This window comes from Platichthys flesus, chromosome 5, assembly GCF_949316205.1.
Source record: "Platichthys flesus chromosome 5, fPlaFle2.1, whole genome shotgun sequence".
Classification (NCBI taxonomy): Eukaryota; Metazoa; Chordata; class Actinopteri; order Pleuronectiformes; family Pleuronectidae; genus Platichthys; species Platichthys flesus.
This window is the reverse complement of record NC_084949.1, coordinates 15,287,346-15,431,524: the sequence shown is the minus strand read 5'-3', so window position 1 is coordinate 15,431,524 and position 144,179 is coordinate 15,287,346. Positions and strand designations below refer to the sequence as shown.

Here is a 144,179-nt window from a genome sequence, read left to right as displayed (position 1 = left end):
ATCTTACCTTGTAGTTGAAAAGCGTCTCTTAGAGGAATGAAGTGCTGTGGGCCTTGTGGGGGGGTCAAGTTGTGTCTGAGGTCACATTGAGTGTGTTTAACCCAGTAATAGACCGTTTACACACTTTAATGGCCCCCTAGAGAAAACACACACACACACACACACACACACATGCATACACACACACACACATACACACACATACACACACATCTACATAGATCAGGCGCTCTGCCTTCCCAGATGCACACAAATCACATGACTCTTACTATACCTGTGAGGACCATCCATCCATTGCTGTTATTTCTCGAGCAAATTTGTCTTTTTGGGGGCTGAAGCCAAACTGATATTGCAGAATAAAAACTTTATGATAGCAACATATTACCTAGATATACATCCATTTATCTATCTTTCCATCCATCTATCCTTCCTCCCTTAAATATGACCTATCCTAAATGTAATTGAAAATCGTTTAACTATATTAAATATAAAACAAACCGAATATGTGGAACTTGAACAATTTGTGGAAATTGTAAGTATAATGATGTATTTTTTTTTTATCAAGTTTATTCTGTAAAATAAAAGATTTGATATTGTCTCATATCAACAAACAAAAAATGCTGACACTGATATGTCTGTGATATATAAATGGGTCAGATTTAATTAGAACACAATCAACAGTGACAGGATCCTGAAGTATAAACCGGCCTTAGAGTAAATAATAGTAGCTGATGTTATCAAGAAACTGCTCATAAAGTGCATCTGCTCCTTAACCTGCCAGGATAATATATCCTTGATAATATCCCTGAATCAAATCCACACAGGGCTGCAGTGTCGTGGGCGTGTGGCTGCAGGTGCACCGGCGAGGAGATGAGTTACAAACCTGGGAGACCAGATTTAAAAATCATACAAGCCACTGTACATTAGCTCTTTCTCCTTAGAGACAGGGATTTACAACCACGCAAAGTAACCACTCGTCTGTCTAGACGCTTGTGAGGTAAACCCGGAGAATTAGCAGATTGTAAAGGCACAGAACTAAATCATTAATGTATGTGGAGCACAGATGATATAATCAGCCTCTTATTGTGTTGTTTCCCAGGTTGACTTGATATTTAGCTGCGGCCACTGTGGTCACACCAGGATGCTTTTGTGGTCAGGCTCTTTAATACAGACTAAAATCATTGACTCCTGTTGGCACCTTTTAAATGTTAATTGGACCCTTGACATCTTCTGTTTTATTTGAACACTATAAACAAAGTTTCATTTTATTCACAGGCAGCCTCCCTGTGGCTGCCTTACAAGCTGTGTGTAGCCTGCGAGACACAAAGCAAATCAGAAAAAGACATTTCTATCTGCGTGACATGTTAAATGTTTAAACCAACATGTTCTGCAGGGTGCTCTCTTCTGAATGTGTGCCTGTGAGGTCAGGGTAAAGTGACAGGATGCTGTATGACAGATATTTAGGCCGTTTAACGTTTGCAATGAAAAATCCCGAAACATATTATTATGCTTGTTTTGCAGTCAGTGAGTTCAAACGCTCCAAACTCATTCAGAAGGACAATTTGTGAAGGAACTTTGTTTCAGAGCACCAAGAAGTGGACCAAGTAAAATTGTTCGTAAGTGTCAATAATTAAGATCATAATGTTAGGAAATCATCGAAGGACACTGCAAGAATGAATTATTTATTTGTCATACAGTGTAGTTGAAGGAAGTGTGAAAATCCACATCCGCCACGGTTGAGTAGTTTGTGTTTAATCCTGCAAACAAACACAGAGACACAGTAGAAACTGTTAAGAGCAGATATCCAGCCAGACAGGCCCCCTCATGAAACCATATTTATTTAACTGGACCTGAATTTTGTATCTGGATCTGCACCAATTGGCACAAACTCATAAATATCAGTCCCTGAAAAGTGTCTTATTTTTTTTCATCAAGATCAATGAATTATTCTCTTAGAAATCAACAAAAAATTGTGTATTTTCTAGATCTGCCCCATGATCCACTCGCTCACCTAAATGATTTCTTCCTTGGGTCTTATCCCACCTCTTTACCAGCTTCTTTAATGAAAATCGTACTGCACCTTTTGAGTAATGCCATTAACTTATAATGGCATAACTTATAAACAGATAAACAAACACAGACAGAAACATGAGCTCCCTGGCGAAGGTAACAGATATACTCCCAACAAGCTTATTGTGTACATGGGATCACTGTCCCACTATGACCTTTGACTGATGTTGTAAAAAAACTAAAAGTTCCTTGATCGGACAAATGCTCCCGACTCAACCTGCCCTGCAGCACCGAACAACACACACACCAAATCAAAGTCTGATTCATTTTCTCAAACGTCCACAAGCGCTCATTTACACACGAGGATGTCAGTGCAATGTAAACGTGTTTGTGTGTATGAATGACGGAATTATGGGCAGTGAAGAAACTGAAGACAGGAGATGAATCGAGAGAGAGAGAGAGTAGGAACAGATATGGTTGGAGGGGCCCATCTGTCAGAGAAAACGAAGAGAGACAGAGAGATAGAGAGGGGGGGGGGGGGTAAATTGACTGAAAGCAGCATGTGGATGTACAGAGACAGGCTGTGAGACAGTCACACACAAAAAAACGGGGAGACAGAGATGAAGCGGAGAGGAGACAGAGACAGGGAGAGGGAGAGGGAGTGAAAGACGTCCAGCCGGAGAGGGTGACAGAGTGCCGGCCTGAGAGAGGGAGCATGTGTGGGTGAGTGTGAGAGCAGCGTTAGCTCGCCCGTCTGTCAATCTGGATCCGTGATTGACACCTCGGGGTCCTGCGCTCCTCTCTTAGCCCACTGGCTCTTCCTGTCAGGATGTGGGGCAAGGGGTCACCCACACGCGCACACACACACACACACACACACACACACACACACACACACACACACACACACACACGGACAGGCACGTTCAAATACTTGAAGTGAGCATCACATACATACTGTGAGTTCCGTGGTCGACACACACACATCATTACACCATATACAATATGGCAGAAATGTTAATACTTGCACGAGGTCATCTCTTTGTGTCTATCTACACGCACACACGCGCACACACACACACACACACACACACACACACGAGGTGAGGTCTCCAGTGGGGTCCACTCTTGCTGACTAGACCATAACCTTTGACTTATGACCTTTGACCTTTACACTGTCAGCAGTACAGCTCTCCACTGGACCTTTCTCTTCACACTGACCTTATGTCCTTATGTCTTATGGAGTGCATATGTGTATGTGCATGCGTGTGTTTGCACATTAATGTTATATGTTCATATTTCTATTTTTACACACATTATGCAGCCATTTAGCAATTACCCTCCACAGGAGGTTGTGTTTTTCCGACCCTGTCCCTGTGGCTGTTTGTCAGCGGGAATATGCAGAAACAAGGAAGGATGGGACATGGGCCAAGAAGGAATCCATTACATTCTGGCATGGATCTGACAAAGGGGAGGCTGCAGGAATATTGTAACACTGTGTTTAACATTGCAAGATGGTTTCCCCTGATTTCTGTGTGTGTGTGATTTGGTGCAGATCCAAATTCTAAGAAGAAATAAGGATCTATGGGATTTGCACGTGGCTTCTTGGATGGAGGGTTTTCTACCCCTCTTTTTTTAAATCCCTGTTGCTGTCTCCCAAATTTTTTCTCCTCGTTTTTCCCCACAAACAAGCAATGCTAAAACATTGTGTATCAGCATTGTGTGTTACATGCGAAAAATGTCATAAACGTCCATAAAACTCCTTCAATATTGTTGGTGTAATTCCTAGTTAGGAAAATATGTCTGGAACCTGCAGCTGGTGAGAGAAAGCTGTGTGGTGTTGAAATAAAGAACTCAAGTTTTTACGATTTATACTAAACAACATTAGTACATTTCACTTATTCACACGCTTCTGGCTGAAGTGCTGCGTGTTGGTTTGTCTCTGTCTCAGAGAAATCTCATCATAACAATCTTAAAATGTGTTGTTTAGAGCGTTCGACTGAAACTCTCACTGCTCATCAGCTGTTTGCTCAGTTGTCATGGCGATGTGGCGGAGTTGTCATCGTGTCATGTGACCCACTGCAAGTATGAAACTTAAGTCGCATAACAGCAGATGGGCTTTTCAAGACCATATGAAAAACATGAGCACACAGTTCAGTATTTGGCTCGAAATCCAAACTGACACATTATCACTTCCAATGTAGATGCACTGTCGGTCCCCAGTGTTTTTTTTGTGTGTGTATGTTTTCCCTACAGGGGGAAAGTCAAGTAGAATGTTAAATTAATGAGAGCATCTGATTACATGATATCTACTGAAGGACATGTTTGAAGCAAAGGGCAGATTTCTGCATATTTAATGGGATGAACATTTTTACACCACAAACCGAACTGCAATGAATATAAAAAAAAACATATCTTTATATTCATGATTATTTTTAAATATTGAAGGGCGGTTTGAGTTCGAACATGCAGAGATAAAGTCACTCGAGCTATATGCATTTTTTTAATGAGCGCAGTTTATTACCTGCATCAGCAGCGGCGTGGCGCTAACTGATCCGAACAAGCAGCTTTGGTCGATGGAAGTAGAGGAGTTACATTACATGTTGTCTCTGTGTAGCTTTCGTGTTGTTTTTCTTAACACCTAATGAGAGGGGGTGTCCATCTGGCAGTTTGTGTGTGTGTGTGTGTGTGTGTGTGTGCGCGTGTGTGTTGGTTTGTGCACACCAGTAGGGGTTTGTGACTAATGGGGTCATTATTGATGCTGAGTCAGGATTACCGCTGATTGCGATGGTTGAATACCAACCTAACGAGTGCTCAAATATGCACACACAATACACACACGTGCACACACACTGACACAGGCTCTCTTTGCCTCTTTCTCTCTCGCTCTCTCTATTACAGACGGACACACACACACACACACACACACACACACACACACACACACACACATTTCATAACTTTCAGGCTCTCAAAGGTGCACTCATGCACATAAACCTCCCACCTCAGCTAATAAACTTACTCACCCAGACATCCCTCTCTCAGCCTCCCTCGACCTCCTTTGCTCTTGCGCCTGCACACACAAACACACACAAACGCACACTTAGACATGCACACCATGAGCTCTATATAACCACACAGATGGCTGGTGTAATGTGGAGTAACCAGTCGCTTCCCTATTCTTCACAGGGCTAAGAATGATCCTGACACACCCACACACCTAAAACACAATATAAGTACACACACTCAGACACACTCAGACATGCACACGCAGGTTACACTTATCAGTGAACGTGCCTAAGCAAATGTATTCCGGTGAATCTTATCTAATCTTCTGAATGAATTCTTTATTTGTATCTGTCATAGAAGTAACAAAGACATAAGCTGTGAACATGTGAATTAATGAGATAAAACAGGATGAAGTCACAGTGTGTTGTACCCACATACACTTACACACACACTTATTTGGATCAGCACCAAATTGCACACTCATAAATATCAGCCCCCCTAACCTTGTCAGATTTTTTAATTAAGATATTAAGATTTTTTTGTGAGATTAATGGAATGTTAAAAAAAGGCCTTATCTCACAATGTTACAGAAATTGAAAAAAAACTCCTGGATCCGCCCGCTGATCCTTATCCGCTCCAGAGTTGAACAGATTCCTTCCTCACCCGTCCTTCCTCACACCAAGTGTAATCCTGATAACTAGCACACCGACCTGCAGGCAAAACACAACCTGCACGGCAGAGGTAATAACAGCTTTTCATCACGTTGGAGAACATGGGGAAAAAAGGAGTATCCGTCGTGTAGCTTTTTTCTGGCACATTTTACACTTTGTTTTTCATCTTTTATGAGTTATATACTCTTATTGTTTTATTGTTTTAATTGTTTGATTATATCTGAGCCTCTGCTGCTTCAATTTGGTGGATTTCTGTCTTTTGGCCGGTAGCATGGCCCCGGGGGTGACTATGTCAGTTGTCGGTCCGTTGTTGTGCAGGCGCAGACTTAAATGTCTCGACAGCTGCTGCAAAGATTGTCATGTTATTTTGCACAAACATTCATGGTCCACAGAGGATGAATCCTGAAGTGGTCCCATTACTTTTTCCTCTAACGCTACCATCAAGTCAAAGGTTTTACTTATGCAGCAAAATATCTAGAAGCTGAATTGGCACATACTGTATTTCTGCTAGAGACATTTGTGAACCTCAGCACAGATGTACTGCTGCAGCAGCACAGACATTTTCTCTCTCCAATTAAGGAAATAGGATATTTGCAGTTTGCATAATGTGGAGGAAATTCACATCTTTTGTGGGCGCTTGGAAATCCAATCACAACGAAAGCATCGTGTAAAAGGAAGAGTATGAAGGACAAACAAAGACATTAAAGAAATAAATACAGAAATACATAATTTAATAAATAAAGAAATTCAAGAAATATAAACAGTCTGTGGCAAAATGGGCTTTCTGTATTTCTACATTCAAGGATATCTTTATTTATTTATGTATTTATTCATTTGCTTTTATAATAATAGATAGATACTTTTCTATATTTATAAATTTTTTCACTACTGTATTTCTTCACTTATTGATTCCAACATTTATTTCTGTATAAATAATAAATACATGAATTAATTTGGTTATACAGAATTTGCTTTTTTCATTACAAAATTTCATGTTTTTTTAATTCATTTCTGCTTTTATTTATTCATGCGTATGTCTTTTGTCGTCCTTCATCCAAGAGAACCAATTACAGTTAATGTAAGATAAATCTAAATTTTCATACTAAATTTACGAGGTAGTGACCATTTCATAACGTCAACTCCTGCACTGAGAAATACGCAACAAAACATTCCACATTTAAACTTGCTGGTAGTTGTTGGAAGCCTTTTAGTAGCAAAGTGAGTCAATGATTAAAAGGCATGAAAACACCATTTAGTTCATCATTGGATGTTTCATTGTGGGCGATGCATTTTCAAAATGAACATTACAAAACCAGACTTTTAAACATGGCCAGCGTCACTGGTAAGATGAGGCAGAATGCTAAGCAGCGACCGAAAAGCTCTGATTAATAGGTGAGCTTGACCTCTGCCTTCTCTGCGACCTTTCCAAACATATTCTACTTGTGCTTGTGTAGATGTTTGGACGAATACTCTAACCCTAGACCTACATCCGATTGTGTGGCTAGGTATAGTTGAAGTATGTTTGTAAACTTGCCACAGTGGAAAACAGTTACACAACCTCCAAAATGAGCCACAACTCAACAGGGAGCTTGTACACATATGAATGCATCAGCACATCTCCACGCCCCTGGTCCTCAGACAATGTGACCTGAGGACTCTGGAGGTCCCCTGACTCAAAGTGCCCCAACCATACACTGTATATAAAGATGGATGACGTGTCTCCACTTCCTCCCATTGTACAATGATGAAGCCAAAGTATACCGAATGTGGGTGCCCCATTTAGTTTTGATGTCATTTTGAGCCGACTCTGTGCAGTAGCCATCATGTTCTTGAGCCTCAGTATCAACGTCCTGCTGATACACACACTCAACCAATCGTGAGTCAGTCTCAGCTGTCAATCATGACATTTCACCTCAGTTATATAGCATTAAATACAAAGATTGTAATAAGAACAAAGTCAAATGATGGAAACCATCTATAAGAAAAAAATGATTTGACATGTTATTTGACTTTTTAGTTTGGCCCGTGTCCCGTCTGCTAACTTGGAGGAGTTTATGACCCATACCGCAGCATGCCACAAGGGGGTGATGAGGATGATTTGGCTTCCTTTTTGGGGAACTGTCATTTCATCCATCTTTATATCCATCTTCATATTCTCAACAAAAGGAACCATAGACATTTTCTGATGTATCTCCCAACATAGTAAACAACGGTAAATTGCGGAAATGCCCCTTTAACAAGTGTTCCTAACGTGATATTATCATGAAGCCACAATGTCTCCTTGATAGGACTGTGTGTTTGTGGTCTGACAAACCACAAGTGTGTGTTCATTGTGATCAGGAGCGGCTGCTGTGATTTGTGTGTGTCCTCTCAGACGCAGACTAAATGTCAGCGGCGTGATCACCCGGCCTCCGAGTCATGAATAAACAAACAATCATAGCAACCTCTCCTCACCACAATTAGACACTTGCCTCTGTCTGTGCACACGTGGCTGGATCGTTAGGTCTCACCGAGGAACGGATCCAAATTGGTTCATTAAACTGTTAGTGCAAACCATGTGACTGACACATGAAGTGATACCAGAGACTGAAACAGCATGTGAGTGTTTGTAATTATAAAATGTTCGGCTCTGCTGGCGTCATAATATGCGTTTATGCAGTTGTGTATCGTGTGTGTGTATGTGTGTGTGTGTGTACGTGTGTGTGTGTGTATGTGTGTGTGTTTGTGTTTACTGGTGGTTTGCAGTCCTTCCAGTGGTGATTCTATTCAGTACATGAATTACACAATCAGACATGTTTATTCTCAATAAAAACTTCGAGCTGTGGTCTCAGGTTTAATCAAAGCAACCGTACTGTGTGTGTTTGTGTGTGTGTGTGTGTGTGTTAGTGTGTGTGTGTGGGTGTGTGTTTGTGTGTGTGTGTGTGTGAGCGCACTTGTACATTGATCTTTGTGCTTGAACTTGCTGAGGGAGGACATTTTGGGGAAAGTACTATTAAGTTTAGGGATAAGGTTTTGATCAGGCTGTCCACAGTGAATAGAAGTCAATGCAAAGTCCTTATAAGGATAGCGGTACCAACCTTTGTCTTGTGCGTGTGTGTGTGTTTGAGCGTGTGTGTGTGTGTGTGTGTGAGTGTGAGAGGTGACAGTGGTGGTGAAAGCCAGCGTATTTTCTAATTCAAATCTTTCATGAAGTTCTCCTGCTCTGGGCAGACCATTAACATTTCATGTCACCCCTGCTCCCTCTCCCACCTCCTCCTCTGGACAGGAGGCACAGACTCCCTCTCTCCCTCTCTCCCTCTCTCCCTCATCCCACAGTGGCCGCACTTTGTTTATTAAGATCTTAAATTTGTTTTATTGCGTTTTTATGTTGTGGAAACCAAAAGTTTTCAAAGTTGGCAAACCGTTGGAAACCTTGACTCCCAGCTCAAAGTCCTTTTTTTTTTTTATGAACTTTGCATTCTATAGTTTTGAGTTTTGACCAACTGCTTTTCCTAATGTCTGTGGAGGAACAGATTCTTCTTTAAATCAGAGTGGAGCTGTAGGGGGAAATTTTACTTCTAAGTTTCATCACTTTGCCAGACTTTATAGTCTCGTTCTCTCACTGGGTCCTCACTCTCTTAACATTCACACTCACTTGTCAGTTCTAAAGCACAGCTTGCCTTAAGTATCGGGATTCGGTGTGTAAGCTCATCTCATTATCCCCGTTTTTTGTGTGGACGCGCGGGTGTGTGCGCCTCAGTGTGCCAGTGTACAACCGACTGTGAGAGTGTGAGTGAGTGACGGGTGCGTAAGCCCCCCCTCTCTTGCGCTCTGTTTGAAATAAAGCGACAGATAATCGCAGGGCTCTGGCGAAACGAGCTTATCTGAGCTCCAATCGATACGGGTGCCGTGGCTTCAAAGCAACCCTTCAAAGAGGAGAGAAATAGCCATACGCTCGACGTGCTCTTTGTGTACGTGTGTGCGTGTGCATGTGTGTTTGTGTATGAGAGACCGCGGGAGGGCAAGAGAGCCCGAGCGAGAGTGTGTACGGGGGGAGAGAGAGAGAGAGATGGGAAGTGAAAGAACACCGAGCCGGGGAGTCTCTCTCTGTGTGCAGATGAAAAACTGTTTTCATTCAGTGGCAAACATTATCATATCACAGTTGACGTGCAAAGTGCTTGTGAGGCAACTGGTGTAGCTATTTAAATTGGACAAAATCATTGTTTGGTTAGCTGGTAATCTCCTGATATCAAGGCTCTGTCATCTTTTATTCAGCAAACCAGCAGCAGCTGTGGCCTCTGTTGAGAAACTGGGCATGGAGGGGAAGCACACACACACACACACACATACACACACACACTCACACAAGCATGCACATGTGTATTTCTATCTTTGTGAGTATACTCATCGACCCAATGCATCCCCAGCCTCTTACCTTAAATCTGCAGAATTTAAGTTGTCATCGGGGGAACTTCTCTTCCCACCCCAGCCATAATCCGAACTTAACTTTAACACTTAAACTTAAAGTCTTAACCCTCAACAAGCCTGTGAGGAGCACTGACTCCAAAATGTTCTAATTCCAACTCCCCCCAACACACGCCCATGATGCAAAGCCACACAAAATCATACTTTCACATCCTGTCCACGCTAATGCAGACATTTGGAAGACGCCAGAACTAAGATTTTTACAAACACTCTGCAAAGTTCTGATTTTTGACGTCTCCATTGTGTATCCTTGTGTTCATGGAGAATGGAGCATGTGGGAAATAACGTGGCAGCTTACGTTGCGCGTGCCGGCTGTTGCTTTGTGTGAGGATCGTGTGTGTAGCGGTTTCTCGGTTCTTCGGTTTGCACTGCAAGGGCTAATCAAAAAGTTTGCAGCTTAATTCCGCCTCACTGTGCCACATTACCTCCCTCACAGGCATCTGGCTCTGCTTGGATCACAGCGTTCTCCTCTGGTATTTGATGGACACCCTAGCGCCACCTACTGGCCTGGCATGCTTGCTTGCAGCCGTGAGTGGAAAATATTTTTGTTGAAGTGAACGTCGTGTGGATTGAGATTATTTCAAACGGAGGGGAAAATATCGGCTCCTAACAACATCTTCAGCAGTGTGGACAACGAGACCACATGGTGAACCTATAGAGGCAGTGGGGTACGCGCTGGGTGCAGGAAGGAAGAGTGCAAGGCCGAGAGAACGACTGAGCAAGAAAAGAGGGAGGTGTTTGGAGATGTGTTAGCACGTGAGACGAAGAGAGAGGGAGAAAGATTCCCGATCCATGCTGTGGTGAGCGGTGCCATCTCACCTTCCTCAGAGTGTAAATGAGAATGTATTTTTGACTCGTCGGTGTAAAACAACTTTCTGTGCGAGTCAGTGTGTGACATAAAATGGGTTTTCTGTGCGCACACGCAAACACGTCTTATCGTATAGAATGTGTGTGTGCGCGCGTGTGTGTGTGTGTGTGTATTTGGGTGTGTCAGCATGTCTAATTAGCTGAGACAAGCAGGTGTAAAACAGTAATTAATGACACAACTGACTGACTTCATTATCTCCACATGAGCCTCTCATGCTGGCTGAACACACTCAAACACACACATGCACGCACACACACACACGGAAAAACTCTTTAGATCTGAAAAACACAACAGTGTGTCTCTGTGTGTGTGTGTGTGTGAGAAAGTGTGTGTGTGGTTTGCTTCAAAATAACCAAGTGGACACAATCGGCACACACGACGCCATGCGGCCACTCAAACACTCATTTAGTCTGCAAATGGACTCTTCACTAATGAATCACAATCTGCTTTAGAGCGGGCTGAGCACACAGTAATGGTTTGGCCATCGTCCAGAATACAGACAGGACAACACACACGCGCGCACACACACAAGCAAGCACACGTGCTCTCACACTGACAAAGATCGAGAGCGAGTGTCCAAAAGCTCCAATTACTTTCACATCCAATAGAAGAGAACAAGCTAGAAAGCTAATCACAAATCCCACACATGTAGATGGGAAGCACACACCACAAACGCACACACACACACACACACATACACACACAAACAAACACACACACACAGCAGATGATAAGTCACTAGAAATTGCATTTTCTTGATTTCCCCCTGTGATTGTTGGTGTTTACAATGAGCTCACTGTTGGAAATACGTCTGCATAGCCGTGTGGTTACCATGAGTAGAGACAACAGAGCGGAGCCGTCTCTATTGAATCATTAATAAAACGCTATAATTCGCTGATTCCAGTTTTAGCCAGATTGATTAACACTCTAGCACTTAGCCAGGCTTGAACGAGATCAGATGATATCGATGTCTCCCGACGCACCACGCTGTCAGCCAGTAAGTGGAATAAATATGTTTTTTATTTACCGCTCAAGTGCCATCAGTCTTTTCCCATGATGATATGCCAAAAAGTAAATATTGCTCACACTCCGTCTCTCTCTCTCTCTCCCCCCGGCGAGTGAGGGAGTGAGATGCCAGTGATTGGACGGAGTAATGGCTCCTAATGAATATGTCAACAGGCTGTTTCTTTCTCTCTCCATTAAGCAACTGGATTAGATTAACTGTGCTTACTCTAAAAACTTAAAGACTCCATCAGTAGGCTACTTCCCCCCCCCCACACCCCCATACCCCCCCACACACACACAAACACAGCCACACACAGATTGGCACAGCTCAGTGGATCAATGGCCTCTCGGTCAATGTCTCCTTCGGGAGGGTAATCTATCTGCTCCTCACTAATGAAACAATCTGATTGCTCTGCGCGTGTGTGTGTGTGTGTGTGTGTGAGGGTTCGGGGGGCTCTGTTTGCCTTTGTGCATTCCGGGGCGTCAGATTGTGTCTGGAGTGTATAGATATGTTGTCATGTTGTTTGTTCTGTGATGGAATAAAGAGCATTTAGAGCGAGACACACGCCCACCGGAGATAATTGTCTTTCACGCAGGCTTTTATGAAACAATTACGCTGACAAAATGTCTGTTCTGCTGAAATAAGATGTTCTTCTTCACACTGCACATGAAAATCATCTCACGACGTGCTGCTGGTCACACAAATATTTAGTTTGTTTGTTTCGGCTTCGACCTTTTTAGAAAATGTTCAACCTTTTAACCCTGTCTGCTACTTTTTATTTGTATCTATACATCATTATAAATAATTAGCGTCAATGATTTTTACATTCCGTTCACTGGCTCCTAGTACACTTCAGGACTAATATTAAGCTATCATTAACAACAGTTAGAGTACATAACTGATCCACTGACACAATTTGCCCTGGGCGCAACCTGAGGTCCTCATCCAAGGATTTGCTCACTAATCCACAAACCAGTCTGAGGACCCAGTTTGACCAAGGGCCTTTTCTGTTTGGGGCGTCCACTTAATGGAAAGAACTCCCTGAAGGGATCAGACTGAGCGACTCCTTATCATCCTTCAGATCGCTCTTAAAAATTAAACATATCTTCAGAATTGGTGTGAACATACTCCTATATTTTTAGTCAACTTATAACTCATCTTGTAACCCTTATTTTATAATTTTTATTTTATACAGCTCTACTTTATTCACCTCTCTTTTATTTTTGCTTCTTTTGATAATTTTGTCTTAGAAAGCATTTTCTAACTTTGTTTTACAAAGTGTAAATAAAAGTTTATTATTATTTTCCCTTTTTACTATTATATATATCATATAATTACATTGGAAAATAAAATCATACCACGTTTTGGGGGGTTTTCAAGCAACACTGAAATAAGTGTATCTGCTGTGCTGTGTGTGTTCACTTCCTGTCTCTCTGAGAACTAGTTGTGTGTTTGAGTGTGTGTAAGACACAGTGAGGATATCTGGTGATGTCACTCCTCACTTCCTCTCGGGTCGACTTCTTGATTTGAATTTTTCATTGATCAGTGAAATTATGTTAAGGTTTTCAATAACAGAATTTTTATTTCTTCTTTGTATTATAAGATTCTGACCGATGCTCCATCTCAGGCAATTTGAAATATCAAAGGCTGTTATTTCCAGTTCGGATCTTTGGAAAATATTGTTCAAACTGAATCCTTTGAATCCACAAAGTTACAGGTTTTTAAATTTTGCAGGTGTGTGCGCGTTCTCCCACAGTTTTTTATTGCATATATTTATTGTGCTTTAAAACTTTCTTACATTGTCATGTCAGAGTTCTAGTGAGGACATGAATTCTGTCATTTAATACAACTTGAAGACTTTGATCTTGTAAAGTTTGATACATTCAAGTTCTCTTAAAACTAATTTAACAAAAAGGGTTCCTGGATGTGTCCTTTTCATAAACTAAGGAGAGAGAGCTGCAGCTTATTTGCTCAACACATTGTTTTAAGTGTGTTCAATTTTTATGAAATTCATTTGGCAGTAATTCATGGTTGCATGTGCTTATTTCTTTTTTCTTCGAAAGCACTTGGATTGTTTAAATATAACTTTTGTTATTCTAAAAAAAAAAAGTGTTGGAAAAGGCAGAGATGGACCAGTGAACTCACTCTGTGCCATGGTTCTGTTTTAGTGTAAGTGGGTTTACGTGATCTTGCTTCAAGGCCGCGCGCGTATTGCAGCCAGGAGAGCGTGGCAATGAGAAGTACAGTAGGTCAGGAGTTGGCACGAGGCAACAGAGAAGACACACAGTGATTAAAGCCAGCACCGTCTCCCCACCTCCCGCTCCCCTCCGCTCCGGAGATCATGAAGTCTGCAGCCGGGGAGTCCAAAAGGGAGGAGAGGAGTAAATGCTGAGCAGTTTCCAGGCATTCAACCAACCCACGAGGGCTATATCCGGAATATTGTATTTGTTTGTTTGCTCAAACTCAGAAAGGCGTCTTTAGAGCGGTCCCCTCAGAAGAGGACTTAAGAGCCTCGTAGTTTTTTTTTTTTTTTTTTTTAATGATGCAACTGTCATGTGGTGTTCAGTGCAGCAGAATCTGTTTCTCTTTGCCTCCTCGAGTGAATCTTCTCCACAGTCGCAGTCGGAGAGCTGTCAAACCCCACCTGCTCTGGACTGCAAAATGCACCAGAGAAACAAGATTAGGGAACATTTCAGCTTTTAATTTGAGAATAAATTAGTTCTGTAATGGATTGGTGGTGACTTGATGATACTTTTTTTCTTAAATCTCTAAACTCAGCTCAAGTTATTTACATGTATTGGACAGGAGGTAATTTTGTTTTGATTATATTATGTGAAAGAATGACTGGGGAATCAAACGTACAAATTAGAAGCTATAAGAAGATTATATTTCCAGATACGTGTAGTGAAGTATGTGGGGAAAGTCAGGCCTGTTGTGACATCTGTTCCAAACACCCATTTGACCTTTTTGAAAGTTGTTGATCTGCTGATGGTAATCTAATTCTTTTCTTCTCCCATTTTCTCTTGTTCCTTTCTCTCTCCTCTGTCTCCCCCCTTTTTCCTCCTTCCTCCCCTTTTCTTCCTCCCATTGCAGTGTCGCACGCTGAAGTGGTTCTTAAGGTAAGGCAGAATTGTTCAGTGTTTTCCCCTCTCTTGTACTTTCTTCCCTTCCGATTCTCAACTCATGAAACGCAGCATGCCATCAGCTCTTGGCACAGTTTGTTTTATCACGAAACAATCTGCGTCTTCAAAAATGTATTTGGCTCAGATCGCTGCTCTCTGCAGCACAATAACGCTGTGTGAGGATAACAAAGAGACACCGCGGGTTGCACTCCCACTGTACTCCCCTGGTAAAGCCATGATCAGAAATGCACAGAAGTGAATCAGCGGCCAATAGGGCGCTTTCTAATGGTGTTATACAGTGTGTGTGATACATTTGCATGCTCCCATTTGTCGACGTCTTATTTTAGTCAACAATATATATCAGAAGAACTTTGTAGTATTGTGCTACGATGTCACACAACTGGGCCTGACCTTGTGGTGTGGGCACACAATATGAGTGTGTGATATCTGAGTGTGCAGCGTTAGCATGGGAAAAGCATGTGTTGGGCATGAGCTCTGTTTTCAAAGTGGTTGAAAAACTGTTATCTGATTACAAACAATCCAAGATTTTAGCTGAGTGATTTGACTTACTGTCAAAAGAGTTCAATTAAGACCCAATTTGTTTTCAGACATTTATATGTATTTATTATAATATCGAATAATTGTTCTTTACATATTTAGATTAATGAAATATTGTATAGTATGATGAATAAAGTTAACTGAATAGAGATAATATTGTTTGAGGAGATGTCTATCAAATAAATAGTTGGAAATTGTTTTATAGTCTAAACCCCCTAAACCCTCCCATCACACCTCAATGTGCCAGTGCCATGTTATGGAAAGCCCCATCCACAAGATGAAGGGATTGGCTCGTCAGTTATGTGACGTATGAAACCCCATAGCTTTAAACTGTAAAAATGAATTTCATCAATTTCTGCTTATTTTGCTCATGACATTATAAAAGATCATATTGACATTAAAAACTTGATTTAATTTTAGGGCATTTAAAACTAAACTTAATCTAAGATTCTGTCTTTTTTCATTTTTACCAACTGATCAGCTATTACTTGACCTCACTTATATTTTATAATGATTACATTGTGCACAATACAGAATGACACTGGTACAACAATTTATAAGTGAGTGGATTAGACTAAACATGCTCTCGTCCTCCTGCAGTCATTTAAGATTTAACTGGATTAAGCCGTTCAACCAAATTGTTGTTTGATTCGCGATTGTTGGATGTCATTCTTTCATATGGTCGATTTATTTTCCACACTCAGTTTATCATCATTCACAGACGTGATTGTTGGTTGTTTGACAGATTTTTTTTGCTACTAAAGATGTGAGGAAAAGAACTCAAGTGTTCAGGAGCTCTTAAGCTGCTGGTTAAAGTGAACCAATACTTTTAAAAAACGCACTAGATGCCACTTTGAAACAATTAGGGCAGCAACCAACCCATAATGCAACAGTCTGTAAAAGACCACAGTGACACTTGCTGTAGCCCCATTCAAAACAAATGAGAAAACAAATTTAAGTCATGAAATATAAGACAGACCCAACTTTTTAAACTAAGTTTCTTGAAGAGAATATTGTTTTGTGGGGAGTGGATATATCTTGGTACAGTATCTTTCTGTGTATTCCTTTCACAGTTCAAAAATGCTTCAGCGCTGTGTCTGTGTACACTGTGTATATGTACAGGAAACCCTGCTGCATTACTATTCCTCGTCTTACCTATATTTCTCTAAAAAGTATGCTCTTTGGGGAATAGTCCCCATACTTCTGAGGGGAGCTGTCTGCAGGATTATCAGCCTGACCAGCACAATGCATGCTGGTTAAATTAAACTATGAATACCTACACTATACATGCACCCTCATCATTAATAAGACCTTGCTGGTAAAACCTCCTCACCGGCTTCAGGTGCAGGTCGACTAGCACAGCTATGCCCATTCAATAGTTAACCAGTTACCAAACCAGCATTCAATGTTGGGCTTGTTTTTCTTGTGTTTTCCAGCAGTGGGAGGAAACTTTAAATGGGGAGATTCTCAAGAAAGATCTGTATTAAATCTTTTAGTACGAATTTCTATCGGATGTGGGCAACGGACAACACAATGATACCCTTGGGAAATGTCCAAGCCACACAATGAATCTAGAATATATCTATGTCAATTTATAATTGTGTTGACTGAGAAATTACTAAAAGAAAAGTACAAGATTTGACAGAAATTGCTGTAATGTAAGTGCCTCAGCTGTGTGTGTGAGCCAGGCTGTGCAGAGCCAGGGAAGCTGCAGCTCACAGTTTAAAATCATCCATTACGTCATGAACTGGTCTGCACTTAAAATTAGCTCCAAGTTGACCAACCGGACCAATTACATAATGGTATGACACTGCCAGGGGCCATTTTGCTTGGCCATTACCTAGACTTTTGAAAATATGACGACATTGCGTCTTCTTTTATGTGAGAAAATAATTATTGCAGGATTTTTACTTGCATTATTTGATAGTCTTTTATTGTTACTTTTGATTCAGATAATGATCTAAATAGTCCCTTCTACTGTCCATACAACAAGCATGTGTCTTAGTCTGTGCATGTGTGTGTGCTTTTTGTGAAAGTGTGCAACTGGCAGTTCACTTACGTCACTTGAGATGGCAGGTAAAAGGTGAAAAGTTTAAAATAAGCCAGGCTGATGTCAGCTGATAACACTTTTGGGGCTGTGTGAATTATTCTGTTTGATAAATTACGTTTCTCACATGTCTCTGACAAACAGTCACACAAGAAAAAAATGTGTGGAAGCAGATACAGTATGTAGATAAGTTTAGATAGCAGCTAGGATAGCAGGGTTCACATTTGTACCTTTACAGTGCTGGTACAGGTTGTAAGGTAAACAAGGACTCAGCCTATAGTGCAGTTAAACCATGGCTTAATATTTTATTTTTTTCAAGTTTGCTGTGAACTTAGCAGTCAGGCCTCTGAAACAGACAAGCAACAAAATAACAAACAAACAAAATACACAGGCAAGTGTCGGCCTACTTTGAAACAAATTAAACACAGAACTGTGTAGGGCTATTTGAGTCCTCCCCATATTTGTGGAAAAAGTATGAAATAAGAAGTACCCTATTTTGAAATAAATAAAAACATATAGCTGCAGCCTAGTAGCTTAAAAATATATATTTTAGTTGGCGAAATATTGAAACAAAAAGGGAGAGCAGGTCAGACTGGAGGTGAACACAGATACTGAAGCTCAATAGAAACCAACTGCAGCTTCTGCTCTGATCGAGAAGCTGAGGTGCTGATCTCTGATCAGCTGAGACCAGAGAAACTCTGTGTTTTCACTGTTTTCATAGTTAAGAAGCAGTCAGTCACTGAGAGGCTGGTCCACGTGAACGAGCTCTGATCTCACTGTGTCTCCCTGAGCAAGTGCGCAGAGGCAGGGGGCGGGGCTACGGTGCGCTATCTGGAAAACACACTCGCCCGCTCCTTGTACTTCATGACGGCCTGATACGATGATGTTTTAAAAAATGATTGTGACTTAGTCAACCACCAACATGCAAAAGCGTGTGTCACACGGCAAAAGCGTGAGAGTTGGCAGCTCTGCGTTAATCTCGCGATAAAAAAATTGACGGCGTTAAAATGGGTTTGCGTTAACGCCGTTAATAACGTGTTAAACTGACAGCACTAGTGTCTAGAAAATCCATGAAAGAAAGAGTGTTGTACAAAATGCTAACCAACCACAACTTTATCCAGCTAGCCAACTAACTAATCCCGTGAAGATGTCAATTGAGTAGTTGACTATGTTTGGTCATCATGGAGGGTTGAACTTCTTTGGCACTGGCTGCAGGCGGCTCTACTTTAGATATTTGATGTGTTTGACCAGACTGTTTGGTTTGATGTGTCGGCCTAGCTAGCTCTACATTTCGTAAACGCTGTGGGAAGCTTTGTGTGTGTTGTCTTGAAAAGTCAAACTCTCTGCTGATCTTTCCCCTGACCGGCTGTGATTTAAAGAAACTGCAGGGATGATGCAGTTGCTCTCAGGTTGGTTCAGATCTCCACTGAGGAGACTGTGTTTTTCTCTGCCTGTCAGTTAGGATTACGCAAGGAACACTGGACGGACTCAACAACTTCAGTTTTGGTGGGAATCTGAATAAATGGGAAGATTCCATTTTTCTTTCTTTCTTTAATGTTGTCAGATGTGTCACAGGTGTGAGGGCGTTTTTTAAAACTTTCCATGATTTTGTTTTTCAGTCGTCTTGATCGAAACAATCATGCATGTTCTTTTTCGGTGCAGATCCAAATAAAAATCTTGATCTACCAAATTGAAATGTGGTTTCATAAAGGGAGTGTTGGGCCTTGGTGGAGGTGATTGTCCTTCTAGTTGCATCCTTTGAAGGATTTAGCATTTGGTGGTGTTCTGGCTGGAACACTGGGGTGAACCTCGTGACAAATACATAACCAACGCCCAAATTTAGCTTATTCCCATTCCTTCGGTCGTTCTGCTTAAAAGTTCCAAGTTGGTTTACCCATGCACACTCAAGGTAGAGTGACCCCTGCATGAACTGGTCCAGTGCACAGTGTCACTCTCTATGTCCAACAGCACGACACACTGTACATTGTGTAATGTGTTGTGTTTGTGTTGAGAGCATTAGCTCTAGTTGCTCCGCTCAGCAGGAGAAAGGTTAATTAACACATCCTGTTACAGACAGGCAGGACACCTCCTGCTGTTAGGCACACACACACACAGACTCTGAACCACACACACACACGCAAACCTTCAAACAAAACCAGCGTTGATCTGGCATATAAAGATGAAATCTAGCATCTGTTTGTCCTCATTTCACTCATTACTCTCGTTCAAGTCCTTCGTTCACTTTTACTTTACTCACTTCTTCCGCTGCATGTCCCTCCTGCTGTTTCTTCACTTTGATACTATGTCGGAATTGGGCAGGTTTATTACATCTCTTGAGAAGACATGGGGCACGATTCAAGAATGAAATGACAGATGAGTGGACGGAGGAGTGTGGCGGGCGAGAAGCAATGCGCCACTGAAGATGATTGCTGTTGTGTTCTCGGTATGAAGCCAAACAAGTTAGAGCAAAAAAATTGAAATCGACAATTCAAACGCTACCTTGAAAAACGATGTGGAATTTCCTTAAGCTTTTTTAAATGAACATTGAGTACGTCTGCTCCCTTTCATCTTTTTCCGCTCCTGTATCTTTCTCTTTCTCCTCAAACATTTGAGCACATCTCCACTCAACATGTCTCCTATCCACCTCTTCAGTGTCTCTCTCCTTCTCCGTCCTTATTTCATTACCAGTCTAGACAGCTCCAGCAGCAGGTGCTAGGAGAGGAGGAGAAAAATGGGGTGAGAAGAACGGAGAAAGGGAGGAAAAGGAGCCGAGGGGATAAGGAAGATGGAGCAAGAACAGGGAGAGATTAATAGATCAAGTGGAGAGGTGTATGATGAAAGTTAAGAGGAGTATGGAGAGGAAAGGGATGAGGGTGAGGTTAAGGTGGGATTGGAGTAGACAGGAAGGAGGGGAAGGAAAAGATCTTCCAGTGAATCATGTAAGTGGCCTGCGAGGTGGGGGGGTGCAGAAGAGGCTATTTTGATGCAAGGTAGAAATCAGATGCACAAGATGTGCAGAGCAGGAAGTGGCAAAGAAGAAATGAGAGGAAGGCAATGGCAAATGGGCTGAAGAGGAATGAGAAAGAGGTGCGGAGGAGGCAAGGGGGAGTGAGAGGGAGAAACAGTCCTAGCAAAAGGTCGGGGCTGCGGGGGAAAGAGGAGGGAGCACGAGGATGGATGGATAGATGGATGTATGGATGGATAGAGTACACGTAGGAGAGAGGACAGGAGCAGTGTTGTTGTGGTTTTTACGGGAGGACACGGGCTGCAAGGAAGTGAGGTGGGTAATAAGGCCATAGCTCATTCCTGCGGAGATATGCGAGTGGGTCTCAAACTGTCTGTGTGTGCACTCGCTGTGTGTCTGTGTGCACGAGGAGCTGAAAGGGAGCAGCCTCTATCCTATTAGTGACTACCTCTCACTGAATGACTTATATGCACCTCGTTTTTCACCAACGGGGTGACAGCAGATGCTCAGGAAGAAACAAACACACGCAAAGACTCACACACACACACACACACGGGCGCGCACACACACACACACATGCAGGATAATACAGGCAGGAGTGGCGACAGGAGAACGCTGCTCCTCCTTCCTGATGTGGAGAGAAATGCCATCAGTGTAAAAAAAAAAAAAAGGGAAAAAACAACGGTTTAAAATGAGTATCAGATAGAAATAACTCAGACACTAGGGGTACAGCACAAAAACATCAATGTTTGTAAGCCTTGGTTTTGAGGTCACTGTTCGGTATGTAGAAGCGAGAAATAAGAAACAATAAAATGCTTGTTTATTCTTCTCTTTTTAAAAACAGGAGTCATTCTTTGAGTATGCACAAATACATTTACAAAAGTAAAACAAAATATACAGGGGGTTACTGGGCTCAGCATGTCTTTAAACCCCAAAATTTAGAAATGATATTCGGTCTGGTCTTTAAATTATAATTGGTCTAGTCTTGATATGCTATTCTCTCTGGTTCAGTCGTGTTGGCCGGGCTTTCTACTTGACTTTTGACCCTGCACGTGCCTGTAGTTGAGGAACCCATCAGACTTGGGTCAGGTTCAGGTACCAAATACAGAATATCTGTCTGGGTCAGGTTGGGCTCGCTTAGTTTCTCCCACGCTTGGTCAGGTTATCGTGGCCCCAGGTTTATTCTTTATTACCTTGACCCATCGAATTTAGCAAGAGGCAGTAGCGGAAACTAAATTGAGTTCTGCACACACACAAAGTTCTGCAGGGTCTTTACTGCACATATCACACACACCGAAAGGCTCATACTGAAATGTAACCTCTAAGTAGAGAGCCAAAGGCATGATGCCACATTCAGGCTTTAGCCTCTGTTCCTCTAGCGTCTGTAACTAATGGAATATCCCATTCTGCATTTCTATGATTGATCTTTGTGAAAAAGGAAAAAAATTAGCTGAATGTATTGAATTATAATATTAGATTATATTTTAAATTAACTGCCAGCTGTGGACAGAGAATCAAGGCAAATTGTAATGCATCAAAATAAGGTTTGTATTAAGGTATGACATGGGGGGGGGGGGGGGGGGGGGTAGGGTTAGGCAGGACGCCTCTAGCCTCCAAATCCAAGTTAGAATATATTTTTTTATCAGTTAATGATTATTATAAATTATTGTACAGGCATTCTTTCAATTACGATTCCCTTGATGCTGCACATAATTCAGCGCTTAATTAGTGGTGAGGCTTATGACACTCATCGATCCATTACAAAAGGTTCGGGGGGTCCTCTCTGAGAGGTGTGATTATGCATCTCTTTATTTAGACGGCTCTAATTTGAACTCTGTCTTCATATATTTCACGTTTGATTCACTCGACTACATTAGATCGGGACTAATGATTGGCTCAGGTTCCATGTCTGAAGCTCAAAGATCTGTGTTTGTCGTATTCACCTTGAATTCCCCTCAGAGAACTTTAAAAATGAATTGGTTGGCTATAAATGTAAATCTCTAATGATTCAATTTGTACCTGTTTCACCTGATTTTGTGTTACACTATTGTAGCGCATTTGTATCTATATGTTTGATTCTGCTTTTATCTTTTATAGTAATTCAATTCAGTACAGTTTTATTTGCATAGCAACAAATCACAACATTATCTCCCAAGACAGGCAGTGTTATAAGTATGTGTGTGTGTTTGTGTGTGTGTGTGTGTGTGTGTCTCTGTTTACATATGTATATGCACCTCTGAAAAACCTCAGCTCGTATCCAGCACGGAAATAGACTACAGCAAACAACCTGCTGCACTTGTAGAGGGGGTGTCTGAGTGCTGTATTATCATTTCGCTCCAGGGAATTTTTAATTGCAATTTATTTAACAAAGTCCCCTTCTATCTTGCAAGGGTTTGTAATTTGGACCAGTCCCCAAAACACTTGCAGTTCATAAACCTTAAACCCTTAAAACCATTGTGCTATTTTGTCAGAATATTAGCATGAAGGAAGTCTGCTGGGCATTTACAAACAATTCTAAGTTGTCAGTTTAAACAGAAATGGGGAAAAAAAAAAAAGATTGGTAGAAAATAACCAGATTATCTTTGTAACACATGCATATAAATGTACACAAACACCCCCACACACACATGTATATATATATATATATATATATATATATATATGTATACCTCAAAATATATTTTCAATTCCATGTAGTCCTTGAATGAAAAGGTTCATTTGTGTTATTGTAACTTCCCATCTCTGTGGTGACATTTTCACCAGACAATGATGACTGACCCCGTCAGACTCCAGGAGTCCAGGCAAACCCAAGGACTAATGGTTCAGAGAGGAGGAGATATGAGAATAAGATATAAGAATCTCAAATAATTTTTGCCATTTTAATTAAATTTATGCATATTCCTCCCTGTGAAGAATTTGGGGCAGCTGTACGAGCGAGAGGGGGGGGGGGGGGGGGAGAAAAAGAGAGAAGAGGAGAAAATGGGTCACTCTGGCAGAGGCACTGAGAGAGGCTTCATTAGGAAACCCGTTGCCGTCGTTCCATGGCCATTCTAATTCTGCCCCAGCATTCCCATTCGTGGGAATCCAATATCGGCCTAACATTTGTGATCTTGTCAAAAGCGAGGAAGAAGCAGGTGTCAGGTCACGCCGGCCTCACCCAGCGCCGCTCTGCCACCTCTCTCTATTTATTCTGCTTAAATTACCGATCCGCCTCGCTCGCCTTGAACAGTTAAATGTCAGGTGCTTCTTAAACAGGACTTTTGGAGGTTGTTCGTGACAAAAGCTTCACAGATTGTTCGAACGAATCCGGGTGTTGGGACTGAAAGGATCTGATGATTCTGAGCAGGGTAATTAGACTTACTGTTTAATTTTTGCCTTTCCGAGATGATAACTGAGCAGATGGCACCTGGCGAAGCCCTGTCAGAGTGTCTCCACTTCAGAAGGTCTCCCTCCCATATCTATTTGCCCCTTTTTCACATTTGCTTCAATTCTCCGCACCTCCGTCTCTCCTCTTAACAGACATTCTTCTTTTCATGCTTTTTCTCTGTGCCGCAGACGCTTCCACTTCTTTCGCTCCCTCAGTTATTTGTTCTCTTGGCCTCGAGCACAGTGGCGTCTAATATGTCTTTAAAAGTAGGACACCACTGAGTAATTTGTTGCACCTACCAAATGATAATTCAGACTTCTTACCATATATCCATGACTACAGGGACACCCCGAGCGCACAAAGCATCCGCCCGCTGTGGAGAGCACAGTCGTCGTGGTTTTCGCTCCTCATTGTGGAGCTGAGATTATTTCTCAAAGACATGTAGGACACAGTTTTTACAGCAGGAAGTTGTGTGCCCTTTGTGTAAGGTGTGTCTTTACACTTCCTTTGTGTGTGTTTAAGTGTACTATGTTCATTGCTCTCAGCCGTCCTCGGCTTTGCTTCGTCTTCCTATACCAGTAAACGTGAAAGCAGTATCTTCTAGTTCAGACATTTTCAAGTGGTTTGGCCTCACCAGAGATCATTACTTCTGTGACTTCTTTAATCTACACAACCTGCCTGGTGTCCTCCGACTAGATTAGGTCAGTTCTGTGGCTTTGTAGCTTTGTAATTAGGTCTCTAGAAAAAAGAACCTGAGTGATGACATCAGGGTTATTTTACACCTACTGAGGCCTGTCCCCATATTGTTATCGACTTGACGTATGATATATGGACATGGCCCCTATACGTTTTAGCTCTCCTCGATGCTGCCAGTTATTTCGTGGTTGCCTCCCCTGTACATATCCTACATAGAAACACTGTTGTATTGACCTGACACTCGGACGCCTCTCTTTCTGGTTACCTTCCTGAGATGCTGGTTTAAGAAGATCCAGGATGGACTGTTGTGTTAGTTTTTGCCCCTAGACACCACTGGACACCGACACAATCACCTCACTGCATTCATTCAATTTCATTCCATTCATGTACCTGCATCTGTAATATGTTCTACCTATGTATTTGTGATTTATGTATGTATGTATGTCGGTTAAGTGTATAAGCTACTGGATGTCCTAAATTTCCCACGGGATTAATAAAGTATCCATCTATCTATCTATCTATCTATCTATCTATCTATCTATCTATCTATCTATCTATCTATCTATCTATCTATCTATCTATCTATCTATCTATCTATTTTAACTGGATTTAACTGAATTAGGTTTTTCTTGTGGGGAGACTCAAACTTTCTACATACACGGTTTGAAGTCTGAACGTTGAGACTGTGAAGCACAAATAGGTCTTAAAATTACAATATTATTGTTTATTGCCATTATTTCTGATATAATATATCGACAAAGACAGACCAGTTGGTCAGAGCTGTGGACTTCTCAGTTTAACAGGTGGGAAAGACGCCTTGGATCACGGTCCAGACCAACGGACCAAAGTTTGACCAGAAGAGGTGGTCTCGATCAGGATCAAGCTAAACCTTGGTTTGGTTCATTTGCAGTGTGACATTTTTCTTTTGGGGGGGGGGGGGGTCCTTTAGACCTTCGGAGCAATTGCAGGAAGTTGAGACAACATTAAACAATAGAGTAAGAATAGAAGCAGATGTTTGGGATCCAAGCCGATGGTTGGCCAGTTTCTGTGTGGAGTTTTCACCAGGGTACTTCATTTTCCTCCCACATTCAAAAGACAACTTAGGTTAAAGGGAGATTCTAAATCAACCGTTGGTTTGAATGTCTGTGTTGGCCTTGTGATTCACTAGCAACCTGTCCAGGGTGTAGCTCAGCTCCCATGTCAGCTGGGATTGGCTCCAGCTCCCCTGCTGCCCTAAAGCGATCAGGAGTATAGATAACAGATGGACCTGTGAATGGGGGCATGGAGATTGAAAAGCATGAGGGTGCCAACAACGACCCTGAGTTTTCATTATGGATGAGTCATGGTTTTTGAACCAAACAGTACTTGTTACTAAAACTTCTATTTGTCACTGTTCAATCTATTTATACATTTTTTAAAGCCAGACTTTCAAAGGCCTTCAACTTAATGGGAGTGAACTTTTGGTGTTGTTACAGAAATCTTCTTCAGGCAGAAATCTTCTCCTGAGAAGTAATTGATTTGTTTAGGGACACTTTTGACCTTCACTATTCACTTTGATGTTAACCTCACACCTGTTGCACTTGAAGGTGCGTGGTGATTAGATGTGTTTTGTAACATGTGTCCACTTTCAGAACACAAAGTTTGCCTGATTAATATCAGCTGATTTTACTTTGGCATTCAAGTCAAACCTGCTCTGTTGCTAAATTTGCAAACTGGATTTTAGCTCTGACATCAAATCTTCCTCCTATTTGTTGGATCTCCTCTCGTCAAGTGCTGAGACTCCACCTCTATGTTTTGAGATGGAGGAGACGCTTGCACCTTAGCCTGTAAGTATTGAAAATATTTAAAGAAGTGGAATTTTTTATTTGATAAATGTGCGCACTTTCACCGATATACATAAATGAGCCAAATTCGATTTTGTTTATATAAAAGACACTGTGGGGCAGGTTATGTAATGGTGTCTGCCTGAATGCTGCTAAAAAGCAGACACCTGGTATGAACAATGATTGTGCTGATATAATCAAGGTCTCTGCGCACACAGATGCAAATACACACCAGAAAATATCATCGCAACCTCTTGACAGTCGGAAGAGAAGCTCCTGTGTTTGATGTATACAGCTTGATTAGAAAGGGACTAAACATAGGCAAGACCGTATTAATATTTAAAATAAATTACCGGGATATGTTTGTATATCCTCTCATCTTCAATGGGTCCCTTAACAAGCATAAGAACAAGCGTACAGTACTTATATACAGTGCATGAATCTAGTATCCAGTTCTTTTCTGGTGTATGCCCAGCCGTGGTCACAAAGTAGGGCTTTACAAGGACATCTGTCCAGGGGTCCGCACGGACCCTCGCAGACTTAATTAAAGTCACACAGTCACAGAGTCTGTAAATTGCCCTCATCTCTGATCTAACCTCAATTTAACAGCCAGCTTTAGACAAAAGGGAGGATAAACTATTCCCTCTCCATTTGAACATGTTTGTGTGATGTGGGTGGTTTTTTCCTACATTTCTGTAAATTTTTCTCATTCAGGGTTGTGTTCTGGATAAATCTATTTCTAAGTATTTTTGGGGCTTTTTATCACCTTGAATGGATAGGACAGAGTAAGCTTGTGAATGAGGGTTAGAAAGAGAGTGGAGTACATGCATACATGGCCACGGGTCGGAATCTAAGCCTCTTTTGGATGAGGTCTTGATGCTTGCTGGCTCTACCAGGTGACCTACAGTATTAACCACTGCTCTGGCTACATTTTTTTTTCAAAAATCTTAAAACAGGCAGATGATTTTAAAGAGATTTGGTGCGTTTAGTGTTTTGAGTGAAGAAATGAGGGTAACACTGAAGGAGAGCGATCTGACTTGATTAAAAATGCCAGATGTAGCTGTAACTATCCTACTTTAGGTTCCAAGTGCAGCCAATTGTTTTGTATATAGTCGAGGAATTAAAGTGTGAGGCAATTTTTTTTCCTGCTTGTGTGTGTGTGTGTGTGTGTGTGTGTGTGTCTTTGTTTCCCTGTTACCTTACCTTACCTTGTCTCATGTACATGTTGCTTGGATGAGTGAAGCTACACAATGGACATATCTGTAAATAAATAATCCTCATTCTGCTGAAGGCCCTTTCTCTTTATTCTCCACAAGTTGTAGAACAGTGAGTTACTCTTGAAGGCTCAGTTGAATTACGCCAGCATCGTGTGCATCGTCTATCCTTCAAAAATGCTTAACCCTCCTGGCTGAGGCAGTTCAGACGCCTATCTCTTTCTGTAAAGCCCGCAAACGCCAAACACACACATTAACACACAAAAATGACTCTGCTGATGAGAATACGATCTTGAAACACATTTGAAAACCGCCGTGCTCAGACGAGACGCTGCGGCTCCAGGAAGGTTGTGTCTGGTGAGAAAGGTTGTAGGTCATCAGGTCAGCGTTATGTGCCGTCCTGCTGCGACCCTATACACTTTCAGTGAGTCATAAAGGGGACATCAAAATACCACAAGGATCATTTACCCTGTCTAAAACAGCCCTCCTCAATTTAACCTGTTTTGAGTGCCCCCGCCCCCCTCAGCCCCGGTTAGCCTGGCTGTGAGAGCCCCAGCTCCCCAGCGCAGCCCCGCAGTGGGAGCAGTGGAAGCAGTGGGAGCTTGAGCTGGCGCAGCAGCAGCATCCTTCCACACTGTTGAGTCAACTCGTTTAGATATGTCCCGGGGGTCCCTTGTTTTGCCACTTAAATGTCTGACGGGTAGCAGACATTTAAGTGGCCGCATAAACGCTAGCGTTAGCTCGCTAGCGTTAGCTCGCTCGTCCAAGGCCATGTAGCGAGACTCCCTACATGGGCATGGTGTGACTATGACGTTTATTTCGGTCGTATCCCATTTTACGCACTCTAGCGTATCGTTTCTGACATAGAGGAACCACAACAAATCGCAGGAGTTGTTTTTTTCCAGAGTTTTTGGGAAGGTAGACATGCCAGATACCCACATTAACGTGTAGAAGCACTACAAAAGTGGAATTTTCATAATATGTCCCCTTTAAAGATACAGTCATCTGAAGCCCAGCCCTCCGCCCAGCTAACCCACTTGCCTTGATGTTGAGTCAAGTTGACAGAAAACCTAAGAAGAGTGTTTCACACATGCTGAGTGAAGCCAAACCAAAGTAAACCAAAGTTCCACTGGGCTGCCCTGGTTAGGTTTAGACATCAAAAAAAAATTATCTGGGCCATCGCTGTGCGGAGATAGTTTCTGCTCGTGGTGTGAAGGCAGGATGCGAAAGCGCCTTCTGCTGTGACCTGAAATGCCCCGCGTCGTTCCTGCAGACAGCGGAGACCTTGAAGGCGAAGTCCAGACGAGGCAAATATCAACATTTTGACTCTCACTGAAGAGTCACTTCAGCCATCAACATAAAAGGGAGTCAAGGGGCGGCTCTGAAGGGCTCCCCCGAGAGGCCTCGCTCAGATTCAAAGCCGCTAAAAGGGTTTTGCAGTCAGACGTTCACCACGGGTGCCACTTAATCACATGGAAATCAGCTGAGGAGACTACAGTTATGCAGTGTCTACTGAAAACAAAGGAGGATAAACATAACTTCTCCCGGCTTATTGTGCGAGAGCTGCGAGCCGAAATTGCTTGCGCCAACATGAGCTTTCCAAATGATCTAGTTTCCAAACACTTCTCCTCGCCTGCACAAGGCTGCCAAGGCTTTAATTACTTCTGCTGGGCCAGCACAGGTGAAGCACACGCTCACTAACAAGGTGGTTTCCAACCAGGGAGCACTGAAACCTAACAGGAAAACAACGTGATGGAGAGGAAAACTGGAGCCCACAGTAGAAGGAAACCGATGCTTATAATAATCCTCCACCCAGGTGACTTTCTCCAGCTACTGTCAGATAGCTGCAGGAGAAGCACAGGACGCGATAGCAGATCAGATGAAAATAAAGTGTGAACCTGCATTCGCACATACGTCTTCAGCATGCGCACGTACATGCACGCCCAGGCAGCACTGAAATCGATCACGCGTCAGATCAGCGCAGCAGAAGCAAAGACACGGATTCTTCGAATTGTTTCGGCATCAAATGCCAAGTTGATACCCCCACCTGAAAACAGTGAGTGATCCCCATTCAAAACAAATAAGTCAAGAGTGATGACTTCTGTCCCAGTTTTCATTTGCATCCTCAAGTCTCGAGTCTCAAGATCTTCAGATGCTGCCGTTAATGTATTCTGCCATCATCCACTCTTATCCAGTAAGTCGGTCAGCAGCACAAACTGCAGGAATGGTGTAACAGCACAGACTAGTGGGGATGATATGTCATGACACCTTGCTCCATTTGCCACTGACACAATCTTTTCTAAGCGTCTTATCATAGTCAACGTGTGATCTCCCTGTTGGCTTTATCATATCATGGTGTCACAGGCTTTTGCAATTAATTAAGAAATAGTTTTAAAAGTGCCTCACAGCAGTATATGTTTCACAGGACTGCTGCGGAGCGTGCAGGGCCTCGAGGCTCAGCCGAGGTTTGGAAGTCACTGCCGAGACAATAACTGTGCGACTGCCCGCGATCCTTTGAGACCCATCCTCATTTCACTCTCCACCAGCGAAGTGATTCTTGTTTTGCTCCGACTCAGTGTGCTCCGCTGCACTCCGTAGATGGCAGAAGAACTCAGCATAACAAACACACAGGGTCACGGCAGTTGCAAAACACACAGGGGTAGCATCTGGAGTTGTGTGTGTGTGTGAGTGTGTGTGTGGGAGAATGTGTATACAGTCTTTCTCTGCTTACGTTTCACACGCCTCTGCGCTAGTATCCACATGCGTCCTAAATCAACCCCTACAGATCTGTCAGGGTGTATTCTTATCATCATACATGAGGTGCTGCATGCTTTTCCCACTCGGGCTTTTCCGCCCCTCACCCCCGCACGTCCCCACGTTGTAAGAGGCTGGCATGGAAGCCTTAAAAGCCTTAAAAGCTCCCGGTATAGGAGATGAGCTGGAGCTGTCCATTTGGCCCGACCTGCCTTCTGAACAACTCTGCTGCAGCAGGTGAACTCAGGCTGCAGGTAGGAAGCTCCGGTCTGAATGCTACCACACGAACACACACAGGCACAGATGCAAAGGCAAGTGGTAGCAAGCACTGAGAACTTAGTAGAAAAGCCAGAGTTGGTTTTAAGAGCATGGAGTTGTGAAGGGCTAAGATTCTTCTCCTTATCCCTTCCCTATTTTCCACTTCTTCTTCTTCCTCTTCCCCCTCTTCATGCTCTCTCTCTGTTTTTTATTCTGTTTTGCAGGAGAATTCTTTGGAGATTTCTTGGTCTTTCATTCCTCAAGGATGAAGCAGCACAGTGGACGTGTGCACTGAGACAGGTATGCACTGATCGTCGTGTTGTGACCTCCAAACACAGAAACATATACACGCACACACACTCTCACACACACACACACACACACACACACACACACACACACACATCCACATATATATATAAACAGGATTCTACCGCTGTTTATAAAAGGCTTTGGCGTGTCTACTGAGGAGGTGAAGCAGTACAAAAAAGAAATTAAAAGTGTTGGGGATCTTTCTTTAGAGAAAGAGAGCGAACGCAGCACAGAGAAAGACTCGTCCTCGGGGACGGGGAGACGCGAGTGAAGACACGGTGGACAGGATGAAAGTTTAACCAAACATCAGCTCCCCACAGGAGTGGCAAATCTGCTGCCGTCACACCGGACAGCTTGAAGGAGAGACATGCAAAGAGACAGACCGGCAGACGGGACAAGACAGAGCGGCGATCCCCAGCTGTTTTTAAAAACCCTGCTTCTGATACATTATTGAACACGCAGCTCCCCCACGCACCGCTGAGCTTTCCTCTCATGTTAGCGCTGAAGTCGGAATAGTGTCATAATTCTAAATATAAAGCATTCGCTCACCCCTCTTTGGTTTGATAAAAGATGCAGAGGCTGCACGTAGGCTGTTTGTTTGTGTGTGTGTGTGTGTGTGTGTGTTACTCTAAGTGGCACTATCCTTTTTTCTGTTGTTGGCTGGAGTTTGAGTTGAGTTTGTGTGTGTGTGACTCATTTCGGTTGCAAGCCCACTCCAAACTTCAATAAACAGAAAAGAAAAATAAACAAAAATAGATTTCATCGAACTCTTTGAAAGTATTGTTTGAGGATGCACAGAGTAGACTGAGCCGAGTGCAGCGCTTCACTGGGAGTCGGATGCACCGTACAGTAAAGCCAGTGAGACGTCATCCAGGGGATTGATTTTGATTCAGACAGCATGTGGAACACTGCAGGTCCGCAGCAGGAGCTTACTTTGCAGAACTCGGCTGCTCCTCACTCTTTCCAGTTCCTCGGGTGAATTTCCTGAGGTCACCGTCCTGAGAATTCCTTCAGCTGGAGTACCGGGTCTAGTCTACAGGTGGCGGCAGAGCGACATACCCAGCAGGCATGTTTCAGACTTCACTGGCCCATTTTCAGCAGAGAATCCCTCCCTGTGCAGACCCGGCCTTCATTTATCTCCCTGTCTCATCTTGGACAGGTTTTCGGGGAAATAAATATTCCTGGCCAAAAGAAAACTTTGAATAAAAAAAAAAAAAACACGTCAATATGTTTTTTTTTCATTGATTGATCGTTTGTCCAGACAGTTAACAAAATGTCTTCCATTTCAGCTCCCCCTTCTCAACTTCATGTTCCAGGATGAACCATGAGCAAAGGTAGGAAAGTCATCTTTGACCTTAATCTTAAAAAGTGTGTGTGTCTGTGTGTGTACTTCAATGCACGGACAGCTGCTTGTGTACATGTTTGTGGGTGTGCGAGTTTTCCTGACAGATGTTGTAATGGCGTGATTAGTCCTCCGGCTGCCAGCAGCTCCGTGTGAGGTTGCTATAGTGACTGAGGGCTGAGCGTCGGGGGGGGGCCGGAGAGGAATATGAGGGTGCCGAGGATGAGGAGAGGGGGTGGAATAGGAAATTAAGTGCCTGGTGCCTCCAGGCCGGTGTGAGTGTGTCCATGCGTGTGCGTGTCTGTCTCTGTTTTTCGTGTGGGTGTGTGCGCGTGTTTTCCGTGACGTTTATTTGTTTGTGTATCCGCACACAGAGCGGAGCATTGAAGAGACACTCTTCTGTGTAATTGGGATTTGATCAAGATAACTTACTCCAACGATGAGTCATGTACCTACACACACACACTTATTCAGACACACGTGCGCGTTCAGTCTGCGTAGGTGCGACAGAGACGGGGAACCTGTGATGGCTGGAGTACGGGCTGAGGGTAACCTGCTCTGCCAGACAGGCCAACTCCATGACTGGGTCGCACTTCATATCGCTCATCACTCAAATTGCATTGAGTCAATGGAGCTGTTGTGCAACCCGGTACCAGCAGCAGAGACGCCCTCTGGCTCTGAGACACCGAACAACTTCAGGTTGCTGATATTTGTTTTCTGAGGAAGTCGTTATCAGCCTGAGGGTCAAGACACCACAGGAGGTCGCAAAATGGATCTTGGGGGTCCTGAGATTATTAAGGGGATAAGAAAGTACAGTTTTCTGATAGGGACAGTTTGACATCCTCAGGCCTGTACAACTTGATGGAAATTGTTGAAAACTTGGTTTGAAGTGTAAACACATCATGACAGGACCTGCAGCCTCATGTTAGGGGGTAACAAGCCTTTCAATGCTGCTTGGGTTTTTTGCTGACTTCAACTTTTCCTCCCCCCTCTAAACGGATTTAGTAAATTGTAAAGTGTGTACTCCACCTTTTGTCCAATGTCAACTGGGATTGGCTACAGCACCAGAGCAACCCTGTTAGGGATGGATGGATGGATTAATGGATGGAAGGATGAATGGATGCCATTGTCTGGTCTGTTTAATAAGTTAGTATTGAGGATGATGATGCTGTATCTTTGATCACTGCATTTCTAAATGTCTTTGTATCTGGAGCAGATGGTAGAGAAAGTGGTGTTCTGTTCCCCTTCTGTGTGTGTTATCAACATCTAGTAATACGACGGTTTTCTTTCCTATAGACACTATATGTTTGTGCACAGCAGATGGTGCACAACCCATAGACATTCCATTCATAAATGAGACCATGGGTTTGTAATGAAGATTAATCCAGGAAAAAAATAAATGAATGGATAAACACGAAACTTGGATGCGGTGTGTGTTATCAGAATTTGGTGCAGATCCAGACCCAAGGGCTTCATTGATATGTGGAGTTTTTCAACATTTTCACCGTTTATAATTCATTAATCTCAATGGAAAGAAAAAGCTGCACATTAAGAGAACTGTGAGTGTGGGAGATTTGGTGCAGCTTGATTGAGTCTAAGGGGACTATTGAGCCTTGGGGGAGTTAAGTTCCCTCTCTATTGGAATTTTCTTTCAGCGATAATGTTGCAATAATTTTTGTAATTTTCTATTTAAAAATTCTAATTAGGGGATGTGTTTTGGGATAAGCAGGTTGAAAAAAAGGACATTTATCATTATTAAATGGCTGCTGTGAAATAGCATATATTTCTCATTTAATGAGTATGTAATGAAATAAATGTTAAATGTTATTGCAAATGTGAAAAAAGTACAAGATTATTAAAGATATATGGGAGTGTATTAACATTTGAATAATTTAATAGTTATGAAACAACCTGTCAGAATTAGTTAATGTGTTCCCGGGGAGGCCACCTTAAATGAACTGATCTCATTTTACGTGACAGTTAAAAGCAAACCTGGCGCTCCTATTCACCGATACACAGCAGCTCCTTGTCACGCTGTATCTCCAGAGAAAGTGCAGCCTCCTGTGTATAATAACCATTGTGACAGATACAATATGCTGTACCATGCAGGGCTGGCTTCACACAGGGATTACACCTAGATGATTCTTCAATAGAGAATTTAGTCGCGGGTAGCCAGGCTTAATCCGCGCCTGTGGAAGAGGACCACAGGGCTGTGGAGCCGTGGCCAGATATGACAGACAACAGAGAGCAGCCAGATTAGCTGGTTCTAGGACAAGGGCTGAGCTAGAAGCCGCTTGACGGGGCATCTTTTGACAGCTCCTCCCAAATCTCCCGGCCCTTTAATGTAGTCTGAAGGAAACATTGTTCCCCCTCTCTGTCTTTTTGTCCGTCTCTTTCTCTCCACCGCTGTGTCCCCGACTTTCTCTGTGTGAAGTGAGAGTGAGAAAAGGAATGAGTGTGTGTGTGTGTGTGTGTGTGTGTGTGTGTGTGTGTGTGTGTGTGTGTGTGTGTGTGTGTGTGTGTGTGTGTGTGTGTGTGTATGTGTGTCGTATCGCTTCATTAGCTTGTGGATTTCTGGGTCACTTGTAGCCTTGTTCCCTCCGTCTCAGATGCTGTAATTACCCTCACGTGAGTCACATCTGATAATTAGGATGGTCCGAAAAAGACTCAGTCAGACACACACACACAAACACACACACACACACACACACACACACACACACACACACACACAAACACACAAACACACACACACACATGCACACATGCACACTAACACACACACACACAGACACACACACACACGCACACACACACGCGCACACACACACACACACACACACACACACACACACAGACACACACACTGCGTATATGATCACACATTTGACACACACGCACATCAGTCATTAGTGGAGACTTAACATGCAGTACAGTGCTAATGGGATTATCCTGGCTGAGGGTCCCACTCATCAACCTCTTACTATTCTCTCTTTTCATGTTCAAGCACTCTGAGGAGAGCTGGTCATTTTGATATGATCCTTCTTGTCTTGCTGTCTCCTGCATGTCTCCTTTCCCTCAATATGTCTTTGTCTAATCTCTAATAAAAGTCAAAGAAATACCTCCTTAAGAGTAACTTATCACCAGGATGACATGCAGTGTTTCATCTTTACTGCTGCGACCACACCCATGATGCCCCAGTATCATGGCATCCACCTCTTAAAATGTGTAAAACGTCATCATGGTTTGCATATGTGTTCCCACTGTTATCTGTTGAGCTGGACTGAGTTATTTCTGTATATTTTCTAAACCTGAAGGCATGAAGTTAATTATTAAGAAAAAGCAGCTTTTAGAAAAAAGTCTATGATCTAGGGTTTCCCTTTGTTGGGGTCACCACCCTTAGGATGGAAACTATTGCTCATACAATGTAAACAGTGTCAAGAGAATGAGCTAAATTAAAATAAGATATATAACTAGTAGGGCACTCGGAGAGTCCATTCCTCCGCAAAGGCTGACAGCATATCTCAAGGAAATGGAAAAGAAAAATCCTGGATCCATCTTTTATCTTCTCCAAAACGGAGTGGGTTCTTCCTTGTGGCCTACTCCACCCCTACACAAAATTTCATGGAAATCGTTTTTCTAGTTTTTGAGTCATCCAGCTAAAAACATAATTGAACCTCACTAGAACCTCCTTGGTGGAGGTAAAACAACAAACATGTGTTCATTTAAAGAGAGAAAAAAATCATGCACAATATGTTAATTCTGTATTCGTCAGATTTACCTTTGTATGATCGTAAGAATTACTCCCCCCCCCCTTTAATAAGGATGTGACCATGAGAGAATTGAAGACTGTGAGGAGACTAACTTTGATTGGTTGCTTTGCTCTTCTATCCTTCAGTTGCTCCGACATGTTCAACCGCTCTCTGAACTCTCTCCCATCATCACTGCACCCATTTCATCAGTTAATTTAAAGTAATATTACCCATACCCATTCAATTTTCTCTGTGTTTACTCTGTTGACTGTTATGGTAATGGAAATATCGACTGTGGAGTGCCGAGTGATTCTCTCCAGGCCATTGTGTTGAGTGGTTCGATGGAGAGGAGTGGATGACTGGAGGGCTAGCCATGGTATTACATATAGTGTGGAAGGCGTGGGAAAGAGAGCCCCTCTGAAAGCCAAAAGCTTAAATAACAGGCCTCATACAGACATAAAGAGACAACGCACACAAACTCACACTCGCAGATACACACACACAGATACACACATAGGCAGTGGATTAGGATGGAGGATTATGGAAGCATAGCTGTAAAACCGGCAGAGACAGATCAGTGTCATACTTCATAAACACACACACACAGGATATGTGTTAAGAATGTACAGTAAAATGGATTTATTCTGAGGAGGATGCTATGATGATTTAGGTCCACCTCTAGCCCTTTGGTGCCCTGGGTGAGGCCAGGATTTGATGCTCTTACAATAAAATGCTGCTTACACACTACTGCTTCACTCTTAATCATATAATGATATAATAAAATTGTCCAAGGGACCAAATCAGTACTTTTAGTTTAATACTTTGTCTGTGTTTTGCTGCAAATACTTTAAGTCAAGATTATTTCAATGCAAGTCTTTATTTTTTCACAGTATTTGTATTTTTGCATATTTGTATTCAACGTCTGGCTTGCCATTCAAATTCCATCCAACCATTCATCCATTATCAGTACCTCTTGTCCTTAAAGGGCCCATTGGCCAGCATAACAGGGCAAATAGCCATTTCTGCTCACGTTCACACCTACAAGTCTGCAGTCGCCTATCATGGCATTATCCAACATTAATCTTAGCCACTATTGATACATTTTAATAATAAAATAAGGAAAAACACTAGTTTTATTGTTCTTTTCTTCCGCTTCTTTTCTCCACCTAAAGGCTTTGCATTGTGAATATTTGTGATCAGCAGAGTGGTTTCAGTTCATCCCTATGGGCACCTGGATGCGAGAACCAGTTGGTAATAGTAATTTGTCTGATATTTGTAAGTCATTTCATTCAAAACCTAAACGTCAACCCCATTGCATTAGTGGAGAAGCTAGGGGATCACTGAAGTGAGTAGGATTTATCCTCTGTACAATTTCATGGCAATCCATCCAATAGTTATTCAGATATTGCAGTCGTGACCAAAATAGTCAGATATTGCCATCCCCAGAGCCGTGCCACTGGCATGGCCCGAAAGAAATGTCTATCTTTATAACAGCAGCCACAGCACGGGCACTGTCACTTAAAAAAGGACAGAAATGACTGCGATGGCTGAGGACCTGTATTAAATGGAGGCAGATCACGTAAAGCTTCCACTGAGACTGACTCTGAAGGACCTTTTATTCTGACAGAAGGATTTGATGAGATAACCTAGCAGTGTGGCTCAACTTCTTGCCAACAAGAGGGAACAACGTGGGGTGCTCAGGGAGGTGCCATGTCCCACGAGAGATGAAGAGGACAAAGCAGAAATGGAATACGGTCACCCCTTATTTATTAAAGGTACACCCAAAATGACAGTTAACATGTCACACATTTTCTCAGTTTTATGTGCTGAGGTGTTCAGGTTTCTAGAATCATTTCGATCAGAAGAGAATCAAGAAAGACATTTAATGTGAACAGAGGAATAGACTTTAGTTTTTAGACCCCAGCAGGAAGTAGATCGCATGAGAGCAGTCCCATGAATTAGGTGCCTCGGATATGAAGGAAGCTGACACTGGTGATGATGAGGAGCACAAAGATGGGGAAAATGTAAGTGTTTGTTATGAAGTCTGCAGTTTCTGTTGTTTCTCGAAACTTTTTTTAAGTGATGTTTATTTGTAACGTGATTTTAACATCACTTCAACCACCCCCCCCAAAATATTCAATGTTGCTGCATTTTGCAGATGGATAATTCAAACCTGGTCAAAAGATTTGGGTTTTAGCCCTAAAACGATATTTTGAATTACTAACACTGCACAAACATATGAAAGCATGTGGATACATTAATTAAAAAACGGGACTGACCTCAGTTTGTGTTTTTCCTTGCTGTCAAAAAGCAGTAAGAAAAACATGAGCAGTGGTGTGGAAAGATTTCCAATCACTGCCTGTGAATTTGGCAAAAACAAATCAATTTTATAGTTTAAACTGAAAAAATGTTTTTGTTTTTTTACATTCTACCTAATTGTCATATTAGTTCTCTGCCTTCGCTCTGTTGCGATTAGCCTCCATAATGGCTCAGGGAGTTTAACTAACCCTGACCCATATCATAAAGCTGTGTGCGGTGAAAACGAAAGGGAACCAGCCACCTCTCCACCGCACGCCTTGTTAATTTGAACAAATTATCCAGTTGTTGAAAGCGGTGCGCTGCTGTGAATCAGAGCAGATAGAGACCGTACACTGTGGGTTCTCGTAGACGAAATGCAAAGCACTATGCAATACTGCTGTCCTGTAACGTTTTAAAATCTGTGCGCACACCAGCCACGGTGCGATCACACACTGGTCTAACATGATGGAGCACCAGTCATACGCCGACTGAGCGCCTCAACCTGTGGCCATCTGCACTTCGGGCCTGCTGCATCAGCCGGGTTTTTGGTCACCAGACATATGTCAGCACCGTGATCCCATCTTCTCTACAACTGTCAAATATAATCATCAATCTCTCCTCCGCTTCCTTTTATATCCACTTTGCATATTTCTGTCTGGCCTGCTCAAACACTCCCCCTCCTCCTCTTCCTCCTCCTTCTCTACATTTCTCCGCTCTTCTTTCAGTACGCTCACATAACCAGCAATTTGCCAATCTCTCCCACTATTACACACACACACGCACACACAGACACATGCAGAGGCATCCAGCCCGCAAGAGCTGCTGTGGTGTATAATGACAGATAATCGTGGGTTCGCGCTCTGCAGCAGGAACCAATCACAGTGACAGCCACTTCTCCGTGACCTGTGTGTGTGTTCGCGTTAGTGTGTGAGGCACAGATTTTGCTGTCTGCCTTTGTTGCTCTGTGTATAGACGTAATTGCTAGTTGAGCAATTACGTAACTGACAGCTTTATGAAAATGATATCCCTGTCATGGCTGCATTTATGTTAACGTAAATAAGCTATTTACCTGCATTATAGACATATCAGCGTGTGTGTGTCTGTGTGTGTGTGTGTGTGTGTGTGTGTATTAGTGTGTGTTCATAGAATATGTTAATCCTCTCCAAAATTGTACCAAATTATAATGTATGCATCTCTGCACACTGACATGTATGGCTTATACACAGCACATTCAGAAAGGATTATAAATTTTGCTAAATCATTTCCTCATCAATGTGCATTCAATGACCTATAATGATGAAGCATAACATTTCTTGAAAAGGAATCAAAATGAAATTTCATATGTGGTAAAATATATTTGATTTCATATGGACGGCCACACAGCTGATGGTATAATGTCTCTCAGCTAACAATTCATAAAAGAGGAAAAACTATACGAGGTCGGGAAAAACGTCTAGAGAACCCACGGACAAGATCTGCTGCACTGAAAATTCCCAAGACTAAAGTGGACTCCATAATTTCTTAAATGGAAGAAATTTGGCAGGACCACGACTTTTTCAAAAACTGTCCGCCTGGCTAAACTGAACAATTAGGGGGGAGAAGGGCCTTACTAGGAGACAAACCAAGAATCCAGTGGTGGTTTTGGCTGATCTCCAAAGAGCCTGTGTGGAGATGGGAGAGACCATCAGGAGGAAAGCAACCGCTGCAGCACTCCTCTCCCACTGGGCTTCATATTGACTTTGTGGCCAGAATGAAGCTTCTCCTCGGTAAAAGACGTATGAAAACCCCTTAAGCTCTCCAAGACTGAGAAATTTAATTCACCGGTCTGATGAAAGCCAGGTTTGAACTATCTGGCCTTAGTTCCAACTGTCATGTCTGAGAAAATGCTCATCAACTGCCAAATACTATCCCAAAGGTGAAGCAGGGTGGTAGGCAGACTAGTCAAGATTGAGGGATAGTTGAATGGATCAGTGATCAGATAGTCATAATGAAAACCTGGTCCAGCGTGTTCAGGACCTTAGACTGGGATAAAGTTTCACCTCCTAACTGGACGATGACCCTAAGCTCACAGCCAAGATAATGCATCTATAGACTGGATACACAAGTGTATCAAGACTCCGGGTCCAGAAAGTGGAGCCAATGTGGAAGTGCCTCAAAAATTTATTCTCTCAAATTACCAGCAGAGGGCAACTCCAGTGGCTGCAAAATAAAGTCGGTTTTCCTCAGAAGTCTATAACAAAATGGCTCTTCTTCTTCAGATAAACAGGATTTTCATATCTTCTTCAAAACCTCACGATGTTCATTTTGAACATTTAAAGTAAAATATATGATAAAATCAGGTGATCAAGTAGGTAACCAAGTATCGTTGCATTTGGTGACATCACGTTTACCAATTGGGGACACCTCTGCGAATTAATGGTTTATCCAAGGCTCTTACTGGAACACAACCAAACATCTCTTGGCAGACATGAGAATGGTTCGTCCAGTGCAAAGGTCGAGGCTTGAAGCTGCATTTTCTGCTAAAGGTACTTTGAACTAAGTACAGAGTTAAGTCGCGGAATACGCTTTTGCAATTACGGAAATTAATCCCAAATTCGTTTTGTGCTTTGGTGTAGACTGATGATTAAACATTTTTCACATTGTTCTACAACATAACAACATATAAAAGGGTCTGCATAATTTCTGGATTCACTGCATAACCCCAAAAAAATATCAGTATTTTGTCCAAACAGCCTCCCAGTGCTTCTCATTTTACGTTAATGCACCCGTCTGGAGCGGCCGCTGCTCTGCACAATGCAGCCCCACCACGCTTCACTAATGCGTCAGCTGCTTAGCTTGTCATTCGTCACTCATTTTGATGGAGTCAGCAGCCACTGCTTAATGATCTGTCTACTCGCCATTTGCGTAGAACCTGTTGACTCCATCTGCTCCGACCTCTTCAGAAAAAACGATTTTTCTTTTTTTACGGAAATAATCGTGATGTGCCTTTCGGTCACATTTGGATGAATCAGCCTCAGTAACACAAGCATAGAGCAAGTGAAAGGTGTCTGCCTTTTTTTTGCTCATTCATTCCTCGCTGCTATATTCCATCTCTCTCTCTTTCTGCCACTTCCTCTCCTCCGCTGTGTTCTTACTCCTCTGCCTTCCTGTTTGTGCGGATTCTCATTTCCGCTCTTTCAATAGCAGGGAGCTCATCCAATCCATGTACACAGACTGAATGAGATCCTACGTGCGTGTGTGATGTGGGCGCGCAGCTTGGACTTTTTGTAACTATGATGCTAATGCACAGTACGGTAAAAAAAAAAAAAAAAAACACGTGTGGAGGAGGGGTTGTGTACTTCATCACACCGGCTCGCTCAATATTCCCAAATGCAATTTCCTCGATGTGAAAAGAGCGGAGTGGATGTTCATCATTGTACCCCGCCTTAGTGCTCAATAAAAGCTGCTTTAGGAATACGAGGCTGTTCCCCATCGTGCTGCTATTTTAACTGTCACTGCCTGATTTCTGACTCTGCACATACACACACACAACAAACACGGATACAAACACACACACACAGACACACACACACACACACACACACACACACACACACACACTCTGCAGAGACGTACCTTCCTGCCTTTCGTGGCACACAACGGATCCGTCTCCTGTGCATGATTAAAGCGACCAACACTGCATGTTCCCCCGTCTCTTTGCAATGCTGCCTAACATACTAAGCCTATAACATATAGTTCAGCCCGGGCCGAGCTCATCTGTATTGTGCTTATGGAAAAGCCGGCGATGGAGATTTTTTTTACAGTTATATTTAGATTCAAAGCACATTTCTGCCTCGATTCCGGTAAATTGATAAATTCCCGATTGCTCAGAATTTCCTTTTCAGGAGGCTTTTCATTGTCGCAGCCAAATCCACATGTTAACAAGAGGAGCCAGAGAGACTCAATCAGTGCTCTTTACCACCTGAATAGAAAAGAAGAAAGGAAAGGTTACACGTAGAGTTAATTTAAACCATTAAATTGCTGTTATCCACGTATATCCCTGTGATTACAGATAATGCTGTAGCTTTCATATGCATGGAGTTAGAACCACCCAGCCAGCAGCCTTTCCCCTTGCACCCCTGCCTGCGTTCTCATTGTTAGCTGCACTACCTTTATGAAATGATGGTTGTAATTGCCCAGGTGCAACTATAGGGAAGCTGCCATCTGTAATACCAGCCAAGTCACTAATGGTGAGCAGCCTCATATGCCTGGGTTTAAAAAAATATATATTATCACCGGAGAGTCGGTGCCGGAAGGAATGAGGAGATAATGACAGGGTGTGTGTAGACGGAGGCGTGCAGAGTCACACTTACACAGCGCTGTTCCATATGAGAGGAAGGAAGTGTGTCTATTGAAAAGTCATCAATCTTTGAAGCTTTGAGAATGTTACTTTTTGTGGACAAATAGGTCCGGGGGGGGGGGGGGGGGGGGTAGGGTCAAGAGTCTGATAGAGAAGCGGGTGGGGTGGGGTGGAGGGGTCAAGTGTATGCATCACGTCAGCTATTAAGGCGTGTGTGTGTATGTGTGTGTGTGTGTGTGTGTGTCTTGTCGGTGGAACTGTGGCTCTCTCTGATGCTGAGATCATAGGCAATTATTGAAATGTCATGGCTTTTAATGGGCTGCTGCTCCGCACGCGCCTCATCAGTCATGAGATTTTTCAAGGTGAGGAAACTAGAACCCGTTTACTGAGTCGCTGTGATTTCAAATGTTTCCCTTTCACATTATCATATTAAGGTAATATGGTCGGTAGCTCAGTAACACACACATTCACACAGTGCATCTCTGTGCAGCACTCTCTCTATCACACATCACTCAGACTGCAGGCACGGCCGTCAGGGGAAATTAGGGATACAGACACTTTGGCACGCAAAGTGGGGAAGACTGGGATCAAACCACCGACGTTCTGGTTAGTGGAGGACCCGCACTACTTCCTACGTCCACAGCCACCCAATCACTCATCTATAGTGTAGCCCAGTACGCTCCACACACAGTGGAATCTATTCTCTATCATGTCAGGCAAGGCTGTGTTGAAAATCTGCAGATAATTGTGTTTTCAATACATGTTTATTTTTCAGCTCTGTTATTTCGAGACTCTGCAGTCTTTCTGTTTGTAAAAAAAAACACTCCTCACTCTCATTTATTCTGTTCATAAAAAAGATTATATCGTATACAATATATACTTGAATGTAGAAATCTATGTTTTTTTTAACAAAAAGTATGTTTATTATTATTTATTTTTTTAATAGTTTGTTAGGATGTTTTCAGCTCTGATGTATTTTTGTCATATATTTGACACTGCTCACATTTATAATATTCATAATATATTGAATATGATCACATTTTGAGGTTAGAACTGGTGATATCATTGAATGATTATGATTATTAATGCTTATCAATAGTCTGTCAATTGACCAATACATTTATCAAATAATACTTTGGTAGACTCTGTCTTTCTGTGTGTAGCAGGTGGCTGAATCGTTTGTTAAGAAACGCTCCTGACTCACAGCAGTGGCCGGACTTGAAATGTCCTGTCTGAGCTGTCAGAGGTGTCAAAGGTGTCAAAGTAATAAAACTAATGATGGTTTTCCTGCTGTTCCTCTTCAAGGGCTCGAGCACTGAGCATGCTGACTCCCTGTCATGGCCCTGCTGGTAGCCACCGAACTTTAATGGAGCCATCGTTAATGTTATTGGCTGCACTCGTGGTTTCCCTGTTACGATGAGTCACGCTTTGTGCTGTACAGGAGAGGTCCACTGGCACACCGGTAATGGTCAGTGCAAGATGTACAGCACAGTGGGAAACTATTTCCCCCCCATTAGTCCATTGTTGTGCCCAGTGTGTAAACAAGCTGTTACTGTTCCTGTGAAAAGTTCACCAGTTCCTCCACCGTGACCATGAGGCCAATGTTAACCTGTGATACCTGAAAACTTTTAGAGCCATTAAAATGAGAAAACTGAATAAGATACTTTTTCTTTCATCAACATCTGCCGGTCACGTCAACTTAAATCGTTGACCCTCAATATATCTGCATTCAAAATGTTTCCAGGAATGTCCAAACCCGGAGAAAGTCCAAATTTATTCAAGGAAAAGGAGCATTTAATTTTTGGTTGCCTTTTAATTGCATCATATCTGCTTTACCCCTGACTTTACCTGTCTCTGCAGTAACCTCAGGGGTGAACTTCAAATGGAAAGGTAAAACACACTGCTAGACAGTTAGCCAGTTAGCTGTCACTCATAAGGGATCATGATCATTAATTGCCATTTGCTGCTTACATAAATACGACTTTCATACATTTAGAACATGATTTGAATCCGGTAGATCTTCATCGGCAATCGCGGTTAAAACAACTCCCATGATCCCAGGCTATTGTTTGGAATGACAGACCCCTTGTGGCCAAAGTTACATGTTGTATATCTCAATTTATATTGTGTATTTTCCCGTTTCTGTTAATCAACAGAAAATAGTTTTTAGGTAATATGTTATAGTTATTTTTGTCACCTGATCACTTTCCCAAATTACTCACTTCCAAGCGTTCTCCCCCCCCCACTTCTCTGAGTGTGGCGTATGGTGCAACTGTGCAGCAGAGGGGGGGTGATGGAGGACATGTTCAGGTGATTAATGAAACAGGATTAAGAGCCAGTGACAGAGGAGGCAGGAGAAGGACATGTGACTGTGTGTTTGTGCAACATCGTGCGGAGGAAGGGTGGCAGTGGAGATGACAGTGAGTTTTGCAGGATTATTTTTTTATCAGCATCGCTCTCTGGGAACTATATCGTTTATATATAAGACGCTCTGACACTTTTTTCTCTGCAAGCGAGGAAAAAGAAAATTTGCAGTTTGTGTAATCTGGTTGAAAATGCGTGCACATAAAAAAAAAAAAAATCGGTGACTTATTGCTCAAGTCACCGGCTTCGAGAGAACTTTGTGTTGAGCTCGTGTAGCTACTGCAGACAAAGAGAGAGAGGCGCAGGAAAGGCAGCGTTCATGCATGACTTAAAAAACATTGAAAACTGATAAATGAGTTGGTTGACTGTATGCCTGCAGGGAACGTGTGAACCTGGGTGAGCATGTCTGTGGAGAGTCTCGTGTTTTCACATACAGGGAGCATCCATCCATGCACACACAGCACAACAACACACACACACACACACTAACACAAGCACACACACACACACACACACACACACACACACACACACACACAACATGAATATTGAACCCATATAACCATACATCCTTATCAGAGGATCACTTGAATATTTAATCCAGAGCTGACAGATAGTAATGTAGACACATTTTGACATTGAGGGGGCACCGGGGTGTGAAGCAACAAAAACATATGCAGCACAATTTGCAACGTAGGACCTTTTTATTAAGAGTCATACATCCTCTAGGTTGACAGAGCATGCTTGCAGTTGGGTGCATGTGCAATGTGCAAATGTGTGCCCAGTGTGGTGCTATATGTCGTGAGGCTAATCAAATACAGCTCGAGATTCGAGTCAAGTTATCTCAACAGAAAGCCCCTTGTGTCTGCTGTGCTGAGTTATTCTGCTTTGAGTGTCTGTGTGTGTGTGCCGATGAAAGCGGGCACAACTCTACCCTCTGTCCCTGGTGTGTGTGTGTCTCTGTGTGTGTGTGTGTGTGTCTCTCTTTGTGTGTGTGTCTTATCTATCATGTGTGTGTCCCTCGCCTGAGGTATAGTGTTTCCTTGCAGCCACTGAGCTGAGGAGTTTCTGCAACAAACGCACGTTTATGTTCCTCCAGCTCATCTCATTTACTTTGCGTTGATGAGAATCTGCTGCACCACTGACTGGGCTCTAGGTCAGCACGCCCGAATAAGTGTGTGTGTGTGTGTGTGTGTGTGTGTGTATCTGCATGAAAGCATGTGCTCAAAGACTCAAGTCCATCCTCCCTTTTCGACCTCTTTTGGAGTCTTTGTTTTTTTGTCAAAACAATGATAGAACTTATAAAAAGTTGTTGACCTGCCATTGTGCAATGGGCACACATCATAACAATCGATAACACATTTTTTACATCTAAGACATCTAAGGGCCAGTGTCTTGCCAGCTTCATCGGACCCACCTGGTCACAGCCCAGCTCGTATAAACCTGAAAGGCTTTTATTGGATGCATCAAGTTTCAACAAAATCCAGCAGAATTACACTCAATTTGCAGTAGAAGTAAAAACCCCTCGCCTGCCAAATCACGTTGGTGCCGAAGCCCTCTGAAATTGTCCCATGTGGGAGGATCTTTGACTTTATTTTAACGCTCATCAAACCACTGCCGGTGCTGTTAACGCTGGTTTTAGTGGGAAACCATTCTCACATCCATTCTGCTGAAAAGTCATTTTCCTATTCTGTGATCGGTTTAAAAATCCACTCCTATTTGTGTCTCTGTACAGACCAAATTTGAAACCACTGGTTAAAATGTCATAACTCTATGAAATACTGGGGCGATCTCCAAGTTTATCAAAGCAGCAGCTCCTCATTCAAGATTAGATCAACTCCATTTGTGTCCCCGGATCGTTGGTGCCTGTGATAAATCCCCGTGACTGATCTCTACCTCCAAACACCCTACAGCTTCATAGGCAGATTTGATCCAGTAGTCAGATCTAATTTTCATTAAAATATCTCATTGACAATAAAAAGAAAATGAAATAAAACACAAAATTGAATTTGCAGACATTAAAATAGATACGTTTTTTATCAATTAGAATTAATTTAGGCAGAACCAGGTTTGGGCGGGGGGGGGGGGGTTAGCCCCATTATCCCCAGCTGATATCTGCCCCTCTCTTAATCACTTACTACCAATATTAACAATATAAAAATGAGAATTAAGACTTTTTTCTTTTCTAAGATTTTTTTTAAGTACAGATAAGTGCTTTACGAAGAAATCATTTCCAAATTCGATTTTGTCATTGCTCAAAGCTACAGAGCTAACAGTTATAAAGGCAAGGACAGTTTGATATAGCACATTTCTCCAACAAGGCAATTCAAAGTGTTTTACATAGAATATAAAAGGCGTCATGACAGATTGTAATATTTTGCAACATTATATAATACAAAAAAATAAGCATTAAAATAAGAAATAAATTAAAAGCGTTACTTAAAGAATATAAATAAAATATTGAATAGTCGAGTGAAGTTAACAGGGTAGGGGATAAGAAATCAATAAGTATTTGATTTAATTAAAGGGAGCGGCAAACACAAAACTTTTCCAGCAGTGATTAAAAAGTGCTCTGGGAGCTCGCCTCACAAATGTAAAGCAGAGAAACTGAACTCTATTTCTCTAAGCAGACCTGATCCAGAAGGGTCTGCCTGCATCGTTCAGATCAGAAATATATGACTCATAATTCACTCCTATGACTTTCAAGTGCACCTTATTGAATCAGCAGTTGATGGAAGGATGTCATATTTTATAGAAAGGGTTCCTCTTATTTCCTGATGAGTAAAGGTTCTGTTTTCCAGAGGTGTGCAGCTGAACAACATTTCAATGAGATATAGATTTTTTTTTTATACACATGATGTTTGAACCTTGCACTCGGTTCCTCTGCACCCTGCTGCTGTCACACAATACACCCCAGTGAAGTCAACGTGTGACCGCCTGGCTGCAGGTTGACAGTGCGTGCAGGGGGCTCCATGTCGAGCACAGTTTCCGCTCCTCTGACATCGGGACGGTTTCATCTCTTGCCGGGCGAGGAGGAGAGGAAAGGGGGGAAGGCAGAGAGGGAGGCGCTGATGCCGGAGGTGCTCGGGAGTCTCTTGACGTCTCTCCGCACCACATCACGGACTCCCCCCGAAACAACCGTCGCGGGGATTACGAGCTTGAAAACCAGCCCCGAACTTCACTCCAGCCGCCACGTCGAGGGGTAGGAGGAGGGTTGAACAACCACTTTACCGAGCTGTGCACTCACCGGGGTGGGAATAACTGGAGCGAGAGAGAGAGAGAGAGAAAGAGAGAGAGAGAGAGAAAGAGGAGGGGGAGCACATAGAGAGAGAGAGAGAGAGAGAGAGGCGCGCGGCGCTGGATTATTTGGGCAGAGCGGCTGCAGCCACGGTGGATGTTACGCAGACACACGACGGAGCTTCCATCTATTCACACCGCGAGTTGTTTTTATTTCCACCGGCTGCGCAGCGCGGGGAGCTGATATGGTGAGTGTGTTGTCGTGTCTGCGCGATCTCGTGGGTGTGTGTGTTTGTTGGGGGTGGGGGGGGAGGTGTTTGTGTGGGTGCGCGTGTTTGCGTGTTGTTGACATGCACATCAGAGCGTCAACTTCTCATGACAACCTCTCCCCATCCTTCAACGGCGCCGATCCGACGTGCGTGTGTGTGTGTGTGTGTGTGTGTGTGTGTGTGTGTGTGCGTGTGTTTGCTGGAGGACATCAAACATATGAGTGACACCAAATGATCTCTCCCTTCCCAGCATGAGCAGTGTGTTGGTATCCAACTTGTTTTACTGGTGTTTCAGCTCCAGTTTTAAATGGAACATCACTGTCGTATTCGTGTCAGGTTGAAGCCAGTTCATATTGATCTCTAACATCACCTGATCAGGGATCATTCTTGGTCTCTGTAGTTGCTGTCCTGGCTGGTATCCACACAGCTTGTTTCCTTCCCATACTGTGGTGCCACAGATTTGTTTGTTTTTGTAACCCAGAGTAAATACATTTTTATTTCAGTGCGTCGCCTCCTTGTCAAATTTACTATGAGATGATTTGAGCTCCTCTCGCCTCAGGGCGGCTCATAAAATGAGTTTCTTCTTCATGCTGATGGGAGATTAAGGAGGAAGTGAACGCTCAGTGAGCACTGAGGTTTGATGCCCCCCCCCCCCCCCCCTCAAAACATGCTCCGAGGTATTTTCTCACGGCCCGAGCCACGCCATCGGCTAAAGAGCTGACCGGGTGGACATTTTATGGCGAAGCCTGTGCATGCAGACACAAAGCTGTAATAGCTGTTAATGGCTACCAGTTAAATCAACTGCCCCCCCCCCCCCCCCCCACACCCCTTTTGAGTGGGCTTCTTGGGAATTCATGCAAAAGTGCATGAACACTTTAGACTTAAATAGGCTACAGTGGATTATAGGGAGGGAATTCCTGTCTGTGGATTTCACTCCACCAGCTTGTAACTGATCCATTCAGACACAAGTTGAAGACTAGTTTAGATTTTTTTTTTTAAAGAACCAAACGATTGTAGTTAAGTTCTCTGATCCTCCACCTTTACCTGTGAAACCTGGATTGTCTTCAGTTTTGCTTTGCTGTTATTTTGATCCCTGCTGACACACAACATTTATATTTCTCTTCATGCCACTGCTATAACTCAATGACTCTAATGTGCTGAAGATTGTGCGTGTGTGTGTGTCTGTGTGTGTTTGACAGTAGTCAGCAGTCCTGCTCAAACATTGTCAGCATTACAGACCTCGCTGGCTCACAAATCAATCACTCAAGTACTTGTACAGGCAATTAGGCTCCAGTGTGTGCAAGCGAGACATATACATATACATACACGGGGCACACTAATCAGACACTGGATTCAATGTTGTGACAGATCTGTGTACTTTTGACTAAGTGAAGCGACGGAAAATAATTGAAACTACAACAATTTTCTCACTGTTTAAAGTGGCCTTGATTGCCTTATTATTATTGTTATTATTACCAAAATAAGTTTAAATTACTGAGGTTTCAGAATGAACCCTTGCAAATTCCGCCACCAATCAGCTACACATTGAATCCCCTTCAGTTATCTTTGTAATGTATGTATAGTTATATAAGAGTGAGGGGTTCCTTCATGTGTTCATATTATATTCATATTAAGTGTCGCTATTAAAATAATGACATCTACCTTAACGGCTAAATAACTGATACATGAACATACTATTTAATGACTGTGTGGCTCAGGGGGTCGAGCGGGTCGTCCTCTAACCAGAAGGTAGTTCGCTGCCAGTTTCCCCCGTTCCACATGCGGCAGTGTCCAAGAAGCTGAACCGCAACCCTCGCAGGGAAAAAGTGCTGCCTATAGATTAACTGTGTGAATGGGTGAATGGCTATATGATTACCATTCAAACAAGTGAGGGTGATTATTCTCTCAGAGTTAAGGTGAACTGATTGTGAACAAAATAAGTATATGGTTGAAAAATGAGTTGAGTTTTTTTTTAACTCCGCTGAACTCTGTGGATATGTTTAGGCTCATTAGTGGACTGCAACGTGTTTTACGACCACAGCCTGCTGCTCTGAGTTCAGAGGCTCCTTGTCCTGGGTAAGTGCTTTACCCAGCTGATCTGTGCGTGTGTGTGTGTGTGTGCGCGTCTGTGTGTGTTTGTGTGTATGTGCGGGCCACTGCAGCTGTTCCTCCTCTCAGAGAGACTAAGTTCCTCAAGATGTGATGGATGCCACTGTCTGCAGAGCCAGCTGTGTGTGTGTGTGTGTGTGTGTGTGTGTGTGTGTGTGTGTGTGTGTGTGTGTATGTGAGTGTGTGTTTGTGCATTACATGTTTGTCAGCGCATTTCTGCACTCCTGTGTGCCCAAGTGCGTATTGCCCTGCAAGCGCATGTTTCCATATGTATATATATACATGTGGTGAATGTCCTTGTCATTGGCCCGAGGGTTGGGTCAGGTTAGCGGGAGGTGAGTTTAAGGTCACGGATGTTATGAGTTGGGCTGGTAATTATAGTCACTGGGCTTCTGGTTCCCACAGATCAGGCCAACGCAGGCTAAAGCAGGTCAACGGAGCCACATCACTTCCCCGGGTCAACTCGTCCTGCTGCAAACAAAGAGCCACGCAGGCTGAGAGGAGAACAGCACACAAGAGACAAGTTCTTCCTTTTAGTTTCTTTTATTTTGAAAAGAGGAGATAATCACATGTTTCATCCACTGTGTTGGCTGTGATGTAAGGGCTGCTGCTCAAGGATCACAGTGTGTACGTACAGGTTTTTCAAAGAGGCTATTTCGAGAGACAGACTTGTGGTGGGAACAGGCCGTAACAGCCAGAGTGGGCAGGCGGGCGGCTCCGGCTCCAGCTCCAGTTAGTCAGCATCCAGCTGCGTGGCCGCTCACAGGAAAGTGATGTGACACAGAGCCGCGAGCCGCGGAGGAGGTGGACGAGCTGCTGAGAGGAGTGGAGGAGGCACAGCACCGCTATTGATTTACCTGACAGTCGGGGGGGGGGGGGGGCTTCCAATCTATCTCGGCTCCCCCCCGATCATCTGTCCATCGCCGCTCCCGCGTCGCTGCCTTCCTGGGTTTTACCTCCTTCAAACTTTAAGATTGCACTAACTTTCCTCATACTGTGAAGTGGTCATTAATAGCAAAGATGTATTCACCTGTGGAGAGGAGCATATCGTGCGATATTAAAAATGTAACTTAAGACTTTCCTCCCTTCATCTGTTCTCCACTCAAGCAGGTTTATCTCATGTAGCCATCTCTCTCTCTCTCTGTCTCTCTCTGTCTCTCTCTCTGTCTCTCTCTCTCTCTCTCTCTTTTCTTTTGCTTTCTGTCTTTTCTTTAGTCTGTAAAAGTTGTTTCCTCTTGTGTTATTTAGATTTTTCTTTTCAACAACGCGTTGTCGTGGCAAGTACATAGCAGGCAAACATTTGTGTTGCTCAAGGCTTTGTTCTGTTCACTGCTCAATAACAGAGACGCACTGGCATCAGATCTCCATATTTATTACATGGTTCTGTGTCTCTGTGTGTGTGTGTGTGTGTGTGTGCGTGTGTGTGTGTGTGTTTGTTTGCACATGTGTGTGTTTGTGTTAAATCCTTGAGAGATGAGACATAAGATACGGCATATAAGGAACAAGGAACAGACAAAATATAGAATAGACAGAAAGACAATGACAGTGTTTGTGGTTTGGGCAACCCCACACATACACACACACACACACACACAAACACACACACCCTCCTCTTCATGTTCCAATCAGAAGGAGACACTCGGGAAGAAGCCAGGTACAACCACAACAATTCTTTATTCCGACCACACTTACACACAAACTCACAAACAGACAGATGAACTATCTGAGCCAAACAGTCCCTCTCCCTCCTCTCCCCCCTCTTCCCCCTCTCTCCTCCTCTTCCTCGCAGTTATTGTCCCCGTCTTTTTCTTCCTCTCCACCTCCGTTATTCTCCTCTTCAATTATTCTCCTCTCTTTTTTTCTCTCCCCAGTGCTCCGCTCCCTCTCCTCTCCCTCGGCTTCTATCGGCGTGGCACACACGATAGTTTGACATAGCCAACTGGTGCCAGACCACAAAGCCTTATTTTCCCCTCTGCAGTTCTTTCTCCCGCTGTCTCTTTCTCTCCCTCTATCTGCCTCTCCCCACCTCACCTCCTTGTCCTCCTCCCCCTCCTCCTCCTCCTTACAACTACACAGTTTAATCTGCAGCGGGGGCTTAGTGGCACGACTGCAGGACTTCCACATCAGTTCTTTCTCTCCGCCAGAGGATTTGCTGCTGTCTGCCGCCGCGCTCCTTCTGGCCCTCAAAGGTCCCCATGTCCTCTCCGTCCTAAAGCTATTTACTCATTTTAATATTTATATATTTTTAATTTCCTCTCGTTTTAGTTTTATGGATTTTCTATCCCCCTTTTATGTCCTCTTTCATCGTCTCTCCCTTCTTTATACAGTGGTTCCTGCAGTGTGACAAGTGATTGCATTATATCTTATTATTCCCTTCTTTAATCACTGTCCCATCGACACAGACCTGTCAGTCTGTCGATGTCTGTGGAATGGCTGTCATGAGTTGCTTTCTTTTCTGCAGCGCATATAGATAAAACGATATCAGCCAGAGTTTGCTCCAGTTCTAGAAACATAGAATATTTAATGTTATTCACTTGAATTGGCTGTCACCCAAACCTTTGTTTTTTCTTTCGTCTTTTTCTTTTTCTTCTGGCTTTGGCTTTGGCGGCAGGCGGTCACCGCTGTGGTATTTTCCCAGCGAAAACTTGTCAGTCACATATCATGGGAAGCTAGTTTCCTCACATTTTCTCTTAAATGATGTTCCGTAGGTGGCACTCGTTTCTTTATTCAGCTGCTCATGCAAACTTTTTCTAACCGCTTTCGCTGGTCCAGGAAAAACTTCATATGCCCGCTGTGTTTACTTTTCTTCCTTTTGAAAGAGTTCCCTGCCTCCCCGTGTTAAGAACAATAAATATAAAAGCTTTTTATGAGAACCCAGTACGAAGCGCTATTGTGTTATATCAATCAGCGACGGAGTAGCAAATTGGACATTTATATGAGCGTTTTCCTGAATGAATACTTCAGGCGATGCTAGGAATTTTCCATTCCATTATAGGAGCTGAGAGTGTTTGCTCTGGATCCTCTGGAGGAGTCTCTACCTCCGCTGTCTCTGCCACGGCTGAGCTTCAGTCCTTGGCTCAGCCTCCCAACCCCTCCATTCACAAACAACAGCAGCCAAGCAGGATGCCTCAAAATGGCTCCCACCAATCACCCACCGCACGTTAATTCTATTAGTGTCTCTCTCAGCTCCTAATTTATCTGCCTTTCTGGGATTAGCCCTCACAACGCTGTGTTTGTGTCTGTAGATTTGTAATTAATAACTTTGATTGTCTTTTTTTTATTTTATTTTTGCCAATTGAATCTGGATAAGACCGTCGAGCTCAGCCATTTCTTTTGTTCTTGCTTTTATCCTCCATCCTGTTGTCGTCGGTTTCCGCTCTCCTTCTCTCTGGGGGGGCTGAGAGTCCGACACAAATCCCATTTCTTGTTGTTCATGTTCAGGAATTATCTTCTGCCTCCCCATCTCCCTCAGACTCCCTAAGGCACCTGGGATTAAATGATGTGTGGTGGGTGTGTGTGTGCGCGCACATGTGTGTGTGTGTGTGCAGCCTGTACTGTTAGTCATGATTGTCTAAGGGGCTTTTCTGTGTGTAGCGATCAGAGTAAAGACTGACCTCCGATAAGGTTTAAAAGTCTACAGGATGTGAGTATCCCCGCGCCATGTGGTCTGTATGAGTGTGCAGTAGTGTGTGGGCGGCTGCATCCCTGTGCAGGTGCATGTGTGTGTACGATGAATAATCTCTTTACCTCAACAAACATTCTAAATTACTAGACATTCTGTTCTCAGAGGACATAATGCCACAGGCTTGAATGCAGATACAAACGTGACCTGAAATGTCCTACTGTATCCGGTGGATTAAAGTATACTTCATTTATTTGCTCATGAGAATGCACACGCATGCATGTGAAGAGTTTATATCGCATATTGCATGACCGTTTTGCGGCCCTTTACCTTTTTATATTTCCTGGAAAAGCTGAACTTTATTCATCCCTACAGGGTAACTTGGTAGTTATGTGATTTGATGTCACGGTCAGTCAATATAATAAACATAATGGAAAACTAATATCATAGGAAATGGCAAAGCACGAGATAAAACCATACCGACCCAGTCTCTGCCCGACCCAGTCTATGCATAAGTATCCTGTGCCAGTCCTTCAGCTTAAATGTGCACCGCAGAATAATTTCCTGTCCTCTTTAATGTATCCCAAACCCCCCGACTCAGCATTCCCTAACCATATACTCCAATCCTGGATAGGCTTTAGACACAGGAAGTGCCTGAGCAGCTCTCTCAATATCTCAATATTAAATTAGACCCGTCATTCAATACATCCCCCTGGTGTGGAGATTGGCATCGTCTTCCCTCTGCATCCTCTGACTCTCCCCGGCCAAAGCAAAGAGACACCTAACTGACTGCCAGTCTCCCCTGTGCCTCTCATAAGAAGCTCCTGTAATACATTTATTGAAAATAACAAGGTTGTGTTCTAGGGTTACAGACAGGGGCTGTGCTGCTGTCTCGGCTTGAACATCAATAATGTTTTTTTTCTTTTTTTCTGCTTTATTAGATAGTGAAAGAAAAGAGACAGGAAAGGCCGGGGAGCGAGGAGGGGGCGACACAAGAAGGGAAATACGGATTTAGCAAACTAGGGCGTATTATTTGTAAATTAAGAGAGAAAGAATTTCCATCTCTTTATGTTACTTTTTTTAAATCCCCCATACACTTAGCTTTTAATTAATATACTATGAAAAACTCTTGCCTTTGTGCGAGATATTTTAGGGGACACAAAGCAGATTCATTAAGATATGCCTATATTATTACATAAGCAAATTATAAAGACTTAATGAGCCTTCATGTGTTTTGTCTAAAAGCAACTCAGTGACACTTCAGTCAGGTTCAGAACTCAGTCACAGCAGAGATTGATCCATCTTCCTCAGCACAGCTCCTGAACCCGGAGCTGTTTGTGTGGGTGCATGTGTGCATATCTACGTGCACGGAGGGTGTGTTTGTTCGATGGCAAACATGTGTGTGTAGCGTGTCGTCCCTATTCACCAAAAGGCAGAGATAATAGGGCTGTATCAAAAGAATAACGCACACATACAGTTAAAGGCACTAAAATGCAAGGATTATGACATAATCTGAAATTTCTTGGCTGATTTGCTGATTCACAGATTAGAAACCAGTCTGCCGTGCCAGCATGTGTTTGTGTGACAAGGAGAGACATGATGTCAGATAAGAGATGTGGGTATCGTGTGTGGGTGTGTGATAGAAGGAGGAGGGAGGGCGATTTATTTGCAGGCGAGCTTAACGTATGCTGCCCGCCAAACCACATGAAAGAAAACAATTATACGAATGAGATTTGCAAACTTACATCTCTCTGATTGGAATCCAATAACATTTAACTGTGTTTTCTATGTCTTGGTGCATTTCTAATCTCACTCTCAACCACCATATTGCCATTAAGTCACACAGGCAGCACTCACTCTCCATCTCCCTCTTGTACACGGAAGCACAGGCAAGGCAGAGTATGATAAGCTTGCCCGACGCTCACACGCACACGAGTGCACACAGCCGCACAAGCAGCATACATTGAGCCCAACAAATTGGCCGCCGAGCACACACAGACACACACTCACACAAACTCACACTGATTCTTTTTTTTCCTGTTGTGGCGTGTGCTCGTTGTAGGCAGCTCTAGTCGTGCCGCTCTGCTCTCCTCATAGACTATTTAGCTGCTCCTCTGCTGCGCTGGGCGGCAGCCAGTAAAATGGTGGCGCTCATTGTAGAAGGCTGCTGGCTGCCATTGATTTGGCCCAGCAGGCCTCTGAGGATACACACTGTTGCCCTGCCAGCGAGGCCCAGGGAAGGAGACTGTGATGTGTGTAAGTGTGTGTGTCTCAGATATAAGGAGGGAAGGGACTGTAAAGTGCGTGCCGTGGTGCCCCGTGTGAGGGCAGTGCTCATGGTTGAAGTCCCGCTCTGCAGCCCGTCTCTGCTCACTATATATTCCAAACTGCTTAAACTCCTGTAGGAAACTGTAGGAAGGTCCAGAGCGATTAATTAGCTGTAATGCTTTTGATGTGATTTGCTGTGTTTACCCATAAGCGAGAGAAATGGAAAAAAAAAACGCTTGTTCAGAGAACAGAGTGTTTTCTGGAATACTCCTCTGTATTTCGGTGTCATCGCTCCTCCTTTTTTTTCTCTCTCGCATCTTTTTTCCCACACTTTGACTCCTTAGACGAGCTTTGAAAAACAAACAAAGGGAAGCTGGCACTGGACTATAAATAATGCAGAGACACAGATTGAGGTCAAATGCTTTGGATTCCACAACACATACATAGTCTTGAATGGGAGCTAATGTGCACAAACACACGCACACACACACACACACACACACAAATGCAGATTCACATTTCACATTTTTGTTTGTCGTCGTATAATCATTGTCTATTCCCTGGTGGTCATCCAGTGTGATAATTAAGTGCACACTCATTACACAAGTGTCACACACAAAACCTAGTGCACACTAAGTCTCTCAAACACAGACACTCTTGCTGTACACTACATACGCGGGCTGCTCGCCGGCTTGATGTCCCTCAATGACAAAGCGTGACAAACGAGTCTGTTTGGAACACATTTAGGTCTCGCTGTTGTCCCCCCCCCAAACTCCCTCTACTCACCCTCCCCATTTTCATAACTCCGACAAGGGCAACTCAGCCATCCTCTCCGTCCTCCGCTCCGATCCATCAGCACGCTGCCATAACCTGCCGCCGCCCTGTGATAGATTAGTTTTCATGCTCTGATGTATTGGCCTATCACACTTTGAGGAAGTGACAGATTAGATCATTATGTCCCCGTTATGATCATACGGGTCTCCTGTCTTTATGATTATATGAGCCTGTTTTTTTTTTATATATATATACATTGTAAAGTCAATACAAGTTCTGTGTTATGTTATATGAGAATGTCTTTAATGTTGTTTGTACCTCCAAGGAGGGTGAAAGTGAAATTGTGAAGAATAGGTTTTCTGTTTTTGAGGAGGGACTACAGATGAAAAGGTTTGTATAGAGTCAATGCACATAAAGACACGGTTTCTTTGGAAAATAACAGCCTTGAAGGACACACTTCTGTATGCTGTTACTATGACTTCTCTCTGCCTGCTCTTCAGTCTCGTCTAACATTGGAGACATTAGGATGTACAGCTGTTTTAAAGTGGATTTCTTCAAGCACCTTCAGTCAAATATTGACGGAAAAAGGCAAAATGGGGGAAGGATGTTTGACTCAAGGGGAAGACGTTTTTTTGTTGTTCATCTTGTGATTGATGTCATTTGACAATGAATGGATTTGATAAAAGTCGTTCATAACTAAAGTGCAGTGCTTGTTTGTCAGTGTCGAGTAAAGACCGGCTGCCGGACTCGGTCTGCAGGACCCTGAAGCTACTTCACCGCTGCTGCACAAAGGGCTGTTCACCTATTCATTCTAGTTTCGGGGTTTTGATCAACAATGTTCCCGATGATGATGAGTCCCTACTGTCGCGGCTGCAGAGCACTGGTTGCCTGTTTATTCAAGGTTTATTAACATTGAACGTTTCATGTCTTAACAATACAAATGCCAAGTGTGAAGCTAGATGATAATTGAGTAACATACAGACCGAGATTCTTGAAATTGTTAAATAGATAATTTTTGTGAAAAAAGGCAAAAGACTGCATCTGAGTTATAAGTGATCTTTTCTTCATGTATATCTTTGAGGTTTCACTTCACGAGAATAGACATCAGGTTTCCTCCAATTCTGAATTTTTCAATATCTGAAAAAAATTTCAATTGCCCATTACACAGCATTATATTTATAGGATATTATTTTTGACAAACCTGCTGTGAACCGTAGTCACGCATATTTTTCATCCCGTGAAGAGAAACTTATGTAATGGATGCAATTGACTTGTATTGCTTAAGCTGATAGATTTAATAGATATGATGGATATGCAGTGAGAGGCTTTGAATTGTTTACATTGACGAATATTTCAGTCGCCTCTTAGCTTTAGAAACAGCTCTGCAGACATGTGCATGTTAAACTAACTTGAGCATGAGCACATGAAACACCTGACTCCAGGTATGGCTTTCTAAAATGTCTGGATACAACGACTGCATGTCATAAAATGTGTCCTCTCTGATCCGGAAACAAACACACACGCACACACACACAAACACCTACACACACGGCATCATATCATATTATATCCACCGATTCAGCACATCAACATTATTGGATGCAACTTCAATATATAAGCCCTGTTTTTCTAACCTAACCCTAAAATCAATTCCAGAAGTAATGAATGGCTCCAGGAGACAGAGTGATGAAGCTGTTGTTTGACCTTCTACGGAAGGGAGTGTATACAGTAGAGAGTACTTACAGTAACGCTGGTCTCATTCAGCCTGTAGGTTTTCTCCCTGACCCTCCGACTCCTAAATCCCTTCCGATGGCGCAGTGTCATGATTGATGACGTCATTAGGAGCATCAGCGGCGCACAGAAACGAGTGCTGGCTTTGATTGACAGCAGCTCCCCTGCAATCTGTCTTTCTCTAGCATGCATATGCGTGTGTGGGTGTGGTTTTTTGTATTCATCAAATATGAAGCTGCAAGGTACTGCGCCGTATCTCTGCCAGTCATCAGCATCACAGAAGTACTTTTCATATGCTTGTTATCACCAGCCGAGATCATGGCTACGCTGCATATTGGATGCCTCATATCAGTGTGCATGGGGGTGTGAGTGGGTTTGTGTCATGAGTGAAAGCTCCCCACGGTACCCCTCTCCTCCTCAGTATTCTCTTCGTGGCCCCTAGTCCCCTTCCACTCCTAGACAGGCTCTGCATCGCTGTCACTAGCCATTATAATGTATACAGCACCATACAGGGCTCCTCTCCTCTGAGGTCCATGGATCAAACACACACTCACAGAGGGAAACAAAGGCACATAAGGCCCATACAGTATGCATGCACGCCATGAAGCATCATGCACTATTCAGTCTCTGGCTCTTGCTTGAGTTCACTTCCCCTCATCTTGAAGGTGCTCACCATGGTAGCTTAAAAGTACACATTTACCTGGTAGTTAATATGATTCATCACAATCAGCTGCTACACTGGGGCTCCAACTGACTGAAATCCCATTTACCGTTGTGTCAAAGTTGTTTTATTTAACTGACAATTGAGTGTTTTATATTATATTAAAGGGGAAGTGGGAAAAGGTGTCCAGGGAAATGCCTTTTTCCTCTCAGCCATCTGGAGGGGCGTGTCGGTGTCTTTGTTTGAGTGACAGCAGATGACACGCTGAGCTTCACTGGCGGTGCGCAGGATGAGAGACACAAAGGAAACCGACTTGTTTCAGTAGTTCAGAAGAAGATGGCTCATGGTTACAGTCACTGCCTGTGACATACTGAGCAGTAAAAGTCTTTGGTCTTCCTTCCTGCCAGTGTCAGGCGATGACGTTTATGCTTTTATGCAGAGAGTCAGTCGGCTGTCTGTGTAGACAGAACTTTCAAAACTCCATAAAATGAACATAAATGTTGAAGAAGATAACATGAGATTTGGTGAGCAGGTATATGTGCCTTAGCTGACAATAAATGCAGTGTAATTTTGCCTGGATACTAAACATTGCTGATGTATTTAGGAATAAAGAGTTATAAAACAGTCACTCTTGATATCCAGGTTGGTGGTGGTGATGGGCAGGGGTCAGCTCAGTGCAGCATGCTAAATTAAAATGTATTTTCTCCTTTGCTCGGCTAATTGAAAAGTAACACAAACAATACAGTTACTGTTTCTAACATCTGACAGAGAGTCAGCTACTGCCCAGCCCTCTCACCATCTTGCGTCCAGAGCTCGGGAGCCGACAGCGCGCCTGTCAGAGCATGTCCTTGGTGTGTGGAGCGCTAAAACTCACCAGGTTTTAGCGCCATGAAGTGTTATATAAATGCTGTCGGGCGCTATATAAGTGCTGTGAGGCGTTAAATAAACGCTGTTGGGAGTTATATAAGCGTATTGTCGCTTCAAAAAAAGAGTCTGGTTCTGAAGTGTAATGGACACCTGCCTTTAATGGTAACTGGTTCAAGATACAAGGGACACTGGGATGGAGTTTGTCACTTCATCGATGGAGCAATGTTGAATTAATTCTATACATTTTACTGCAAATCCTCTTTTAACCCTTTTAAGGAGAGAAAACTTAGCAGTTGGCAATGGAAGATAAAACTCTCCTTAGTGATCACTTACTTTTAACAGTTGAACAGTATATGGATGGATGGATGGTAGATAGATAGATAGATAGATAGATAGATAGATAGATAGATAGATACATACATACATACATACATACATACATACATACATACATACATATATACATACATACATACATAGAAAAAACTATGCATAATAATTTATTGTCATATCTTTGCGTCATGGAACTATAAGAACCAACATTTTTTTACACTAGTAGTCATCTTACTCATTGAGCTCAATAAGTATTGGCTGTTAGTGCAATTAAGTCAGATGGAGCAATGACGATGGAAACCAGAACTTACTTTGGAGGCAGCTTGGGAAGTCATGTCAGGCTCTTCACCTCTTGTTTTGCGCAGACTCCCTCTCTATCTTCTTCTCATGCAAACGCACACACACACACACACACACACACACACACACACACACAGACTGCAGGTCCAAACTTCCTTTCTCAATGACATCATTGAGTTGTGGTGCCCCCAGCGGCAGCAGGCCGAGGAAGGGCGGAGGCACTGGTGCTGGCACTCAGATGTCTGATTTGATTCACCCTGACAACCAAGGACCATTTGGGAGCCCTGTAACCACGGCAACTCCCATCACAACATTCTGGGTGGCTGGTTGACGGGGCCAGTCAGGGCCGATGTTCCTTGCATCCATTTTTAATGGCCAGTGTACTTAGTCGCTCTTCGTGGGCCTGTCTCCCTGCGGTCCCGTCTCCAAGAAGAGGAGGCAGCGGCACTTGGTAGAAAAGCCCCCATTACATATTTATTGTCCCCTGTCTTAATTATCAAGCCAGAGGGTATGTGGGTTTAGCTCTCGCTTCCTCTCTCTCTCTCCCTGTCTCTCTTTTTAACTCGTAGGGTTGAGATCTTCTCCTCCCGACGTCTCTTTTCTCTCATCACTTTCTCCATTTGTCAGTTCTTCGTCCTTCTCAGCTATGCAACTTCATATCCTTAAAAAACCAAGAGGCAAAGGAAAATGTGAGGTTTTTTCGTGCACTGCACTCTCAGCAGCCAGTGTTATGGAAAATTACACAGTGTGTTGACATATTTCTGCGGAAAAAACAGAGGAACTGGCACGTGTGACAAACACAAGTGTGTGTGTGTGCCTTGCACCATGGGGGCAGATTTGGGGATCCTTGCATGGATTTATTATCTATTTGTCAGCTCGATTAGACATCTAGTTAAGCATTTCCATTTGGGGAAGCTGCATTTAACTGTACTCCTTCAACAGACTTCTCTCCTACTATTAATTGGCAGCACCATATGTAAGCTGTAATCTACCCTCGGGTACATGTGGCATCTCTAATTATGATGCTTCTATATCCAGTTGGCATGGCAATCGCCAGCGTGGTCCACAGCAAAGAAACATGAAATGGTCATTTAAAAATGCATATGGGGTGTTTGCATCTTTGCATTTCCCTGCATGTTATTTTGAGTAATACTCATGTACTCCCACTCCACCGCGGGCCAAAATCAATCTGAGGAAAAAGGCTCTGTAACCCATCCTTCTCTCCCAACCATTGCAACATGACATTGGAGAAGATTGATCTAGAAATGTATTTCTGGCCTCCACTGCCTCAGATCTCCCCTTTGACCTTCAGCATTGTGTTATTATTTCTACGGTACTAAAATTTCTCAATACTTTCTCTGATATTAACAGATTCTGAGCCTCTACAGGGGTCTTCTCTGAGCTCACATCTAAATGATGAGAAGGGGGATTTTTTCTTTGTGCAGATTAAGTATGGTACATGTAACTACCGGACTAAATCACAACTCTGATTTAGTTGCCTCATTTCTGTGCCTGAGCTATTTGCTGATTTAGTTGCTCTGCTTACAGGTAATGTACGTTCCAAGTTAACATCAAATTCTGGTGGCAACACACTCTCTACACGGCTCTGGCAGCTCGTCACGTTAACCTACAGTTAGATAGTAGCAGCCTCAAACTCGAGGCATACACAAGAAAAAAGCGCCTAAAGCTAAACAGTCGTCTAAATGGTGTCTCTGCCCCTGGCCGCCGAGAAACAATCGAAAACAAGTTCAGAGTATTTAGCTGTTTTTAAGTAATGAGACTGTTATTTAGAGATGCAAAAATTGTAGATGGGTTAGTAATTTTATTCTATGTGATTTTATTGTCTTAAAGAGATTTGCGCATATTAATATTTTTGGAAATTTGAATTGAGGTTACAAACAACTTTTAACTGTTAATGTGATAAGTGATTGTAACTTCCAATTTGGCTTAGCAACACAAAGCTGCTCTTGTCGTCCTCTGTCGTTCTGTGCTTTAAAGAACAAAAGTTCTGGTACTGACAGCAGTGCTGTTCTAAAGTATGTTTAGTACCGGAATTAGAAAAAATGCAAACAACACCAAATCCTTACAGATAGTGAATACATGTGTCCTCTCCATATGAACTCACCTTGAGGGAGGCATGGACAAAGTGTGACTTCTTACATTCACATACCGCACAGCTTCTCTATTATCTGGCGTGTGTCACTCCAGTGCTCGCCGGCAAGGAGGACCTTTCTTCTCCTCTCACAATAGGAAGGTCATCTCATGACTTGTGGTGCACCATGGAATTCAATGAATGCATGAAGCAGGGTTCGTGAACTGCTGCGTGGTTTCTCTGCAGCAGCCTCCTCCTCCTCCTCCTCCTCCTCCTCCTCCTCCTCCTCCTCCTCCTCATCCTTTTATGAGCCAGACACAAACAGGAGGTACACTGCACTGTGCTGGATGTGTGTGTGTGTGTGTGTGGCTGTGCTTGTGAATGGCTGCCTGCTTGCCTCATGCTGAAGAGCACAGGTAAATACAGTCAGGGGAGGAAGTGCACTCTTACCGAAGCAAAGAGAGGAAGGTAAAGAGCTGCATGTGTATTCACTGGAGAGCGACCAGCTGTTGAACACGGTGTATAAAGTGAATACCAGAGGAGGATATAGGAGACCGGTCTATAACTGGAGAACTGTGTGGATTAAAAGACCAGCTATCGAAGGGGTTTGGCCCTTTTTAGTCAGGAGCAAATCCATATTTTATTTGATGTGAGAGGCGCTCAAGGGCTGTAAATAAATGATTACTGCTGTACTCCACCTGGCTGTGGAGGAGGTCGCCCAGCAGGCAAGATCGGCACATCTGTATGTGTGTGTGTGTGTTTGTGCATTGTCTTCCTGATGTGAGTCTGGTCCTGGTAGCCTACAGTTGTATGTGTAGAATGTCACAGGGCCACGGCAGCCGCATCTTAACCATACTGCAGGCTCATTCATCCATAGATCTATGCTTCTCTCCATCCATCCATGTTTTAAAGCACATTACAGAGATGACTGCCTCCAATGTGCCACTTTCCCCCCGAGCACTAGACTCCACTGTACAGTGTAAGCCTCTGTTGGTCGGGGGGTATCATGGCTACATTTAGGAGCACAACTCATGCATGCAGACATACACACACCATGAAAAACAAAAGGTAAAATTGAACTACTCTGCATAAGTCGGTTTTGATGTCCTCTCATTTTTCTGAATCATTTCCATTTTAAAGGCTTTTTATTGTTGGTGCACAACCTTGCAGAGACATTATGGTCCCAGTCTTTATTGCATTCGCAATTCTCTGTTGGCGGCAGGTACTTGGTAGTTTGCTGATCAAGGTTTTACTTGCAAAGCATAAAAGAAGCTCATAAAACATAATATGATTCTAGTAAAATTTTGAACAGTGAGAAATAAAGTCGTGTCACCTGGACTATTTAGAAGAGAAACATGCTGTTCAAACAGGAGGGGTTACTCACAATATGATGTTTTTCATTCCTTGTAATTCTGCACATCATTTTATTGATTAAGTCAACTCATAAACTCATGAACTAATGGAGCTTAGTAAAGCACATGAATAGAAAGGGGGAACACATTTCGGAATCCGGCCCCTGATCCCCATCCTTCCACCCAGATTCGTGTAAATCTGTTGTGTAGTTTTTGTGTTATTGAGCTTAAAATATACAAACCAACCAACCAACAAGCAGAGAGGGGTGAAAACGTTAAATCATTGGCGGATTTATAAATTCCCTCACGGTTTCTTCCAGCCCGGCCATTTTCTAAAACCCCAAGAAATTGAGTTCACTGTAACGTTAGAGAAGGAAAAGGCAGAAAATCCTCAAGGAGCAACAACGTGTTTGACATTTTTGTTTGAAATATGGCCTTGATGTTTAATCAGTTGTCTAAATAGTTGCCTATAGTGTAGAGTGACTAACCCATTAATTGACTAATCATTTAGGTCCATGTTGATACTTGAGTACATTTTACTGACTTGAAAAACCTCTGAGTATGTTTCCATTGTGGCTTTGCTGCTTCCCTGCAAATACCATTGATTCAAAGTGCTACATGACTTCATCTCCTCTTTACTCTTCCTGTTCTCTCCTTCCGTTCCTCACCCATCCTTCCTCACTGTAACTATGAACCCTCTCGCCACTCGTCTCGGGCTCGTTTCTCATCCTCCACTCTCTTCCTCCCTCCATCCCCCCCTCTGCAGTCCTGCCGCTATCTTTACGACCCTCTCACTAATGCACTGCTCAATTAGCCTTCGATGAGGTTTCCACTAAAGGCCAGGGTAAATAGGTAATTACATGTTGTCATCCCCCCACCTCTTGCTAATCCACTCAACTTCACTCCGCTCCTCTCTCTCTCTCTCTCTCTGCCTTTCGCAGTCTCTCTCCTGACATCTTGCTCTTTCAATATCATGGATGGCTGCCAGAGACGGTCCAATCGAGGCCCAGCACGAGGCTGTTAGTCACAGCTGGCTTAACCCTTCGATTGGCCCCGTTCAGCACTCTGCTTAGTGCACAGTTTTCACTTTTTTCAGCCGACACTTCAGCTTGTGTTATTTGGACGCTTTGTCATCAGAATGGGAGAAGTGGAACCACCCACTGGCTAAAATGCTGATGAAATCCCGTCTGCTAATAGAGACATTAACAGGGCTAGGTGTTCTATTTTTCTGTCGATCAGAGAGGTGACCTGATTTGTGACTAATGGAAGCTAGTAGTTTGGGGGGAAATTGTACTTTTGACTGACAATCAGTGTGGCTCCCACGCTGTGAAGGCTGTTGATGGGATCAAATTGCCTGACTTAAGGCAACAGTCCACTGGCAGGTCTGTGAGGCTGGGGAGATGGGTTGTTGTCCTACGACTCTACTGAGGCCGAGAGAGGAGCCCGGAGTATTTATCAGCTTTACCGCCGCTGAAATAAATTGATGCAAACATGTTGTCTCTGGTTTGTCCTCATCTGTAACATCAACAATAACAATGTTTGCCAGGATGAATAAATGTCTTTTCAACACCAGCCGCACAGGCTGGCGCACGAATTCTGCCATTGTCAAGGTGCAGCTATTATTCAACGATGTCGGAAACAATGTGGATTTTCATCTTTCATCGGTTGGGTCCAGGACACTTTCACACAAGGAGCTGCAGGAGAAGGACTAGGGCTCCTTTTGGAGGGGGGCATTCATTCAAACAACAAGGAATAAGTCAAAAGAGAGTTATGCCTGCAAATTAAACTTTGAAATAATAATGCATTCTGAATGGAAATGAAAGCTGGACATTAATTGGTAACAAAATTTGGGATTATTCAATTAAAATTCCAGTCCTTGTTTTAGAGAGTAAAAAAAAATATTTGGTGAGAGCACAAGTCAGACGAGAAGAATGAGAAAAGTCTGAGGAGAATTATAGCCTGTGTGGCCCTTTGGAGATAAAGGAAGAAAGACACAAAGTAAGAAAGGAGAGGAGAAAAGAGGGAGCTGGGATGGAGGGATGTACGAATGAAGGGAGGGATGGAGGGGGGATGCGGGGACATACTGTTTGAGGGAACGAGAGGAAGTGATGAGTTGAGTACAAGCCAGACGGCCTAAATCCTCATCTCAATCAATCACATTTTCCCTTCCTCTCGTCTCAGTCTGTCTTATTGATTTCTTGTTTCTGCCAGCGCCCTGAAAGCCGACTCAAATGACTGCTCACAGTTTTTGGGGCTCCATCTCCCAGTGAAAACTACTGTTTGGTCATTTGTTGTCCGGCCTATATAAAGAAAGGTATCAGCGGGATCTTACCTAGAAAATGTATCTATTATATTTAAGGGAGAAAATGATTCTGACCAGATTACACTAAGAGCAGGTTGTTGTTCACAAAGTCCAAGCCAAGTAAACAGTAATTTGCACCAAGCTGTTGATAACAAAGTATTGGCAGTGAAACGCTTTTGTTTGCCTCGGAAATATTATAGTCAACTGCAAAAGTCGCATCGTAATCGGTAAGAAATACAGTTGAAATATGAACACCTCTCTCAATAGTACAATATGCGATTTCTTCCATTCAAAAGTTCAAGGAGACAAATTATGCTCATATGTACTCGGAAAGGTTAACATCCTCTAAACTTCAGACTTAATTTGACATTGCTGCAGCACTTCTTTTCAGCCTCTGTCAGACACACTTGTTTTTAGCTCTTGTCTCTCTAAGCCCCTCCTCCATCTACATCCACCTGCTGCTCCCGGGTGCTATAAGAAGGTGGGTGTATCTATATGTGGACGCAGATAACATCTTTATGACAGTATGATGTCATCAGCTACCGTCCCCGCAAACACCTAGTTGTGTGCTTTTTATAAGATCCCTATTTAAAAACATGCTCAGGACTACTTCTTGAGTCTGTTTGAAACATGTAACAGGGGAGATGACACACAACTGTTTTATCACAAGTGTCGTCCTTGCTATTGCAAGTCCAAGTGCTCATTTAGCGATTGACTTTGGTTTTAGGTGGTTTGGTGATGCTTTAGAAATGATAGTGAAACGTAATGATTGAGAGCTGAGACTGAGTCATGATTGGTCAAGCATGTGCATCGATCAGCTCCATCCCCCAAAAGCTACCGAACACGACACTGATTCCAAATGTGCGAAGAGGACTGCATCCGTATCTAGGATATTTTGTTTTCAGTGGATGGAAGTGCAGACATGTTGTTCATCTTTATAAGCAGTCTTGAGTTCAGTTTAAGACTTTAATCACCGTTAACACTGTTAAGTTTAGTGCACTTGACTAGTTCCTTTGACTCTTTAGTACCACAGATTAACCAATGGATCCTCAGTTTTTATGATGTCATCCTGCGTCACCAGAGCTACGTGGATCCACTTGGGGAATCAGACTGACGGCGACTGACGGCAGCTTATGCAGCTGCTGTTTATCCCTTGTGTCACAATGAGAAATAACCGATTATAAACAGTAATAATCAAGACTGCAGCTGGACCTCATGTTTCATAAATAACGACCATCGGGAGGAAACATGAGTATTTTCTAAAACCACATCTGTTTCACCTCTTTTGATGTTTGATTGGTCGGGAAAAATTCCCACGCTCATGGTTAAGCGAGTTCATATGTTGTCATGGTTACCAAATGATCATAATACACAGTGTGCACATCAGCCACAGATTTCTTACAGAGTCAATTTCTTGCCAGTTCACACCAAGGAGACAGATTTAATAACAATTTATCTCTTGGATTTAATATCTTGCACTAACATCCCACATCTGTCGGTATTAATCTCTGTGGTTGGTTCTTTTTTATCCCCCTGTATCCCTCATATAATGTGGAGGGATATGGTTATCAGTACGTCTGTCCGTCCATCCGTCCATCCCTAATCTTTTCATTTCCAGAGCGAGAATTGAAAACCATTCCAGTTTAGAAAAAATGTACTAAATAAAACCTGTTTGTGATTCATATTTTGGGTTATACACAGTGAAAAGGAAATTCAATTCACTGCTGTCGGATCAGCGTTTGAAGTGATTGGTTTGAAAATCCCCTGCAACCATCAGTACGAGGGCTCGACCAGTTTGGAAGACGACATCAGATAACAAATGTTTCAATAGCTCTTGGTTGTTCACCACCTTCCTCACTGGAAAAGAAGGAGGACACAAACCTGGTTTTCACCACTCAGCTTATGTGGCCTGTGAACACTTTGAGGCAACAAGTATAAATTGTCCCTCCTTTCCCATCTCTGTCAGTCTACCAGTGTTTTAACAGGGCAAACACAATAAGTTAATTAGTATGTCTGATTGCATTTGGTGAATCAGCGGTGGGAATATCAAATCAAATTAGGAAACTCAGTGTTCTCTGCCGTGGCGCACGGTTTGCCTTCAGCTATGCTTTTTAGGATCTGTCTTTTGTCTTTGTCTCTATCTTTCTCAATGTCCCTTCCGGCTGTACTATGCCTTCACTTTGTAGTCTATCCCCCCCCCCCAACCTCTCTTATCATCCACCCACACTGTCTTTTTCTACTCTTTACACGTTTTCATCTCTTTCTGTCTTTATATCTTCTTTTTTTTCACCCAGGCTTCCAGGTCTTAAAACTTTATAGCGTCATCTCTAAACTAGGTTTATCTATGGCAGTTAATAATAAACCAGATGTAATAAGCTGTTACACAATAACCCTCGAAATGAGACTAAATAGATAATAGCTGTTAATCCAGTAAACCACCAGTAAACCACCAGTCACTGCAGTTACGGCTAATTATATTGATTAGTATGGATTTGTGTTTCTACTGATGACAACTGGGGCCGGCGTGGTGGTACAGTGGTTAGTACCATTGCTGGGCTCCTGGTTCTAATACCGGTTAGGTTCGGGGTCTTTCTGAGACCGCATGGGTTTCTTTGGATACTTCCTCCCCCAATATAAAGAAACGTGTACTGGGGTTAGGTGAGTTTGACTCTCAAAGGACCAACACTACTAGTTAATATTTTTTATATTTGAATGCGATTGATAATTTTTTAACACATCTAGAGGGTCAACATTTTTACAATTTATCACATTGTCCTGTATGAATTAAAGTAACACTTCATTTTATTTCTTCCTTTAATCCAACTTTTCTATCGTTATAACTTTATCCTCTTCCTCGGTTCTTCTCCTCATCTTCTCCCTCCTGCCCATGTGTCCGTCTGTCTGTCCTGTGGAAAATAATCCCAGTCTGTCACTCTTTGAGTCAGTCTTTGTTCTGTCAGGAACTATCTCAGAGATAAGTGTGACTGACTGCTTCAGGCCTATACAGACAGTGTATAATTGAGTGATCGGGACGAATGTAAGTGAATGGCTTAAAGCTGCCTGTGATCCAGAGCAGCAGCAGCAGAAGCTCAGGCAGTCGGGAGGCTCTTCTGTCGAGCCCTTGGTAATACAAGCCACCACAGCCACCCAGATTACAATGTGGAGACTACCTGATGTGTGTTTGTGCATCTGTGTGTGTGTGTGTGTTTGTGTGGCTCAGGTTCTCTTCTTTTTGTCTGCTTTCCATCCCAGTTCTCTTTTCTTCTCTGTTTCATAGCTCTGTTTACCACCCTGCTTTCCTTTCTCCTCCCTCCACACACCTCATCCCTCGCTATCTCTCTCTGTCTCTCCCCCTCTTCATTAGTCTCCCTCTTTCTCTCTCTCCCACCGTTATCTTAGCTTTTTAATTAACGTGACATGCTGCGAAGTGAGATACTAAATAATGCAAGCTTTTCCAGTGACATTGAATCAGGCCGAGTGATTAGTGGCCTCGCACAAACAAGTGCGCACACAGCCGCATGAACACACACACATGAACACACAAACACACACGCACACGCACATACGCACACACACACACACACATATATACACACATTCCAAAGCAGATAACCTTCTTTAATAGTTCAAAGCCTTTAACCATATTCATTTTTCATCGAATATGTTGACTTTATTCAACAAATAAGCAAATAGTGACTTTATGCCATTTATCAGAGTTTCCAGGAAAATAATAAGTATAGTGCATTATGTAGGGGTCATGGTGCTGTGAGCTAATAATGTGCATAAAGTGGTTGACAAAAAATTAGAAAAATGTATATACTCTGTCCGACAACAAAAATATTCATCAGTTATAAGTAAATTTATAAACTAAAGACAAAGGCCACTTGTAAACTAGCAAAAAAATCGAATAAATACCCGAAGCTAAAGAAAATAGAGAATGAATTGCCACTGTAATTTTCCGGGGGTTGTGGGAAGGTGGGTGAATTCCTTTTACACATACTGTTGGATACTGTAAATCACAGCACAGGGTACTTAATTTGAGCAGGGACAGATCTAGGTTATCCCAAAGCAATTGTTTTGGACCAAACCAAGCGGAAAATCCACAGTGGGTTTAGTTGCTCGCTGCCTTGGCTGCAGGGACGCGATGAGCTCCGGGTTCCAGAGTTCTTCTGCCCCCACCTTCTTTGTTTTTTTTTTAATCAGATGGCTTGTTCAGGAGTGGAGCGGATTAAGACTGCTGCTGCCACTGCTGATGACTCTGTCCAGTTTTAGAAAGCCCACAAATGCATGCACGCACACACAACATGGAGCATGCAGCTGCAAGCACACACACACACATACACACACACACACACACACACACAACGGTTTATATACAAGCAAATTCGGCAGTCACCATGAATATATACATATGCTACAGAGGCATCAACATATGCACGAGCTGCCCCATATGCATGCCCAATCCAGTGCAAGCACAAGTGCACAATACACATGGACACATTGCGTCTCATCGCTCGCTCGCCTCGCAGGGCCTCTCACTCAGGGCTGTCAGTTTCTGGACAGCAGCGGTGATCTGCCATGTCTCATCGTGTCACGTGATTTGAGCGGTGAGATTTCTGACACACAGACTGACGCCTGGTATCTTCTAATGCCAGACACTCACACCAGGCGCCGCAGATGGCCGAGAGACGGATGGATGTCAACGACAGACGGACAGACAGGGAGAGAGAGGGGGAGAGGGGGAGAGTACACAAATCAGACTAAAGTAAAGAAGGGAATTTGAATTTGAAGAAGGAATATTTAGGAAACTGCAAAAAGGAAACTTTCCATATCAGGTGTGAGTAAAGGATGAAAGTGTAAAGAAGAGGAAAGCGCTGGGAGAGGCAGAGGGGGTCAAAGGAAGGAAGTGAGCGAAGGATGAAGGCATGAAGACATTCAGCTGTATCTTGATCCAACACGGTGTGCTACATAGCCCGCAGATAACAGCAGTCAGTCTCCTCCCACTTTAATCTGCCCATCATCCATCAGTCCCTCACTGCAGCCTTCCATCTTAAAGCCATTCACTCTTTCTCATCAATCTGAAATGATGCCGTTTTGACGTGCGTGTGAGACGAGATCGGGAATTGAAGTCCGGCCCGCTTGGTGGATTGTGTAAAAGATCAAAACTGAAAGCAGAAAAATCGAGGACATCGCTCACGTGGGACGAGGGAAAAAAACTTTGGAGAAGCCAACTGATGCTTCTATGCCTAATGTTGGCTTTAAGTTGAAATTCATCAGCTACTTTGTGAACTTTGTACACACGCACACACACACACAGAAACACACCTCCGGCAATGAGTGTATGGTCCTAATGAAGCGAGAAGAGAAGAGGCAGCTGCATAACTGGAGTGTAAGGCCTAGAGGGAACACACGTCTGCGTGCTTGGGTGTGTGTCTGTGTCTGTGTGTGTGTGTGACTATATAATGTCTGAATCTCTCTTAACTTGGAGCTTGGCAGGATGTTAATGTCTATGTCTTCCCTGTCTTCTCTCTCTCCCCAGGTTGTGAGGGCCTGTTTCTATCGTCCTGTTGTACAGTGAGGCAGTGAGCTCACGGTGGATACAGCATGCATGTGTCGACATATCCCATGATGCACTCTGCCAGTCCAGGCCTGCTCCTCCTCAGCTTCCTCTTCCTCGCTGATGCTGACTGTAAGTCTTTTCATTCTCCAACACACACACACAAAGACACACTCCTATATTTTACCTTCCAAACACATCGCTGCTGCCGCGGTTACAAATGCTTTCCACACTACATTAGAGTTTTTGAGAGCCTTTGAAACTTAGAAGATGGAAAACGGTGGTCCTGCTCTGCAGCTGTGTTGTTGAATGGACGGGCAAAAAAAGTGAATGTTTGTTCACGATGGCGCTTTCACCCACAATCACCACCCGGCAAAATGTTGTAAACACTCAAGTCAGGAACAGTTCCACCTCATCGTCGCTCCGAGAAAATAATCCCTCATCATCGATGTTTTACCTTGCTCGTAAACCAAGCAACCAACTGCAGAGTAGACAATCTGCTTCCCGGTAAAGTCGGCATTCACAAGCCTAGTGTACGTGACTGGTCACATGATACATACGGTCTTTCCTCGTTTATAGAGTTCAAATGCCATTTTGAAACGATTATGCATTAGTTTGGATATAGCCACAAACACACACACACACACATGGGTACCTGTGTATAAAGAAGCTGTTGGATTATAAACATAATCTAAATGCACTTGTCGAGAGGACATGGGTTTCTTCAACGCTCCACCCCCTCATATCCCGTCCCTCATGTCTGTGTGTGATGATCTGTACATGTGTGCTAGGAGGCAGGTTTGATACCAGGCCAGCTGTTTTGGTCCATCCCAGTATTTGGCACAGACAGATAGACAGCATATGGCAAATCAGATAATTTCTCCACTGCCTCTGTGATTGTGTCCAACATGTGCATGTGTGTGTGCACGTGTGTGAGATCGCTTATTGGGGCTCGTCCACTGTCTTCCTCTGTGAGCTCATTCAGATTTCAGTTGAGCCCGGTTATTGATTTATTTATTTTTTCAGGCAAACTACCTTTTGACTCTAACTGAAGATAGATAGCAGATGATGAGCAGAAGCTTGAGACGGTTGTTTATATTCTAAATGTTCTTTCCCAGAACCTGCAGATAACAGATAATCCAGGTGTTTAAAACCAGCATATGATGTTTACGCGAGCAAACAGAAGAAACCATTACTGGGATACTCTTGACCCTGAATGACGTCCAAGTCAATTTGTCAGGCTGACGATTAGGATTGATTTGGATTGAGTCTTTGAATCCGATAACACTGTTAATGAAACAGCCGGATTTGTGCTGAGACAAAGGACAAAAGATATGAGAAAAGAAGCGTAGGAAGTCAAAAAGATGGAGTAGACAGAATAATAGAAGAGAAAGAAGAGGATTAAAGAATTCAGTTGTACAGACTCGCCGTGCAGACTATGTATCCATTTACTGTGCCGCCAAACATGGTCTCCTGCCAGGAGTGGGTGGCGATGGTGGCCGCTTGCCAAGAGGTTCCACCATTGTTGTGTTCACAAGAGGCGAGGTCACCGTCTGAGCAGCGCCACTTCCTCATCCTCTGCTGTTGGAAAAAACTGGACCAATTAATAATTCATCATTAAAATGAATGACTAGTTTACTTACATTAACCCAAATGTTTCCAGCAATGCTCAATCCCCACCTAAACAGATACAGTAGGCAGGAATTAGACTTCTAGAACTATTGGCATGAGTTGAATATAAAATAATCCTGTAATCATCTGATTGTACAAATTGTTGTTACCTTACCCGAGGATTGGCCCTTTGTATTTAAATAGTTTATGTTTACAATGGGAGCGGGTCCTCTCTAATAAAGACCTAATTGAACCTCACCTACTAAAGCAAATTGAAGGCTAGCAGTGCAGGGTGAGGTGAAGGGGTATTCAGCTGCAACATGCAAACTCACTCACTAAATTTGACACAATCACCCTTTAAGTGTCGCCTGCTAGCTTTTTCACGATTACCAACCCAAGCTGTAATAGCAAAAACAAATAGTAACTGAGTAATAATTGTGTTTAGTTGGAAAAAAAAAATGGCTTCTTCAATGTAAATGTGCTGTGGTAAATTACAGAATGAATGCAAAGCAGAGGCAACATGAAGCCAGTACAGTGTGGTCTGCAGTGTTGTTCCAAGCTCATGGTCGTGGGATACTGAACATATATCAACACCAACCACACACACACACACACACAAACACACACACACACACACACACACGCACGGTTTGCAATGTTTTAAAGGTACACATTCACACAGAGCCCAGTCCACAATCCACTCATGTATTCCCCTCGATCTCGTGCCCTCCAGTCTTCAGTGTGAGTTTCGGGGTCGCCCAGTTAAGACCCACTCATCCATCAAAACGACGATGCTCCCAAACTTCCTCTGTGAGGCTAAGAGGAGCAGCACAGATGCAACGGGGTGGAAGTGATTTTGCAGTTTGTCTCCTCTGTCTATGTTTTTTTCTCTCCCCCCCGCCTTCGTCTCATAGCTCTTTTCTTTGCCCGCTCTCCACCTCTTCTCGACACAAACACATAATCTGTAGAGAAAGGAGGGACAGAGGGCTTCAGGGGGGAAAGGGGAGGAAAGGCTCTTCTTTTCTCCTCTTATCTCCGTGTGTTTGACGTGCAGTGCCTCTTTTAATATCAACAGCGGGGGCTCGGAGATTTGGATGTTAAGAATTCAAACAGGCTGCAGGGACACTGACATCTTTGGCGCTCATCTCGTGTCGCCGTGTTTTGAAATGTTAAACGTACTCCAAAAAAAAAGCAGCTTTTAGTTGGGGCTTCACCCAAAGTTCACAGCGAAATGAATGGAATACATTATAAGCCTAATAGGTTGATACAAAGGACAGGCCACAAAGTTTATGTCAGGACAGAGATAGTACCCTTATTACATTTTGATGCGGATCCATTGCAGGATAGGGCGTTTTTTTTAATAATTTTAACCATTTTTCCAGGGAGTAATTTATGGATCTTGATAAAAAAATCTGGCATATTTAACACCATCATCACATTCTTTTTACACAATTGCTCCCACGTCGACACTACTATGGGTATTAAGATGCAGTCAGTTGGAACAGTTACTCCTGTGCATGGTTGGAAACCTTGGATGACACTGCACCATATGTGCATCCTGCACACAACCACTGGTGCAAACAATGCAAGCAGTGCACTGATTTTTTTTTTCCAGATTCTTCCTATTTTACTCCCGTTTTCTCTCCACCTCCATCTCGCCACCATGTCTCTCAGTGAGTTTGTGTGCGCGTGCGTGCATATGACATGTATCTGGTGGATTAAGAGTAATGCCCTGATCCTGTCACAAACTAGGCCACTGCTCCGTGTACACAGCGAGAGGCTCTGCGCGAGGAACTGAATCCCTCCGTGTGTCAGTCAGGGCGACAGGACACTATGCAACAGCATGGGGACATGGGTGGGGGGCGGGGGGGTTAGGGGGGTTGTCTGCTGACCCTCATGTCCTCCCAAAATCAACAAGCTGTCGGCCCTACCCTTCATCCAGCTTGGAAGTAACTATGTAGAGTTCCAGCACAGCTCCTTCTTCGGGGACTAGGGGAGATCTTGCTGAGTTGCAGCCCGGTGCTTTAGTAAGCAGACTGTGTATTTTCAAAGTGGTTTAGGATTCTGCGGAGGGTGGCTCTTGGTAATGTGAGACCCTCAGCTTGTATCAAATCATTTATGTTCTATAAACGCTCTGCTTTTCCAGGTGTCCCCATCCACAGAGCTTGATGTAAAAAACCACAGGCACATCGATAAAAGACCTGAGCTATTCCGTACCAAAAAATGTGACCTTTTCCAACGTGACATGTTCGGTCGTGTGCAGTGGAAACACAGCACTTTCTCATGTGATGACTGATAGACTCGTCAACATTCAGACATGTTGCCTGCACAGGTATGGCCCACAGGCTGACTGGAGTCTGAAAAGTGATCGGACGATGACAGTACCACTGCTCTTACTTACGTTTTGAAGCCCCTGAGCAAGGCACCAGTTGTCAAGGGCTTAGACAAGAGCCGTCTTTGGTTACCTTTACGTTTTTTTCATTTAGCTTCCCCTCAGGTGCTGAGTTCAAGGGTTAAAGTTGCCAAAATTAACCTTTTCTTTCACAACAAGATCCCACTTTACGAATAGAGAATTCTTAAGCAATTTTTTCATGTCCATAGCATGCTGTTTAGTATTTATTTAAATCGACGTTGTCATGTTTTTAATGCTAACTGCAATGTGCAGTGCACGTGTTAAAGACCCAACAGCTGCACACAATAAAGATTATTTCATTGAGTGGCAATCTAACATACATGTAATACAGTTTCCCAAAGAGTAGAGGCTTATGAGTAAGGATTTGTGTGTAGTGACATACATGTGCCCTTGTAACTATGTTTGTAGTCGTCTGTTTTATATGTATGTAAATGTGCATGCCTGTGTAGTGCTCAGGGTGGACAAGAGATTAGAATGCGATTAGTATCTGGTTCCGTGAGCTCCACGTCACTTTTGTAGCTGATGGATGAGGCACCGTGAGTTTTCACTGGAATGAGATAAAGTGGCAGGGTCAAACAGTTCAAAGGTTTGTGGTCCGGGGACGGTGTGAAACCGAATCAAGCAGTTATTTTCTTGGATGGATCCTGTTTCTTGTCTGTGATTGATTGGTATTCCCTAACTCATTTAAAGCGCTAAGAAAAAAGCAGAGATCCTTTTCACCCATAACTGCAGTATGAAATGTCAAAATGTCAAATCATACTGAGACTTCAAGCGAGTCACAAGTCAGCCCCCTTTCACACTGTCAGATAAAGTCAACATCTGGTCTTGGTAGGGTTAGGATGAAGCACTGAGTCTAATCTCCTGTGGGCTGGGTCGTGATGATCAAATGACCAATATTCTGCCAGTGGTACGCTGGTCAACACACTGGTCAACTATTTCATTCCCATTCATTTTTTTCTTCCAGTTTTTTTGTTACATTTTTCCCCGAAGACTTTAAAAAAAATAGAGCAAAGACAGTTCTTTCAGAAGTCTGTAAAGGAATAGTTCAACACTTTAGAGCAAAGTGAAGCTGTCACCCAGATTAGCATTGTGATTAATTCAATACATTATTTTGTTTATTGACAAAGAGTAACAAATGTATATTCTTAGGTGGATTATATTCGTGTTGGCTATCTTGTGTTATGTTTGTGTTGGTTAACCAGTCATAAAACCACAAAGTGATCATTTTATACGAAAGTTTCTGTAATACTTAAACAAATTAGATATAATGTGTACGTTTCAGAGATGCAGAAAGACACTGATACAAATTCCAGCCCCATGAAATGCTTACGAAACTGCCAAAAAGGTCATGATCACTGATCCAATACCAAGTCCTTAGAGTAGATTAGATTCATCAAAATAAAAGCGAAATTTTCTTTTTCAGTGTTTATCTATTAAACTAAATCTGTTGTGATAATACAGAATAGTCTTCAGCAACGTTGAGTCAGGGAAACACAGGAACCAAGCTCAACTCTAATCGCAATGCCCTTTCATTTCCTCATTTCTAATTCACATGGCACTTATCAAGTTAACTTATTTTCATCACTATCTTAATAATTCATGGTGTATTTTCTGGAATAATTTATCATATTGTGTTAAAATTCAGCTCCGGTGAGAACTCGCCAGCTCCTTCTCATCCGGAATATGACAACAGCTCCTAATTTAAATGCTTGACGACCTCTTTCCATCAACTCCTGTGCAAATATCTCTCCACACGAGGCGACAGAAATGGGTCACATCACAAACATTTTCATAAATCATATGCACACAAAATGAAGATGCCAATCTCTGTTATTATTTTAACTGGTTGCCGGCGGTGCTGGCCTCATGAGTTTAGTAGGCTTCATATTCTGGAATGAGGGCATAGCTCACACCTTTGAGTGTAGTCTCAAGCTCAGTTTGTAGCACGGCGACCTGCCGGGCCCTTAAAAAGTTCTCCATGGTTATCTATTAACGTCAATCCTTGAGTGAGACGGATTAGTCCGCGCTGATGAGAAAGAAAATGAAGCCCTCTCCACTTGTCCTGCATCACTGGCCCTCAGCGGTGAGGCTATTAGCAACTAGCATAGCTGTGCGCCCATCCGCGACTAACAGGATCCGACCAGTGCTAGCTTAGCACTATAACCTAGCAGGTAGTGAAAGAGGCCCTTGGATAGCGTTAGCTTAGCTGTAGCATAGTTGACCAGTGGTCCGTGAGTAACGCGCTGAGACCGACGCTGAGAAAACCCTCTGTTCATCTTCACGGGGAGCCAGCACTGACCCAGTAAAGCTGTGTACCCCAGTCGGTGTCCCATGTGTTTCTAATGACCTGTATATACAGAAGACCCCATTTGATTAAATCCTCCTCTTGTGTTTCTAACAAATTAACCCTGATTAACTCACCATTAGTCGGACCCTGGAGCAGCTATGGGAGGCAAGTGGCATGCTAATTGGACACGCATTACTAAGGGCAGTAGAAGTGCATTTTATCCTATGCTAGTGTAAAAATGAGGTTGTTGAATTGATGCTTGGAGACATCAGCTGGGTGTTTGCCGATCTATACGCTGCAATGACGTGCTACATGCAAATCACAAGAATCACAGTTTTTATGTAATACATTATTTGAAATGAATCAGGTGATGCTCCAGATTTGGTTTGGATGGAGACTTAAACCAGTTTATCCTTAAGGTGAAGTGACACCAAAGGTTATGGCTCGTAATTCCATTTTCTATTTACACCGAAGGTTTTCTGGGGCAGTATAGGACAATCGCTGTCTCTCTGCGTTTATTGGCCTCAGTAATCCAATTTCATTTCCAGCAGCAGAAAGCGAGCAGCTGATAATTTGCTCTTAATGTGTCGGTTTGATGTTAATGTGTTTTAAGTTATGTTCCTGGCCAGCTGCCCGCCCAGTCTTGAGGGTGACTATCATGGCCCTGGCTCAGGCCCTGATATTGGCCTCATTCCTCAACTTGTCTGACAAGCCTGACTCAGTTCTCATTTGGGGAGTCATCAGCTATCCACCCCCCCGCTACATGCAACACTATGCTGCTGGATCTTTCCCTGGCAAAGACTCTAGAATGCTCATTACATGCCTAACGACATGACACACACAGGGAAATGTGAGGCGCAAGCACAGATGCTTGGCAAGTTGTACCAACAACCAGAGCGGCCTTTTCAGATGTGATCAAAACTTCCAACGCACAGACACAAAGACTCACACAAAAGAAATTCGTGCACACAAACATACGTCCGCACAAATCCAGGATCATTACGAACGTGTGCCAGGGTGATGCGCCTCGTATCGATCAGATCGGGAAGTTCAATAACCATTTATCTGTTTCTTCCTCTGAGGGATGTTCCCCTATTCAACAGTAGCCGAAATAGCCACACACACACACACACACACAAAAACATGCATACACACATACACATCAGCGTATAGGATTAACCACCATTAATGTGTGGGCTTCCCCATCTGCTCCTTTTAGTCAAAACCATTGTCTTTTCCTGATGAAACCTCGGCTTTGTTATCTTATATTCTTCATATTTTATTCTTCCTCAGTAATCCTGCATCTCAGAGCTTCTGTTTTACAATTTGATCCTTTGTCGAGCGGATCCGCTCTGTGCTGTGGAATCCTTTTTGTTGACTTGATTTATTTGGATGGGCCTGTCTGCCTCATGATTTATTTCGCATCAGAACAGATAAGTGATTAAAGGCACACAAGATAAGACCAGAGGGCATACAAATAGCTGCATTTTTCAAAGATTTGACTCTTTCATTATATTTTTTTATGGAAATCAATGCAGTCAGAGAGCAGAATGACTCTCTCTAGAACATTAAATTAAATTTAATCATACATGAAACATTTCCCTCTAATTCCTTAAATCTAACTTGTGGAATCCTAAGGATTAAATGCTTATTTCACTCATATGTACAGATGTCTACATATGATATAGAGAAAAAGTAATTCTTAGATTAAAAAAATTCTAAAATTGAATGAGAAAAATACACAATATTAAGAGATTAAACATACATTTCTAACTTTTTTATCGTAATTTACGACTTAAGTCTCATGAATTTTCAACTTTTTTCTCGTGATATTACAACCTTATTTTTGTAATATTAAAATGTTATGATTTTCGAGTTTATTCTTGTTAAATGTTGTTAACATAAAACACATATAAGCCCTATTCGCTGTTTAATTTTACCTGTTTGTCTTTCTAAATATATAAGTCCCATTCTTTGATTCTTAGATTAGACACACTCCCTGAAATTTGTTCCAGCACCGGTTCTTAAACTCAATCTCTCTCTCAGTCTGTCCCTGTAAGTGAGGACAGAGGCCTGCCAACTACATGTCCCTGAAGTCTCATTTAGCCTTGCTATTTGTACCACTCTGCAGAAAATCCATTTGTCTCATTATGGTTTCTAGGTTCATGTTAGGTGAGTTTAACCAAAGATGTTCATCAGCATAACAAAATATAATGCAGATGTTGGTTGAGAAGCACAGCTGTCTGCTCTCTTTCCACTTGTATGTAATGCTTGTATGAAAATTCCTGATCCAATCAGATTTTTTCCATTATAGGGCGCAATCTTTTCTGTTGTGCCTACAGGTGCTTCTTCTGTATCAATGATTTTCAAAATGCCAAATAGAGGTGAAGACCATCTCTCAAAGTTTATCACGCATCTTCAGCCGTGACTCGAAAGTGGTCCAGAGAGAGGAGCTGACTTTGTAATCCCTGCCATCTGTTGTGGAGATCTGAATGGCAACATTATGTAGGCCACCCTCCATCCACCACACACACACACAAACGCACACCAGAGGGAAAGATTGGCAGCGTCTAATTCCATCTAAATCTCTCTCCGTGGACCCAGTTAGTATTTTCCCCTCACTTCCATCTTGGGTCATAATAGGGAAGAGGAGGGAGGCGGCAGAGGCGACATGCAGAGTGAAGCAGTGACCGCTGCAATGCTACCGCCGATAGCACGTCATCATTTTTTACTTCAAATATGAAATAATAAACTTGCACGCATCGCTTTCCTCCCCCCTTAACTACGGCAATTATCCAAGTGCCTCTGAGCATGAACCCGCGCCTCCACCCCCACCCTGGACCAAATGTCAATGCTTAATCCCACCAAGCAGCACGGCCAAAAGACCCTGATGATCTTGGAAAAAGACTGAACAGTTTGGACATAGAGAGAGGGAGGGAGCAAAAAAAGAGGAATGGGATAGGAGGAGAACAAGGCGGAGGATTTGGGGGGAAAAGTGAGTGAAAGAGATGGAAAGAGGGGACAAGCGAAAGGGGTTGAGAGCACAAAACGAGAGGGGAGAAGAGGAATAAAAAAGAGAAGGGGAATTGCAATAGAGAGTCGGGAGAAGTGTGTGGAGCATACGGTTGCACCCCCTCCTCCTCATTAAGTCAGTCAATGTGACAGGACGACTTATGTAACACCCCAGAGATGGAGGGAGGAGATGGAGAAAGAGAAACAAGGAGGAGGATGAAAGTGGGAGCAAGAGGAGCAGCTGTGGAGGAGGAGGAAGGGGGTGAGGAAGCGATTCAGTGCCGAAGAATTAGGAGTGGGGCAGAGAGATAAAGGGGTGAAATTTGTGAAAGCGAGAACCTAAGACTTTTAAACAGCAGAGAAATGAAGAGTGAGGGGAGAGAGCGATAGAGAGAGAGAGAGATATAGATAGAGAGATGGAGAAATAAAGAGGGAAAGATAAAAAAGCAATTGAAAGATCTACCGTGCCTTTTAGCATGGCCCTGCTGGCTTTACACTTTTCATTTGTTTTGTGGGAGAGAGATTAGCAAAAGGATTAAGAGAGCGATTCTCCCACTCCTCATTCTCTCTCTCTCCCTCTCTCTCTCTCCCTCTCTCTCTCTCTCCCTCTCTCCCTCTCTCCCTCACTCCCTTACTCCCTCTCTCTCTCTCTCTCTCTCTCTCTCTCTCTCTCTCTCTCTCTCTGATGAGCACTCCCACATTTGCTCACTCACTCATGCATCACATACATGGACAGTGGTATGCCATGTATGAACCGGCTATACGTGCATGCAGTAACTAAAATATAAGGGGCTAAAACTCACTAATATTTTTGTTCTCTTTATTAATCTGACATGATCATCTTTTTATGTTCGATAAGAAAAACACATATTGGGTCCGGGGCATTTCAAAGAGTTTAACCTATATCACAGATCATGAATGCAGAAGGAGATTTTCCGAGTCCGACACATTCACAACAAACAGAATATGTGCTCAGATGAGGGCTGACATCTGGGCAGAGCCTCAGGAGGTAGGGCATAGTGTAGGAATTCTGTTACGGAAATCACGTGGTTTTGTCTACGGCAGATCCGGCTGTGTTCTCGCTGAGGCTCACTGACAAGGGGAGTAAAAGTTGTGGACATTTTCCTGAGCAACTGACTCGGACATTTGTGTTCTCACATACAGTCCATCGGGATAAATCCAGGAGAATATCCTATTCAGTGCCGGTCTGAGAGAGGCTGTATGCACACACACACACACACACACACACACCTACTCCTTCTCTCTCACACGCATGCACACACTCTCTTGTATTCAGTCCTTGAGGTAGAAGTGCCAGTGAGATGCGGAGGTGATCGGGCAGCTTGGGGCTCTCTGACCATGTTTGCCAGTACATCTGGCTCATTCCCTCTCTATCTCTCTCGCGCTCTCACCTCCCGCTAGTCCTCCTATCGGCCTTCACTTCTGTTTTTCATGCTTTATCTCTTACTTGCCCTCTCCATCTGTCTCTCTCACTCATTCTCTTTATCTCACCCGCTCCTCTGTTCTGCTGTGCCCACTCTTTCAGCGCCCTCTCTTTTCCTCTCCTTCTCTGAAAAGCTCCGCTTTTCTCCCTCTCTCCCTCCCTCCATTTAAACAGCAAAAAGCAATTTCTCTCCCTTTGTCAGGGCGGATGGCAGTAAGCCCTTAAGTAGGGATTTTCTGGTTTGGCTGGAATGCCATTAGGCGAGCTGGCTGTGACGTGCCATGACTGACGTGCCGCATCTTTCTGATGTCGTGATGTCACAATCCACCGGCGGCTATGGCTATGATATTGTTGGCGTCCCCGCAGAGAGGGGTTTTAGTGGTCATGTCAGCAGTAAGTCTTCATAAATCCTTTATGGTACAGAAATATTAAGCTTCTTTGGTGACACAGGGACACAGGGAAACAACATTGGTGGCACGTGCACACACATGTATGGGAAAAAAGAGACCCATGCACAACTGAACCGAAAAACAGATGTAGGTGCACGTCTACTCCAAAAATGGGTGCACCTTGTAACACACGAGCACACCAAACCAGCTGTGGTGCTCCACGACGTTCTTCTGTTTTAATTTAAATTTTTGAAATAAACACAGTGACAAAACAGACACACACACACACACACACACACAGTTACGGGAATGCAAGATGTTAAGGGTTAAGTGCATTAACACTAGACTAACACAATAATGTATTACACAATATGTATATGGGAAGAAGACAAACTGATGGTGACGTGCAGGCTTATGTAGAGCAGTGAGTAACTCATCCATCAAAATGTCTTCAGCTCCTGTGGCTTCAAACACACACACACACACACACACACACACACACACACACACCCACACACACACACACCCTGAAACACAACAACTCTGGAAGTTTGAACTTGACCTAACTTTTCCATTGCATCTTCCATACAGCACCTCCCAGATTCACGCGAACCCCAGAAGACCAAACAGGAGTCCAGGGGGGAGTGGCTTCCTTTGTGTGCCAGGCCACAGGGGATCCGCAGCCCAAGATTGTCTGGAACAAAAAAGGCAAAAAAGTCAGCAACCAGAGATTTGAGGTATGATTCCGTGATATATGAAGAAACTCATAACCTTGTACTGCCGATGATTCCTGCCCATCCTCAGAAAATAGAATGGGAATGGGTTAGGGGGTAGAAATAATGCACTGGTGTCTGTTTTCTTGTTATTATTTTCTTTTGAAGCCTTTTTTCACATGCAGACAGTTTGACCTGAAGTTGACTTGATCTTAAAGGGTCATTTATTTGTAATCTCAATTAACATTAAACAGAGGGGATGAGGTTCATATACTGTTCTTGTGCACAACTAGTCCTTTAAAAAGGTTTTCAGGCCAAGCAATTTATTCTCAATTTGGAGAACTTACTGCAAATTTGTTGTGTGTGTTACCAAACTAAATATTGTGAGACAGGAGACATGGAAGGCAGTTTTAACTTTTAAAGTGAGGAAGGCATAATTTCGCCTTTTGTATCAGCCAATCAATCGATCAATTATCAAGATAACGTGAGCTGATGATGTTTTATTTTGTAAAATATCTTGCGATGTATTCCAGGAACCCGTTGGTGTAATCTTTGTAAAGTCTACACATGTCAAACCTGATGTTGTGCCCAGCTTTTTTCTAGATCCATATTGCACAGTGTGACCTGCACAAAACTTCAAATGAAACATCCGTAAAGCGACTTAAATGAAACAGAGTCATCACTAATGCTCTTAGTTACCCCACTGCTCTGTCTCTGATGACAAATTAGAGCGTCTGCTGTGTTGCTGCCGCTCATTACTGCGATGAAAGATGACATTTAAGTCAATAATGAGGACTGTGTTTTGTGTTGGGTACAATGGACCAGGCCCTTTTATTCTGGGATTACACGAGCACCGGCCACCTGTTTTTTCTTCATTTGAAAACACAGCCGCGTGAAACGCTATCTACTCTCGTCTCTTTCATATGTCAGATGATGCCCTGGGCTACAGTGTAGGAGATTCTTATATGATCAGCCTTATTAGTTTCCTGAAGGCTCTAACCTTTGCTATATTCTCTCACCTCACCACTCAGATGGAGATGTTGAACCAGCCTCTCCCCTCCACCCAGTCAGTGTCACCCTCAGCTCAGGGTGCTTTTCCACTTTAATAAGTCGAGTTTCCTCCCAGGTTTAAGTTCATCTCAGTCGGATTCCTGTTTGTGATTAAATCACTCGGGGAGATATTTTATTTTTTAATCTATCACATATAAGCTCCAGCTACCTGCTGCTGTACACTTCCCTCTGCTGTCCTGTCGGTCAGGAGCGACTGTGGGATTTATTTTTATTGGATTTCAGTCAAAAGAAACCTTCTCTGAATCCAAAATCCAGATCTGCTACAAGCATGAATTAATCTCATGCAAGAGCATTTCTGATGCACAAGGCAGTCATTCTGAACGATTGGAAGTTACAAAACATGAAACCGGCTCTGTCCCCTCAGCAAATCTGCCTCCATCCATACATCAAAGCTAGGAAAAGGCACTGAAGGTAAAATTAATACCAGATAGCAAACAGCAAAAAGCAGTAAGGGCCCAGTGCTGCAGCCAATCCTTTCAACTGTCCTGCTGCTAATATTATCTGTTCCACATTGCAATATTTTAAAACGGGTTGAATATAGAGGAAGCTCCAAAAAAACTTTTAATAGCTCATGTTTGGTATAATGGATTATGGCTTCTTTAAGAAACAGTTACTTACGAGCATCTATAGCACTCGTTGAAAGTTGTGTTTCTGGCCTCCTGAGAACCTCCAATATTAACTCTCCTTCATGTTCAGTTTTGGTGTCCACCTGCTTTTGGTGAGACAAAAAAAACTCAACTTCATTGATATGATATGAAAATGCTACATAATAAAATGATATATCCTAGCCACTCCCATATTGTTTTTTTTCCCCAATAACAGGTAATAGAGTTTGACGATGGCTCCGGCTCTGTCCTGAGGATCCAGCCTCTGAGGACCCCGAGAGATGAGGCTATTTACGAATGTCACGCCTCCAACTCCGCAGGAGAGCTCATTGCTTCCACCAAACTGAGTGTGCTACGAGGTCAGTGTGAACACACACACACAAATGATATGTTTGCATCTAGCTGTCAAGAGCACATTTTTTAAATAACTGTAGGTAAAAAAAAAGTAAAAGCTGATTGCATTTCATCACTTTATTGTAGCTTCTTTCATTCGGCATTCACAATGTACACATTCAGTACTTAAGAGCTGCAGTTACAGTCAATTAAAACGCTGCATTTTCCAAACAAGTTCATCTGTAATAAAAGGAATTCATAAATACATAATGACTTATTGACACAGCTTTAATCATGACATATCAATCAATCAAATTGTATTTGTATAGCTCTTATTCACCAATCACAATTCATCTGACAGGGCTCATATATGCTTTCATATTTTATATAAATGAAATAAGAAGTAGTTATTTCTTAGATTTCTGTGGTCAGGAATAAACCTTAAAGTGTCATTAGTGTGATAATAGTTGTGTGTGTAATCACTTTTGTGATTTGTGTTATCAATCATTCATTCACTTTTTATCCTCTACAAATGGACACTGCATATGAGGGGTAATCCTTTGTGCTGACAACTACAGTATAAGGTGTTAAAATATCTTTAAGTAATGGTTTGTTCTTTTCCAAATGCTGGATTTGCATCCGTAAGAAATACTTTTAAATAAAAGGTTCAGCCATCTTCAGCTCCTCATAAATTCCCATTGATAAAGTTGAAACTTTAGCTCAAAGCTCCTCTCGGCGGCACAGAAGATCTTTTATCCCCATGTAGATAAATATATATAAATATGCAAGTGGAAGCTCAGGTCCACCGCAGTCGATGGTTCTATTAGTGTTAGCAAAAGTCCATTAATGCAGATAGTGATGTTAGTGTTAGTGGAGTCCATTAGGAGAACATTATGTACCGGTAGTTTGAAGCTTGAGAGTGTCTTAGTGAGTGAGGCTGTTCGAGTGTGGATAATCACATTGCCTGTCTTTACAGTATGTGCTCATGGGGAAAGGACATGAGGCCTGTTGTTCTACCATATCCTCTCGCTCGCTCGCTCTCCCTCCTCGTTTCTCTCTGAGGGGAAGTAATAACACAGTCTACAGTTCTTCCTCCCTGCTCTCTCTTTCTCTTTCTGTCTAGTCTGTGTTTTTGTCTCCACAAATTCACTTCCTCCTACTTTCTCTTAATTTCGCTTATGTGCTCTCTCTCTCTCTCTCTCTCTCTCTCTCTCTCTCTCTCTCTCTCTCTCTCTCTCTCTCTCTCGCTCTCTCTCTCTATCATTTTATGCACTCTCCTCCTTTCCTGTGTCTCGCTCTCGTCTCTGTCGCTCCACACGCTCTTAGGTCCACTTCACAGCAGCCTCTAAATTATTCACATCGGACCACTCTTTGCATCTTCTTTGCTGTTCTGCTCCATCCATCCAGAATTTTCCCTGCGTCACATGGTTCTATGTACATGTAAATGTGTGTGTGTGTTTGTGTGTGTGTGTGTGTGTGTGTGTGTGTGTGTGTGTGTGTGTGTGTGTCAGTGTGTGGGTCCCTCAGTTGCGCATACGGATGTGTATGCTCTCCTGCTTAAGTGTCTCTGCATCTATTTTTGATCCTTCCTTCCTCTCTTGATGGAAGCTCCCATTCACTTGTCTCTGATCTTTCCTTTATCAAAAACATAACCACTCTTAGGAGCACACACAGGTGAACACTGACACACAGATCCTCAATCTAAGTCAGTCTTTATGTAGTGATTAGCCTCTTTCTACTCCTCTGAGGAGTCATTGTGTTGTGGATGAATAAGAGGCCACCTGGGAGTAGCTAATAGCCCCTGATAGATTGTCAGGCCAAATGTCAGTTGCCAAGTACACACACACACACACATGTGCACATTCACAGGAGCGCACACAGACATCCACAGCGCACACCCAGAGTCCTGTCAGTCATGTCTCCTTGTCTCCCCCGGCTCTTTAAAGACACGGCTCCAGTGACCGACTGACTGACTGTCTGACAGGAGGGATCCGGTGTTAAGGTCAGCCGGCTTAATTACTGAGAACTAGAATCGGGCTAATTGAAATCTTGGCTTCCAGTAAATGGCCGTGATTGGCAATGGCTGAGACAATTATAAACTGGAGAGCAATTATGTGCTTTTGGCTCCAGTGTACAGTGCGATACTGTATAATTCATGATTGGGTAAAGGTTGTGGGTGTGTTGGTTTGAACGACTTAGAGCGGTTGTAAAGCTCTACGTTATTTACATTCATACATTTTCAAGACATTTATTTCACACATGGAGTTTTCCATCAGAGTACTCGCTAAAATCGAGTCAAATTGTGACAACGGCAGTGAATGGGGCAAGAAAGAGGAATGAGAGGATCAGATTGTGAACAAGTCCACACAGTACAGACAGATAATTCAAACCACTTTATTGGTAATAAAACTGAAAGTGAGTTCTACGATGTGCAGCAGAAATTTTGGTAACAGACGTGCGGTCTGCCAATTTTGAACCAGAGAGTGGGTGTGTGAACTGAAGTGGATAAATAACAGTTGGAAGTGAGGCGAGCTACTTGCCCCGTCTGATGAGACAGCTGCGCGATGCTAGATCTCAGGTCAGCTGAGGTCTAGTTTGTCTCCATGTGTTTGCCCTGGTGGATACCCTGGTTACCTGTCCAGCGTGTACCCCACTTCTGGCCCAGTGTCAGCTGGGATTGGCTCCAGCTCTCCGCTGTGACCCTCAGAGGATAAGCAGTATAGATGACTTGTTTCATATTCTGCTACTGGAAACCTGTAGATTCAATGGCAACCTCAAATAAGTGGAACTGACATTTGATTTAGCCCATATACTCCCAAATACAGTTGTGACGACAGATGCACATTTTAAATGTGAGTAGACACAAAGTGAACTGTGGCCTCACAAAGGAGTATATAGTGTATAGTTTTGCTGTAGTGCAATACTATTGAATTGGAATACAATATATTAGATCAGTGGTGGTTTTATTACAATTTCCCCCCCCCCCGGGTCAGTCCTGAATGACAGAAACAGGTTTATTTGCAGGTGCACACATTACAGCTTCTAATACAGCAGCTGCCTCATGCTGTAGTTCCCATTTTTGTATGACCAGATTTGACCTGCTGTCTTTCCAGATTCACAGATGACAAACCCAGCGAGCGATGTGTGTGGATTCCATTTTGGGTCTCGTATAAAGAGGACAGTGTTCGCACAGCAGTTCCCATGATTAGGAGACCAGGCTTTTCTATGAGCTGTGAAATTATCTGGATCGCTCTCAGTGGAAACACTGAAGTGGGAGCACATCCAAATGAAACAGTGGGGTGTGGGGAACGCTCCGTCAACAAGGGAGGGTAGGGTTACAAATCTGCTCTGACCTCAGGGGGTTCTTAACTGTTCCTGTTCAGCAGCACACGCACATGCACACACACACACACACACATGCAGAAACACACACAAACACACACACACACACATATGGTGGAGCTGCTCTGTCCCCAAAAAACAGAGGTGTAAACAGTGGTAGGCTTACACCTTTCACTGTTATGGATCATGGAAGGCTATTTATGTGCATGTTTTATCAAGTGTGTGTGTGTGTGTGTGTGTGTGTGTGTGTGTGTGTGTGTGTGTGTTTGTGTGTGTTTGTGTGTTTGTGCATGTCTGCTGCACTCTTCGTTTCCCAGGGTCCTACACACCGACACCAACACATCCATGTGTGCAGCTCTCTTTTTGTGCACATGTAAGTGTTTTGTAGAAGAGGGGCCGAGAGAGATGCATGATCTCGGGGAGTTATCCTCTAACTGTGCGTCCTCGATGCTCAGTTCATTGTCCCACCCCAGGTAGATGAAATAGAATGCATTATTCCTGCCTACCAGGGGCTGGCTTTGAAGTAAAGAGTTTGCATAATGAAAGCGGAGAGAATCAGAATTGTTATGCTGCATGGGTCTCTTGTGCTCTCCGTTCGCTCTCTCTCTCTCTCTCTCTGTCTGTCAGTTTTTCTCTCTCTTTGTTTTTCTTTCTGTCACTCTTTCTTTGTTTCTCTCTATTCTATTTGCACTTGCACTTTTACCCCCTTTCCCTGCTTGCCCACACAGACACACTTGTACACACCAACACCTTCCCTTCTTGTGCTCTGGGTTTATCATGTCCACGGTTCCATTCTCTCTTTTCGGGCGTTGGGATTGATTGAAACGCGAGCCGTTAAAAGGCCACACACGCGCTCGTGAAGCCAGTGTCTCACGACCCGACGCTATGGTTCGATGGGCGAGTGCCAGAATTAGCATCTCCTCTGGTGAGGTTCAGCGCTAGGATTTCCCGTTAATGATGCCCTCTGTGGTTGAGGAGGATAAAGTCACAGAGGATTCAGGGCGAGAGAAAAAAGATGTAATCGGGGGATCATCTTTTACAATAGACTGCCGTCTAGATCAAATACATTGTGAACACATGCAGGAACAGGAGCTCATCTGTCTTTTTCCACCACGTCTATCTTTATTCCTTTGGACTGGATGACTCATGAATCAGACATTTTACCTCACGGTTTCTAAGTGTGGCCTTGTACAAAGTTGAGAATTTGCTTTTAAAAACAGATTTTCCGTGATCCTTTTTGATTCGAGTGAACACAGTTATAATTTCAGTTTGATGGAGCTCTATCGCCTCTGATCCCTTACCTCCTCCTCGCTTTATCCCCTCCCTCCTCTTAAGTCTCTCACTCCAGCTGAATGACGTTGGCCCACTGCCTTTGATTTCCTCCATCACAGCGGAATGACTCCTCATGTTTGATGTAATTGCCTCAGATGTCTATGGCATCACATTTGAGATGCCATCCCACAAGGGTGCAAGTCCCAGTGGATGTGCTTTATTGTACTGGCCTATTTGATTTTATGCAGGAGGTGAACGTCCACAGAGATTTGTCGGCAATAGACTCAGCCGGACAAAAAGGAGTGTTGCTGGACTGCTGCTGATTCCCAGCGGAATAGAGAGTATTTGACTTTTCCATTGATTCTCATTCGAAGAGCGATTGCCCAAAGCTTTAGTGAGGTAGTTTGTCAAGTGGAATGAAATGTTACTCGTTCTATTTGACCTCGCTATTGGATTTGCCTCCAGGCTCAAGGCTCATGCAAAACACATTTTGACTCCAAATTGAATCTAAATCTGACTCTTGAATTTGACCGACCAGTTTCCTGCAAAACCTCTTCACACCCTGACCAGTGACTCATTTCAAGTTCAAAATCTGTTTGATGTCAGCTCAGAGCTTAAACTGTGTCTCGTCAATTTTGAACATCATGATATTTCTTTCATTGAACTCATCTGCTCCAGTTGGCTCAGATTCATGTTACATGAAAGTTTTAGATTTTTTTTTTTAAATAAAAACAAAGTAAAAATCAAGCAATCTCCTACCAAACTTTTTACAAAATGATACACACTAGTGGCCTCACTCATTGTTATCTGCTCATTAAAATAAAAATAAGAAAATCTGGTAACTCTGATGACATTGAGAATCACGGAGCATTGAGGAAAAACAATGGATGTGTTGAATAAAGAATTGGTTTTATTTTATTGTGAAAGCTGTAAGGACATTTCTAACCTACAGCGCTTCGTTCAAAACTCTCTGGGTGAAGCTTGACATCTTAATATCAAGATATAATCCCGGTTCATCCCATGTGGAAGAAAGTTGAACTAATCCTCCTACAGGTGAATGTTGTATTGGCTCATATTGAGAAGTGACACAGTATCACAGCAAGTGATTCACATGACTTGTACTTTTACATCTGGCTTCTACAGGTATAATTATGAGTGTGATCTTGACTGAACGGCTGTGGCTCAGGAGGGTCGAGTGTGGGTGGTAGAATAAGTCCTGCATATAGAAGGGCTGTATGAATGTGCGTGTGAATGCATCTTGTGATGTAAAGCACAGATTGAATGGAAAAGCGCTAAATATAAATACAGTCTATTTAATCCATTTATAACCAATTAAAAAAGACCAATAAATAAACCAATAAATCTAGTGGAAACATGGGTGACCAGAGAGATAAAGAGCACTGATAGCTCACCTGATGTGGGTGAAGACAAACAGCCGTTGGGAACCACTGGTCTGTGTCACCAGAGTAAAGATGTGAGTATTGCTCCACTATGTTTATGTCGTGTCTTTGATCTTTCCAGAGGACCAGCTGCCCTCGGGGTTTCCCACCATAGACATGGGTCCCCAGCTGAAAGTGGTGGAGCGTTCTCGGACGGCCACCATGCTCTGTGCCGCTAGCGGCAATCCTGACCCAGAAATTACCTGGTTCAAGGATTTCCTGCCAGTCAACACGTCCAATAACAATGGACGAATCAAACAGCTCCGCTCAGGTAACCATCCCTTTTACACCCTCTCCTTTTCCCCCTTTTTTCCCCCTTCAATCCCTGCTTTTATTTCCATCTGAAGGTATTTTTCCTCCCCTTCTACTTTGCTTTTATCCCTCTTACAATATCCACTAGTTCTTATCCTCCCTCTGCCTTTTCCCAGCCAATACATTTTTTATTTCCCCCGTTCCCACAAAGTTTTCTGTTATTGTGTCCTCGTTCACCCCTTTTACTTACTGCTGTTCCACACCGTGGTTACTGGCTGTGTTTCTCAGCTGCCCCCCCTCTCCTCTTCGCTGCTGATGCCGCCGCTGCCGTGCTATGATTTGACTGTGTACGGTTGCCAACCCCCTTCTGAACTCTTCGGGGCCTTTAAAAGTGAACTCCCCATCTTTACCCAGAACTCTCTGAGGTCTTCCAGTGCATATATCACCATCTCAAGCGGTTACATTTTTCACTCACTAAAAACATTATAAAATATTTGTGACGACACGCATCAGTGCGCTCCGTGTCTCCAGTCACGTCTCAGCAACTTTCCCCCCCCCTGACAGATTTTAGAAGGTAAACCAAGGTGATGGTGGTATGTGCTGCGGGACTGGCCTCCCTTAAACATCCCACTGCTGTGACTAAGCAATCAAATAACCTTTTGTTCTTTTCCTGACTTCCTGGAAAGCGTGTCTTGGGTGGGTGTGAAATTAACCCACAGACATTTCTTGTGAAAAGACATTGACAGAATTTGTGGAATTCAAAAAAAGGATTAACTTTGGATAAAAGAAACACTCAATCAAGCCACTCCATCCATTTCGATCAGATTTTGTTCTGTAGCCACAGTGGTGCGTGAACTCGTCCAAGCCACCCCCCCCTCCCCTCCCCCCCTCTCTCTGCTTCCAGGGTCCGACCTCTGGACCCAAACTCCCCCTCTTTCTCCTGTGATTGGACCCAACTCTCTGGCTTCTTTACAGATAACGACCTCTTGGCTTCTGTCCCTGTTTTGGCTCGACCCTCAACACCTTGCTAAGACTCCCTTTTTTACCCTTATTTTACACCCCCCAAAAAAAGTACCTGGTTTTAAAGTTAAAAAAGTGAAATCTTAAAATGTCAAATATTTTAGCCTTGCTTCTTCTGTGTGATAATTTCAAACTAGTTGACTTTTCACAACTTTGTCTGTGTAGATGATGGACTTCCATGACTCGTATAGTCTTGGAGTCCAGTGCTTTTTCAAGCTGTTTCTTCTGACTCAACTCCTCTGTGTGACTAAGCGTCCGATTGTAATGCCATGTCTATGCTGTTTCTTTTCTCTCTGTATCTTTTTTAACCACAGAGTCCTTTGGTAAGTGCTGCTGTTCCAAGGCCCACACCCTCACTGCCCACTCTTCTGTATACTGTTCACTAATGTTACTGCTATACTGTTACTGCTGCTGCTACTGCTGCTGCTCACCTTCACACACGTTGAGGTGTTATTAAAATGCATGGCATGCATTTGACTAACAGTCACATGCAAAGATCATATAAGGCACACATATTTATAAAGAGGTATATATAGAAATACACACTCAACTCTGCAGGCACTCATGTGTTATTATAGTTAAAGGAAGATGCAACAAATGTGCATACACACACACACACATGGACGTGCATACACATGTACAACAACTCACACAAACACATCTGTCACCCTTGAGGTAGTTGGCCTCACCCTCACCTGTGCACCTTTAGCCTCTCCACACCCAGTGAAATGCAATAACTTTCTCCTCACACTCGCCTATATACTTTTTCCACTCCCGCACTAATTCAATTATTCTGTCCCTCACTCACTCACTCACTCACTCACTTGGTCATTCACTCACCCACTTACTCTGTCCGCTCGGCTGTATAGAGTTACCAGTCTATAAGTCGTCCGCAGGAGATGGCTGTTAGGTAGGAGCCTCTATAAGGAAAATCAATAGCTACCAGGTTTCGCCATATGGTGTAGTATGTTCAAGTACTGAGTTTGGTTACTGTAGTGTAGGTGTAGTGGTTTGGAGGTAAATACAGTTAGACACATGGTAGGTCAGTAATGAAGAAAATCCACTCTTCAATTCTCTTCCACTTAAAGTAAATATTATAGATAATCATCGAGATATTCAGAAATTTAGCTTGAAAGTAATTTCTTTTTTTGGGGGGGCTATATTCACTTTGGCAGCAATTTCTTCCTTCTACCATGCATAACGTTTCCGAGGTCACTAATAGGTGGACCATGGTCTGGATCTGGATCCAGAACACGTCCTACCCAGACCCAGACCCTCCCACATGACGCCACCTAGCCAATCAAATCTGCGAATTCCCACAGACTCAGAATCATAATGCTCGAAGTGCGGGACATTTGCTTGAGGACATGCCCTCTATCTGGACCTCTCTGACATTAAAAATTAAATACCTCTGGCTTAGTTTTCCTTTGATACCCATGTCTCTCTATCGATGAGCCTTTGACAGAAAATTACTTTTACTTTTACTCAATTTGTAATTGAAAAAAATGTTCATGCAAAAAATAAAACCTCTCTGGCTCTAGCTCCTTCAATGTGAATAACTGCTTCTTTTCCACCTTTGTAAGGTTTTTACTTGTTTTACAAAAACATGCTATTTTATTTGCGATTTGTAGGAATCACATTGGCTTCAATTGTGATCAATTTCAACTACCCTCTGATACGGTATCGACTAAATGATTTACTGGGAGGGGGGGTTGGGGTGCAGGCATATCAAACACTAATGAAAACAAATTGTAGGTAAAGCTGAGACCCTGGAGTGTGGTTTATGTTTTCTGGTACCTTGCCTACATCTCTGGAAGCCAAGTCAATTGTAAAAATATAAGAACAATACAAAGACCCTTCCTGTGGCTGTACCATATTCTGTGTTTTACAGAAAGTCCTGTCCTGTCTCCGTCCTCTACGACAAAGCTCCTATTCCAGTTTGTCTGCAGATGGTCGGTTTAAGATGTTGAATCCAAAAACACGCCCTTTGACTCTGAGGGGCCGCAGCGTCGACTTGACATTTACTGTGGATGTTTAAGATTGTTGACATCACTCTGCTGCCAGACTCGGTTGAGGCCCGGTTGGAGGGATTTGGACTTGATGCCACATTGTCTACCTCTAGCCAGTTAATCTAGAACAGAGGTCACTAATAGGTGGGCTGCTGTCGAGATCCCTACCCAGACACCAATCTGTCTGGACCTGGATCTTTAACCAGTAAATCACTGGGAATTGTCAAGTTTTGGCCCTATAAACTCACAGACCAATTGCATGTGTTGTAAATCAGCTCACTTGATACCACTTGGCTAATCAAATCTGTGAGTGATGCGTACCGACCAGATTCTGTAGAAAGACCTGGACAGACAAGAGAGAGACAGATTTGACCACGATAAGCTAGTAAAAGAAAAACAAGAAATATAACTTCAAATGGCTTTAAGAGTGGACAGGGAAAACAGAAACAATTCTTGGAAATTTACGATTTTTTTCTGTTGGTATTACAACTTTACTCCCATAAATCTAGACAATGTTTTTCTCATTAAATGGTCTAGAAGATTGAGAAAAAACATTCAATGCAAATACAGCTTAAAAGTATTGAAGGGTGGATTTTTCCTCTATATCTATGATGATTCGCGTTTCAGGACTTAAGTCGACGCAGCGTCCTACTTGTAGGATTACACCTTGTTTTGATCTACATGGCGGACAAGAGCAGGTTAAGACTGAGGGCAGATCAGAGTCCACTCATCCAGAGTCCCAGTCCAGCTGTTAGAGAACCAGCTGAGAGCAGAGCAGACACTCTACCCTACTCCTACAGCCACATCTGCCCCTGCTGCAAGTCAATGAAGTCCAATCAATAACCCATCTCCTTATAGCTCAGTGTTTGCCCCTATCTCTCTCTCTCTCTCTCTCTCTCTCTCTCTCTCTCTCTCTCTCTCTCTCTCTCTCTCTCTCCCTCCCTCTCTCTTCCCTGGCTTATTCTGTCTTTATTTATTCTATCTCTTTCTTTTGTATTGCCTCTTCCTCCTCTTGGTCTCTTAAGGATCTATATTTTTGAGCCTCCTCTCTCTCTAATTTGATTCTACCCTCCTCCCACAATCCCCAACCCCTATCTACATCCCGTAATCCCCCCCCCCCCCCTTTCTGTGGTACTAACATTTTCTTCTTCTTCTCCTTCTCTAATCTCGTGCATTCATTGCCCAATCAGGTGGCACGCCCATACGAGGTAAGACCGCTGGGAGGATCGACATGACACGGGTGGCCCGATTCCTTTTCAACCCCTGGTTCCTGCTTGTCTCACAGATCTTAAAAAAAAAGCAGCTCTGGATGGGTTCATCAATATTGGTTTTTATTTTAGTCGCAAAGACTCAGCCATATTGATCACACCCGTCCAGCTTCTTTAGATCCAGGCCATAGGTACAAGAGGGGGGGAATTGGAATTGAGCAGGCAATTCATTACACTATGACTTTTAATCACTTCCCCTTCTTCTCGCCTTTCATCCTCTCTTCATCCTTTCATTTTTCCATCTCAGCCTCAATACTCACTCGGTAACACAGAAATCCATCGCTTTCCTCCATGACATGTTGTGATCTCTCTTTTGTATTCATCCGTTTAACATCATTGAGCTTTTTACCAATCTAAAGCATGGTTTGTTTATGACTTTATTTTCATATTTTTGTGTTGCTTAGTTCGAGAGATATATAGCTTACTATCAATCCTACTTCTGTTAGTTTTTGTTTTATTTTATAAAAATTTTCTTTGACCTGGTTTTCTTTTTTTTCTTTTTTCTTGCCGGTCTTGACCTGAACTTGGCCCGGCCTTCTACCTTGTCTAAATTTGCCCAGTCAAACGTCCCAGTTTTGTTTTCCCTCCCAGCTGTTATTCGCTCAGCCTGAAAAGTCCAGATGGCGAAGACTCAGACACACTTGCAGACATTAGTGTGCTTACACACACACACACAAGCACACGAACCTGCAGCTCCCTCACACACAAACACATTTCTTCATGGTTTTTTACCATCGCTTCCTCCTTTCTCTCTCATTACCGATAAAAAGCCCCAGACAACCACTTTTTTGATAAAGTTTTTATGGGCGCTTTTTTGCCTTATCCCACCCCATCTTGAAAGAACCTCTGGTTGACTTTTTTGACAGTTTTTCTATTTTCAGGGAGCGAGAAAGCACCAGTCCCTTCCCAAGGCTCTCCGTATGTCGTTCCTTTTTTTTTTTGTACCTGTTGGCCTTGATGGAGGTCGGTTGATGTCTTTACCGCCTCATTGTTTAAAAATGACGTCACACTCCTGATCCCATTGGTGGATCCGTAAAAAGGGTTATTGCCATGGCAATATCTTTATCCTTGAAGACTGAAATATGAATTGCTCCCTGACATAACTTGCAATCTCGAGTTTCAGCAAAGAATATTCCAAATACTGTCTCTGTGTCTGGATCCTCCACGTTTTGGCTGCTCGGTTTGTTTATTTCTGCCTTTGCATGAGGACTACGTTCAGTTTTCGTATCAGTGCTTTTTTCCCCCTTTTTTTCGTCTTCTCATTTCTAAATCAGGAAGCTGTCCCATGTTTTGGCAGCGTCTTGCTGACATTCGTAGGAACTTCTTAATGTCTCCCTATAGACCGGGATCCCTTTTTCAGCCCCTCTTTGTTCTTCATACAGAGTTCAGCTTTGTTTTTGCTGAAAGCTCAGATTCATTTACCCTTTACTGCAGTTTTTTTTTCTTCTTTCCCCCCCCCATTGATATGCTGCTATATTGATGTAGTAATCTGATGTCGTCCAGTTTTGTGTGATTGCTCTTTCTTCCTCTCCGTCTCTGTGCCTCTCTCTCCCTTCCCTACCTCCTCTACTCCTCCCCTCGGTCCCTCCATCCATCCAGGTGCCCTCCAGATAGAGATGAGCGAGGAGTCAGACCAGGGGAAGTACGAGTGTGTTGCCACCAACAGCGACGGGACACGCTATTCCACCCCGGCTAACCTCTATGTCAGAGGTAAGAGGGGGGGTAAAAAACGGCCCAATTAGAGCGTGTCGATTTAGGCAGGCCTCTTTTCATAGGTTTTTTTTATCTTCTTTTAGGAATGTGTGTCGGTGGTGTTTGTGTGATGCTAAACCTTCTGTGATTTATAACTCTACAGCTTTAGAGTCGTGAAACAGGATGGCCTTTTTAAATGAGAGCTCTTTTACATCCCGTTAAGGCTGCAGCTGACTGTTTCACTCAGGCTGTTAATCTCTCTGCTCTCGCTTCTTAGCCTTTAGACCTCGGAGGAAAACCAAATCATTGTCTGGTTAAGACTTGTGTTTCTCCCCAAATCTGACAGGCATCTCGCCCCCTCGGGCGCCTTTTACCCTCACACACAAATACACAAACAGACTCATACCCACCAAATGTTTGAATCTTGGAGACATTTTAATTCTCCAGGCCTTTTGCTCTGTTGTCTGCCCTTCAACTCCCCCCTCCACACACACACACACACACACACGCACACACACACACACACACACACACAAAGCTTTAAACAGAGTAGCATGCTTTTCTGACACCAACATCACTCCAGAGGATACAAAACAATAACACACATACACAAATATACACACATTGATGTCATACACTATGTTTATATATATATATATTTGTTTACACACGCACACATGAACCACAAACAGCACAGAGTCAGTGATGTGTAGGGCGAGTCAAATCGTGCGGCGCTGCTCAGTAAGTGTGTGACAGGCGGCCATTTACGGCCTCTGTTTGTTTAGCTTCTTGCTCTTCTCTGTCTTCTCTCTACTCTTTGCTTCCTCCTCTGTCTCTTGTCACCTTGCCATGCTTCTTTTGTCTAACTTGTTTTTTCTCCCTGTCTCTTCTCTGATATTTTCCCTTTTTACCTCCTCCTCCTCTTCCTCCCTCTCCTCCATCATCTCCTCCCGCTGTGCTCTGTCCTACCTCCCTCTGCAGAGCTGCGAGAAGGTTGGTACTGTAAAGACGTGTGTGGCTCTTTTGAGTCTCTCTCCTGAGTATTTTCTTGTTCCTCCATTAAACCACCACTTGTGTTTGTGTGTCTTGGCTGTTTTTATGTGTGGTGCTGGAGGTTTTAAACCTGCCTGTACAGTTTACATCCTTGCAGATGTAATGTACCCTGAGTTTCTTTTTTTCTCCCCGTTCCCCCTGTGAGTGCATGTGAGTTTGCTGTGAGTTTTGTTGTGAGCATCTTTTGTGTTTCAGTTCATAAAATATTTAATGGCGCACACCTAAAAACAACATGAATAAAACATTTTGATATCACATGCTCCCTTGTGGTGATGTATCAGACCGTCTGAATGCTCGCTGTCTTCTTTTAATGCCGTAAAACTTCATCTCAGACACGATGAAAAAAACAAATAATAGTCATCCTGCAGCAGCACATAGACTCTGACTGCCATGCATTCACCTGAACTTACCGAGCAACATCATGAATTTCTAATCGTCCCTCTCCCTCTGCCTTCGCCCCGGCTCAGTGCGTCGCGTCCCCCCTCGCTTCTCAATCCTGCCGGCAGACAGCGAGATCATGCCAGGGGGGAACATCAACATCACCTGCGTGGCAGTGGGCTCCCCCATGCCCTACGTGAAGTGGATGCTGGGAGCCGAAGACCTGACTCCCGAGGACGACATGCCCATCGGCCGCAACGTTCTGGAGCTGACGGACATACGCCAGTCCAACAACTACACGTGTGTCGCCATGTCGACGCTTGGCGTGATTGAGGTGGTGGCGCAGATTACTGTGAAAGGTGGGTCAATGGGCGAATGGGTGGGGATGGCATGGCTTGGTCTCGGGTCAAGTGAGGCTTCAGTTGAAACTTTATTCAAAGTGTTTTTAAGGGCTATGACAAACGAAATATGAAAGTAATTCCCTTTTCATGACTGCTCTAATTAAACATACTCTGAATATGTGAATAATAAAGTGAGTAAATAATATATAGCCTACTCAGAAGATGAAAAAAGTTCAATTCTGTTTGTTACAATATTTTAGAATGAAGGCGAAAAACTTCAAACTCTTTTGGAATGTAAGAAAGGGAAAGATGTTTTTTTTTTTTGTTGTTATTTTTAGGGGAAACTTTAATATTTAATTCAATAGGAAAGCAGCCTTCTATCTCCACTTTTTATATTTAATGCCTGCAATAAACGCTTTTTCTCTCTAGCTTGTTTTCTATGGTGTGATCCATTTTGATGTTATCACTATGCCAGGATTCAGATTGTCAGTATACACGGTTTTTAATTTGGATTAAATGTAAAGCGAGTTCAAACTCCCTTTGAAGTGATAGATAAGAAGTGACAGGATTTAGTTTTGTCCGGCGGTCGAGCTAATTTAGTAGCTAATTGTTTTTCAAGGGATTTAACGGTTGTACAGAGATTACGGTCATGGCATCATTCTGATTCTGAGTTCATCATTTCGTTTTTTTTTGTCCATCTTTTTCAATTAGTGCGAGTTAGCGGTATAAAGGGATTGTGTGTGACATTTTTATCTTTCTCCCTTTCTCGGTCTTAGCTCTGCCGAAGGCTCCCGGCATCGCGGTGGTGACGGAGAGAACTGCAACCAGCATCACACTCACCTGGGACTCTGGCAACGCTGAGCCCGTCTCCTACTACATCATACAGGTGCAACTTAAAACACACACAAAGAGACAGAACACATGCAAATGACAAAATATTCCTTTGCAATTTGACAACACATGCACGGTAAACAGAAAACATGCTGCATATACTCATAACACAACCAAATACTCTCAGCTCAACTGAAAACTAACAACACTACCAAATACTCCCAAAACAGACAAATACTCTCAGCTCAACGAAAAACGTACAATACAACTGAATACTAACAACACAACCAAATACGTACAATACAACTTACTACTAACAACACAACCAAATACTCTCAACATAATGAAATACTAACAATACAACTTAATGCTAACAACACAAACAAATTCTCACCCTCAACCAAATCCACTCAACTCAATGAAATACTCAAAATACAATTTAATACTAACAACACAACACAGACCTCTCAAAACAACCAAATCCTCTCAATTCAAGGAAATATTCACAATACAACTGATAAGTATCAACAAATCCAAATACTCACAACACTGTGAAATACTGTGAAAGATTCCTTTGTGTTCTAAGTATTTGGTTGTGTTGTGAGTATTGAGAACATTGGTCAGTGTGTACAGTGTGTTTTTTATTTGTCGCACATGTGTTGTCAAATTGATGAAGTTGTTTCTCCTTTTGCATGTGTTGTTTATTTGGTTTCTTAAATTGCAGCTCACAGGGCCACTGTGTTCACCAGCTGCCACACAGCATTAGTGCACGTGAGCCCAGGATTTTGAAACACTAAACTTTAAAGTGCTAAAACTAAACTAGAACACCAAATACTTATTAACAACATAAATCACTAGGTCAAACTGTAAAAGAAAAGAGCCCTCTTGTTTTTTCCTGATAGAAATTAAATTGACCAAATTGCTCAAATGCAATTTTGGTGTATTTGCCCACAAGGAGGAATGAATTGAGATGTAAAAATGAAACATGAACTGCTTAAATAGCACAGACTGAATCAGTCACAAAACAACGGGTTTTACCTGAAATATGTGGAGTTTGGCTTGAATCCTGGTTTGTAAATTAGAGCATTGTGTATTTGAGTGTATTGGTGTATCACAGTATGTTTATGCACGTAGATAGAGCTATATGTAGAGTTACAAAGATCTCTGATGCAGCTTTCAATACAACTATTCTTTCTCTCTCTCTTCTTCCCCTTCAGCACCGTGCCAAAGGCTCCGAGGACCCCTACAAAGAGATTGATGGCATTGCCACGACGCGCTACAGCGTGGGCGGCCTCAGCCCTTACTCCCACTATGACTTTCGCGTGGCAGCCGTTAACACCATTGGCCAAGGCCCCTCCAGCGATGCGGTGGAGGCCCGCACGGCCGAGCAGGCCCCCTCCTCGCCCCCCCGACAGGTTCGGATGATGATGCTCTAAATTCACAAAAATGAGGTTTTCCTAGCACAGTAATAAAATGTGTTTTTTAGAGAATGCAGTTTGGAGACAAGTTGCCTTTATTGTTCAGCGCTTGTATCAATCTGCTATAATTGTTTTCAAATGGGAGAACTTCACCTCAAGCTCGCCTGCTATACAATATAATTAGCTGCCTATTATTTTGAGTGATAGCGCAGCGTGTAACATAAATCCTGGTTTCAGCATGTCATTTTCTTACTCTAGCCTCCAGTTGCTTTGGGTTCTCAAAAACTTATTTCCACAAAACCTTCTCCAATAAGAATACTGCATGCCAGTATATCATCAGAGGGTTTCTAAAGTGCTCCCTGTTTGCCCTGCAGGTCCGGGGCCGTATGCTGAGCACAACCACAGCGATCATCCACTGGGACGAACCAGAGGAACCTAACGGACAGGTGGTCGGTTACCGAGTGTACTACACCTCGGACAACACGCTGTCAGTCAACCAGGTGTGTGTCTGTGTGTGCTTGCTTTCACTTGTTTTGTTGTTACTTCTGATTGCTTCGATGCATCTATGTGTTGACCTACATTCATGTCTGTGTTTGAGCAGTGGGAGAAACAGATGGTGCGCAGCGCCAACTTCATCACCATCCAGGGTTTGACCCCCAACAAGACCTATTACATCAGAGTGCTGGCCTTCACCTCCGTGGGAGACGGACCCCTCTCCCAGGATCTGCAGATTATAGCCAAGACTGGAGGTAGGAGAAAGTGATTGGACTCATCCTCCTGCAAGCATCGAGCAAGAGTAAGAGACAGAAAATACATATGTGATGTTTTTTCTCCTTTTTTCTCCCTATACAACTCTACAGTTCCATCCCAACCTTCAGAATTTAAGGGTGAGGCCAAGTCTGAAACCAGTATCCTTTTGTCCTGGGTGGCCCCGCCCCAAGGTGGCCCTGACAACCAGATCACAGGGTACGAACTGGTCTACAGACGAGCCGACGAATCCGAGGAGGTAAGAATAAAGCATGGGACATCATTTATCACTTTTGATTGGTGGCTGGGAGGACTGTTTGGCTGGGCTAATAAATTCCTGTTTGGTCAGATGGATGATAACAGATTAAAAGGACAGATGTGAGACTGGACGGACGGTTGCGCATCCGAAAGACGAATTGATGTTGATATCAAAAGTGAACCGAAAAGTCAACCCTGCTTTTTAAACATCATGTCGGTGATGCAAACTTTTTCTTTTGGTTTTTCTCACACACCGACTTCTCCCTGTCGTCCTCAGAAGAAAATGAGCTTTGAGCCGACCACCTCCCACCTGCTGAAGAACCTGAAGCCTTTCTCCACCTACACCTTCCAGCTGGCCGCCAAGAGCAAGCACGGGATCGGGGCGTATACCAACGAAGTGTCCATGGACACGCCGCAGACGCGTAGGTCGAACTGCACATGGTGCTGAGTGCGAGTGTGTGTGTGTGTGTGTGTGTGTGTGAGAGTCCGAGAAAGAGAGGTTTCAATTGTGACAACGCGAAAATGACAACTGACGCAACCAAATTCAAAAGTACCACAAACTAAAGTAAAACAACATTTTTGCATCGTCACAAAAGGGGCCACAATGAATCCAGACTTTAAATGACCTCAGATTTGAAACCAGCAAATAACTGACGCCAGATTATACCGAGAATGTTTCAGCAAATGTATTACAAAGCAAACCTATTATGGCCGAGAGCAAAACGTGATTTGCTGGTTATCAACCTGAGGTCTGTGAGAGATTCAGTCAGAACAAGGTAAGCAAGCGGTTGCGGATCAACCTCTGAGGCTTGGGTAGGCTGTAAGGACAAGTAAGTTATGTGCAGGTATGTCTGTGTGTTAAAGGTTAGTCAGTGTTGTTGTACTGCCTCTCTTTAAGCCATTCATTCGTTTTCATTAATCAACCAGAGCAGAAGTTGGCGCCCATCATTAAGTATCTCTGTTCGGCCATCTTGCCTTCAAGTCGCAGGGTCATTTTTTTCGTGCGTTTCTTCAGTTCTTCAGTGTTTTGTTTTCATTTTATGTTTCTTTGTCTTTTGTTCTCTGTCTCTCGTCCGCTCAATTTCATCCCCATTCCTCCACGGCAAACCTCACTCCCTCACTTCTCCACCCACCGATAACGACACGCACACACACACAAACAACCAAATAACATCCACCCGAAAACAATCCCCCTTCCACTGCTGTGCTTCCTTGAAACTGGCCGATCAGTTCCATCGGCACCGCCCCAGGACATCACGTGCACCAGTCCCAGCTCTACCAGCATCCTGGTAAGTTGGGCCCCGCCTCCCCTGGAGTTTCAGAACGGCATAATTACCGGATACTCCATCCAGCACTCGACCACGGAGGGCAACAAAACGTCCAAAAGGGTTGACGGTATCCCTCCGGAAAGTTCCCCCTATCTCCTGGAAAACCTGGAGAAATGGACCGAGTACGGCGTAACCATACGAGCGCAGACGGAAGCCGGGGACGGACCGGAAAGTTTACAGCTGCTTATCCGCACCGAGGAGGATGGTATGTTCCATAACAAACCCCCATGCCTGTGTTACGATGGTCCGCCCCACTAACAATGGTCACTAACATAGCAGTAATGAGCTCAAACTAACCCCAGCCTGCCTCCACCTGCCAGTTAAAGCATTGTGTCTATTCTTGAGCTGCATTCTAAGCGGATGATGCATTGTCAGACCCTCCAGTTTTGGGAAACCTCTCCTTCTTCCTTGATATCCAGCTGAAACAACTGGAAAACCTCCTCCTGCTCCAATCCTCCACCGCTGCTTTCTCTCGCAACCCTTTTTTCTCCAGCAACCATTGTTGTCCTCTTTTTCATCTGCCTCTTTTCTCCCAAACTTGACCCTCTCTCCTACAATCTTTTGGAAAAGTGGTGGTTGGGATTTAACCCGTCTTAGCATAACAATCTTCCCCACTAACACAGAAACCTCGGCAAACCCTTTGGCTGTGGCTGTACCTTGGCCTTTCCTCACCTTGGCTTTTCTCACTGACTCTCCGCCCCTCCAATTCCCCAACAACTATTTGACTATATCCTTGCTTACTTTTAGTCAGTGTATTTTTTTTTGTGCCGACAGCTATTTTTGAGATTATCAGTGATTTTTTATATATAAATATATATATTCATGGTTAATATCCCTTTATCGCAAGCTCTCCACTAAGAATTTTTTCTGACTCCAGCTCCCTAAGAGTGCCCATACGTTGGTCGGTCAGATACCTAGAGGTGGCTGTGTGGTTCTTGGCAGCGCAAGAGAGAGTTTCTTTTTTTTGTCTTTTGTGTTGATAACAGTATTTTCTCTCTGACTGCCTGCCACTGTTAATCTGCCCCTGGCAACAAATCCTGTTCTATCTGCCATTCTTATCTTTCTCAACATTTGCTTCTTATCCTCCACTGCTTTTTTCCTCCATGTTTTTCCTCAAGCACTCTCATCTTTTTTGTCTACTATTTTGACTTTTTTCCGAGACATCAAGTTTTAGACTTTTTGGAGGGTTGTATTTTTTTTTACATTTTTCCCTCTTTTGAGTATTTTTTTATATCGGCCCCTAAACCAATCTATTTTTGATAAGGAGAAAAAAAAGGCCTTTACATTAGAGGATTGAGTTCCCATCATCTGTGACCCTTGACCTCTATCCCCAAAATGCATTTTTAGTTCCAAGTGGTCCTCCGCGAGGGGTTGAGGGGGAGACTGTGAACGCCTCGGCCATTAGGGTGAAATGGCGAGCACCAGCCCCCGAGCGGCAGCACGGTCAGATCAGAGGCTACCAAGTCCACTTTGTGAGGATGAACTACGGCGAGCCTCAGGGACAGCCCCTCATCAAGGACATCCTCATGGAGGACTCGCAGGTAACACTAACATATACACTCTCTGATTAAAGGTCTTGTAATACTCGAGGAATATTGGATTGCACCTTATTGTTTATTGTTAACTGTAGTTTAACTAAAGCAAAGATGTGAGTTTGCTGCCAACACATGGTCTTACATAAATATATCTTTTAGATGAGATAGCCAGCATGTGGCCTGTCTGGTTTTTCCTATATATAAGATAAGCATATTGCCAGATTTTACTCTCTCACTCTTTGAGTTAGAAAGGATCATTTAAATTGTTTAATTGTTTGATTGGATTGAGTAAATATATTAAAACTAAGTTTAATAGACTAATAGACTAGTAAACAGAGCAGCTCTTCAACACAAGCTCAATAAACCGGTAAAATCTATTTAACGTAATAATTTTTTTATAGTTCAATTTTGGCTGTTGGCTGTAGCTTCACATCCAGTGCTGTTCTGGCCTTTACATGGCAGCTGTCGTTATTATATGTCTGTCCAGGATAGATAATAATGAACAATATCTATTCATAGGCTACCTGCACAATATAGCTGATCATTTCAAACTGGTCTATGTTCTGCAGATGTTAAACTCAGTGCATGCAACTACAGAAAAAAGAGATATTAAGATTTAGATTTTATCCCAAATATTAAGATTTGTGTGTTTCTCTGCTTTTTTGTCTTGTCTCTGTGCTGCACCACCGTTCAGTGGGCATACGATGACTCAACTGAATATGTGAGTAAAACCTTTAAGCTATCATTTACTAATAACAAAGCATAAAGAGTAAATGAGTCACACTCAAGAGGCCGTAGCTTTAGAATCTCCCAGGACCGGAGCGAGGGCTTAAAATCAGAAGACCCAGCAGGAGGTCCCTTTTTAAAAAAAAATTGAATGAAAGATACTGGGAAAGTACTAAGATATGAGCAATTCATTGATGTTGATAATGTAAATTATTTTTCAGTGTGAATTAAGTTAAATTCCAGTTTGTGTGGGGAGTGATAGCCTATATTTTGTTGAGATTATTTAAGGGCTGTTTTGAATTCTGAGATGAAGCCAAATATCTTGTAAATTTCCCCAAAGCAGCTGCTAGGTGAGCAATGAACGAAAGACAAATGATTTTAAAATTCAATACCAGGCCTAAGAAAAAAAACAAGGCACACAGACCAGCAAGGGACCCGTGTCAGTGATGGTGCAGCTGATTGCGTTTTGTTGTTCTGCAGAGCGTCAGTCTTGGGGACCTGCAGGCAGACACTGGCTACTCAGTATCAGTGGGGGCTTACACTGCCAAAGGCGACGGTGCTCGCAGCAAACCTGTTACCGTCTGCACTGCCATGCCACGTAAGTTTGCCACACAAAGTCTGAAAAACATAGAGCAACACAAGCAAACACACATCACTATTTAATCTGTCCAGTAATGTTTGTGTAATCCTGCTAAATTACAGACTAACACACAAAAGCAGACACAAACATAACCTCCTCGGTGAGGTTATCATTAAAGGCCATGAAATCACTGAATTGGTTTATTTCTCACTCTATCAAACCTTGTTCTGGTCATAAAATCCACTTGTTAACCAAATTTTCGCAGTTTTGCTTGAGGTTATGAATAAAGTGCTTTGAAATGATTCCCTAATTAACTCGTCTTCATTATTCTCTCTGCCCTGACCCTCTGTTTCCCTCTCCAGTGCCTGAGAAGCCCAAACTGTTGGTGAGTGCCACTAATTCAGGTACCGCTCTCCTTCAGTGGCACCCTCCCCCAAACCCGCCCACCCCGCTCCTCGGGTACCGCCTCACCTTTGGCCGCGTAGACGTCCTCCCCTTCACGGTGGTGGAGTTTCCCACCAAGGAGAACCGCTACACGGCCCACGACATCCACAAGGGAGCAAACTATGTGTTCAAACTCTCCGTCCGAAACAAAATGGGCTACGGGGAGGAGGCGGTAAAGGAGGTGACCACCCCAGAGGACGCCCCAAGTGGATACCCAGAAAATATAAACTCTGATGAAGCCTTTGCCACCTCGCTCAGACTGATATGGAAATCAGTCCCTCTTATTGAGCAGAACGGGAAAATCACGCAGTACTCTGTGCTGTATAAAGATATAAACAGTCGAGGGAACGCCTCTGAAGTTATGGTGCCCGCTCCAGGGTCGAGTGTGTTGTTGGAGGCTCTGAGTGCCGATACTGTGTATGAAGTCAGGGCGTGCGCGTTCACAGCTGTCGGCCCTGGGCCGTACAGCCCTGGTGTCCAGTTTAGGACACAGCGGCTGGACCAAGGTAGGACTCACACTCATGCTGCTAACAACCCATCTTCATTGCTCAGGATCCAAGACATGCTTCCCTAAACCGCACAACGGTGCACATATCGTCCCATTTTCACTCACACTCAGACACACAACGCCTGATGGCAACATCTTAAGTGTCCTTTTTCGTTGTCTTGTCACTGTAGTCTTAATCCCAACGTCATTTTCCCAAATCAAGGTAAGAGTCTTGGGTATTAGTGTCCCTGTCCAGTCCCACTCACTGTGTAAGAACAGATAGCTAACTTGAGACTGGCACTAGAGAATGGTACACAGGTAAGGCCGCTGTGTTTCAGCACAGAGATTAAATGAGACTGTGAAATTATATTCTTTGTTTCTTTCTTCTATTTTTGTTGTACCTTAGTTTTTGCAACCAACTTCAGAGTAAAAGCCGCCATGAAGAACTCTGTCCTTCTCTCCTGGGAGATCCGAGAAAAGAACCCTGCACAGCCCTTCACTGTAAGTCCATTCTGCAATTCAACGTGTTTAATAGAGCTGATGAAGAAAAGAAATTCAATGTTGGTGAATAAAATGAGTAACTTGGCGAAACCCGCTTGTCCTCACTTGATTATAGGAGTTTATTGTGAAGTAGAGCTCTCCACGGGATGATTTTTGGTCCAACGTACACTTGAAGTATAATTGAAACATCTCAGTATTTTACTATATGGGAGGGAGAAGATCACAAAGTCACTAGTAGTCATGTTAGGATTGTTTTAGTTATTTCCTCTGAATGGAGACTTCATCTTAACCCATCTCCCGACACAGTAGTGACTACTTGCACAAAAAATGAAATCGAATCTATGGTTAAGCCTGCAGAGACATGAAAGGATTATGCTCTTTCAACTGCTGTAGGGCTTTTTACTCTTTAGGGGGCTTCATGCTAAAGTTAAATCCAATATATAAAACAGGGATAAGTAGAGCAAAGGACAATATTCGATAATCACATAAACGTCTGGTCTTCTCTCTGGAGGTTAATAAAAGCATCAATTGCTCTGATCAGTTACGAACAGGAGCTGTTTCTGCTGTTTTGTGTCTTTATCCTACATAGCATTAAGTTCTCTCCCCCCCCCCCCCCCCCCCCCCATGTACAGATCCTGTACGGAAAGGGCCAGTCGGTGGAAGTGGATGGAAAACAGACTCAGAAGCTGATCACCGGCCTGGAGCCCAACACTCTGTACTCCTTTCTGCTCACCAACCGGGCCAACAGCGCCGGGGGCCTGCAGCACCGCGTCACCGCCACCACGGCCCCCGACATCCTCAAGACCAAGCCCACCGTGGTGGGGAAGACCAACGCAGACGGCATGGTGACTGTGCAACTACCCACCGTGCAGACCACGGCTAAAGTCAGGTAGGGACGGCAGACAAGTGTGATGGATGTTCGCTAAAATGTGTGTTTCATTTGATGAATAGGCGCGCGTGTGTTGTCGGCAAATTGTTCTGTACCCTTCGATGTAATGTCACTAGTTGCCAAGAATGAGGCTCTTCATTTGCTGTATCGGTCCATCAGGAGTAATTCATCTGAGTTGGCAGCAAAGCAATTAAGTCTGAGAACTCCCACTCTCGGCACAGGGCTGATAATCTTATCCGCTTTTTATAACCGAGAACAAATATTGACACCGAGAGGAAGTGGTCCTCCAGAATCACTCAGCATTCAACTCACGACCACTGTCCTGTAGTTTGTGTCCATCGCCTCAGAGATGTGCTCTTTCATTTTCAGTATTTATATTACTTAGGTGACTTTGTCCCCATACAGTAACACACACTATATGTTTTTAGAGTTGTTTTGAAAACACAAATCTCTCTTATCTTAAGCTATTTTTAGACCTGAACTCCGGAAAATGTCCAGAAAATTGCATCCGGAGATATGCCAGAGTTTGCCTTTCACATATGAAGCAGAATATTCATAATTAATTCACAGGCGAGGGAGGGAGGCGCCCTGGTAGAGTTAGCAGGAGGTGGAACATGAGGTATAAAGTCCACGGCGAAGATCACACGTTTTCGTTTACAGCACATCGACAGCAGCATCGGCTTCTATCGTCAAAAACCTCTCACTTTCCAAGTTGACATCTTTGTCTGCGTCTTCTTTGTGTGGGAGATTTCTGAGTAATTTCTGAAAGCAGCTTTAAGTCAAAATTGACAGATTCAAATAAATATAGGTTTGTTTTGTTTGATACAAGTTCACATTTTCTCACATTGGATCTAAAGGAAAGTAGTCTCTACTGTAGCAGCTCAGTGAACGCATTAGTGTCAACGTGGAGCAGTGGAGTGAGTCATCCTGGGAGGTGGATGGTGGATTTTGGTGTCTGTGCCCTGACTGCAACTGAAAACTCCAGTGATGTTAGTGTCTGTGTTTCACACACACAGCTACAGACATGGCTCCCTGTTCCAAAACCAACCACAGCGTTTGACTTATGAGGAGATTGATTCCACTCTCGTGTTTGTACGGAAATATGAAGCATCTGCCAGCAGCCTGTTAACTTAGCCTGGCACGTGAAACAGCAAGCTCTGTCGGAAGGTAACCAAATCTGCCTTCAAGGTCAGTGTTTAAACAACTAAATTAAGCAAACTAAATAAAAGAGATAAAGCCTTTATAGTGTCCCCCTCTGTTTGTAGGCTATAAATGCTAAGATAAGAGACTGCTGCGGGTGTATTCACATTAACTGAACAGACTTGAGATTACATTACATGTCCAAAGCGACTTACATTTTTAGAACACTCAGCATTTATGAGGGGCCATTTTTAGGGGTTCAGTATCTTGCCAAGGACACTTAGGCATGCAGATGGGAAAGAGTGGGATTCGAACCAGCAACCTTCTTGTTGCAGAACACCCGCTCTATCCCCTAGGCCAGTATCAATCTTCAGATCTAACTCTCAGGAAATAAGAGCTAGTCAGAAACTTGTGGACATATGGACTGTAGCCGGAGATCAAACCAGCTGTAGGTGCGAAATATAATATTCAGCCTGTGTTGGTAATTACTCATTTAGGCCACAAATATTTGTTTTGCTTCTTCTTCCGGGTTATCGCTGCAGAAAACCATAAAACCTTTTTGAATGTGCCACAGTGATAAAGCCTGCTTAGCCTCTTAACAGTATTCAACTCACCACACAACACTACGATTCTTTGAGAACCTGCTCTACCTAACTGTTCCTCCGAATGACGGAGCGTTGGTGTTTTCCAGGAGCCTAAACTTTGAAGAAATGACAAGATGATGGTTTGTTTCTGAAGTCAGTGCATGCATGCTGTGTTTCAGGGGTTACTACGTGGTGGTGTTGCCCCTGAAGAAGCAGAGAGGGAAGTTCCTGAATCCCTGGGAGGAGCCTGATCAGATGAACATGGATGAGGTAAGACATGCAGGAGTCTGACACCAATAAACAGTTAAATAATGGTCATGTAATGGTAATAGGGATTTTGAGGGAAATAGAGATTAACAGAATTAAATGGGATAAGGAAATGTAGAGTCATAGTCTTATAACACGTCTTGGTTAAACAAAAGAATGTCTTTTGGCTGAAGGTGACTGGCCAAGCATTTTCTGTTCAAAACACTAATTTCCTTTCCCATCTAATTCCACTTCCTGCCTTTTTCTTAAGTAGCAATTTGGTTGCTGAATAAATTGCGCTCAGATAATACCGCTCCATAACGCCCATAAGCTAAGGAATAAAAATGAAAATATTACAACTGCAGAAAAAAAGACCTAATTGCTTTTGATGTATCAAATAAATTCATCGTTGAATTGTAGTATCTGTTAATGTTGCACTTTTTTAAAGCTGGAATAAATCAAGAATGATTCTGATGACTTCTAGTAGCCCATCACCTTTCTGCTTCATCCTTCCTTTCTCCTTGTCAACTTTTCAATTTCTCTCCACTCAGCTGCTAAAGGAGATCAACAGGACGAGTGTCAGTCACGCCCTTCGCATCCGCAGACAGGCGGGCCAATCAGATCCCAAGGCCTATGTCACCGCCCACTTTAAGACCCTCCCCCTGGAGTTCACACTGGGTGATGCACGAAACTATGGGGACTTCCGCAACCGCCCACTGCAGAACGGACAGGAGTATGTGTTCTTTGTGCTCGCACTGCTCGACCTCTCCGAGAATGTGAGTAAAAACAACCCCCCCCCCCCCCCCCCCCCCCGCCCACACACACACACACACACACAAACACATGTCATCCATCTAAATGCACTTCTGTCAAATTGATATTTGGAAACCATGTCTTCCTGCAGACCATGTTTGCCACCAGCCCTTATTCTGACCCCGTCACCTCACTGGATGTGGACCCAAAGCCAATAGTTGACGAAGAGGAGGGGCTGCTGTGGGTGGTGGGGCCTGTGCTGGCTGTCATCTTCATCGTCTGCATTGTCATCGCCATTCTCCTCTTCAAGAGGTATGAACGAAGTCAAACTCTCAGTCGTACACTTGGTCCTTTGCTGCGTCCTTCAGTGAGGAGAAACTAAAACTATCAGGATATAGACTCCTATATAGCCGCCGGTGGAGGTAACCTACTGAGCCTATTCTTTCTAAGCACCGTTGGTTTACACACTTTTATAAACTATAAGGGCCAGGTTGAAAAATATCTGGATTACCCTTTAAATCCAAAACTTTTGTCAGTGACTCAGACATCAGACAGGAATAAGCAAAACAGAATGATGAGTCTCCATTATTCATTGAACATACACTTAACATTAAAGTATATTTATTGCTCCTCGGCACTAACACAAAAGGGCAATTAACCTCCCAATCTGTGACTCATCACGGTCGGATTTAGCCTTTTTTTAGAAGTTTTCTTGTGTAGCTCGCTTTTAAATCTATACACAGGGAGCGTACAGGGCTGACAGCGGAAGACGCCATTATCACCCATCAGCATTATTCATGATAACGATCATCATGATAATCAGCTTCGTTAATGCACATGAATAATTGCTGTGGCTGATGTGGCGTGGCAAAACGGTCAACCTTGATGCTAATAATCTCAAGTTCACGAGCCCCGGTGTAACCTCTGGTGGTGCGCAGCCATTAACGTCTCACTTGTAGCCGAGTTGCACTTTGTGATAAGTCTGCAGCGTGTTGTTATGGAGTGGATGTCACAGTGAGGGTGCGCTGGGCGGTAATATGTATTTGTGTGGGGATTCAGTTATTTTCTCATTGTGATTTCTATGCACGGCTCAGGAGGTTCTGTTTTTATATATTTAAACTTACGGAATAAAGAAGTGATTATTTTTAATGAGAAGTATAGAAGGACTGATCGCTTCAGCTTTGTTGCAGCCCCCTGATGTTTTCTGATTGGACACTAATGTTATTCATCCCTGTCTGTTCTCTTATCCGCCTCGGTCCCTGTTTGGATCCAGCCAACCTGACAGGTAAACAAACACTACTTATTAGCATTGTCTCGGCCCTACAAGGGCATTTTCTTGAAAATCCTTTGCAAATAATACTTTGTGTAATAGATCCCAATAGAGTAAGGATTACCGTGATGTTTCTTTAATGACTGCGTAGTAGCATAGAGTGTATTGGATAAATGAGCACTGGAAGGTGTAGACGATTTAGCCAGTGCACTGGATAATTGATGCAGGCAGATTGTAAATATTCAGGCTAATAAACAGTGCCCACTGCGCTGCAGGAGGTTTTTCACTTTGATTGCTTGTAATGTCACGTTTAACTCCAGAGGAGAAGGGGTCGGCCATTAACACAGAGGGAGGTGCAACAGCAATTTCCTCAGAATCACAGCTCTCCCTGTAAATGTTAAAGTAACTGTTTTACGTTTAGCATTCATATTATGTGGACAATTAATTCCCACTAGTGCAGTGCCTGTTCAGAGTGGGCTGTTTGTTTGGCCTGTGGTGAAGCTGGTATCAGGGACCTGCAGTATTTGAGCCACAACAGGTAAAAGACCTGCTGCTGCACTCAATACACAGAGCCCCGAAGCTGCTCCCACGCTGCTGCACAAAGTTTGGTGAAGCTCGACTCAGTCGGCCGAACCAAGAAATGGAAAATCTATTGTTGTTGTCGTGATCAACAATGTAACTTCGGTCGATATGTCCCAGCCGCTGCTGCTACAGCGCGCTGGCCTCGTGTTTATTCAAAGTTTATTCATTTTGAATGATTGAAAGTATCAAGTGTTCAGATATCACAGAATTCAACACTGCACCACGGGCCCTTAACAACACACGTGCCAAGTGTGAAGCCGATAACATTAACAGTGTTGAGGTGAGCGTCTGTCATACAGAGATTTCCGGGGTTATTGGATAAATGCAAATGCTTAAGTTTACAAATCTCATTGGTACATTTTTTCCATGCAGTAAAAGGTTGATTAATCCGGTTGAGGTGCATGTACGTTAACTCTGCTGATGTGGTGTTCCAGGAAACGAGCCGAGGCCGAAGGCAGGAAGGGAAGTTTCCCCTGCAGCAAAGCCATGTCGTCTCACCACCCCACTGATCCTGTGGAGCTCCGCAGGATAAACTTCCAGACTCCAGGTAGACTGGACACTCGTATACACAGTGACACACCAAGACACTATGTGGCTGGATGTGTGAAGTATTAGTTGTGTTTCTATAAACAGGTTTAACGCTGCTGTTGTTTCCCTTTTCAGCCTACCGTGTATCAGTGTACCGCGGCTATCGCCGTTTGTCAAGTCAGTTGGTCTTAGTTGGTCCACCATGGAAATGCGTTTTTCTGTGTTATCATCTCTTTCTTTCTTTCTTTCTTTCTTTCTTTCTTTCTTTCTTTCTTTCTTTCTTTCTCTCTTTCTTTCTTTCTTTCTTTCTTTCCTTCCTTTTTTCTTTCTTTCTTTCTCTCTCTCGTTCTTTCTTTCCTTCTTTCTTTCTTTCTTTCTTTCTTTCTTTCTTTCTTTCTTTCTTTCTTTCTTTCTTTCCTTCCTTCCTTCTTTCTTTCCTTCTTTCTTTCTGGCTGTCTGTCTTTCTTTCTTTCCCATTATCATGCTAACTAACCTTCCATCCCGAATAGGATGAAGCTGCTTTGACAACATTTCATGACAACGCCTCTGGAACACTTCTTTTAAAACCACCCCAACAAAACAATGTTCATGCTAAATTTTTTAACCGCCTGTGTCTTTTTTTATCTTCACCAGCAGTGTGTGCATATACTCTGAGGATGTGTTATTGTGCCTCAGTAACTCTCAGAACACGCACATTGTTCTTTTCTGTCTGCCCAGAGAAAATATGGTCACTTAACCAAAAAACAAAACACACTCCATTTGCTTCCCCCGCTGATCATGGGCCGAGCACTAAACAACACCTCCTCTGAGAATCCTAACCCCTAACATTTTCCTCCCAGAGAGTTCAGTTGTCCGTGTATCAAAATGGCCTCTTTTTTCTTCTTTCTGTGCTCGGCAGGCATGGCAAGTCACCCGCCCGTCCCCATCTCGGAGATGGCAGATCACATTGAGCGCCTCAAGGCAAACGACAATCTCAAGTTCTCTCAAGAGTACGAGGTAGGAATGCTGATTATCAGTCCCTGGAAATCGTAAACTTGTGGAAATACGTGTGGTTTTGATGCAGTCACACACATTTATCTTAGACTCGTCACTCCAGTTTCAATTTCAATGGCATGCGATGCAGATGCGGCTAAGTTGCGTTTTGATTTGTCATCATAGAAACGACACAAGATGACACACATTCTCCTCTGTCGCTGCCGCCTTGTTATTATCTATGCAAATGTGAGAGTGAAATTGAAAGCTCAGAGAGAGTTTGCTTACAGCCAGATGGTTATCTCGTTTTCATCCCGTGGTAGAGAAAGAGAGTAGATAGAAATAACGAAGCAGCGTTTCGCAGAGAGATACAGGAAGTGAGTGTTCCTGCAAAAAAATAAAGGCTTGTTTCATTTTCTTCAACTTGCAGCACATTTAATGTGGTACCGCCCCCCCCCCCCAGCAAAGCCTCCACACCAGAGATAACAATGTGCCTGAACTTGGTGTGCTGCAAAAAACTCAACCATTAATCGTAATATTCCACAATATTTCCCTGCCTGTGTTGCAAATAACTGCAGCATTACAATGAGCTCCACAGAGATTTATTGAACGTGTAAAAAATGTTTTGTTTCCTTGCACAAAAAAAAAAAGAAATGGTTTCAAACCGACGCCCTCTGGGTGAGGACGGCGACACAAGGCTTTAATTGGCTACCAGAAGAAGAGAGAAACAAAGTGTGTGTGGCAGAGAGACACAATAAGATGAGGACAGTTTATGGAAAGTGGAGGAAAACAGTGCGGGGATGTTTTAGGGCAAATAAGCGTTGGAAGATGGGGTGGAAGAGACAGTGAGGGAGAAACCGTATGTAATTGCGGTGCGAGTTGGAACCACTCGGTTGAGCCTCGCATTCTCTCTGCATGACTGTGTGCTTTGTTCGGAGCTGAACACTTAACGAGGGAACGGGAGAGATGGATGGAGCGGGTCTGAGGGGAGAGGGAGCAAGACGGGGCCAGAAACGATTGCGGTGTAATAATCAGACACACATGATATTGGGCAGCAAGCGGAAAGCGCCCTCAAACACACACACACACACACACACATGTACACACACATACATGCACTCCTCTAGTACCACCCCTGTCCATTTAGCCCCCAACCAAACCATAATTATGTGTCATATAATATTCAAAATTGCTAAACTGCCCTGGCTCTCTGCTCTTCGTCCCTCTCCATTGACAGCCTCTTAATGACCTCATGTCTGCCGCTCCCAGCAAACAGTAATGGTTACACTGTAATTACCCTCCAGGAACTTAATGTGTTGGTCTAACAAAACCATCCTTTCGCTCCCTTAAGAATTTATCGTGCTTTTATCTTCTTTCTGTGGTCGCTGCTGTTTTTTTTTCTTCTTTTAAACCGTGGAAAGTCCCTACCTCACTGTTGTTTCTAGAAATGGGATATCACGCTCCATCAGATTCCTTTCCAATGCCAGCGAAGCCTTATTAATTTTCAATTTGTACTTGGTTTCAACGGTGGGGTTATGGTGAACAATGGCTGTGTGCTCAGATTGATTGAATGGTGCAGTTCTTGCCTCTTCTACATGGTAATTTCGTTATTTTGTGGCCAATTTGAAGATGTACCAAGGATTTGCATGAGATTAAGAGTTGACCGTACTTTCCATGTCCCGTGTCCTCTGAGATCTCCCCACTCATTCTAGTGACACGTAAATGCCCACAGTTTTCATTCTAAAATGTGGATCTGCGTCGGTCTGGCGGTCCACGCATGCGTACCTGATCTCCCATTTATTTTCCTGTCTGTTGGTGGTAGCAATGAGCAATTAGGTTGATTGTCAAACGTTATTTAAATCAAAAAGAATCTCATCACGACTAAGTTTAGCTGCGATTTCTCTCCAAGATTTTGCAGCTTTTGTGTGTCCTTCTATTCCTTCAAAGATGGGTTTTAAAAACACCAAACACTCTTCAATAATCGTCCGTTATCTTCATCTTCTAATTCTCTTCTCTGCAACCAAACCAAGAGTGCGCCACCAACTGGACTTGAAATTGTTGAAGAACAAATTAAGTTGTACCTGGGGCAAGCTCAGTTGTTGCGTACAGTCAGCGCGGCCATACATTTTGATCTGCATGCAGACGTCCGCATAGGGCTCCATACGGTTCCATGGTTGGAATGCAACATTTATGTCCAAGGAACTTAGTGGAGCCCAGAGGACTGGCCAGGAAGAAACAATGAATTTGCCTTTGTTAGAGGTGTTACATACAATAGCAGTAAGCCATGTTTTACAACACTATTAGGGTTTTAATGTAGAGTTATTAGCTCTTAGGTTCTTTCCGAACTGAACTTTGCTTGATTCATGATATTAGCTTTCAGCAACGTGAAACAAAAAGGGGGATTTCCTTGCAGTAATGATTATCCCAAGCATGTATGCCGTGGCCATTTGTCAGAACATAATGCTCCTGACACACCACATGCTGGAATGACTATTGGAAAAGCAATAATTGGATTTTTTTTATAAAACCCCCAAAACCTTTCCAGAAACAATAGCACAAAGTGTCTGACATTACTTTGAAATGAAAGAAGTGAAATAAATATGTCTCTTAGATCTGTGCTTCGCTCTGACCTTGACTTGTGTGTGTTGCAGTCCATCGACCCTGGTCAGCAGTTCACATGGGAGAACTCCAACCTGGAGGTCAACAAACCAAAGAACCGCTATGCTAACGTCATCGCCTATGACCACTCCAGGGTTATACTCTCCAGCATAGATGGTAAGACACACAATTCCTCATTTCTTTAAAGTGATGTTTGAGGTCCATTACTTGGTTTCACGGTTAAGAGTTCAGACCGGGCATTTACATGTAATTGATGAGGTTGGTGTTAAAGAGTAGGAAGTGCATTATGTTAACTAGAATGGCACTCTGCCAAGCCACAACAGTTCCCATGTGAAATCTCATTTAAATTCACTAGATCCAGCTTTTTAATAGGATCTTCACTAAAACAAATTTCACACACTCATAAATATCAGTCCCTTAAACATGCTTGATGTTGAATTTTCTTTAATGGATTCGTCCCTGACCCATAACGCATCATTCCACCAAGTTTCATAGTAATCCATCCAGTAGTTTTTGCATAATCACGCTAAGAAACAAACAAACAAACCCAGATGAAAGCAACCTCCTTAGCAGAGGCAATGAGAGTCATTACAGTTACATACATGTGTATGTGTGTGTCTGTATATCTGTTAATATGTGTGTGTGAGAACTTTCTATCCAACACTTAAAATATCCTGTAACCTCGCTCTCACTTGGCCGTTCTAATATCCATTGAAATAAAATTATGCTCGTACTGCATTTATAGCCTAGTTACTAAAACATTTTCACGGTGTACCCATTTTCCTCAATTCAATCTTTTTGAAAGGTCTTAAACGAGAAAAAAAAAATAGTCTTGGTCCTGTTCTCAGTGTGCGCTTTGAAGCGCACTCACCCACCTCGGCTGGGAAAGACCTGAGGCGTAGAAACTGGCAGCTCCAGTCTGGAGAGAGGGAGGCAGTGGGAGGCCGGGCCCAAACAGATGAGCCTTATCTGGGCAGAGCATGTGTGAGCAGCCCTTCCACCCCCACCTGTCCCGCAGCCCTGGCTGTCTGTCCTTCCTTCAGCTTTGAAAACACATATACACACTTGTACTCTTGAGCATGTACAATTACACACAGTCTTATCCATGTCTTACAATGTTTGTGGGGACCTGCCATTAGCGTGCTGCATTCACTAGCTCCTTCTGCAAACCTTAACCAGCACAACTGAACCTAAAGCCCCTCAAAAGCCACCCAAACTTAAGGGGCCAAGGATTTAGGTCCCCACAAAGCTGTTGAAGTATAGCAGAACTCCATTGTTCAGACCCCATGGATGAAGTAAAGCAAGGCTTCACACACACACACACACACACACACACACACACACTATTCCACTTTAGCTTTACAACACATGCACAAGCACAGATATGCACTTCTGCTCACAGCTTTTTCCTCGCATTCATGAACACACACTATCTGCCAAGCTAATGAAGCCACCAAGGAACAGGAAATGTGTGTGTATTTTTTTGCGTGCATGCATGTGTGTGTGTGTGTGTGTGTGTGTTTTATCTGCACAGTGCTTCTGCTGTAGTCCCTTGCAATAAAGTTGCAGCACATCAAAGCATTTAGCCAAGCTGTCTTTTGAAGACTGAGGTTGATAAGCATATGTTAGAAGCTCTTCTTACCATCTGTCCCCATCCCATTTAATATAAATTGTATAAACACCACACACTGCTCTGCCATTTCAATGTGTGTGGTGTGTGCACGGTGATGCTCGGGATTTTACGACTTTATGGGACTGAGTCGTGCACATAAAGTAAGACACCAAAGGAGAATGTGCTAAGGGAGTTCCTAGTATCCTCATTGACTTCTAACTTTTTATTGTAAACCGCTATCAGACGCCTCAAAAGGTATTCTTTAGTCCCACTTCAGCAGAATCGGGTCACGGCTGAATGGACGCGTGCACGTCTGTGTGTGTACTTTGGCGTTTTGATGTATGTGTGCATGTTTGAGCTGTGACTCAGTGATTTTGGGGATTATGGTATTAGGCCCCAGATGAGCAGGACTGATCCTAAATCAAACACACACAGACGGTCTCTCTCTCTCTCTCTCTCTCTCTCTCTCTCTCTCTCTCTCTCTCTCTCTCTCTCTCTCTCTCTCTCTCTCTCTCTCTCTCTCTCACACACCCACACACACACACAAGCCCTTCCAGGACAAGCAGTGTCAGCCGAGTCTTACACAGAGATGGCCTTACAGTCATATTGCCATTCAAAGCGACACATCCAGAGTATACTCGGATTAGGACCATGATCGTCTTAGCATGTATTATAAAACAAGACGGCTGAACAATCCAACACTAAAGGACGCTTGGTCCTGTGAACGCATTAATCTCCCTGCCGTGACCTCAGATGATCCACACTCTTTATTATGGGGACATAAACCTGCTTTCATGGCAGCAGACTCTAAATAATCCATATACTGTAGATTATTTCACCATGAAGAGCCGGGTTGATCTCCAAAGAAAATTACACGGACACAGAGTGTTTCCCAGTGATCAGTGTCGAAACATTTGTGGTGTTATTCGAGCATAAAACCATACATAGTATTTTTTGGAACTCTCAACCTCCACTCTTTCCCTGTCCTGCAGGTGTCCCAGGCAGTGACTACATCAACGCTAACTATGTCGATGGCTACCGCCGTCAGAATGCCTATGTCGCAACTCAGGGCTCCCTCCCTGAGACCTTTGGGGACTTCTGGAGAATGATCTGGGAGCAGCACACAGCCAACATTATCATGATGACCAAGCTGGAGGAGAAGTCACGGGTAAGAAAGAGAGGGCGGACTAAGACAGGGGTCGACAGAGGGTAAGGGCCGCAGATTGTTAACATTGGCATATGGGACTGTGGGATTTGTTTGAGGGGCAGTGTAGGATAGCAGGATGCAGTATAGGACATACTGGGGAACAGTGCCGGAGCATGATAGGGGTTTTAACAAGGCAGGTCCTTTTATATTCCCTCTGAGCAATCATGATAAGTTTTAATGCAGTATATGGGTATTCCACTGACAGCACAAACACTTGAATTTGGTAAAATAGATAGGTTTAAATCATGTCCAGTGGGAATGGGATAAGAGAAGTGGAGAAGATGGTGTGGAGGGTTAAGGGTAAGATTCAACAACAAGACGAGGTCAAACACTAGTTCACTATGTGGCTGGATGATCAATGGGTGAAATTGAAGACATAGTTGAAAACTGTTACCAAATGAGCATATTCATGATATAGTTATCTCATTCTGCGTAGTGTCCAATGTTTCAACCCATTATCTATCGCACACTGACTAAATGGGTCATTACACAGACTTAAGACTTAGTCTTAGGGAGCTGGCAGGGTGACTTCCATGTCATGTTGCCTGCTCCACCTCTCTGCTGCCTTACCATGGCACTTTTAGCTTGAAGCTCTCGGGTGGAAGTTCTGGCAATTGTAGAAAAAGTAGCTGAGGTTTGTCCAAAATGTTGCAAGTCAATTTGCTGTGTCGTGCTTTTATGAAAATAGGTCAACACACAGGTCTGAAAAGTCAGTAAATCTTGCAACAATTGCAATAAGTTGGCCACACATCCTGAAAGTCCGTCTAGTTCATGGCATTTCAGTTTGAAATGGCAATAGCCAATGGGGAAACTTGACCGACCAACTAATGGTGTAACTTCATCATGAACTCAGCTTCATGGCTGAATCCAAATGTCTTGACTCCGCCACAGTTGCAGACTTACAGACTTTGCGGCCACGTTCTTGGGAATATGTCTGCGAGTGGTGAGGGTCGTCCAAACCCACAATTCATCCAGTCCACAAGGGGCCTCCGGCAGACGTTCTGCAGACTTCACCAGACTTCACTGACCTGCAGAAGTCACTAGACACTGATTCAGTTTCCCACATTTCATTGTATTGCAGATATTATCTTGTATTGTTTGGCCAACCGAGGAAACAGAAGGAACTACTTACTATAAATGTGCAAAATATTGACAAAACATGTAGACGTTAAAATCCTGTTCAACCACATCAAGATACAGAAATCTTTAGAACTAGAGGCTGTAGTGGGAATCAGAATGGTTTTCAATCTTGCTCCTGCCCGGGCAGACTTGATGTGACAGTAAGTTCGGCTCAGTCTGCAAGTCTGGATGTGGATTTGGGTTCAACCTGTCACTCACTCACTCATTTCCTATTCCTAACAGTCAGGAATAGGACAAAAATGAAAGAGGTGAGTATAGGGCAGGATCAGTTTTTCAGGTTTGAGCACATAGAGAGGGGTAGAGTACTTTTACATTAGAGTTGAGAGAGAATAGAATTGGATAAAGTTGGTTTGACAGCAGTGGAAAGATACAGGACCGACAAGGGAAGGACAGGATGTTCATTTCTTTCAGGATTCAACAGAAACAGACAAGGAGAGGACAGAATTGACAGCTCAAGTTATGTAGTACAAAAATAGTTTGTAGAATAAAAAAGCAGCATCACGAAGACCTAGCTAAACGTGCCATAGGTAAGTGAGGGGATCGCAGTGAGGAGGAGGAGGAGGAGGAGGAGGAGGGTGGGAGATGCATAAATGGTGAGAAAAAACCTGCAGGAATTACAAATACAGCTAAATGTGGGCTCGGTAATGAATAAGAAAATCATTTTGGCTCGAAGGCGTTTTACTGTTGTTAACAGAGTCTGAAAATCCAGTGTAATGAAAATGTCATGTTGGAGTAAAATGAACAAGAATTGCTTGAGGTATGAATCATGGTTAAGTGCCTTCCAATTAAGTCCAGATCCCTGTTCAGAAAATGATCCTTTCCTCATCTGTGCTTCTTTTCCTATTAACCTGTACCTTGTGTTAAAACTGTTTTCCTTTTCAACCTTTTCTCACCTGTCCCTGTTGTGTCTCTTTGACCCTCAGATGCCCTCTTATTTCTTCTCTAAGGCAAGACCTCTCTTTCTCTCCTTTTCTAAACCTTTTTAAAGTGCAACCTCACCTCACATGGTTTTTCTCCGCACACCTCTTTACCGTTTGTTTTTCTCCTCTCTACTCTGTGCCATTTTATCACTGCTGGTTCCTCCACCTTCTTGTCTCTGCAATAGCCAATGCATTGAGTGAGAATGCAGAATCGTTTTCAACTCACCACAGGGCATTCATAGTCAAGTAGGAATGGGTTTATTGTCACCGCAGCAGTTCAGAGGGAGAGCACATTATGGTCCACACTTTGCATGGTCACACCCACAGCTGTTTTTCTCTTTTCTTGTCTTGTGGCTATGAAATACAGACGTAAAAGAGAGTCTTTTATACCCTGGTTACACTTTTATAATGAGTTTTGTGAATCAATGTTTTTGTTTTGCTGGAGGACTGCAGTGCACCTACTTGTAAGCAGTCGGCAGATTTCTCGTAAACATGATAAATCTTTGTATCGTAACTTCCTGCTTTAAATTCTCTGGATTCAATCAGGTAGTTAGAACAATTAGCAGAGATGACAACATTCGATTTTAAATATTCTTGGATGTTTTCTCCGGCTGTATCTCCGGCTTGAGGGAATAGTGGGCTGTAGAAAATGATTTAATCTCATTTAACACCTCTCAAGATTATGCCATTATGTGTTTACGCATTAGCATCACAGATGATCACAGATGGTCCCGCTGCGGGAGTCGTGCCAGCATCCTTCCTCTTAGCACCAATCAAACTGCACAAGAGCATGGCGCAGTTATGCTGCTCGTCCATATATTAATGGATAATATAGTCTTCACACCAGGTATTTACTGCCATCCTGTTCAGTCTTTGGCAGGGCATCCAGCCCCCCTACGTGGACGACCATTCTTCTCCCCGCAGTGTCTCAAGGTCTGCTGGGAAAACAACAGTTGAAAAGCTGTAATTACTGCCTGAACGTCCCAGGCCAAAACGCATAATCCCCAGTCTGGAGCAGTGGAATGCAGAGCGAGCTGAGCTGAGCTCCCTGCTGCCTTTGATGTGAGGACTGGAGGGATCAGCACATAACGTTTGGTTTGGCCTGATTATGCCAGGGCCCTCCTCCCCTCCTTCCTCTGCTTTGGCAGTTTTTTTTCCCCTCACGCTACTGTGGTCTCCGAGGCCGGGTTGAAGAACTACAAATATGACGGCCTCACGCAGGGGGAGTCTTGGCGTTGTGGTGATCAGGGATGCTGGGATTTGTCTGCACTTCTGTAGGGACATGTGAGGCTGCAATGAATTGCTTTAGCGTGTCGCTCGACTTTGCTGTGCTCTGCGGTGGATCCTTGTGAGAGCCCACCAACCTCTGTCAATTTCATGCAACACAGTTTTATAGTATTTCAAACAACTTGCAGAATCACAGACCACAGAAAGAAGAATTCTCTCCTCTCCCTTCACCACACACACACACACACACACTAAAAGACTCCTGTCACACACTGAATTGTAATTAAATGCACATTTGTTTTCTTGAGCATTTCTGTCTGAATTTTGCAAACCTTCTCACTGATTTGCCCCAACACTCCCCTGCTCCTTATTTTGCCTCGTGCACATGCAGCCAAGACACGGACATCTCTGAACTTCTCTGCACATCTCACAGCTTCCACCTTCTTGTCCTCCAGGTGAAGTGCGATCAGTACTGGCCGACCCGGGGCACCGAGACCTACGGCCTCATTCAGGTCACTCTGCTGGACACAGTGGAGCTGGCTACCTACTCTGTCAGGACCTTCGCTCTGTACAAGGTAACATGCCATGTGCGCTGGAGTGTAATGGGGTCAAGCTTGCATTGATCTGTTCAAAGATTCATGCAGGTTACATATACGTGCTTGCGCTTGACGTCACAGTTGTTGATTACATGTATGTATTGGACCCAACATGACAGGTTAGGATTGTTTTTCATATATTATTAATATTTCCATTTAAAGAGGCTAATCACATAATATAGTCTATAAAAAAGTGCATTTTGATCCATTGTGGATTAGTTTCTAAAGTGGGTTCACTAAACCAACAGTACATTTATACAATTTCTTCATATGTCAATGTAAGTGAGGTGATATTCTATATTTCTCTTCAACTCCAAGGTCCGAGACACAAAAGCCTTTTCAGAATATTCTCGCCGAATTAGCGTTTTTATGTGTTCCCCTTTCTGTTGCTTGTCCAGAGCGGCTCCAATGAGAAGCGTGAGGTTCGTCACTTCCAGTTCACAGCCTGGCCGGACCACGGGGTGCCCGAGCACCCTACGCCCTTCCTGGCCTTCCTCCGGAGGGTTAAGGCCTGCAACCCTCCAGATGCAGGACCCATGGTCGTCCATTGCAGGTATGTGTGTGTTGTGTGTCTGTGCTTACATTATGAGCCTGCTTGTTATTCAGTCCTGCATTTGGCAGCATCGTTTTCCGAAGCCCAGGCAGGAGTATGTGAAAAGAGCACAAATCATTCACAGGTCCAGAACTCAAATGAGATTGAACTGCTATTATGTAAACCCCAAACATCCCCACTGGCTTTTACACCAACATTCCTCCTTTAACAGCCTCCATCATCTCCAAGATTTAACAACAGCAGCAGCGGCCATGCAGGCCCTTCCTTTCTATAAGAAGCTTTCACTGTTGACTATTTACCTTTTAAGCTGCTGGTAGTTCTGGGTTCATGAGTTTATATTCAAATGAGCCGCTGTGTGAGTGGCAGAAGGCTCAGGCATTGGTTAGAGAAGGATTCTGCAACTTGTCATTACCGTCTTGGCACAGTGTTGAGCTCAAGAGCCAGAATGAAGCAGCTATTTTCTCTCAGTAGGAAGCAAATGAGAGGAGAAGATTGAGGGTACCAGAGGGAATATGGAGGAGAAGCTCTCGGGAGGAAGAATTAGTGTGGTATAGATGTAGAGGATGAGAGGGCATGGGGAAGAAAAAGGGGGGATTGAGGCAATGATTGAGAGTTAGCAAGGGACCGGGGAATAAGAGGGGAAGATACCGAACGTGCCGGAATAGAGAGAAGGTGAGGTCAAACTCAGGACACGCTGGATGGAAATGATGAATTAAAGAGAAGGAGAGGTGGGGTGAAAATGGAGTCTAAAAAAGCGGACAAATGTGAGAGTGAAAAAGTGGCGGGGATGGTGCGAGAGCGTCGGAAGGGTACTTAGAGGGAAGATAAAGTGGCGGGGAGATGGAAGCGGCGGGGGGGGGTGAAAAGGTTGGCAGCAGAGGAGCGCTCCCTAATCTTCTGCTGCAGTCAGATGGAGTATCTAACAGGATTATCAGTCAAATTTAATTATCTCAGCCAAACTCCATCATAATGTCTTAACGTGTCAAGCAGACCCTGGATCAGACAATGGACCCAATCTCATTCCACCTGCACAGCACACACACTGTAGTGCTCGCACATACACACTGGTATTAATTTAACCATATAAAGTGATTTTTATTCATTTGCAGAAACTTGCATGGTCAGGGGTTTTCACCATTTAGGCACCAGCACAGCAGAAATGTGAAGTGTTTGGGTGGGCAGCTTTCTGGATCGTATGTCGATAGGAGAGGAGATCTTCCTCATGCCGGTGAGACGGCGATGCTGACTCATCGCTGATGTCAATTTCAGGTCTTTGTTGGAAATATTGCTGTCTGGCGTCTTTGGGATATTTAGTTGATTAAGGGACAGTATGTTAGAGCTTTTGCACACCCCGCACCAGTGCCAAGATAATGCCAATATTGAGATCGAAGCACACACTCAGGGAAGAGATTTGTCCAACATTTAATACCCCAGGTTCACCCCGCCATTTTTTTGTCTATACACAGCGCTGGAGTGGGTCGCACAGGCTGCTTCATCGTGATCGAGGCCATGGCCGAGCGCATCAAGCACGAGAAGACCCTCGACATCTATGGTCACGTCACGCTGATGCGCTCCCAGAGGAACTACATGGTCCAGACGGAGGATCAGTACATCTTCATCCACGATGCACTGCTGGAGGCCGTGACCTGCGGGAACACCGAGGTCCCCGCCAGGAACCTGTACTCCTACATCCAGAGGCTGACCCAGATTGAACCGGGAGAGAATGTCACCGGCATGGAGCTGGAGTTCAAGGTGAGAATTATCCCCAGTGTCCCTGCAGCGTGTAAAAATTAGGTCCTACCGATTTATAACGGTTCATAAACCAAATTAATGATAGTAAGATGACACTTCACTGTTCTATGAAAGAGAGTCACCTCTTTCTTGCCCCTCGCCACACAGGAGGTCAGACTTCAGCGGGTCAGCGATTTAAAGGCACTGCGGAAGTTGGTACTGGATTATTTAGTGTCTCACAGACACTTCTAAAGATGGTGTCTTACCTAATGGGCCATCCTGCCCCCATAAAGAAAGTACAGTACATGGCCTCTTCAGTGGCTTGAAACAAATGAGATATCACATGTTAATTAAGAAGCTGCTGAAGTGCTCAAGAGTGAATATTGTCAGTTTGGAGCCGAGCGAAGCAGTTAGGGTTAGGGTTAGGGTTATTTACCAGTTAAGCTGCCTAACCCTAACCCTTTTTTAGGGCCTGTCCCAATTCCTCTTCCTTGGCCCTACCCCTCGATATGCAGCGACAGGCTAGAGGGCTAGAACATCTTTCCGTTTGAATTTAGACACCACTCCCTGCATCATCAGCAGCCAACCAACATTATCAAGTGACAACGTTATCACATTAACAACCGTTAGCAAGATGTTGGTCGGAACATCATCTTCAGAGCAGCAGCCTCCTCAAGGACAAATCGACCGCATGAACCTGACATTTTTGACCATGACAGTTAATGAAAATCTCTCCTGGAGCTGTAAGAGATTCTTACATTTCCAGTGACCCTCTGAGAGTTTCATATAGTCATGGCGGATGGTTGGATTTGAAAGGGATTACAGGGATTCTCGCATTTTGAATCCAAGGCCATAAGCATCGCAAAGGATTGTGGTATGAAAGTTTGAAGCCCAGAAAAGTCTGTCGGCTAGAAGGTTGCAGTTTAGAACAAAACCTTTGGGAAGGGTCATATTGGCAAACATATTTTCAGCTGATGAGAATTCAGATTGAGAACGGACACGAATAGACAAGCGCAGAAGAGTGAGTGCCCAGGAGGGGCGTCCTCTTGATTTATTGTGGAGGTTTTTATTTTGTTTACTCGGATATTTACCACTTGCCAGCCACGTTCTCTGCTGACTTGTCTGCCTGCTCTGCTCAGGGTGAAATGAGGATCATCTTTATCCATACAGGTTTATATTGAAAGCAGGCGGCTTTAAATCATTCCTGGAATGGTTCGTGTCTGCTCAGACGCTCGGTGGGCAAAGTAAACAAAAAGCCACTCCAAGCAATCTACCTCATTCTATGCTCCTGCATTCCGGTCCTAATGGCCGTAGTCTCCCCAGAATGACAACGAACTGAACTGTTTGCTCAGCCTCATATTGATGTCAAACATACGCCAGGGTTGTCTCAGTCGTCAGGTTTCATCTCAGTGGAACAGCAGCCGGGCCGTCGTCGAGCAGCACTTTCCACCTCCGTCAACAGAACACCAAACTGGATGGAATTTCTCCGAGGAGGAGCGGCGTCGCATCCTCTCAAGTCAAATCACAGAAAGTTGAAGCATGAGCGAGGGAAGAGCAAGAAGAAAGAGAGTTGCTCTGGCTGCTTTCGGTGAATCCGACACATGATGAAGATGCAGTGTTTCTGTCTCCTTTCACTCCTCGTTTACTGGTTGGGTCTGCCAACAGGGGAAGATTTCATCCAAGCTACACAGATGGTGAAAATAGCAGCACGTATCAAAGCGGTGAGGAGGTTCGTGTTTGCCAGGCTTAATCGATAATCCTGCTTCAAATCCAAACCAAATGAAGCGAAGAGTGACTATTGTTTACACTGTGAACTGGTGTTCGGAGATTCAGATGAACTGGTGAACTATCGGTTACTGTGGGATTTTCCAGCTCGGTCTATCGGCAAGAAAATGAAGCCCTGCCGTTTCTCCCACGGCGCTCCGGTAGCCACCGGTGGTCGAGGCTCCGTTCCCGAGAGCCCGTTGTTCCCCCCCCTCGAGTCTGCGGTTCCCCTCTGTTGTTCTGCCTCAGACGTGTCGTCCAATGGTCGAGTGTGAGACAGAGTGTACAGTCTGTGCTCACGTCTGCCTGTCTGCACATATCTATATGAATGTGTGCGTTCCAGGCTTTCCTCTTATTTTTTTTTATTTTTGCTGGTGCAGGATCAACTGTGGTTCACATATGTGCGTTGAGACAGAGTGGGGCCTTGTGGTTTCCTGTCCCCCCAACTTTTGATTTTCTTCCTTCTCTCGTCCATCTTATTATATTCCCTCTCTCATTCCCCACCACTGCCCTCATCCCCCTATATCGGGCTCTCTTTGTTTATTCAATTGAATATGTCTGGTTAAATATCCTCAGGGCTGCCGAGTCGAGCCGATTTTCTAATTTCAGTTGTCCGGTGCAAAAAAACTAAAAACAAGCCTGGTGCTGAATACATTTAAATGTATTCCGCTTTTTTCCATCCATGCTTTGTGTTTATGGGCTCTCAATAACTTCTCTGACTCATATCTCAGGATTTTGCAAAAGATTCTGTTTGTCAGTCACTATGATATTATAAGAGGCTGTTTACCTTCCAGCGTCTGGCCAGTGCCAAGGCCCACACATCACGGTTCGTGAGTGCCAACCTGCCATGCAACAAGTTCAAGAACCGGCTGGTGAACATCATGCCCTATGAGACCACGCGGGTGTGTCTGCAGCCAATCAGAGGAGTGGAGGGTTCCGACTACATCAACGCCAGCTTCATCGATGGATACAGGTGAGAGAGAAAAATTATTCGGCGTGTAAATCTGCAGAATCTGTAAGTGAGGGACCAGATTCAGGGGCTGGATTCCTCCTCTTGTCCGTTTCTAGTTTTACCAATCATGTTTGAGCAGCATTGGTTGCCCTCAGATGAACAGTGAATCTGCATTCATATGCAAATAGATGGTAATACACATTTGCCCAAACAACAAAACCACAAAATAATCTTTGGGTTGTTTTATGGCGAAATGTTTGACTCCTGTGATAACAGAAACTGGTTGGAGTGTACACAGTGTCATCGTCAGACAATAGCTGATGGAAAACGGACCTGCCCTTCAGTTACTTTATAGTAATGTAATGTTCACATATACAGTGATCCATGTATTTGTGTGTGTGTGTAGGCAGCAGAGGGCCTATATAGCCACTCAAGGGCCCCTGGCTGAGACAACAGAGGACTACTGGAGGATGCTGTGGGAACACAACTCCACCATTGTTGTCATGTTAACCAAACTGAGAGAAATGGGACGGGTATGGATGCACACACACACACACAGACACTCTCACACACACCCACACATACACACACTCACACCACTGTAATCACTATCCTGGAAAGTTAAACCAGTAAAACTCTGCAGCTTTTAAATAACAGATGAGGTTTCAAGTCACACCAACCCCCGAATATCAAGAGAGTGGTTTGCACTTGATAACAGTATCAAGTTGTCCTAAACATTTTCCTGTAACTTACCGTATCACACAATATGTTGTAATTAGGACTCATTATTTCCCCATAACTGCTTTGAAGGACTGTGTGAAGTGTAGCCGGATCAGCAGCTCTTTCCCATTTGTTCCGATCCAGACTTTCCAGTAGCAGAAGTCGTTTTGAGGAGAGAACTGGAGTGCACTTTGAAACACTACAAGGAAAGGAAACAGCACATGAAGCAATAAAAAATGCAGAAACACAGTAACGAGAGTGAGATAGTGGCGAGCGTTATATCTCATGAAGCTCTTATCTCATCTGCCGCCAAATTATTATTATTTGCAGTGGATAATGAATTTCACAAGGCAGGGAGATGTTTTCGTGACCAAGTAGCTAGAAGGGATTCTCCATTTACACTGGATCACAATGGAGATATGAATTGAAGCCTCTGTCCCCCCCCCCCCCCCCCCGCCGCCTGCAGGAGAAGTGTCACCAGTACTGGCCCGCTGAGCGCTCGGCCAGGTACCAGTACTTTGTGGTGGATCCCATGGCTGAGTACAACATGCCCCAGTACATCCTCCGAGAGTTCAAAGTGACCGATGCCAGGGTGAGTCCTCAATTTGTGTTTATGTATCTGAGAGAGAGAGAGAGAGAGAGAGAGAGAGAGAGAGAGAGAGAGAGAGAGAGAGAGAGAGAGAGAGAGAGAGAGAGAGAGAGAGAGAGAGAGAGAGAGAGAGAGAGAGAGGGTATCATTTGGACTGTTTCAATTTGAAAGAATAACACATTTTCTCTCCCGTTCAGGATGGCCAATCACGGACGGTTCGTCAGTTCCAGTTCACTGATTGGCCGGAGCAAGGAGTGCCAAAGTCAGGGGAGGGATTCATTGATTTCATTGGCCAGGTGCATAAAACGAAAGAGCAGTTTGGCCAGGACGGGCCAATTTCGGTGCACTGCAGGTAAGAGGCATCCTTCATGTCCTTCAAGCTTGTTTCTGCAATAAATAGATAAATAATAAAAAATAAATACTTTAGTGTGTTTATGTCACATGGTAAAAGTGTCATGGCTCAGTGCACTGTTCCAATATTCTGACCCTGATGACCGAGTTCGATTTTTTAGGGCTAGTTATTTTCCCCTACTTTGAAATAACACTTGAGACAAACTACGTCAAATTAATGTCGCTTTAATAAGTGTCAGTGTTCTTTAGAGAGAACACGAAAATTGGTCAAAATCAGGAAAAAAAAAAAAATTCTAAAATGGATTTTAGAAAAGCTCTCAACAAAACACAAATTTGTAGATCCAGCCCATCAAAATATTTTCCCTAGATGTGCAAGGTGTTCCTGTTATTTTAGGTTTTCTTCCTGCATCACAACTTTTTTCTGGCAGTGTTAGCAATGTGAACACGAGATGAGAGTGCACCTTCTTGCATATGACTATTCGTGCTGCAAATCTAGATGTATCCACTTCTAAATATCTTCCCATCTGTCCACCACCAGCGCTGGAGTGGGAAGGACCGGTGTGTTCATCACCCTCAGCATCGTGCTGGAGAGGATGAGGTACGAGGGCGTGGTGGACATTTTCCAGACGGTCAAGATGCTGCGCACCCAGAGACCAGCCACCGTTCAGACCGAGGTGAGCTCGCCCACGGTTGTGACTCTTTCCTCATCCTCTCCCTCTGCTCCAGTCTTTGCCTCTCACCCACCTGTTCTGCCTCCCTCTCTTCCAGGACCAGTACCAGTTCTGCTACCGGGCCAGTCTGGAGTACCTGGGAAGCTTCGACCACTATGCAACATAAACCCAGTGGCTCTCTCTCTCTCATGCCACATCCCACCTAGTGCACTTTTCTTAGGTCACGCGCAGCCTGAATTAATGCATTAGGCTGCGATGTTTCTTTGAAGATTCCGCCACCACATGCAGAGTGAAGGGGGGGGGGGCCGCCGGCTTGTCCCGTACCCAGAAACAGCACCTCTAACTGAGCCATAGCAACCCGCTTGACAAGGGGGTTCCCTTCCACCCCTCAGCCCCAACACGCCGATCGGTCAGTCTGAAGACGCAACTTCAACCACTGTTCCAGTCAGAACACTTGATCAGATCTCTAGATTTTTTGAATTCATTTCTGTGCTGTTGTGAGCACCCAGATCGCTTTACATTGTCAGGGGTGTGGAACTCTGCACCTCGTCCACCACCAGTGTAGCATCACCAACTTGAAAACAGGACCCAGCTACGGTTATTCAGCTGCCACAGCAAATGTTTTTGATTTTTCTATCGTGGGGACTGTCGTGAGGGAGACCAAGGATCCGTTCGATGGACGCCTCGTGGACTGAACGAACTGGGACTTTTGAGCACCAGGGAATTGCCAACAGGAAACTGAAAACACAGAGCACACAGTATTAAAATGACCAAGAACACACATCCAAAAAAAAAAAAGACACCAAGAAGTGTTTTTTTTTTATTTCTGTTTTATTTTGGAAACGGACTCATTTCCTGTGAATGAACAAGATGTTTCTATCATGTAGTAATGGAAAGAAACACCAGTTCTACCTTACGCGTGTCACGGTTTAAGATATGGGGAAGTTTGAGAGAAATAAAAAACGCATCATACCACAAAGTAAAACATTCATTTAGTTTTTTAGAAAAAATATGAATATGTGATTACCTTGTTTTAAAAAAAAAACATAAACGGGGTAGTCCTTATGGCACGTTCTGTTTCTTTGTTTTTACGGATGTATAACTTTGTCCCCACTGGCCATAGAAAGGCAAAGCTGTGTGTGAGCCAATGAGCTGAAGCGTCCTGTTTCCTTTTAAAAAAAACGTGATACAAACTGTTTTTCAAGTGTACAATCAAATCTCGTGTGGGAAATGTTCACAGCACCACGACAAAACACCACCACTGAGTGTCACTCTCCTGTATTCTCCACCCACCCTCTCTTTGTTTAAAAAGGACACGTATGTTCACACGCACACGCGGGACTCTCAGCCTCGTCTCCACGTGCTCTACGACGTCAGACGCCCCGAGAATGGCCGACCATTTTTTCTTTCTTGTTTGTTTGTTTGTTTTGAACTCCCAGAGACACAGTATTAACCCTGCTGCTGCCGAGTCCTGACGAACAACCCCCGCCACGGTGTTCCGTGTGCACGCCAAGAGAACGGCCGATAGAACACACGAATGGAGAGTATGCACAGAACGCAAAATATATATATAGAAAAAAAAATATTTATGTGTCCAAATAAGCTTCACAAAGATTTGTCAAACAGGGCGTGAGGAACGGATGTAGAGGAGGGGTGGGGGGGGTCATCGAAAAAAAAAAAAACTTTTCTCACCGGAATGCTCACGTATGACTTTTCTCTGTCTGATTCAGTGTGCAATAAGTAGATGTATTATATATATATATATTTTTGTGTGGAGTCACTAACAGCAAGTTATATATGCCAGTGCGATGATGGTGCAATGTTTTTCCAGACACGCGGATGTTAGGCTCCGTGAGGCTCCCACCACCAACCCCCCCCCCCCCCCCCCCCCCCCCCCCCGAGGAGAACGACCTCTGACCTCTGTAGGAAGTAGATCTCGTGTCCCGCAGCCACAGCTCCAGTAGACGACGTCATCCTCCTGTGTGTCCAGGCAACCAATGAATGATCAAACTCTTACTTCAAACAGCATCTAATACGTATTCTTGATTTTAGATTTCTAGTGCCTTATATTACACGCCTATTTTGATAAAGTTTCTTTAAAGGTTGTTTTTTTTTGTGTATCTTATGTGCGTATGCTTGTGAACTGAATGTCCGTGTTATGATTTGGTTACGTTAACGGTATGTGAAAAGTATCTTGTGCTGGTTTTATGGGGGGGGTAGTGACATTTTGTACTGGGAGGCTCCGTGTCGGCTGGATAGTTGGGATCATTAACTCTGAACCCAGCATCTGCATCATCGCATCAAGGAATCCATCTTGAATCAGAATCAACTATGGGCTAAAAAAAAATCAAAATAGAGTGGATGGATCATTTTGGACAGATAATAAAGTTGACAGCTTTCCATCTTCTCCTCCTGGGACTCTTGTGAACATATCTTTCATGGAGACCGTCTGCCATGAAACTTCGGTGCCGAGCATTGGCGGGCGCTGACTCGGCTAACATAGAAATCGAAATAAAGCCAAAACAGTCGTGGCTTCTTTTCTTTTCAAATATCAAATTGAAGTAAACGGCAAAAAAAAATGTAACCCGAGCCGACAGGCTTCACCTGGGATCAGTCCAAACGTCTCGCCTGTGTTCCGTTTCTTACGACGTCTTCAGTTACATATATTTATTTTCCATTTTTAACGACAAGAGGCTGAGAGACATTCAGGTACTACATCTCCGACAACATCTACATCACCATTCATTTTACTTTTTTTTTTTTTTTTTTTTGTATCTCCATTAATGCTTAACAGTATTAGGGATCGTCAACTGGTCTCCCACCCACTGTCAGTAAACCCTGTTGTCTGTTTTTTTTTTTTTTGCTGTATGCATGGTACCACTTTTGAGATGCCCCCCCTTTGGTCGCACCTGTTACGGGAAGACTTGCACTTTCTCTCTTTGTACTATGCACTAATACTCGTTATCCTATTATCTCTAATAGCCCCCCCCCCCCACCCCACCAATCCACACCAAAAGGAGTTTTACTTGAACTCGAGTCAAGACGGACCCCTGTAATGCTCACATGGTTGTGTATATGTATATAACACAGAACACAGAGAGTAATTAAGATTGTTAAATATATGCATTAATAAATATAAATATAAAGAAATGATTATGAGAGTGAATTAAATATTATCAGATATAATAGAGAGTGATATAATACAAGGATGCACCTGAAGTCACAGTTTTAAGGCACAGCAGTGTGGCAATACATCATGTCGTGGATTTATTGACAAGTCTCACACAAAGTGTTTCTATTTTACCCCCAATGTATCATGTAGATGGATAAAACTGGAGTTTATAAATTGTATAAAACTGAAAAATATGGTGTGTTACTTGGATCAGTTACCTCCAAATTGATCTGTAAATGTAAACTTTTGTTTTTGTTTTTTTTGTTTCGTTTTCTTGCTCCGAGTCAACAAGTGCTTTTTATTTTCTTACATTGGTTCTCGGAGCGCGTGAAAGCCGGAAAACAGGTCTGTATGGATTTCTGTTCTTTGTCGACACAAGTTTCATTTGTTACAAATAAACTCAAGTGAAATAATCGCTGCTGCTGTCGATCTGTGTATTTGCCGGGGCCGCGGCTCAAACTCAAACCTACTGGGTCTTCTACATGGAGCAGGATTGTATCTATTTAGGGTGAAACACGAGAGCCTTTGGCAAAGTGTCCACAGAGTAGTCCTGTAGCCCATCTCTATATTCACTCTGTGGTTCTACCTCACCTGCAGCTGGCTTTACATACAGTAGAGTCGTAGGACATTTAGTCTTTAACAGCTTCTCTGGTCTGTGTGGTGTTCAGTGAAACAACCACACACACACACACACACACACACACACACACGCACACACATACACAGCTGAGACCTATTTGCATTTGAACTGTTAAGACATTCAAACCTTCAGCTGTTTCAATTGATCTGTCTGATTTTAGGCTTTTAGCTTGGGGGGCGGTGTGGCCTTGGTGGTAGAGCGGGCGTTCTCCAACACAAAGGTTGCCGGTTCAAACCCGCTCGTCCCCATCTGCATGCCGAAGTGTCCTTGGCAAGTCTGATGAACAATCATCAAACCGAGCAGAGATTAAAAAAGCTAATCAAATCCAGAAACAAAACACATTTAAATGTCAGAAGTACTGCATTTTGAATTGACACTATAGCTAAATAGAGGCACTTTGAATGTTTTATGTAAAAAAAAATTACAAAAAATAAAGATTTGCACTGAATCAGCACTGTTGGATTCATGTATTGAAAGAATATCGCAAACATCAAATACCAGAAACATTACAAATATTCTTGTTCATGAAACCGAAAATTTGAATTCAATTATCCTCATTTGTTGTTTTTTACTTGTTATAAAAGTGGAGTTTCTGTGACTGGCTTCATTTGAATGTTTGGTCACTTTTTTGTAACTGAACTGTGGCTCTGCAGAGCACAAACCTCCATCAAGGCCTAACAGTCCCTTTATGAAACCACATTTAAATTCACTAGATCCAGATTTCTAATTGGTTCTACACACTGAGAAATATCAGTGCCCTAAGCATGACACATTTTTTTCATCAAGATCCATGAATTAAAAAAAAATTGATTTTCAAATGTTGAAAATCGCAATCTGCATCCTTCCATCGCGTTAGATGATAATCAGTCTTCTATTATAAGCTAACACGAGTCTGAGCCTTAGCCCACATGTGCTAATCTTTGCTTTTATAGACCTTTCTGGGCCCAGATGAGCCGCGGCTCAGGGATCTTCAGTCCACATTATTCCACAGCAGCTCCCACTGAGAGAAGTTGAGTCACTTCTGACAGCTGAGCCCGACGAGCCGAGGCCGACACGTCGTAAAAAACCTGCTCTATAGATAGACAACCTTTCTTTTAATGGGCCTCTAGGGTCATACATCACATTCTTCTGCCCCACTTTAGTGGTGAAATGCTGAAATAACGACATTATCTCATTTTTCAGGCTGCATCTGTCTGATCAGCTTTCCAGCCTCACAATGCAGCACACTTTTATTCTTGTTAAATCCATAACGGGGGGGGGGGGGGGGGGCAGGTACACATGACTACAGTGAGAGGAGAGCTGCGGCCGAAAGGAAGGAAGGAGCAAACTCACAGTTCAGGCAGAGTCAATTATTTCCCAGTGTCTGTACCATGTTGTCGAGTGTCTGTTCTGCTCCTGAGCTTCAGTCGGAACACTTGTGATCAGCCGTCTTCTCGCTGCAGCCTCTGACGCTCCGGTTCATTTGCCCTGAGTCGCCTCGTTCGCTCAGTTTTCAGGAATTCAAGATGTCCTCTCTGATTCGATGTGCCGAAAAAGAATCCTTTGGCCTTCGAGAGACCTTTTGACTTTCTTGTGCAAGACGTTTTATTAAAGCATCAGCATGTGAGGTCGATCCCTTTAAAGGTTCAGTGTTTTGAATTTAGTGACATCTAGTGGTGAAGTTTCATGTTACAGCTGGATACCCCTCACCTCTCCCTCCCGTTCCTAGTTTGTCCAGTCTGAGCTACTGTAAAAAATATGGCAGCCTCGGTAGAGAGGAGCTGTTCGAGATGTAAACATAAAGTATTTAAATATAAAGGACCCATTGTAGGGTAAATAAAACAATTAGTCTTACAAACACATCTTCAATTTCTGCCAATAAATCCCTTTCACCTAAATCTTACACACTGAACCTTAAGAGCCAAACATGAGCATCACAAACAAAGCTAAATTGAGGTTTTAAACTTTCTCAACAATAACTTTAATATATCAAGTCTCAATTAAACTTATTATTTAAATTTATCTTAAGGGTTTGATAGCGACATCTGAGAAATCATTATTTATTTATATTTACCCAGAAGACAAAGCAAAGGACTCATGCTTACAAGAGTTAAGAACCACATGTCCTTATGCACCTGATTTGACTTTTAGTTCTAAACCACAAAGTCTCTGTTTGGGAGGCTGAGCCGTGGTGGGGTTGGTGCTGATCCTTTACTGCACTCACAGGAAAGTCACGTCAGGACAGAGGTAGTGAAACCAGAGGTCGACAGAGCGGAGAAGTACTACGCACCAACATCCTGTCTCAGAAAGCTAAAGAAATTGAAAACAAATCTTTCTCGGCCCAAACCTTCCACCAAGTTCCAATAAAATCGGTTCAGTAGTTTTGGCGACAGATAAAAACCGTCAGGGTTGAAAACACAACCTACTGGGCAGAGGTTAACAACCATGAGGCTCTCCTCTCTTCACTAATGATGGTAATTGCCTGACGCATGAATAATTGCCCTAAATAGGTATAACTGCAGTGGTCGGGGGTGCACGACTCAGTCCAGATGCACTTAAAAAATTCGACATCCAAAGTCTTCATTTCTATTTATTTCATTTTCTAATCACTCTGTCAGAATGCTGGAACAGACCTCCCACGTACAACTGGGAGGTTTCCTGAACTCTGAAAGAATTTTTTCTGTCAAGTTTTAGATGTTAGCCGCTGAAAGAACAGAGAGAACTGCAGAGGTAGCGTGACTGCAGCCTCAACACAGAGAGTTGGTAAAAATAAAAATAAATGTCTCCGTTTTTTTATGGCTTTTCATCGCACATGAATTTCCTTCTTGTTTTTTTTATTCTCTTTGGTTTCACAAAGAGCCACGAGGATCCAAGTTTCGGGCTGACACGTGGTTTCCAAGGGAGTACAAAGCTTTTGGAAGCCTCCTACACGACACCTCGCTTCTGTTCTGCCTCGCTCCTCAGGATCCGCTCGGAGACGAATCTGCTGGGAACACTGGGCTCCACATCGTGTAGCACGAGGCAGACCGGGCTGGTCACTCAGTTCAGAGAGACACTCATTAAACCTACTTCACCTCTTACTTTAAAGCATCTGGTTCTTTTCCCTTGTTAGTTAAACATGGAGTTTTTTTAATCTAGTGACATTTAATTAAACCTGGCCTCGCCAAATATAAAAATATAAATGTTTATCCAACAGATAAAAGTATGCTAATAAAAATTGTATTTAATAGCTTAACAAAAAATGCAACTATATATTTATATACCTTGTTTTGTGCATACGTTCTGTGATTGAAGAAATATACATGCAAATCAGTGTATTGCATTTAAAGTGTTCGATATTAACATTTGTCAATCTCATTCTTTCGTTAATATCATCAAATGTTGCTGTTGCAATTACCATTATTTTGTTTTTCAGAAGTCACACAAACCATCTTTTTGCATCTATATATATATATATATATATATATATTAAAAAAAAATAACCCAAAATATATAAATTGGGGCTCAGAAATTTGGCGGATGCATGCGGTCAACAAAGTGAAATTTACTTAAGAGACAATTTCATAAAAAAACAAATGTAATTTTTTATTTTTTTCCTTACAGCAGTTGGCAATAGTTTAACTATAGCAAGCCCAAAAATAAATACAAATTTAAATTATTCACAATGTGTTTCATTCAACAGAGCAACAGTAGCATTTCACATTAGTAGAGCACAAACTCCAACACACAGGCATGGCTTCCTGTCTTTCACCTCAGCCCCGTGATCGACATGGCGACAATTCATCTTTTTGTAGGTTATCTATACGCTAATAACTTATTTTCAATGTCAAATTACACACTCTGCATTCGCTTGTGTGAATTAGAAAAACACACATGCAGAGAGGAAGCCATTGTTATGTGATTAGACTCGTCCCGGCAGAAGCAGTTTAGAGACAATGTTTTACATGCGGGGGGTGGGGTAGGTTGAAACATTAAGACATTAGGAAAATACTACAAGCAAAGTGCATAAATATTCAAAATCAATTCTGGAAATAAAAGAACCCTAAAAAGCTACCTTAGGCAAGCCATTTAGAAAAATCTCACTTTTTGAATCTTTCATGTACAAAGAAAAAAAGGTTTTGTTATTTCAAAAAAAGGGTGATGTGACAATTGTTCAGTCACATTTTATTTTCCCTGACAAGATGTGAAAGCACTGAGTAACCGAGGCAACAAAGTGCTCCGTTAGCCCATTTCCCAGGAGCCCAGCTGTCCAATCAGAAACAGCCTACAGTCCGTCAACCCCCCCCCCCCCCCCTTTGCAACCACTTATGTATATTATACAATTTAACGTCCAACTAGCCCAGATCGGCCGCTTCCAACCGCTGTGCCACCTCATCTGTTCACAGAAGTCAAAAGATCCAAAAAAAACACACACGCATACGCGCACATACACTCACAACCATCCTCGCCTATACATCCACTGCTGATTCAGTGCACTCGCTTGATCCTCGTCTATGACTTCATTTCCCTTTGTGGGTGCGCTGCTGCTCCCATGTGCTTCTGGAAGTCGTGCGAAGACCCGGCAGAGCCACAAAGTCTTTCTGGAAGCGGGAGTTGGGCGTCCGCTGGCGCTTCCTCTCCTCCTGCGTGGTGAAGAAAGCGTCTTGGAATCGCATACTTGAGGCCGTGGACTGTTGAGAGGGAGACAACAGAGAGCAACTATGAGTAAAGACGAAAACATCCAAGGTGGCATGGACCATTTTTAACTTCCATGCTTTTGAAGGCTGCACCCATCAATCTTCAAACGAGAGGACCTGCTCCAGATGTTAATATAAAGTATTTAAATATAAAGGATTCTTTTATCTAAATCTTACACACTAGACCTTTTAAGTACACATGTAAGCAGTGGTAGTGTTGGAAAACAGAGAATAAACACAACAGGGTCAGCAACACAACAGTAAGTGATTATCCATGTTGAGTTCCACACTGGCTGCCGAGGCCAAATGCTGTTTGTTTTCTTCCTGAAGGGTCATGTGATATAAGCTCAACAAATCAGCGAAAGGCTTCGTCGAGACCGAAAAAGACCCAATCAGCAAGTGGACATGTCATTGTTTACAAACATCTTCATTTCAGCCAATCATGACTCAAATGTTTTAGTTTTTTGCCTAAAGCAGAGTTTCCCAAATTCACTGTTAAAATGTAAGTTGTGTAGCAGAGTTTACGCAATTTTGACACAAAAATGTAGTCGTATGGATTGAACCTAACCGGAGTTTTGTGTGTTTTGCGCATCAAGTCTAATACTTACAAGTCTACGTTTCACCTTTTTAGGCAGGTCTTCGTCTACAGTGTAGACGTCTTCTCTCTTTGCCAGCACCTGAGATCCGTCTTCAAACTCCACCTGAGGCAACAGGGAGATATTCAGCACTTCACATGCAGTTGAAATCAATGCACTTCAATTTGATGTCTAATTCTACAGTTTCAGGTAGATTCTCTTTTAGTAATAAGCTCAGCAACAGTGATGACAATGAGTTTCTGCTCCGGGGTTTCCCCTCCCAGGCAGAGTGTTGATGGAGTCGGTACGGGCTGCATGAAGCCTAGAACGAGACCTGCAGTCACTCCTATGGCCTGAGAAAAGTTTTTCTGCTTGTTGTTCAGTTTGTTGTTCAGTTTGAAAAAAGAATTCATCTAATTTCACGTCCAATTAATAATCTCCTAGGAGGATGCTAGAATGAAAAATAGGTCAAGGATACGCCGGTGATAACAGTATTCTTTTGGATTTAGGTTTGAAATGAATTTGAGCAGAGTTGGTGCATTAACATTGCAAATGTTTACACAGCGTTTCCAATGTATTGTTTTCAGACTACCTTCATTATGGAAAAGTACGATAACTAGTTCCATAATAATGTTAGTTAATGATACCTTTTTTGGGGATTATGTAAAAGAGGAAAACCATCTCAGGTGTACTTTGATGAAACAAACATCAAACAGAAGCATTTTTGTGAACCTCTGCTCTCACACAAACTAAACTTCAAACCTCAACACACCATGATAATTCAAAGTTCTCATTCAGCCTTTTTTCTAAAAACCGGACCCATCTTATTCTCGGTTCGTGTGCGTCACGGATGCATTTGTGCATAACTAATGGTTGACGCCCAGCTCAACTGTATGAAGCTTTAAGTGGAAGCTGCACGACTCTTTGCTTAGTGAATATTTCAGTGAGTTTGAATAATGCAGATTGTCGCCACCTTCTCATCCTCCTCTCGCTCTCTGCATCTCTCCCCCCCCCCCATCTGCCTTCACACTCTCTGAATAGACTTCTGCCTCCTTTATTAGTCTTTTCTTCCTCCCATCATCTTCCATCTCCTCTTGTTTTGCAGCCGTGACTTCAGCACCTCCCTCAGTCGGTCTCAAGTGTCTTCTTTTCTCTCTCTCCCTTCACCGCTCTGCACACGGACCCGTGGACCTTCAGAACGCCAGCCGAGTCCCGACGATTCCGACGCCGAGGGAGTTCAACCTGTTTTTTGCTTTGACCTACATCCGAGCTCGCAACTTTATTCAGCACTTACAGGGGGAAGAGATTTAATCTGCACAGCTGTGTCGTGTCCGTCATCTCCTCCTCTCACACATAACCCGCTGTCATGGCTGCCTAAGTGCGTGTCTGTGTACCTGGTACATGTAGGAGACGTTGGATCCCAGGTATTTGGCGCCATAGAAGAGCCCATCAGGCCACTTCACTTGAACAGCTTCTCCCACTTCAGGAGGCCCCAGGTTCACACAGTCTCTGCTCTGAAAAGGCAGAAAGAAGGAGGATTGGTGGTGTAAAGTGGCTGAGTGTTTGTCAGAATGTCTGCAGGAAGAGAGGAGAACGAGAACATAATTCACGGTGGGTGGTTTGATGTTGAAAAGAGCTCTTTTCAGCGTCTGGATTTCTGCTAAACTCGATTCAGACAGCCTGTCTATCCCGCTGGTAAACACGACAGGGAGCTTTGATAAGAGCATCAGACAAATTACTTCACAAAACACAGACAAACGTGGAACAATCCAAATGCTCAGTCTTTCTAAAAGATTTACCAAGAAACAATAAACAAAACAGTAGGCATTTAAAAAGGTATCTTACACTTTGCTGTAAGAAAAACAATGTACTAGAAAAGTCACAAATATGAGCTTTTTGTCCTGTTACAGAGGGAATATCAGAAGATCAGTCAGTCGCCTGTCTACAGATGAGGACTGTTTGGTAGAGGCTGAGTTTATCTCTGGTTATGTCAACGTATTATTCAGGTT

At 43.3% G+C, this 144,179-nt stretch overlaps 2 protein-coding genes across 3 annotated transcripts in view; one reads left to right on the top strand and one right to left on the bottom strand.

Moving 5' to 3' along the window:
• The first annotated feature begins 48,584 nt into the window (after positions 1 to 48,584).
• On the top strand, positions 48,585 to 134,992 carry ptprdb (protein tyrosine phosphatase receptor type Db). The gene is made up of 39 exons (XM_062388459.1): positions 48,585 to 48,724; positions 72,696 to 72,845; positions 84,461 to 84,606; positions 86,476 to 86,617; positions 92,727 to 92,915; positions 98,793 to 98,903; positions 99,867 to 99,878; positions 100,406 to 100,675; positions 101,434 to 101,543; positions 102,706 to 102,903; positions 103,281 to 103,406; positions 103,508 to 103,655; positions 103,767 to 103,912; positions 104,189 to 104,333; positions 105,142 to 105,444; positions 106,587 to 106,780; positions 107,469 to 107,495; positions 107,981 to 108,098; positions 108,443 to 109,030; positions 109,418 to 109,512; positions 110,145 to 110,401; positions 112,305 to 112,395; positions 112,923 to 113,147; positions 113,276 to 113,436; positions 114,398 to 114,409; positions 115,411 to 115,523; positions 115,640 to 115,681; positions 116,403 to 116,500; positions 119,128 to 119,251; positions 121,700 to 121,875; positions 125,657 to 125,776; positions 126,196 to 126,350; positions 127,817 to 128,102; positions 130,640 to 130,818; positions 131,204 to 131,330; positions 131,984 to 132,109; positions 132,304 to 132,458; positions 132,996 to 133,131; positions 133,226 to 134,992. Exons 2-39 carry the CDS (start codon positions 72,761 to 72,763, stop codon positions 133,292 to 133,294), a joined length of 5,805 nt encoding a protein of 1,934 aa, XP_062244443.1. The 5' UTR covers positions 48,585 to 48,724; positions 72,696 to 72,760; the 3' UTR covers positions 133,295 to 134,992.
• A 5,486-nt stretch (positions 134,993 to 140,478) lies between these two features.
• kdm4c (lysine (K)-specific demethylase 4C) overlaps positions 140,479 to 144,179 on the bottom strand; it is a 30,753-nt gene continuing 27,052 nt past the window's right edge. Inside the window, exons 20-22 of one of the 2 annotated variants that reach the window (XM_062387788.1) lie at positions 143,565 to 143,684; positions 142,204 to 142,296; positions 140,479 to 141,589 (exon numbers count right to left, since the gene is read on the bottom strand). In XM_062387788.1, coding sequence (XP_062243772.1) covers positions 141,419 to 141,589; positions 142,204 to 142,296; positions 143,565 to 143,684 — 384 coding nt within the window. In that variant the 3' untranslated portion in view covers positions 140,479 to 141,418. The remainder of the gene's footprint in view (positions 141,590 to 142,203; positions 142,297 to 143,564; positions 143,685 to 144,179) is intronic. The other variant, XM_062387789.1, reaches the window with a different exon arrangement.

Bases quoted from the DNA above. Each gene is read 5' to 3' on its own strand.
- ptprdb (XM_062388459.1), top strand. From the start codon at position 72,761: ATGCATGTGTCGACATATCCCATGATGCACTCTGCCAGTCCAGGCCTG. The intron at 115,524-115,639 runs GTAGACTGGACA...TTCCCTTTTCAG, and splicing joins GATAAACTTCCAGACTCCAG to CCTACCGTGTATCAGTGTAC. The intron at 125,777-126,195 runs GTAACATGCCAT...TTGCTTGTCCAG, and splicing joins GGACCTTCGCTCTGTACAAG to AGCGGCTCCAATGAGAAGCG.